Source organism: Cavia porcellus, unplaced genomic scaffold (assembly GCF_034190915.1).
Source record: "Cavia porcellus strain 051 isolate PalLab524CR breed Dunkin Hartley unplaced genomic scaffold, mCavPor4.1 scaffold_9, whole genome shotgun sequence".
In the NCBI taxonomy this organism is placed as follows: domain Eukaryota; kingdom Metazoa; phylum Chordata; class Mammalia; order Rodentia; family Caviidae; genus Cavia; species Cavia porcellus.
Genome location: NW_026947492.1, coordinates 58,382,350 through 58,526,528, shown reverse-complemented (window position 1 = coordinate 58,526,528; position 144,179 = coordinate 58,382,350). Strand labels below are relative to the sequence as shown.

Here is a 144,179-nt window from a genome sequence, read left to right as displayed (position 1 = left end):
GACCTATCTGTGCTCAGGGCACAGATCCTTGGGGCTGACTTGCAAACAGTGATGTAGACTAGAATAACAGCCCTGACACCCTGTGGCAGGGCCTGGAGGTCTGCCCCTCACTGCTCCACTGGGGTCCTGGAGCCCAGATCTCCTGTTGTTCAGGAGAATAGTGCAGTCCAGAGGAGCGCAAGCAGGACTTCACCTTAGCTTCCAGTCCACTCGTGGCAGGGGCTGGGGTTGGAGGTACCCAGGTTCACTGCAGGTGTCCCCAGACCCTAGACAGAGGCCAAGTGGAAAATGAGGCAAGGAGGTAAAGATACAGGAAAGAGGAGGTCCATGTAGGCACAGGGGGAAGGCTAGGGTGTGGAAAGCTTTTAGTGCAGCACAATTGGAGAAACTGTGCTGCAGTAAAAGCCTAATAGATCCTAGGAACCCAATGTATTCTGGTACATGCTTAAAAACTAGTTCACAAAATGTAGTTTTGCAAATTTCCATGGTGTAAATAATCTTAACTTGGCCCACATGCATCTACCAATGCAATGCCCTTGCAAGCAGAGTGGACAGAAATGCACCTAATAGACTCCTGCCGTGGGCTCCAGCACAGCACTAAGTATACTCCAAGCACAATGCACAGAGAAGCAGCTACAGACCAGTGCTAGAATGTTCACAACATCGTATTCCAATAGCCACACGTAGGCCACAGCCCAAATGCCTGTCGGCGGTCAGAGTTCAGAATAAACTGTGGTCTCTTCATACAGGGGTCCCTGCTATACAGCAGTGAGAGCAAAGACCACTGCTTCCCCTGGCCACACCCTGGACCCCACAGACACAACACATAACAGACAGGTGGGATGGACCCACAAAGTCAGATGCAGCCAGAAGGCCCAAAGCAGAGCAGGAGAGGCGTTGTTCTGTTTTTGGGCCTACTTGGTGGCTAGCAGGGGTGCTAATTTATTGAGAAAAGTATATTTTATGATTTGTGTATTTTCTAGTATGTATACTCTAAAAACAAGTTTCCATTTTTAAAAAATGCAAACTACCGTCTGCTTTTCCCACAGCCCACCACTTCCCAGTGGCCCACAGCTGAGGCCTTGTCCTCTAGCACTTACTCCACCCCCTGCTGCAGTGAAAGCAGCCCTGAAACTAAGGAAACCATCCACTGTTTATCTGAAATGCAAATCTATGGAGCTGTCCTGTATTTGACCTAATAACTCTATCCCAGCTTCCAGATAGGTCTTCAAGGCCAAACTAGTTAGATCTCTTCCCACCCAAATTCCTGCCCCAGGTGCCATGGCCATAGACCCTACCCCACAGAAACCTTCTTAGTACATCTTCTAGACTCTCTTAATTCCCAGCCCCTCCAGACTCGTCTACACCCAACTCACACTTTAGCTACAGCACACTTTTTAACAATCATCCATCCATCCATTCAAAGAATATTTACTGAGTGCTTCCTGTGTCTGTCTGTTCTCCATCATCCGGGTACCTCTAAAGGACTGTCACTTTTCAGGCGCAGTTCCCTCAGCCTACATAGCTCCCTATAGCTTACCCACCTGATTAACTTATTTAAAATTTAGGTCAGGTCTCATCTCTCCCTCCTCCCAGGGACTCCCTGGTCCTCTTAACCTCAGGCTGTTTTAGGAGTCATCCTCAGGGCTCCCTTTTGTCCCTGCACTGTGCGCACCGGCTTGTCATTGTCATTGCCTGTGTTTACCTCTGTGACTTCTCAACAGAGACCTAATCCTGGATGAAGGCCAGGTCTAACTCATGTTGGGGTCCCTAAGATGACACTAGGGAAACTGTGTGGAGTCACTAGAGGAATGTGTAATAATAAGCAGAGGAAAAGAGCCCAGCAATTCCTGGTCTCAGTTTCAGTTTCATTCCAATTGCTCCCATAAGAACCCAGCTATGGCCAGACTATGTATTTCATCTGTTCATTAGCCATCTAGAGGGAAAACCAGGCCTGGATGTAACGGTACACAATGGACTGGTGGCTGGCGTTGGAGGTTCTAGCTCTGCCTCTGCCTCAGTGGGTCACTGCTTCCTCCCTTCCCCAAGTCCCAACCCCAAATCTGTGAGTAGGGCTTGATAAATGGGGATGGAGAAAGGGCCTGCATGCTATCTGAGAGTCCTTATTATGCCTTACCAAGCCATTTTGCTTCACTTGTCTAGTCCCAGAGCCCTCAAGCTTCACATTCCAGTGCCCGTGGCTCTGGAAAGTGAGACCCACAGCAGCAGGGGTGAAAGCCCAGTGCATTAATGGGGCCCATGTTTACCCAGGCCAGGCCCATAAAACGCCTCAAGCAGAACTGAACTCAGTTTAGAGCTTGTGGGCATTGTCCGTTCCAGTTACTAACCTTGGAATGGACCACCTGGGTGGGTATCTCATGCCCTGGACACCTTGGAAAACTCCAGAGAAAAACTTGGGAATGCCTTGAAGCTGAGGACTGGACAAGGATGATTTGCAGGGGAGGGACCTGAGAGGTCAATTTGTCCAACCTCCTGCCGCAGGTAAGGGTCCTCTGTAGGTGGCTCTTGTCCCAGAGGGAGAAGGACTTGAACTCTTTCTGCATGCTGCTTCTAAGCACCCAGAAGACACAGCTCATCTTGTGGAGTTCTGAGTGTGGAGCAGGGTCCTGGGTTTCCTCATCCCTCTGTCCTCCGGTCTGGATTCTGAATTCCTCTTCTATGCCCTGCCCTGTACTGAGTTCTCAGAAAGGACCATAGAGACTTCAGAGTCTGTCTTGCCTTTAGGAAATTTATGTCTAACTGAGAAAACAGCTGGGTTCCTAATGAATTATGTACAGTAAGAATTCATCCATCCATCCATCCATCCATCCATCCATCCATCCATCCATCCATGTAGGCATCTCTTGAGAAAAGTTCTATCAGCTTTTAGGGAGCAATGTTACCAGTGAAAGCTTAAGGGATAACATTGTTATGACTTTAAACTTGTCCCCTATCACATGACTTTTGGCTTCTCTGTCTTTATAAGACTTCAGTTTCCAAGCTTGGCTAAGACAATGCATGGTTACGACAGTGCCTGGCATAGAGGCAGATAGACCAAGAAACTGATGAAGTCTACAGCTCAGGGCCTCTGTCTTACATTTGTCTCTTCTCTGGAGAAGAGCCTAGCGCTATGTTCCCATAGTCCTATGTTTTTGTAAAATTTTATAAAAGATAAACCATGTTAGGCACACAAGGCAGGTACCAAGTTCTTTTTTCCTCTGACTTCCCCTCCTTCTCCTTCCCTGTTAAGGAGTGTTGAGTGGCCAAAGTGTTTGGGGGATTTAGCTAAGGGGATGCTTTATATTATTTCATATTATTTCATAACTTGAGGATCCTCGTACAGTAATTTGAGATTTGTGGAGTCTGTTTATATGGTTCATGGTTACTTATGGGTATATTTCTTGCTAAACAGTCTGGTGTGAGGACAGTCTCAAAGATGAACACCTCTACTGCTCACCACACTGACTCATTTGGCATGGGAGCTGATCTGCCCTGAAAGTCTGTGGCTAGTGAGGAAAACAAGATTAGAAATGTAGGAGCTACAGGCTAATCTTTTAGGCATCAGATTCTTTGCCATAGTGTAGGCAAGGACTGGGCTCTATCAAACAAACTATGTCCTATATGAATATAACTGATAACACAACCTAATAACCTCAGTTCACGAACTCTTTGTGGGGTGATGGACGTGAATGCAGCCATCTTCCTCAGATAATGGAATCAATTAAGTTTAAGAACCGAGGTACCACTGTGATTAGAAATCATACATATCTTTTTCTTAATGGGAACTATATGAGACACAATTTATCAAAAGTTTTGTATTTGTAGAGTGTAGGCCTAAGTCAATACCACGGGTAGTGAATTTGTTTAAAGTTGCATACATAGTGAATCCCAATTAGTAGTAATAATAAGTGAGTTTCACTGAATCATGTGAAAGATTGAGTGATTTTTCTTTCTATAGAAAATATTGCAAACGTCATAATAGAGAAGGCAAATAAAAAGCATGTAGTTCAAAATTATAAGAAAAAAGTATAACACTTCTCACACTTAAGAAAAATGTATTATGCATTTTAAAAATGGGTGTGGTAATTTTGTGGCAGCCAAGTACAGTGACCCACACCTGTTAGCCCAGCTATTCAGGAGGTTAACACAGGATGATCACAAGTTTAAATTCAGCCTCAGTAATTTAGCGAGAACTTGTCTCAAATTTTTTTTAAAAAAATGTTTTAAAGGGCTAAAGTGTTCACTTGAAAAATGCGATACAAGCCCAGTGGTAGGTACACCATGGTTCTATAGTCAATACTACAAAATATAATAATTGTGATTTTTTTCCTTATTCTTGACAAATATTCACTCTTTCATTTGATTTTATAATTTTTATTTTTTAATTTCTTCTTTTAAAAAGCCCCATCCAAATTATAAATTTCAGGCCCCTATAACTGGACCCCCATGCCAGGCACATAGTAAGGACTCAGTTAAACTGCTGGAAATTTCTTATTTGGTCCTCATCTCCAAGTTAGAATTCCAGCCAAGTTCTCCCTGCTCCTTCCACCATGGAATCTAATGTTCCTTCCCATTTTATAATTATAGATGTACCTCAGGTTACATCCAGATAAACCTACCATGAGTAAAAAATGTACTCAATTCATCTACTTTATTGAACTTAGCAACGCAGTGTTAGCTTAGCAACACAGTACACTGTGGAGTATCAGTTGTTCACCCTTATGATCTTGTGTCTGTCTGGAGCTAGGGCTCACTGCACTGCCAGCATCAAGAGACAGTGTCATGGGGCATATCACTAGCCTGAGAAAAGGTCAGTATTCAAAACTGGAAGAGCCAGGCATGTTGGAACTTGCCTGTAGTTCCAGTTATTTGGGAGGCCAAGATGGGAGCTTGAGCCCATGAGTTCAGGATTCTCATCCTCTCCAAAGATAAAATAAGATTCAAGTAGTTTCTCCTGAATTGCACATCACTTTCACACCATCTTAAAATTGAAAAAGTGAAAGTCAAGTATAAACGTAGATGGTGAAAGAGGCAAATACCAGGTCAATGCTGGCTGTTCTGAGCCCACCTTAGCCAGGCAGTCCCTGCCTCCCTTGCCAGAGAGGATGCTCTCAGACATGGATGTGAGTGACTGGATTAGAGTCCCAGAGCACAGCAGGACCCTGGCTTGGTGGGAGTACACAGACCCACAGAGGGAAACAGGCTGATGGCAATGGCAGCTGGTTTTCTCTAGATTCCTTCACGTTTTATCTCATGGACAAATAAAAACATAGTTTGGTGGTTAACAGCCCTCATATCTTCAGGGGTCTCAGGAGCAGGTAGGATGGTCAAGGAAAGGCTGAGTAGTCAGGGCTCTGAGTGCTCTCCTCTCCCTTCAACAGATCGGCTTTCCTTGAATCTGATACATTCACTGAGTTTCTGCATAAAGAGTTCACTTGAAAAATTCGATACAAGCCTAAAATCTGGATAGAAAGTCACTGGTACACCTCTGCCTCGGCTCAAGTCCTAGAAAAGTTCCGAGCTGTGTTTGAGTCTCAGATGGATAAGCAGGGAAAATCTCCCAGCTGACATTTGGTGAGCTACCTGACCCTTGTGGGCTTAAGTTTTCTTTTGACCTGACTTCCCCTCCTGCTTTTAAAAGCTAATTGTGGGGCTGGGGAGTTAGCTCAGTGGCATAAGCGCCTGCTTTCAAGTGTGTGGTTGTGAGTTTGATCCCTGGTACTGATAAAAAAAGAAAAAGACAAAAAAAAAAAAAAAAAAAAAAAAAAGCTAATTGTGACGTGTGCATAGGCCATCTTTGTTTTGGAAGGAGGTGAGCTAGAAAAATAAATTAAGAGTTTAACAAAAGTTAAAAGTTGCTGCAGATTCTCTTAACACATGTGCTCCCCTCACCCCCAGGCCGGCTCTTCTCACAGTGCTCTGGGCACACTCTCTTGTAGCTCAGTGATCTGCTCCCAGACTCCTCCCTTCTAGAAATGAGCTCACTGGGGTGGGGGCTGATGGACCCAGCATTTCCCCAGGTGGTGCCAGTTCTCACTTCATTTTTTCCAGAAAAGGGAATGTAAGGGAAGAGGAAGTGGAGGGACTAGTCTAGGGGCAACCTATCGCTTGTGGCACTGTGGTGGAAATGCTCTGGAAGACTGGAACATAAACACTAAGGTTTAAATCTTGGCTTGATCCTTCCAGTTAGGTGACCTTGTGCAAGTCACTTCCTCTCTGAGCTTCATCTCTAAAACACAGGCAATCATTCCTCCACTGCAAATCAGTGAAGAATTGAGATCACTGACCCAGCCCAAGTAGGTGCTCAGGAAAATGCTGGAGAAAAGTGAAATCACTGGGGAGGGGAGAGGCCTCTGTACAGTGCTCCTCCAAAGCAGGGGCCTCCTTTCTCCTGTGAGCTCCTCCACCTCAGGGCTCAGAGTCTAGCGGGGCAAAACCTCTTAACTGGGCCAGGCTGCGAAGGTGGGTAGAGGCAATCAAGCCTGCACCAACTTGGCAGACAGCCCTTGTCCCCATCCCTGCCTGTGCTGCCTGCCAGGCACCTGCTGACATGGTATTCTGAGGCCTGTCTACCACCACACCGGCCACTGATCACACAGCCCGCTCAGCTCCTCACCCTGTGAAGTCCTTGAAGCACAGCGAGGAGCCCAAGGTGAAAAGCTGGGCACGCAGTCACTTTGCAATTACAGTTGCTTTACAATTTGCCTGCAATACAATTGCAATCTGTGGGCATTCCCCCCAAGAATGCACACATACTCTGTAAATCACAGAAACCTCTGTGCTTGCTTAGGTGAAACAAAATCATTCTTCTATTATATACCAACAATATATGAAATACATAATTAAACTCCCTCTCTGAGGATTATCCCCACTCACCTGTTGGAAAACTGAGGCTCAGGAAGATTAAACACTCACTCAGAGAGGTCAGTGCTGCGGTCAGGAGGGTTCAGGCCACACTGCCTGCCTGTGCTGTATACTCTGCCCTGCCTGTTGTCACCCTTCCCCATTCAACTCATGTGAACCAAACCTTACTTGGTGCCAGCTGGTGGTGGGTGGTGTACAGGAATAGCCTTCGGGGTTTTGCACGGGCATACTGGACTGACAGTGAGGCTAAGAGAAGGGAACCATTTGACAGAAGAAATAGAATATGAGCTAGAGCTGAAGGCCTCTATGCAGAGTAGCCTCTGCTCAGAGTCTTCCGCAGAATGACAATTCAGACATCAGCTTCAAGTCTCCCATGATATGGAAGAGACCGGGGAGGAGTATGTCATCAGAGCTGGGCCTATAATGTGGGTCTCACATTCAGTCTGGGGCTCTGGCTTGCATTCTGGCATCACATGGGTCTTGAAGACTGTTCTGAGGACCATTTCGAGCAGAAGAGAAAGTTCTGGCCACTAGCTTTGAGGGCAAGCTCAGGAGAACAAGGTCAGAGCCTCACACATCAGAGGGGCGGTCTAGGCATAAAGCATGGCAGATATTTTCTGAATGAACAAGTGGGGTACAGGAGAGCAAAGTAAGAATAGAACATACAGTAAGAGGAGGCACAGAAAGCCAGACACTGAAGCCAGTCCTAAAGGATCTTCTCCCAGGCAGATGGGCCCTTGTAAAGGTGCTGCCTAAGAGGAGCAAGCACCCTATCACGAGAGGATGAAAATCACTCCCTGAGGGGCACAGGGCTGGGACAACCATGGTTACATTTTTTTCTGAGGACCTGGGATCTCTGGTCCCAAGAATTCTTCCCACAGAGCCACTGAGACCAAAGCTGGTTCCTGTTAGGAAATCAGGGAGTCAGCAGCTGAAAGAAGATCCCTCCGACGCCCAGAGGAGACAGGGGCTGCTCAAGGCTGGAGGCCTGCTGCAGCCTCCACACTCCATACTGGCTCCAGGGGCCTCCTGGCCTTTTGGCTTCACGGGCCCAGGCCAGTTTGCCACTAGCTTACCATGTGGTGGCATGTGGGGCAGGTGCCCTCATTGTGCTTTCCTGTATGATTGCTATCAGTGCTGTTATGAGAGATAAAGAGTCCCCGTCTCCCACCTTGCAGCCTAAACACATGGCTGCATTATTTCTCTCATTCCCATGGATGGAAGGCTCACACTCAGATATGACTGCATAGTTGCAAAAGCCCCTGCTACAGCTGGAGATGGGATGGTCCCTAAGGTAGCCCATTCTGGGTCATTTCTTTTTCCTCCTTTTGTCTCCCCTAGGACTCCTTATTCCCCCAACTGCTTCACATTTCAGAGTCTTAATTCCATCTTCTATAAACTGAGACTATAAGGCTAGTATACAAAATCAAGGGAAAATAAGAAAAGTTATTTAAAAAGAAACGGCCCTCAGCTGAATCAGGGGTCTATGAACGGATAAGATGCCTTGACACACCAGGCCAGCCAATTCACACGGATGCTGACTCAGGCCCTGGCAGATCTAAACATGGGTTGCCCCACAGAGTGCTGTTCTCTGAGGGTCTTTGCCCCTCTTACTCAGCCCCAGGTCAGTAGACCTGGAGTAAGCCAAGTCTCAGGGTTTCAAACTCCACATTTTTTTATGGTCCCTGTGAACTTGGCAGCCCCAATAAATCACTTTAGACGATTTACAGGTCCTGAGGCTGCCCAGGACCCCTTGACCCAGAGAATCCAAAGCTCACTGGAAAGCAGAGTGGGCACTTGAGCCCCAAACCAGAAGACCAACTGCAGGCAAGAGGCTGGGCTGCAGGTACAAATCCTTTTGCCTGCCTTGTTCCCCTCAAAGCCTGCGAGGAGCAGGCAGGACCCTCACAGAGCAGGGCAGGGGAAATGGGCCAGCTGAGGTCCCAGTGGGGGACTGTCTCGGTGGCGATGCCTGCTGTTTTTCACTTTAGGAGGAAATAATGGACCAACCCAGCCAGGGCCCTCCTTCAGCCGAAGCTGGGCCACAATGGCCATTGGTGTGCTGGGTGAGCAAAAGGAAAGGCCCTGAATGGGCTGGCCTGTGTGGCTGTCATGGAGGAACAACAAGGAGCCTGCCAAGAATAAGGCTCTTGCTGTCCCTCCTCAGCTGTCCTCTATGGAGAGCCATGCCGAAAGGCACAGGTATAGAGCCAGCTCCACTTCCATTCTGCTTCTGCCACTTGGCCCCATGACCTGGAGTAAGCCAAGTCTCAGTTTTCACATCTCTACAACAGAAATAACAAGAGCAGTTATTTCAACCTCATGTGGCTGCTGCAGAGATTGATCAAGATAAATGTACTCAACCACCTTGTAAGGTGTCAGTGCCACAGTTACCCATGCTACAGATGATGACACTGAGGCACAGAGAAGTAACTTGCTCCAAAGTCACACTAGAGCTAAGATTCAAACTTGTGAAGTCTAGTTCCAGAGTTCCAGAATGACCATCCTTGGAGCACACCATGGATTCATTCATGAGTTGTAGACAGAACAAGCTGGGGTCTCCTTTGTCTAGCCATCCACAAAGCCGCAGTGTTCCTGTGCTGCTTAAACACCTAATGTTACTATTCTGATTTTTAGATTGGATGGCTGGCCTCAGAGAGGTGGGGGAGCTGCCAGCCAGGGTCCATGTCTGAGTGCCCTGATAACATGTCATCCTCAGAACAGGACATCCCCCGGCCTCTGCCCTTGGATGGTCTATGATATCCTTCAATGAAACCAACAAGGCGAGAGTGTTGCTTCCCAAGGTGAGCTCCCTGGACCAGCAGCTGTGCCAGCCTCTCCCAGGAGCAGTCTGTGCCATTGTCCCCATGGAAGGACAGCTGGGGAGGGGCAGGAAGCTCCTGGCTGGCTCCCTGCTGCTCCTTGATCCTGCTCCTGAGCTTCTGAGTGAGAATCTGAAGCTGAGGAGTGCTAGATCAGAAAGAGTTCCACCCAGAATGTGGAATCCCTTCAAGGCGCCTTGGGCAATCATAGAATTTTTTTGAGCCTTCCTTTCTTCACCTGTAACTTGGGAATGAAGAAACACTGGCTGTGAGAGCCAGCAAGACAAGGTGTGTGCAGCCAGCCCATGGAGCAAGCTGCGCTTAGGGGAAGTCAAGTTCAGCAGCTTTATTTTTTTGCCACCTTGAATGTTCCTCCTTACCCTGCAAGTGTCCCAGGACGCACTCCAGCCTCCTTGCTTTGTGCATGGTACTAACAGGTGCACCCAGCCTGATCTTTAATGTCACAACTCAGTTTACAGTTTCTCCTCACCCGTTCCAGCCCCTTTCCAATTCCACTCTGAAGGGAAATGTTGGTTGGCTTCCTCTGTTTCCTCTCTTCCTCCTTCCACCCTGTGCCTTGAGTCTGGGATGTGGAGCAGATGGCTTCACCTGGGCTACTGAGTCCTGGTGGGGGCTCCTCTCAGGGTGGTAGCATTCAAATGCCAGCGTCCTCTCTTTGGAGTGCACCACAGGTGTTCGGTCACCTTCTTGCTAAGACCTTTCGCCCTGCAGTTCATTGACACCGGTGGTTCCTCCTCCTGCTGCAGTCCTCACCTATCCCTCACCCAGCTGGTGTCTTCAGCCCTTCCTTCAGCCCTATGGGGACCCGTAGACTGGTCCATGATAAACAGTCCCAGAGTGTCCACTTTCCCTCATGGGAAATTAGATTTTGCTTTCCAACCTCTGGTAGGGCAGAGTCCCTGTACTTTTCTTCCTTTGGGCCTAAGTCTTCAGATGATGTTTAGGGCATCAACAAGATGCACAACCTGCTGTCCCCAAGCCCCAGGACTTGCCATGGGGTGAGGACAGCCCTTGACATCAGCCTCACAACCTCTGCCTTATTTCATACCTGGTCTGGGGACATCTCCTTTCACCATTCCGCACAGATGCCTTAAAATGTGAGGTGCTGGGCATCTGTAGTGTGCAGTTGAGGGCCTCAGTACCTAACACTTAGAAGGTGTTGGTAAAGACTTCCAGATCCTTTTCCTCCTAAATAAAACAGGGGGAGATGGGATTCAAGGGAGGAAAAAGAGCAGAAAGCAGGGCTACAGAAACCATCAAGCAGAGCAGGACCTTGCCGGCTCCCGGAGATGGACATAAAACTAAGGATTGGGACGGATTCATTTTTAATTAAAAAGCAATTGAGGCCCAGATATAAAGTATCATGACACTAATGGTCCAGGAAATCTGGAACCTTAAATCATGGCAATTGCTCCCTAGAGGGCAAGCCTGGGACCCTAGGATTAGATAGGGGGCTCGGTGTGTGCCAAAGCAGGAAACGCTCAAGGCAAATACAAACCCCTTCCTGCTGCAGCACTCAGATAACCTAGGCTGAGTGCTCAGAGGTGCCAGGGCCAGGTGCCAGGCCAGCTTTGCACCACCATTACTTGAATGGGGAAACTGAGGTCCAGAGAGGAGCAGCTCCTGTATCGGGTCTCCAAAAGAGCAGGGCCAAAGCAGGATCTGGAAGCTGAACTGGAGGTCCTCTATTTACGGCTACTGTGGGCAGCCCCAGGAGTGAGGACTTTCCCATAGTCCCCTCGGAGGCCTCCCATGGGGTCTAGGGAGAGGATTTCTGCAGGGCCGCTGAGCCCAGAGATCTCAGTGTCTGCAGAACTGCTGGACTGGGGTGGCTGGGGCCAATGCAGAAACCTTGCAAACGGCAACCATCTCCCATAAGCAGGGCTTACCAGTACACACTGCCCAACACAGTGCTGTCTCTTCATCTGTTCATCTGGATGACTCTGGAAACCTTGACAGCCTCCCTGCACTTGGACCTGGGCTTCTCCATCTGTATGATGAGGAGGTTCCCCATCCAAATGTGCAGAGATCTGGGTAGTGCTGACAGTCTGTGATTCTATGAGTCTATTAGCATCCTTCTACTCCCAAAGAGAGGGACTGGGAAGGCAGAAGGTGACCTGCAGGGTGATGGGATGATGAATGGGGAGACAGGAAACATTTTGAGATTCCAGGGAAAAACTACAGCACCATCCTCAGCCTGGAGGATTCCTCTGTGCCCCCTAATTCTCTGGATTTTCCTCCTCAGGGCTGGTCTGAGCCAAAAACCAGACACTTCATTCATTCATCCCACAAGGATTTATTGTTTCCCTGGAATGCTCTGTACTTCTTCTATAACTCTTGAGCTGTCTGAGAGCATCTAGCCAAAGTGGGTGGATCTCTTGCTGTAGCCAAGAGAAAGACAAGCAGCCAAGCAACCATTGACCTCTTTGGCCACATCAATAAAGATATTGTATCGAAATCTGGGAAGGTGGTTTTCTCAGTCGACTCTCTACTAACTTCTGACTAGATTCTGACCAGATTCCCAGAGAATGGTGACTAATATAAGGAGCAGAACTTTGAGTATAGGTAGAGAAAATGACCTGGGAAGTAGGAGTTTCAAGATTTAGAACATATAAAGAAAGTTTAGCTGGACTAGGTCACCTGGAAGAGGATCAGACTCAGGGGACAAAGGTACTAGATCCAATGTCTCTAAGGAAGTCTTGGGACAGAGGACCATATGAGTTAGGGGAATTAGAGACCTAAGGGCTGGAAGACCTCAGAGACATCTGGCTCAGGCTCTCTCCCCATTGTTTCCCTGACTGACCAACCCTAGTCCCATGCCCATAGCTGTGACAGGGAGCTTATGCCCAGCTGGCTGCATGGCCGCAGCAAGAAGATTTGGGCTCATAGAAAGTTCTGCATATCGTGCTGCCAGCACCAGTTATATCTCCATCGACCTCTGTCAGGTGCTGGACTGGGTGCTTTGAGGATCTTCTATTGTTTCTTTTGTTGTTGTTGTTTTTTGGTCACCAGAAATCAAACTCAGGACCTTGTCCTTTCCAGGCAGATGCTGTGCCGCTGAGTGTCATTTAATTCTTACAACCCTAAGATTTCTACAAATTCTAAATCTCAGACAAGTCAAACCACTCCTGTAAGTCCCAAGGATGACAGGCAGAGCTGAGGTCTGCAGGCTGTGTCTTTCTGGTTCCAAAGCCCTTTACACTATGATGCCTTCTCCTCTTTACTGCCTCTGCCACACAAACCTAATTTTTCTCCATTGTCATGGCCTGGGAGCTCTCCTTCCATGTCTGGGAGAAAACACCCTCCATTCTCAGGTCTGTGTCTTTCTTCATCACAGTTTCTCACAAGCACCCAACATTTGTTCTTACTCCATGGTCTCTGAGACGATGTAGGCATATGTTTGTTTAACCAAACACAAGCACATCAAAAATGCCAGCCCCCAACTCAACTCTTATTACTGTGTGGACCTTTGTCACTGCTCCCCCAGGGTGAGTGGGCTAGTTTTGGGCCCTTGCTCCCCACACGCAGCCTAGACACGCTTCCCTGACTTGGCACAGGCTCAGAGAAGGGACTCAGATAGGAGTGTGGTAATGGGGCTCCCGTGAAACTTCAGAACAGCCTTATCCAACCCTTTATTGTTACCAAAGAGGACACTGAGGCCAGAGAAGGAAAAAGCAGGAGGTCAGGAATCCAAGTACCAAGTCCCCGTCCCATTAGATGTCACCAAAGATACAAGGAGGCTAGCTGGATGAAGAGGAGGCCTGTGGAGGCCCAGGGCTCCCTCTCAGATTTGCCATCCTGCAGTGGAGCTTTCAAGGCCTGGGGAGGCCCTGGAGGGGTGAGCAGGGAGTCAGGGAGTGCTGTCAGCAGTGAGCAGGGGGTGTCAGCTGGGGTTCTGCTCCCCACAGAGGACTTTTACTTTCCAGACCAAGGGCCTCTCCTAGCCAGCTGAAGGAAAGGCCCCTGCGGGTGCTGAGTGTGAGCCTGAGGTTCAAAGGCAGCTGTGGCAGGCGCCAGCCTTCTGCTTCTGCCATAAATTTACAGACCCAAGGAAGCCTTGCATGCTGATGGGGTGGGGGTGGATTTTCCACCATTGGCCCTGCTGCCCTACAGAGTCAATGACTTGCTGGAAAGTCTGAGTGACACAAAGCAGTTCACCCATGCTGGGGAGAAGCTAGACCTGGCCTTGGAAGCAGCCTGCTCACAGGGCCTCACCTGGGGGTGTCATTCATGCCCCAGTCCTACCAGCTGGAGGCCTGGTTAGCACAGGGTCCTCCACCTGCTGGGTTGGAACTCAAGCCCTTTGATCTGGGGTCAGTGGGGCCAGGCAGGACTTCTTACCCTGTGACTCTTGTGGGGACTCTCTAGACCCAGAGCCAGGCAGGCAGCAGAAGTTCTCAGTCTGGCAGATAGCAGCCAGGACCCCAAAGGGAAGGTCCATAGCAACAGTGCAGACTGATCAGGACAGAGTACATGACCTGTCGCTGCGGGACAATCCAGAAAAAAAAAAAGTGAGAGAAGCGTGGCCCCAGGAAAATGCCACAGCAGCATGCACGCATGTCCTCGTCAGCTTCGTGGCTCTCATAATAAGCAAAGGTGCCAGTCTCTATTTGATGAGGTGAGACGTACACTAAAATTGGGATCCCTGGATATCAGATTCAGGCAGAGCCCGGTAGGGTTCTGACACTCAAATCTACCTTTCACAGAAAGAGAAGCTGAAACTGAGGGAAAGGAAGTAACTAGGCCAGGAGCCAAGCTGGACTTGGATCTACGCTAGGGGCACAGCTCCAAGCAGGAAGGTTTCAGGCATTACTCATGTGACCTTCTTTTGATGCCACTTCTTTGACAGTCCCTGAGACCCGAAGCGCGATCAGATCCTGATAGTTTCCTAGTGAGTCATGTGACAGACCTCAGGTAACAAGTGTTGAATGCAGAGATGGGGACAGGATGAGGTACTCTCGAGGGAAAGTGGGAAAGGAGACCTGTGCAGGGGACAGCATGTGCAAAGGCCCAGAGGGTATACTCAACCAGGGCCCTGTATGTGGGATAGATGCATCTAGTAGCCAAGGTAAAATGTGAGTAGACCGGGGAAGAGAAGCAGATAAGGCAGGAGAGGAAAGCAAGAGCTGGGCTGCAAGAGCCTCATGAGAGGCAGCTTTCCTCCTAGACCAGGAAGGGTTCAATGAAATCCACCCGATAGCTTGCTTGGCACAGCCATGCCTAGCCCAGGTGCCCAGTTCATTCTGTTACCCACCCACTCGCCACAAAGAGCCCCAAGTCTACTGGCTTGGGGTAGTGAAACACAGACACAAACTGAGGTTCCTCCCTGGACCCCAGGAGATTTTTCCTTGGCAGATCTGCTGGTCCTTACTTCTCTAACCAGGAGGTAGCTTCCTGAAGTCTCTGTTTAATTAGACTCATTTTCTGCTGAACATCAGACTGAAAGCAAAACCAAACAACAACCCTGACCTCACGCTCTGCTGCTTGGGGACCAATTTTCCCACCAGGGAAGGAGCAGCTCCCTGCTGCTATCTAGGACTCTCAGTGGGGCTGGGTGGTGGGTCAGGCTTACCCTGCCACCGCCTGAGGGTGGAGCCCGAGCACAGGGTTCATATAAATTAATTTAATTGAGCCCTATTATCACTTTGCTCCAAGCCTGCAAGTCTAATCTAGCGTTGAAGTAATTCATTGGGTGTGAAGTGTCCTGGAGCCAAGACTTCCCTCTCCTCACGGAACAAACCTCTCCACACTTGGCCCAGGCCCCGGGCCACTGCAGCCTGGCTCAGCAGAGGGGCTGTGTGGGGAGCAGGCAAGTAAAGGAGACCTTAAAATAGCTCTTTGCCTTGGCTGCATCCCCTGACTTTCCCAGAATGAGGGCCTACCCCACACTCCACCCCTCAGAACACACACACTCAGCCACATAGACATATGTGAGGGTGACACCCGGGCCCTTGCAGACCCAGAAGATGGTTGAAGAGGTTCCAAGAGACCTGGGTGAACCATAAATTACTGCAAGGCTTTAGGCAAGTTTTTTGTTTTTGTCCTTCTACGCCTCAGTTTGCCTTCCTGCAAAATGTCCAGACTTCTCACTCTAACAATCACATGACTTCAGGCAAGTTATTAAACATCTGTAAGACTCTTTCTTCAGCTATGAAAGAGAACCTAATAGTCCCTACTTGTGTTGGGAGGATTAAATGAGTTTAATATGTCTAAACTGATGAGAATGGCACCTGGCATACAGTAAGCACTCCATAAATGTTTATACATTGTATTGTGAACCTCAGATGGGCTGGGGAAAGGGAGCCCTCTGTGCAGCTGTGACTGCTGAGGCCAAGGTACACTGCAGTTAAAATTTCAGAAATTCAGGAGGGCACCGGACGGTATGGTTCCCACGAAAGTTTTGTCCCAGGATTAGGGCACCTGAGAGCTGAGAGAATGTAAGTTGCCCAGCACAGTGTTGTTATGTTTAGATTTGCATAATTTATGAGGCACTTATTCATACCCTGATGCCAAGCTCATTTAGCAATCAGGCACCATGAACCTACTGGGTAAGCCCAGATCTAAAGGGGAGACACTGCCTTGGGGACCTTGAGTGCCCAAGGGCAAAAACAGGACACTCATGCATGAATACAAATACACCCAACAGGGCCAGGTACCCCCAGGGCCCCTCAGAGGAGGCAGGGCACTGGGCAGTTTGAGGGTTTATTGACCTCCAACTTCTGTGAGGCTCCAGGCCCTGGGCCTGTCTGTGCTAACCCCTGCCATCTAGACCACACAGAGTCCTAATGACAGAGTTTATTCATGATATTTTTAATATCAGTACCTGTGGCCTAGTGGGGAAAGTGAGAATTGGAAGGTCCATCCAAAATCTTTACTTAACAAGCTGAAAAGTAAAATGAAGAACTTCCCATGGATAGTTGCCTCCTAAATTAGGAATTGTAGGATATATCTTCTCTTTTGAGGAAATAACTGGGAAAAATCAAGAGACCCCTGAGCTGAGACTTCTATCCTTCCATCAGAGCAATGGGCATGATAATCTCTCTCCCACTGGACTGCTGGGCACATTGGATGGCCCCAGGGCCTTACAAACTCTCTGTGAGATTTGGCACACACAAGACAAATAGCATTTGAATCCATCCCCAGAGAAGCCAAGCCAGGAATGCCAACTTTTTTAGTAATGAACCTCCACCCCTTGAACATCGCAGAGGAGATTCTCCTATGGGGCTGGATGGTGGATAATCAGATGTCAACCTCATTACCCCACATGGAACCTCCTAAAGCTGGTGGCTGGCTGGGTGGTTGGGAGGTGGGGAAAAGTCCTTTTTCCTCTTTCTAGCTCCCAGGACCTGGCAGAATCCAGGCTGAAAGATTCAGACAAGAGTCACGTAGGGTTTTGTGGCAGAGGCAGCTTTAACGTCTCCCACCTCCTACATACCTCTAAAGGCAGACCTGACATGGCCATCGCAACCCAGGCTGGGGAGCTTCTTCTCTACCTTCTCTGAGGATTGCTAGGACTCTAGAAATGTAGTAGTGACTCACATCTCAAGAGATTCCTCCACCTTATTCCTGTCTTGCATCTTGAATTCTCTCCCTCTTGTCTGGGCTTCTACCTCCCACTATTTGTGAGCTGGCTGTCACTGTGAAATTCACTATAGTTCTGAAAGTCTCAATGTCCTCATCTTTTAAATGGACTAATAAATTGTACCTCCTCCCAGAGGTGTGAGAACTCTCAGCACCGTACATAAAGCACACAGCAAAGCCCTTGGTGCAGAGTGACAGATGGTAGGGAGTTGAGTGTATTGTTTTGTTTTGCTTGGGAATGGCAGGGCCTAGCTCTAGCTCACCTCTCTTTCCTCTAAAATATATTATTTACATCACCTACTGGCTCTCAGCCAAGACCCAGTCTGCGTCTTTGAAGGGTACAGGGCCAGAGATATTACCAGGGGCCAGACAAGGACAATTCTGATGCTGTAAAGCACTAGCAGGAGGCTCAAGAACTCCCCTCCTCTGTACTGTGTCCCCCAGCCTCCCTGCCCCTGCCTTGGCCCCTAATGTGTGGTGCTGGCTTGCCACTCCTCTGCTTTCTGGGCTCAGCTACTTCCTAGCGTCCCAGAGGTGGGAGATGATAGATCAGCTGAGGCTGATGGGTGAGCCACCATCACAGGTAAAGCTTATAACCTCTGTGTACCTCAGTTTCTCCATGTGTGCTATGCTATATGTGGTTTGAATGTGTTCCCCAAATTCATGTACTGGAAATTTAATCCCACTTGCACAGTGTTGAGAGGTGGAACCTAAGAGGTCATTAGGTTATGAGGACTTTTCAATGAATTCGTGCTGCTATTGTAGGAGTTTATTCACTATGACAGCAATGTGCTCCATTTAAAGGACGAATTTCCCATATTGCCCATGTGATGCCTTTTACCACATTATGATGCAGCAGGAAGACCCATACAATGTACTCCACTCAATCTTACACTTCTCAGAATAATCCAAACAAATCTCTACTAACTATGTCATCCAGTCTGTGGTTCACTATTATAGCAACACATAACAGACAAATCAGGTGTGGGTGGTGACATGTGCCTCACATGATATGCTGGGATTTCTTGGTTCCACTTCAGGAATGATGGGTTAGGAGAATGAAGGCCTTGCGGTGAGCCTTTGGGGGTAGAATTAGCTCTGCTGAAGGAAACTACATCACCCTAGCTCATGCCCTCTTCTGGGGGCTGCTTTCTACCAGGGACCTTGCAGGGAGGGAAGCCTCAGCCTCCTCACCCCAAAATGGGACATTCTGAGTCTCAGACCAGTTCCAGAGCTCTATGTAGGGCCAGCTGAGGCTTTTGCAAGACGGTCACAGCCAGCTTCCTCCTTTCAGAGGTGACAATTCCAAGAGCACTCCTGACGCATGTCATTTGCTGCCTGCCAGTCTCCACTACAGAGGTGGCTCAGGGGAGCCCCTGCCCCACTGATGCTGAGTAGAAAGTGGTAGCTTCTGGTTCCAATTTGCAATTACTCACTTGGTGTTTCATTGCTTAATATAAACTTCCCCTTCCATAGACTCAAATTCTGTAATAGAAAGGACTATATTTATTTTTGTTTATCACTATATCTGTAGGTCGGGTATACAGTAGATGCTTAATAAATATGGGCACAGAAATGAAAGCCAAGCAGTGCAGAGATTCAGGTGGCTTTAGGGAAGAAAAGCAGTCAGAGAGCACCTGGTGGGGGCAGACAGAGCTAGACTCAGGGGCAGGGGAGACAGACCCAGGAAGGTGAAGGTTAGCCAACCTGAAGGGAGGAAGAGACAGGTAAATGCCATGTGGTGAGGTGGAGCAGTAGAAAGACATATTCTTCCAGGCAAAGACCTGAGGTGGAAGCTCAAGGAGCTCAAAGAAGGCTGGGTCTAAAGCCAAGAAGGCACAAGAAGAGGTAAAGAGGTGGACACATCTTGACACCAGCCATAGAAGGCAATAGGGAGCCAGAAAGAGTTTTGAGCAGAAAGACATGGTCAGGTAGACTATTGGAAAGACATTACTACCACTTGCAGGGTCAGGAAGAGGAGGAGGGTTGGACAACAGTCATGGTCCAGGTAAGGTTGTGCTAAGATGAGAGTAATGATAGGCTGGAGAGAACGAGGCAGGATGGGAGCTTGTTACTGGAGGCAGTAGCCTCAGATTTTGCTGCTGGCTTGTTTGGTGCAGGGTGAGTTAATAGGAGAGGAGTCTGGGAGTCTGGGAAGATTTCACATAAGGCCCTGGAGGCTGATGGGGTCATTTGCTGACCTAGGAAAACCTGGAAGAGAAGCAGTGGGTAGGATAGGGAACACAGAGTAAGTGTTCAAGATAGACCAACCTGTGTTTCATCCAAGGGACAGTTTAGGCATCTATGAAATAAAAGAAATGTCTAGGCTGGGACAGATATGGGAGTAGCCCAGAAACAGACTGTGCATCTCTGAGAAAATGACCCTGTGGGGCATCTGTTCTGTAACTCCACATTGCTAAAGTCTAAGAGAGAGACTATGCTGGATAAATGTTGGCTTACTGGCTGGCTGGGTGGAGAGACAGATAGACAGATGGATAAATGGATGGAGGGTTGATGAATGGATGGATAAATTGAGAGACAGACAATTGGATGGATTCATGGATGGATGGATGGACTGAGAGAGATGAGTTGTGCTCTGTGGGACCTCAGGCTCCCTAAGGGTGGGAACTGGGCCCTTTCTTAACATTCATATCAAAAGAAGCCAGCACCCAGGATGCCACTGTAGTCATTATCTTCACTGTGAGGAGGATAAAAACATTGAGGAAGAAAGGGGAGAAACAGGCTTGGCACTGATCCTCACTTACAGACAGATTGCTGAGGCCCAGAGAGGTTTAGTGGAGCCTGGATCCTGGCCTAGCACTCTCTGCAGTGCCAAGAGTCTCTCCATCTCTATGGGCACTTTCAGGAATGCTGGGCAACATGCAGGTCCCTGAAACAGGAAGAAATTGAGGCCCCTTGCCCAAATTCACATCTTCAGGCAGCACTAGGGATTAAAAAGAACCAATCTGGAGTTTAAAGTTTGGTTTCAGACTCCCAGTTGGGGCACTGGTCATTGAGCACTCAAGGCTAGTTGGGCCTGTCTCTGCGGACCCCGCCTTCTTCAGTGATGAAATGAAGATGGAGAAGCCTGCGTGAGGGGTATGGAAGGCTAGATGAGGTGTGGCACAGGCTCAAAACCTGCAGAACATCATAAGACACCTCCTGCCCCTGCGGGTGGATTGTAGGCCTCACCCCCACCTACCCCCTGCAAGCCCTGGCTGATGTCAGCGGGTCTGCAGGCCAGGCAGGCTTGCTTGGGGCGAGATCAGAGCAGAGATGGGGGTTTCTAAGATGAGGTCTGTGAAACATGGAAAGCAAATACAACTCGAAGGCCCTTCCTTCACTCTCCCCAGGGGCTCAGGCTGAGGGGACGGGGAAAGTGGCAGGGGACTTCATGGTGAGCATCTACCTGTAAATACCCAGCCATGCCCACATTTCCTATTCTGAGAGGCAGCAGGAGCATCCACTACCTGGGGCATAGATGGGACGTCGAAATGACGGTGGGACAGAGTTTTGCCCAGTGTTATCCAGCTAGCTGGTGACAGACTCAAGGCCCATTAGGGATTATGAATATTTACTTTGTCTACTTTTTTCTCCTTTCTCTCTTTCTCCAACCTTCTTTCCTGTCATGCAAGCTTTAGATCCAAAGAGCAATCAGGCAAACCTCTATTCTCAGAAACACCTGGCCTGATGGGGAAACAACCACATAACTCATCAATGACAACATGGAAGTTGTGTGACAGCAATCCCTTAGGTCTAGGGGAGCCCAAAGCCAGGACCAACCTGGGCTAAGGTGTGAACAAACTTCCTAGAGGATGCTGAGTCTGGGCTGGGGGAAACCGTGTGCTGTACACTAGCTGGAGGGAGCACAAGGTCTTGAGAGTCAGGCAGCATAAGGCACAGGAAACCATCAGAGGACACTCCGCCGCCATTCAGTCTCCCTGGTGGTGAGTGTGTGTCAGAGGAACCAGCACCCTTCCTGGTTCTAGGAAAGTGAGGCTCTGTTCTCAGCTCGCTGCAGGGGCCTCAGCACCATCCTTGCACTTACTAGTGTTGGGTAGGGCCTGAGTGGATGCCGAGAAGGGAAGGTCATCTAGTTCCAGCCCTGAGGGACAATTCATTCATGTATTCATCAAACAAATATCCACCGAGTCCCTACCATGAGCTAGTTATTCCCACCATGACAACAATTTTAAGAATAAAAAATGCAGTGTTTGGAATCCATGTTCACTCCTTTTCCCAAGCTGTCCCAAACACTGTATTTAAGTACTGGTTCCTTTCCTGAGTGGCTTGGCAATTTGAGGTCTCAGCTGCTCAGTGGAGATGGTGATGCCCACGCTGTACAGAAAGGCTGTAAGGGTTAGGGAAGAGGACTTAGCACATAACAGGTTTGTTAACTAAGTGCCTCTTTAGCTCCTGAGTAGCAGTTTGAGCACCCTCTGCATTCCCTCCTTAGCCAGGGAGTGGATGCTTCAGAGATGAGGCAGGGCCTGAGGAAGAGCCAGGAGGTCAGCAGAGAAGCTGTGGGGCACGCTAAGACTCGCCTGATTTCCCACTTTGGATAGGATGATGCTTTATTCTTCACATCCCCTGAGGCAAACTGGTGGCTCTGTCCCAGGAACTGACCTGACTTTTCCCATTAGGAAACCAGAAGGGACCTTTCTTTGTAACACACAACCCGCTGGGAAGCAGTGACCAGAAGCCTCTCTGTCCAGCACCAGGTGGGTTAGGGGATACCTTAAGATGTATTACCCAGGAAAGAGTGACCTATAGAAGTAGCTGGACTCCTTGACTACACCAAGGAAAAGCCCTGGCCAGGATACTGTAAGAGTTGCCAGGGAGGTCTGCAGAGAGGATGACCTCACCAAGTAGTGTGATGCTGGTTGTGGGTGGATAGATGCCTTGTTGGATGTTGCCACCAAGCAAGTATCCTCTTCACGCCACCAATCTCAGAGTGCCCTGTCCCAAATACACTCCCAAGAGGGAGCAGGTAGACCTGAAGAAGTTCTTTGGAACTATCTGCAGAAGACACAGACCAGGAAGTCTTCCATATACTCCCTGCTAGGGGTGAGGATGAAGATACTGCCACCAACCCTAGGAATTGCACCGATTCCCACCAAAGGTTTCCTTCAAGGATCTGAGCAGTAGTTTTGGGAGAACAACAAAGAGTGGCTAAACGATGTCACTAAGTGAGCCTGGGAATTAGAGACCTGGGTTCTGGGCCTGGCTCATCATAGGACCTAGACAAGCACAGTACCTCTCTGGACCTAGACACTGAGGATCTTTCTACCTCTATCTTATGTTGCTTTGGGTATGGGCATTGGATACAGAGGCCCCTGGGGTGGGGGAACTCCAAGCTTGTCTTAGTTACTTTTCCCTTATAGCTGAGACCAAATACCTGACACCCAAAGTTAAAAGGGGAAAGGGTTATTTAGCTCACAGTTTGTAGAGGTTTCAGCCCATAATTGGCCGGCTCCAAGGAAGGTTGGCATGGCAGACAGTTCATGGTGGGCAGAGGGTAGCAAAGCAAGCCAGAGACAAAACAATCCTCTCTCTGTCTCATAGTATATCCAGGCTACAGGGATTAGGGTGGTGCCAAACCAATCAGTGGGCTGATTTAGTAAGCATTCTTAATCCTAGGACCCTTAGTCCTAGCACTGCACTGTAAATCACTCACACTCTCTAGATTCAGCTACTTCTGAAAAACCTCTACCTATGACCACAAGAAGCTTTGGGGGGTTATGTAAACACAAGCCATAACAAAGCTAATATGGTCCTTTCAGTACCTACATGGACAGGGAGCAGGCCAACATTACACATTAAATAAAAGGTTCTCCCATCATTTATAGTGTGACCTAGAAGCCTGAGATACCTCTGTCGGCCCTTCCCCACCCTGGCTTTTCTGCAGCAAATATTTGCAGTCCTTACCACACACATCCTGTCTACCTGCCTCCTGTGGGCAAGTCTGCCACTACTTACCTCTTGCTTTGTGGTGTTCAGCCTGCTGAACACCAGGCTCCTTGGAAAGTCTTGATATTTTGGCCCAGCCTAATCGTAGAGCATGAGCTGCCTACCTACTGGGCCTTGCCTTTCTCTAATCAGGTCGGCCTCATCATTGGTCCCCAACCACTGGTTATGGCTGCCAGCTACATGTCTCTGGTGTTCAACTCAGCTCAGCTGCCTGCCTGACTCAAAATAGTGACCTCATGCTCCCAGGCAGGGAGGGAGTCTTGCTTCTTCAGGGTCCCTTTTCCCGCCACCCCAGCTGAATTTCTGCAACCCCACACTAGCCTTGCTCAGATCCTCATGAAGTAGGCCCCATTTGGGGGTGGGCCACTGAGCCGAACCAATGCCTTCAGTTGGATCTGAGGCCTTATTATGCCAGGAAGCCTGTTGAGCCAGCTTCCAACACTTGGTGCTATGTGACCTCAGACAAGTACCTCTCTTCTAGACTTCAATCTCCTCTTCTCCAAAATGGGAATAATAATTCAATCTGATTACTCTTAATTTTTGAGAAGTTTCTATATGAAATCACCCAGCCCACAGCCTGACCCACAGCAGAGATACAGTGCTCTGGTAAGCTCCTCTAGAGTGTATCATCATTTAGCCACTCACCAAAGAGAACTGCACTGAACCCCCAACATAGGGCCAAGCCTTGTGTCAGGGTAACTCAGGGGCCAGAGCCCCTGCGCTAAAGCCACCCTGCATTATCCAGGAGACAGGCACTTGAGCGCTCAGATACTAAGGTTAGCCAAGGCAGCTAACACCCCACATTCTAGAGCTCCTCACTAAAGACTGAGTAGAAGTTTGACAGCAGAGCAATATAGGGAGTACCAGCAGGGAGAAGTGTGAGGGCCACAGTGAGTGGGTTGGGGACCCAGGAGGTCTACATGCTCAGTTACCTGAGAAGGCATGGGAGTCATCAGAGGTCCTGCCTGCCAGCTGAGCAGCTTCACAGGTGACAGATACAGGAAAGAGTTTTGGCAAGGGATCTCTGGCATGGTTGGATCTCCGTGTGAGAAAAATCCCAGGCTGTGTAGAGAGGAGAGGCACAGGCAGACATGGGAAAGATCCACAGTGCAGGAACCAGTAAAAGGCAGCGTCAATGATCCAGGCCAGGCAGATGGTGGAACCAAATAGGAAAGGAGCTATGGGGATGGCAGAGAAGAGCTCAGGAGACGGAAGGGACAGGGATGATTTGACTCCCCAGTGTAGCACACTGGAAGCCCCATGAGCTACTAACCCACTTAATGACTCAAGCAAGCCCCACCCCCACCTCATCCATGAACCTTACTTTCTGCATCTGTAAATAGGAATTTGGGCCTGAAAGAGCCTTGGAGGCTCTGCTGCTCACGTGAGATAACCTGTGACTCTGAGAAGCACACACTCTCCTGGCTTCTAGAGGAGAGACAGCAATGCCCTCACCCCTCACCTTAGCCCTTCTCCCAGTCTCAGCACTGAAGAGGGCACCACAAGGAGCAGGCCAGGTTAGGGGGCTCGTTGGCCCAGGTGAGAACAGGTAGCCCAGCCCGTGAGGCTGGATGCACAGAGTTGCAGCGCCACCTACTGTCCACCCGAAAGAGGCCATCAGTCCCAGGAGCACCACTTTGACCTTCCTCCCAGTGGACTAAAATATGGCAAGACATTCCTAACTGTCCACCCACCACCCAATTACTTCTCTCCCTGGGCCTCTTAAGTGTCTCACTGAACACAGAATTCTTCCTTCTCAAATGTACTCTGACTACATTATTCTCTTGCTCAGAAATGTTTCATGGCATCTCCCTGCCCTTAAATTCCACACTTGCTCCTTAACTGCCCTGCAGGCCTATGCAACCCCATTTCCTATATAGCAAATACTCTACAGCCTTGTAAGTGTTCCATCTTGTTCTGTCCATGGCTTTGCACATATTCTTACCTCTACTTGAAATATCCTTCTCTGCATACCTGGCTTAGAAAACTCCTGTACAGCCATCAAAGACCAGTGCAAATGCCACCCTCTCCATGAAGCCTTCACTAATACACACTTCTCCTCAAGTTCACCGCTGAACACAAAACCTTCCCCGAAGTAGAGGCTCAATCCCATCTTCCTCTAGGTCTCTAAAGTCCTTGAGTTGTCCTCTATTTCTGCAAAGGCCAGAAATGTTTGTGCCTATCTCTTGCTCTTCTCAGGCTCTGAGTTCCTCAGGGAAAGAGAGTATTTGTGACCCATTGTTTCCCAACGTAAGGTCTGGTATTGAACAGAGTAGTGTTTATTAATTATCTGCTATACACCATTAGGTTAAAGAAGCTTTCCCATGCTTTAGCTTATTATGGTGACTCAGTTTATCTGTGGTGAACATGGGAGCCTTTACCTCTTTGTTCTTGCCATGACCATGGGTGGATCACTTGACTTTCATCCATGCAAAGAGAAGGGTTTAATTGTTATAGCTGTATGGCTCACTCAGCTGGGCTACCCAAACCCTGTGGCTCTGTTCATATGTACCTATCTCATGCTGCTGTTCACAAGATTCCTCCTTCCCATGCCTAGATCTCTGCTGAAGCTTCATCAAGCCAGTCTGTCATCTTGCCTCCCAAGGAAACCTAGGCCCAATACCACTCAACTCCAGGCCCCACTGGAGGACAGGCACCTATAAAAGCCTGTAGGAGAATGACATATATTCTCACGTCCCTGTCAGGGTGGCTCCGGGGGAAATCAGTCTCCAGGCCGGAGGGAGGAGTGCAGCAGCCCAGAAGTAGACCCTGCTTATCCGCAGTGCTCAGGACTCCCCTGGAAACTGGATGACCAAGGGGTAGCAGTTGGAATTGTAATACCATTTGGTCTACCCCCTTGTTGTCTAGGGTGCACAGAGGGGCGCTGACTTGCCTGAAGCCAAATGGAGAATCCATGACAGAAGCTCAGGTCTTCCACTCTTTTTCTTACTTCTATTCTAACAACCCAGAGAAGAAATTTGAGAAAACATTTAGGGGGCTTTTGTTTGGTTTCCAGACTAACTAACTCTGGTGAAAGAAAAGCTTACTTATTGGGTACATCCCATATGTCAGGCATGCTGAACACTTTAAGGGAGGGATCAATATCCTCATTTTACAAAGGAGAGAGACTCAGAAGGAATAATTGCCCAGGTCACACGTCTATACAGCTGTGTTCTTACATAGTTTTAACCACCACGCTAGGCTCACCTGGAGACTGATCCACACAAAATAGTTCTACAACACAGCAAATAACCAAACACAGGCTTTGACATCTGAGACCCAGGAAGATTCAGGGAAGGTAGAGGAGCGAGCCTTTGGAAGAAAGATGCAAGCTGAAGAGTTAAGGAGAAAGAGGGTTTTTCTAGGAGGGACATGATAGTTATGGAAGGCACCCATGTTCTCCATTGTTTCCTATTTAGAGAGGCCTCCCCTTCTCTTCATCGCCCTCTTCAGACCTCACAGCTGTAGTCTTACCTATTCTACCTCAGAACATTTCCTCAGTTCGGCTCCTTTTCTCCATTCTCACTGCTGTTACTTGGGCCCAGACACTACAACCTCCATTTATAGACTCTACATCCAAGTCCTGCAGTCTCCTAGTCATCTCCCATGCAGGAGTGGTGTTCCTTAGAGAACAAGAATCTTGCTTCCCTCCATCATGATTATACAAGGCCTTCCTTGGGACTGGCCCTTGTCACCCTCTCCAGCTCATCTCTTGACAGTTTTACCTTAAACTCGGTATTTCATGGATACACAATTCCTGGAATTTCCCCAAATGCCATCCACTTGGCCTTTTCCTATTCTATTCCCTCTATCCTCAGTATCCATTTACCTTGCACAGTTTATCTGTTCACAAGAAGCCTTCCCAGACTCATGGGTTGAGTGAAGGATCCATCTCAAGATACCCATTCTGGGTATCTGGTCTGCTGGACCCCTGGGCTATGTGAGGTGAGCAGGCCACTGACTGAGCTTCTCATTGGCTTGAGGGAAGGTGGGTAGGGGCACTGGAAAGCTAGATTCTGCCTCTCTGGGTCCCGGAATATTTATGGTCTGCTAGAAGAAGCGTAGCACAGGGAGGCAGGGGCCATAGCTGTCCAGTAGGGGGTAAGTGTTGTATGCTCAGTCCCCTGTGGTCCCTGGTGGGGTGTTGGCACATGCAGAAAGTGGCTGAACCCCCAACCTCTGAGCCCATCTGCAGCTGATCATGAAGCTACTGTGACCTGGATGCGAAGAGCCCCAAGCAGTTTCCTTCCACCCACACGGCCTAGCTGATAAGGCTGGAAAGAGTGTGGGGTGGAGGCCAGTGTGTTGCTGGTCTGTGTGGCTTCTCCCCACTTCACAGACATGAAGCCCAGGCAATCCCAAGGCCAGAGCAAGCAAGAGTAGTGCTAGCTGTGCCCCTTCTCCCCACCACTCCCCTCAGCACCACTGTAGGCCAAAGCTGGTGGCTATTAGACGAGCACAGAAATCATGGGATAGTTAAAGAACAGATCTGAAGACAGGTCCAGTAATTAACTTTTTAAAATAAGCAGGCATCCCATGCGCCTCACATTGTGAAACACTGGTGAAGAGATTTTTTTTTGGAATGAGAAGGCTGTCCTTTGCTGATACTAATAAAAGAAGGGTGAACAGGATGGGGATGCAGAGGGCCTAGACTCTGAAGAATCTAAATCCTAAAGTCAACACTTTTCAGCTGGGTGGTTAATCTCTCTGTACTTTGATTTTCTCTTGCCTAAAATGGACATAATGTACAGACCATCAGATTCTGTAATACCACAGACCTGTGTAAAAGTGACTTACAAAATTCACCACTGCCATAGTTATTATTTGCTCTCATTGCCAGTCTTCTAAGGAGAGAAGTCAGGTGTAAGGAATGCTGGGCCCAGATACTCACTTCTCTGTAACCCTCTTTGCTCCATTAAAATGAAGCCCTTCTTCCTCTGAGCCACACACTATTCAACTTCTGACCTCCGAATACGTAGGCCTTCCCTAAGCCTGTGCTGACTTAGCAGTACCTATGGTGTTTTCTTACCAGAACTCTTCCTTTGGGGTGCTTCACGTTCTACAATAGTATCAGAGAGACTGGGTGGTGAGGATAGACCTGAGTCCAAATCTCACATTTCTTTCACTTACTATTTGTGGTGGCTTGGTGTCTGGATCAAAACCTCTGGGCCTCTATAGCTATAAGGTGTAAGGTCTAAATGGAATAGTATTTAGTGAGGTGCTGTAATGTCTACACTCAGTTGACTCAACTTAGGTCAAACAAGATAGGAGCTTGCGGGGGGGGGGGGGTGAGGAAGGCATCAGGAGGGATGGCAAATAGTAAACCTAAATTTTTAAAGCCAGGAAAGGTTGTAACAGGTAAAGAACTGATGGAGCTTTGGGCCCAACTTCTGCATTTTACTTATACTCTGTTTATGTGTGTAAGTGGTAGCTATGAATCCCTGCTCTGAGATGTGTTGTTGCTGTTCATTTAAAAATTGAAATAGAAAACAAAATTGAAATAGGATAAAGATAGCAAGTTGAAATCATACTTTGGTCTCTCCTGAAACCAACTAAAACAACAGAAAAAGAACATCAAAATATTGGAAACCAGACACAGCCAAAGAAGAATGGCAACCAAGTGAATCCTAAATAGGCAATAAAGGAAACTGAAAAGCAGCCCAGTTTACACAGTGAAACCTCTACATGCAATACGAATTTGCTGTACCAGGTACTTCTGGAATTGGGTGGGTGGAAAGGCTAAAAACAGGCAAGTTACTTGGAAATCTATTTAAGAAGCAGAGCCCCAGAAACACCCTTCCCTTTTCTGTCACAGTAATAATTTTCAAGGCAGAAGAAGTATAGTAGTCCAAACAGGAGACTGGAAATTTTTCTTCTGACCAGCTCAAAAGGAAAGATGAGGAATACCCCAGCTAGATACTTGTATGCAGCTCCAATTATAATCTTAGAGAATCAAACCTGTGATCTACTGTCTCATTCTTGAATATGAGCAGACAGCATAGGTTGTTTAAACACTTCATGAAAGCTTCTAATAAGAGAATCAGAGGTCAAAACAAACAACAGGGGGAAACAGAAAAGGTACTTAGCAACTTTCCAAAAAAGCAGAAGCAGAAGACTTAAAAGAGAAAATTGTAATTAATATCCTAAGAAAGAAGGTATTGTATCCATGAACAAGAATGGGATGCTATGGAAAAAAAAAAAGAACTCTTAAGAATTAAACATACAACAGCAAAAAGAGAAAAATTAAAAGAATGGAAGATAAATTTGAGAAAAATAGAACAAAAAAACCAAAGACATGGAAAGCAGGAAATACAAGATAATTAGAGGGTAGTCAAGGGGATTCAACATCTAACTGAAAGAAAGCCTAGAGTTAAGGATCAGAAGAATGCTGAGAGATGACACACATGACTTTCTGATTGAAATGACACAGTGCAAGAAAATAGATTCATACCAAGACCTCAAAATTTCAGGATCCTGAGGAAAAAAATCGCAAAAAATTTAGGTAGAAGAAAAAGTTAAGTTTCATACGAAGGATTAAGACCTAGAAGGTCACTGAATTTCTCGACAGCAAGATGGGAGCTAGAAGACAATGAAAAATGGCTCCAAAATTCCGAGAGAGAATACTTTTCATTCCAGATTTCTACACGCTGCCAATTATTAGCAAGAGTAAAGATTGAATATATTTCAGATGTCTTTGAGTGATTTCTCAGGAAGCTGCCTGAGGATATGGAAGACATGGCATCTAAGGAAAGGAAGCAGCAACCAGGAGAACAGCAGAGGGATCCTGGGGTCAGTGATCACGTGACAGAAAATAAACAATCTTGACTGGCACAGGATGAGAGACTTCGGGAAAGCGAGATTGGTGGAATAGCCAGTGCATTTACACATACTGATAAATTTATAGAACTATAGTTGTTATGCAGGGAAGGGAAAAGAACTTAGAATGCTCATGACTCAGTTGTCAGAAGCACTGACACGGTTTAATAGTGTAAACAGTGAATTCTCCTTCAACCAAACTTGTGATTATACTGAGGGGTTGGGGAGACAAAATGCACATGCGGTATGGAACAAGCAAGAAGAGACCCGTAGAGGAGGTACTGAAAAGTCGAGAAGTAGCAATATAAGCAAATAATTTAGTTTTGAAAGGAGTTGCTTTTATAAAGCAAAATGGCATTTTTGTGGGTGCGGGATGCTGCCATTGAGGTGGAGGGGGAGGGAGAAAGAGTGCTGGCTAATGAAAAGTGGCTGCAGAGAGGCCTGAATGGTATTCCATTTCAGGCCTGTGCCCCACCGAGCCATCTTCCTCACTGCTACGTAGTCCTGACTTCAAGCTGTATTGAGTTCTGCATCTGGTGGGATGTTTAAGCTAGAGTCTTTCTTAAATCCCCCCCCCCCCCACTGGACATCCAGGGTCCTAGGCGCAGGCTGGCTGCCCTCTAGCTGCTGTGTCACCACCCGAAGGAGTCCAGCAGAACGGCTGGGTATTCACACTGCATGAACATGATTAGATCATCTAGCCTGGAAGGTCTCCAAATTTTAGGATTTACAGACTGGATAAATTAAAATGGAGAGGTTGTGGCCAACATAAAGTTAGCAACTCTTTATTTTTCAAGAAAAGAATTATCATTTTAAAAAAAATTATCATAGCTGAGCATGGTGGCACATGCCTATAATCTCAGGAGACTGAGGCAGGAGGATAACAAGTTTGAGGCCAACCTGGGCAACTCAAAATAAAAAATATAAAGGACTTAGGATGTAGCTTATTGGCAAAGCTACCAAGTTTGATTCCTATGTTTGGCTGCTTGACCTGGCTGGTGATAACAGTGTTCTCAATTAATGGAAATGCATCAAGATGTCTACTGATAAGTAAGACTCTTCTGAGTATGTACTAGACTTTGTAAAAAGTTTACTCAAAGAACAACCATATACAGTAGTATTTCACTATTTCATAAAAAAAGTATTGCCAAAATATGAGAAAGACATAAACTTAACAAGGGATAGTCAGTTCTAAAAAGGAGCAGTGGTAAGTTTACTATAAATATATAATAGTAAAACAAAAAACATTGGAGAGGACAAGCAATCAAAAGCTTTACTTTATAACATCACTTAGATAGTGGTTGTCAATTTCAGGCATTCAGGTGCAGAGAAGAGTCCTATATCCAGCTTTCTCTTAAGTTTTAACACGGTGAGAAAAATCTCATTTTACTTGATTGTCTTGAAAAAAGAAATACATCTAATATAGTTCCATTGAATTTGGCATGCTCTGTGACTGCTGATGGAGACTGAGAATCAAGACGGCAGGCCAAGTGGAGGGGACACATAGCCATTTGGGCCCCTTCCTGGCACAAAGTAGTTAGGCCTTTCTTCTGAAAGGAATATCGTAGAACAAGGAGTCTATCTGCAAGCATTTGGGGACCATCTGTCAGACTTTCTTATGTGAAAACTAAGGCCCTGAGAGAGGAATTGATTTATTCAAAATCACACAAGTTAGTGAAGAGCTGGGACTAGAACCCTGCTCCTGGCCTGTGAGCCTTATATTCTGCCCACTCACACATTCTGAGATCCTGGTAGCCTTCTTTTTCTGGCCCTGGAAACTACTCACTAGTCCTGCTGTGTTGCTATAAATTCTTTAGAACTCTGGCACTGGTCAGACCTGGGCTGGTGCTGGGCTGCAGGGCATCAAGTTACTGGCTTGGAGAGGCCCCCTCAGGAACAAGCCATTCTCTAGCTTGGAAAAAAAGACAACTTGGCAAGACAGAACTTGTGCAAGATCCAGAGCTGCTACAATGGAGGGCTTCAGCCATCTAACACTTCCTTCAGGGCTTCTGTCGCCAAACCCAAGCTGACATCCTGGCTCTGGACAGAGGGTAGGGAGGGTAGGAGCAGAGTGGAGGTTGCTGGGTGTGCTTTACAGGACAGAATTGGGGAAGGTGAGGTTGGCCTTTGCAAAAGGGCTCTCTTAGCACTCAAAGGCTTGGCCTAGTCCTGTCTCCTTGCAGTTTGTCTTCTCACAGACATACTCAGTCTCCACCAATGCACAAAGTCTCTTTGATTAATGATACTATGAAGAGGCTGCTTCAGGGAACCTAGGGCTTAATCCACTGTTTGGGGCTTTGCTACCCAACCTGTGACATGGTCAAATTATATGTGAAAATCTCTAAGGCTCCTGTGAGTGTTCATGCTGAACTTTTTGCTCTGCTCTATGGTGGGCAACTCCCAGATGAGGGCACAAGGCCTTGGCAGCCCAGATGTCTCATTCCTATCCTGAGTGGAGGGATGAAAATTCTTAATTTTTTTCTGACATATTAAAGACTCAAAACAGGAAGAAAATACAGTCAACTTATGCTCCAGAGATCCTGATGTTCCCAGGTAACTCATGAAATGTACTTTAAGATTACTTTAGAGAAAGGTGTTACTGATTAAACACTAACATCAAAGACTTGTCTAGTGGCTCTCATCTGTCAGGAGGAAACAGACTCAGGGAAGGCCAGGACAAGGCAGGCATGCTGAGCCCAGCTATCTGACTGCTGTTCTAATGGCTGAGAACCTATCCAAGGGCCAGGACTGGGCACTCCATGGCAAGTCTGCAGCTCCCAGGGATACTCCCTAGCCTTCAGTTTCTTGAAGAGCTCTGTGATTTCTTGCCTGAGCCCACTCCACTCCACCTTCCATTGCAGCTCTTCCAACTTCCCTGTCCTCTCATGGCTAGCACTTGACCTTGGTCAGGTTACTCAGTCTCACTGTTTCATCTCCTTCATCATGAATTTATAAGGAACATTACTGACTCTGTAGTACTGCTGTGTGCCTCATGGTTCTAACCAAGAAAGTACATGATAAAGTCAGTATTTATTGGCCCTCAATCTGTGCCAGACACATCTCAGACACAGGTTTATATCTTGCACAAAGCAATGTAAGGGCTAGAGATTAGATTCACAGGTAGGATAAACTTGAATTAGAACTCTAGCCTTATAAATTTTTCTTACTGTGTGACTCTGGGCAAGTCACTTAGTCTTCCTACAACTTTCTTTTCATTTGTAAAATGGAGACAGAAATGCTTGATGGGGAAGTTACTAACAGGATGAGATGTGAACCCTATAAATGAAGTGCCCTGCTGGAGCTCAGTATGTTCAGGCACTCAGTGAAGGGCAACCCCACATGGAGCTCACTAGCAAAGGGCCTGGGCAGGGCATGCAGGGTCCCTGGGACTGGTCCCCGGAGGTAGAGTCTTCAGCCCAACACTGTGGTTCTGACTGGGAGCACTAAAGAGGAATGAGGAGGCCCTGGATAGACAGCTGTGAGATGCAGTACCATCCAGGTCAGCTTCCAGCAGGCCTGGCCCTGAGCTCTGGGATAACCACCTTTTTATATTTTTAAATCAAATCCTCTCTCTCTGTCTCTCTCTTCTTTCTCTCTTTCATGAGCTGGAAAGGAGGCGGCCTTGGCTTGGCACAGTGGAACCTTTGTGAGCTCCTGGCTCTCTCTTTCCATGCTCCCCTCTCACCATCATCACCTGCAGGGGATCAGGCAAGGGAACAGCTCTCAGGTTACCCTGCTCCTCAAATCTCCAGCAGTTTCTGGCTCCCTGCAGTTCAAGGTTGAAAGGTCTGTTTCCAGCCCCTGTCTAGTCTTCTCTCCAACCCGTGATCTCCTCCCTTCCCATGGTGCTGCTTGCCATCTTTGCATGAGACTGTCCCTCCTTAGGTTCTCTGAAGTGGAGGGCTGGGAGGGCTAGGGAGAGGCCTTCCCTGCAGGAGAGGTAAGTGTTGGCCTCACACACTCTGCTGTTCCTACAGTAATGTTTTATCTTTTCTCTACTCACCTCAAGCCCTCAGACTCTACTTGAAGTCTCTTGTGGGAGCATGGCTTTAGCTCTGAGAGTCACTGACCTCCATAAAAGATGCAACTTCTGCCTTGTGCAGAACACGAGAAGGGCAGTTTTCTGTACACCAAAAGAACTCAAGGTCTGTTGGAATCCTGTACTTGCCCCACATCCAGGTATGCCAGGATATTCCTTGTCATTCAGTACATCTTGGGCTCCAGGAGCCTGAACCTAGAGTATTCCATATCTGTTAGGTAAAGTCTTCTAGTAGCCATAGCTCACAATTCCCGAGCAGCCTGTGGTGGTCCTTCCTCATTCCTCAACCCACCTGGAGGAGGTATCCCATAACACCATTACTGAGCACCGGAGTATCAAGGCCTGGTCTAGGCCACAGGAACAAGTCCTACCTGTCTGGCCTGGTCTATCATAATTTTGCTGGCAATATCTGAGCCCACTTTCATTTCACTGAAAATTAAACATTTTCTGCTTGAATATAAATTGGAAAAACATTTGGACACAAAAGACAAAATGCTAATTTCCTTAATATTTTTATAAAGCAAAGAAAGATAAAACTATCTTTGTATTATTTGTCCAAATGGAAAAAAATAAATCTTATAGGGAGGAAATACTTTTATATATGTGAAAAGCTGCTTAACCTTACTTACAATAAAAGAACAATCAACTGAAGTAACAGTGAGTTTCATGAACAAAAATCAAACTGCAAAGAAAATACTTTCTAGAATCAATAACTGGGATCTCATCTTATTAAAAAGTTTTTGCATATCAAAAGAAATCTTCAACAGAGTTAAAAGAAAACTTATGAATTTTGAAAAAAATCTTAGTCAAATAACCCTCAGACAAAGGACTTCTGTCTAAAACATATAAAGAATTTTAAAAACAATCAGATCCCTGAAATTCAAAAACCCAATTCAAAAATGGGCATCTGAGATGAATACACACTTCTCAGACAAAGAAATACAAACGGCAAATAAATACATGCAAAAATGTTCATCATCATTGGTCATTAGAAAAATGCAAATTAAAAAACAACACTGAGATTCCATCTCACTCCAGAAAGAATGGCCAGGATCAAGAAAACTACCAAAAACAAATGCTGGAAAGGCTCTGGGAAAAAAGGAACTCTCCTGCACTGTTGGTGGGAGTGTAGGCTGGAGCAACCACTGTGGAGGTCAGTCTGTAGATTTCTCAAAAAGCTGGGATTGGAAGTCCCATTTGTTCCAGCTATTCCACTTCTAGGCATACTCCCAGAAGAGCTGAAAGTATCATACCACAGTGATATATGTGCACCTATGTTTATTTTTTTTTCTTGTTTTTAAAATTTTATTTAAAAGGAAAAAGAGAAAAAACAAAGCGGTGTAAGGGTACAAGTAATACAGAACTACAAAACAAAACAAAACAAAACAAAACAAAAACGGTAAGAAATCACCAGTTAATAGATTACATATTATCATCTTAGAGATAGTTGCTCAAATCACAGTATCAAAGCATACAAAATGGACATTCAAACAGTGAGACTGCAAACAGTTGTGTTCAATGATCCAACCAAAAACATTAATATGGTCAGCTATTTAACACCCCTAAACACTCTTGCTGTTGTATCCTTTAGAGCTCTTTTTTTCCCTCTCTTTTTTACAACAAAATTTACACATTTTGGGTTTATTACTCCTTAGTTCTTATTACTTTTTAGGGGGTTGGGGGAGAGAATAAAGTCAAATATGGCAAAACAAAGCTGTCAGTCAAAACCAGGGATAGACATAGCACATGATGTAAAACAGTGTACAAGGTTATCAACAATGGTTATCAACAATGTCTCTTGTTTCCTTAAAAAGAATTGTCTATCTCATTAGATATTATAAAGTTGAACAAAACAGTAGAGAACAAGACCAATAAAACTGAAGCATTATAAACATTACAGGACTTCCAAAGGAGACAATAGTCAAACCAGAATGGGCATCTTAGTGAATCTTTTTGCCTTCAAAGTAGTTGCCTATACCCTCAAACTTGATACTATCATACAGAATGGAACAGAGTCTAATCAGTCAATACAAGATAGTGGGAGTATTACAGGACTTCAAATCAAGTTAATAGGAAATCAAAAAAAGTTACTATTATATATCCTGCTAATTTTTAAATTTTTTCCCTTAACTAAAAAAAACATAAAAATAACGAAATAATTTTTTAATGAATAAGGGAGAGATTGAGATAAAACAGGACATAACAATATAACAATACAGGTCAAAGCATGACTGTTTCAGCAACCTAGTGCTTCACCACCAAATAACCTAACTTAATAGTAGTTACTATAGTGTCTGTCTTTTTCCTTGAAATATTTGAATAAAACTTCATACACTATAGCTTCAAATATTTCCATATCAAGAAGCCCAGAATAAAGCCTTTCCAATTAATAAGTGAAAACTTTATAAGGCTTCAAGGCCACATAATGGGGAATCATGATTACCACATTTTTTTATATATTTGAATCATTACTTACATTAGGGAAACTATTCGGTATTCACACATGCGAGATTGATTTATTTCACTTATGAGTATGGTCTCAAGCTGCGCCCATTTATTGATAAATATCTCAATGTGATCCTTCTTTATAGCTGAATAATACTCCATTGTATAGAAATACCACAACTTCTTTTATCCATTCCTCAGTTGATGGACACTTGGGTTGTTTCCAAGATCTGGCAATTACAAATTGTGCTGCTATAAACATAGGTGCACATATATCATTGTGGTATGATGCTTTCAGTTCTTCTGGGAATATGCTTAGAAGTGGAATAGCTGGAATAAATGGGACTTCCAATCCCAGCTTTTTGAGAAATCTACAGACTGACCTCTACAAAGGCTGCACCAGTCTACACTCCCACCAACAGTGTAGGAGAGTTCCTTTTTCCCCACAGCCTCTCCAGCATTTGTTGTTGTTGGTTTTCTTGATCCTGGCCATTCTTTCAGGAGTGAGATGGTATCTCAGTGTGGTTTTAATTTGCATTTCTCTAATGACCAATGATGATGAACATTTTTTTCATGTATTTATTTTCCATTTGCATTTCTTCATCTGAGAAGTGCATATTCATCTCAGATGCCCATTTTTGGATTGGATCTTTGAATTTTGGGGGTCTGAGTTTTTTTAATTCTTTATATGTTTTAGACAAAAGTCCCTTGTCTGAGAGAGAGTTCACTAAAATCTTTTCCCAGTTTGTGGGTTTTCTTTTCACTATGCTGGAGATTTCTTTTGACATGCAGAAACTTTTTAATAAGAAGTGGTCCCAGTTATTGATTCTGGGAAGTATTTCCTGTGTGGTTTGAGTCCTGTTCATGAGTTCTCTACTTACTCCTATGTCTTCAAGGTTTCTACCCAATTTGTCTTCCAATAGATTTAGTGTTTCTGTTTTAATATTCAGATCTTTGACCCATTTAGATTTTAATTTAGTACATGGTGATAGACATGAGTCTAGCTTTAGTTTTCGGCAAATGGAGAGCCAGTTTTTGCAACACCATTTATTAAAGAGACTGTCGTTCTTCCAGTGAAGCTGCTTGGCTCCTTTATCAAAGATAAGGTGGTTGAGTGTGTTTGTAGTTGTGGTTGTATCTTCTAATCTATTCCATTGATCTTCAGCTCTGTTTTAATTCCAATACCATGTTGATTTTACTACTGTTGCTTTGTAGTATAACTTCAAGTCAGGGATTGTGATGCCTCCTGCTTTGTCTTTGCTGCTTAGAATTGCCTTTGCTATTCTAGGTCTCTTCTGGTAACAGATGAAATTTAGGAGTGATTTCTCTAGATCTATAAGGTATGTTGACGGTATTTTTATTGGGATTGCATTGAATCTGTATAACAGTTTTTGGAGAATGGCCATTTTCACAATGTTTGTTCTTCCTATCCATGAGCAAGGGATGTCTTTCCATTTTCTGAGATCATCTTCAATTTCTTTTTTCAGTGTATTATAATTTTCACTGTATAAGTCTTTCACTTCTTTCATAAGAGTAATTCCTAAATATTTCATTTTTTTGCTTGCTAATGTGAAGAGTGTAGTTTCTCTTATTTCCCTCTCTGTGATTTTGTTGTTCGTGTATAGGAATGCTATTGATTTCTGAGTATTGATTTTCTATCCAGCCACAAAATTTATTTATTATATCTAAGAGTCTTTCAATGGAGTTTAGGGGGTCTTCTATGTAGAGTATCATGTCATCTGCAAACAATGGTAATTTAACTTCTTCTTTTCCTATCTTTACCCCTTTTATTTCTCTCTCTTGCCTAATTGCTCTGGCTAGTACTTCCAGTACTATATTAAATAGGAGTGGTGATAGAGGACATCCTTGTCTTGTGCCTGATTTTAAAGTAAAGGCTTTCAATTTTTGGCCATTTAGTATGATGCTGGCTGTTGGTTTGACATAAATGGCCTTTATTATGTTGAGGTAAAGACAATCTATTCCAATTTTCTGTAAAGTTCTTTTCATGAATGAATGTTGGACCTTATCGAAGGCTTTTTCTGCATCTATAGAAATGATCATGTGATTGTTACTTTTGGCTTTATTGATATGGTGGATTATATTTATTGATTTACATATGTTGAACTATCCCTGCATACCTGGGGTGAATTCCACTTGGTCATGGTGTATAATCTTCTTGATGATTTGTTGCATCCTATTTGCCAATATTTTATTGAGGATTTTTGCATCTGTGTTCATTAGGGAGATTGGTCTGTAGTGCTGTTTTTCAGTTGGGTCTGTCTCAGGTTTTGGTACTAGAGTAATATTTGCTTCCAGGAATGACTTAGGAAGGATTGCTTCCCTTTCAATTTCATTGAAGAGTTTGAGGAGTGTCGGCATTAGGTCTTCTTTGTATTTCTTGTAGAATTCTGCAGTGAATCCGTCTAGGCCTGGGCCCTTCTTGGTGGGTAAGGACTTAATTACATTTTCAATTTCATTAATAGAAATTGGGTTATTTAGCAGTTTTACATCTTCTTGACTTAGCTTTGGTACTTCATATGCTTCTAGGAATCTATTTTTTCTGTGTTATCAAACCTTTGAGAGTATAGGTTTTTGAAACAGGTGTTGATAATCTTCTGTATTTCTATTGGGTCTGTAGTGATTTCACCTTTTTCATTCCTTATTGCATGAATTTGAGCTTTTTCTTCCCTTTTTACAATAGGGCTGGCTAGGAGCTTATCAATTTTATTTATTCTTTCAAAGAACCAACTTTTTGATTCATTGATTTTTGGGATTGTTTTCTTAGTCTCTATTGCATTGATTTCTGCTCTGATTTTTATAATTTCCTCTCTTCTTTTGGCTTTGGGCTTGACTTGCTCTTCTTTTTCTGGATGTTTGAGGTGTAACATCAGGTTATTTATTTCTATTTGTTCTGTTTTCCTGATGTGGGAACTCAGTGCAATAAATTTTCCTCTGAGGACAGCTTTCATTGCATCCCACAGATGCCGGTAAGTTGTATTTGTGTTTTCATTTGTTTGTAGTTAAAGTTGTATTTGTGTTTTCATTTGTTTGTAGGTATTGTTTAATTTCTTTTTTTTTTTTTTTTTGTCTTTTTCGTTTTTTATCGGTACCAGGGATCGAATTCACGACCGCCTGCTTGCAAGGCAGGTGCTTATGCCGCTGAGCTAAATACCCAGCCCTTAATTTCTTCTTTAATTTCTTCTGTGACCCACTGATTACTCAAGAGTGTGTTATTCTGTTTCCATGTGTTTGTGGGATTTTTGCAGTATCTTTTATCATTAATTTCTAATTTCATAGCGCTATGATCCGATAACATGCAAGGGATAATTTCAATTCTTTTGCATTTATTTAAATATGTTCTGTGAGTTAATATATGGTCTATTTTAGAGAATGACCCATGTACTGCTGAGAAGAATGTGTTTTCTGTTGTTGTTGGGTGGAATACTCTGTATATGTCTATCAATTCCATTTGTTCACAGGTGTGATTCAGTCCTTTTATTTCTTTGCTGATTTTCTGTCTGGTTGATCTGTCCATTGGTGTCAATGGTGTGCTAAAATCTCCTGTTATAATTATATTACTGCTAATTTGGTTTTTCATTTCTGATATTGTTTTATATAACTGGGTGCTCTGGAATTTGGTACATATATATTTAAGATAGTTATCTCTTCCTCTTGAAGTTTTCCTGTAACCAGTATGTAGTGACCTTCTTTATCTCTTCTGATCATTATTGGTTTGAAGTTCACATTGTCTGCAAACAGAGTAACTACCCCACTTTTTTTTGGATTCTTGTTGCATGAAGTATTGTTTTCCATCCTTTGACTTTCAGTCTGTGAGTATCCTTCTGGGTTAGATGGGTTTCCTGTAAACAGCATATGATTGGATTTTGTTTCTTGATCCATTCTGCCAGTGTATTTCTTTTAATTGGTGCATTGAGACCATTTGCGTTAATGGTTATAACTGTTATATATTGGTTTATTGCTGACATGTTATATTTCTGCCGTTGCATATTTATCTTCCTGTTCTGTTTAATTGTCTGCTTTGTTTAGTGGTTTTTTCCTAATTCTATCTAAACTGTCTTTCAGTATTCTTTTCAGGATTGGCTTGGTGATCATGAAGTTCTTCAGCTGTTCTTTGTCGTAGAAGTATCTTATTTCTCCATTGATTTTGAAGGACAATTTTTCAGGGTACATCAGTCTAGGTTAGAAATCATTTTCCTTTAGGATCTGAAATACTTCACTCCATGCTCTTCTTGCCTTTATTGTTTGTGTTGAGAAGTCTGCTGTGATTCTGATAGGTTTTCCTTTATAGGTGATCTGTCTTTTCTCTCTGACAACTTTTAATATTCTATTTTTTTTTCGATCTGGGATGGTGATTATTATATGTCTGTGTGTAGTTTTATTTTGGCTATGGCTATTTGGAGTTCTGTATGCTTCATTGATCTTGATATCAGTTTCCAGTTTCATGTTTGGGAAATTTTCAGCTATTACTTCCCTAAATATCCTCTTGACATCCTTTATGTTGTCTCCTTTTCATTTATCCCTATCAACCTCATGTTGTTTTTCTTTGCATCATCTTGCAGGTGTTGAATTGTTATTTCTTGATTTATTATTATTTTAAAAAGATCTTTCCTTTCCTGTTCACTAGCTGCAATCTTGTCTTCAAGGTCCAAAATTCTATCTTCACATTCATTGAGGCAGTTTTTACAACTTTCAATGGAATTTTTGACTTCCTGTATATCTCTTTGCATCTGTTTTATATATTGTTTGTTTCTTTTTTTTTTTTTTTTGTCTTTTTTCATTTTTATCGGTACCAGGGATCGAACTCACGACTGCCTGCTTGCAAGGCAGGCGCCTATGCCGCTGAGCTAAATCCCCAGCCCCCATATTGTTTGTTTCTTATATTGTTCATCCAGGGATTCTTTTTGTTTAGTTCCTCCAATTTTTAAATTGTGTCTTCTTTAGATATGTTCAGCATCTCCTTCATTTCTTTTAGCATTTATTCTTTTACCTGAAAGATTATTTCTAGTTTGAATTCCTTTAAAGCTCTCCAGAGTTGCTTCTTTATTTCAGTTACTATTATTTCAGGTATTTCAGGTATATGGCATGTAATTTCTTCTATGTGCATGGCTCCTAGGCTTTCTTGGGATGGGCTGTATGTTTGAGATTGCATTTTGGTCTTTTGTTTTGTCATTTTCCTATATTTCTGTGTTTCAAGTGTTGTTCCCGAGTTTCCCCTGGGCATGTTGGAAATTGTTTCTTATGACCTGGGTTCTTGGGACTCTTCTGGTAGTGTAGCTCCCTCCTTGGGCAGCGGAGCCCCTGGATTAAAAGAGGGTTGCCAGGCTCCTCTTAGGTAGACCTAAGCCTCCTTGAGCTACACAGTTTCCCCTTCTGGTAGCAAAGCTCCCCCAAGGGAAAGAAGGCCACCTGTTGTGGTCCAGGCAATCCCAAATCCTGCTAAGTCCAATCTAGTGTGGCCCCAAGCCCAGCAGACTATAGCCTTCTGTCCATGTTTTTCTTTTTCTTTTTTTCACTTTAGTTTCTTCCTAGATTGAGAGGATCCATCTCCTTCTGTCTGGTCTTCTCCAGGATGCTATACTCCAGCATCTGAGCCGTTTTCTCTCAGAGAGGCTTTTTACTTGGCTGCTTATTGATCCACCATCTTCCCAGCTTACCACCTTGTTCTGAAGGTCTGTATCATCATTTTGGGCTCTTTGCTATTGTTATTTTGGGTCTTTTTTGTTTGTTTTTCTAATAATTTTTGTTTTTCCCTCTAGTGCAGAAAGGATAAGTATACATGTAGAGGCTTATATATGCCTAGAACTTCTAAACAGTTTACAAGAATTAATTGTATTATGCATGATGATATGAACAGTTACTTTGAAGAAAAAAAGACATGATAGCATCCATTGCTGATTTCCTAGCATCATGCTGTGGAATCCAGTAATGCTTTTAGAGTGGTTTTAGTCTGTTTTGTACTATTTAATTTCAACATACATGAAGGTACGGACAGCTATTTTGAAGAAAACAAGAGACATTACGGTAGCCATTGCTGATTTTTCTATTGTCTGGTTTTGAAGGCCTATAATGCCTACATTATTCTGTTTTAATTAGTTTCACACTATTTTGTTTTGTATGAATTCACTGTGTGTGGCAATATAGACAACTTTTAAGAAGAAAACAAGAAACATTAGGGTAGCCACTGTTGATCTCTTATTGTCTCGCTTTGAAGTCCTGTGTCACTTGCCCCTGGTTTCTTCTCATCTGCTTTGTTCTGTTTTGTTTTATTTTCTTTAAAGTAAAAAAAAAACAGTGAGTTGTACTTTTTGAGGTATGCCTTCTTATTGGCTTAGAAACAATAGGCTGATATTTACGAGAACTCAACTTGCATGTGTTTTTAGAAAGGAGTATTATAGACATTTGTTGCAGCCTTGTTTAAAGCAGGGGTTGGCAAACTTCTTCCATAAAGGTCCAGATAATAGCTATTTAGGTTTGAGGATCTTGTGATCCCATCATAGCTACTCAGCAATGCTGCTGCAGCTCAAAAGCAGCCACGGACAAGCAAATTTAATGGGAATAGGTATGTGCAATAAAACCTTTCTTGTGAACACTGAAACTTAAATTTCATATACTTTCCACATGCTTCCAAATTTTTTTTATAAAGTAATTTAAAACTCCAAAAATTCATAGCATGAGAGCTATACAAAAACAGGTTCTAGGCTGGTTTGGTCAAAGCACACCCTATGGTCCTGCTTAAAATAGATTATTACCATAAGTATAAAAAGTCCCTTTCCCTCCTCCCATAAAAAAAAGATGTTCCCTGAAATAAATGGATTTGTGGTAAAATAAGTTTGGTACATTCAAGGCTAAGCAAAGTTAAAGTGTCTTTGCCATGAAATTCAGGATGAGGTGGCCTTCATTACTGAGCCTTGTGAATCCACATGAAGACTAGTTTTTTCCATGTCTATTGATGGGACCATTACTCCACAGAGCATTTCTGAGAACTAGCATTCTGCTGAGCAAGCGTAAATGCTTTCACCTCATGCACGCACATAGCTCTTCCTGAAGTGCATGCTTCAGTTCACTGATCCTGTGAGTGGCAGCAGGTCAGATGTTCTTGGGAAGCACTCTGCAAAAGTGGATGACAAGTTATTGTTCATGTCCCTCCCAGATTTTCCACTTTTCTGCCTTTGCTAGCAATATTCCTTCTATCTGTATTATTCTTTGTCATAACCCATTCCTGCCTTCCAAGGTTCCATTTCATGCATTGGGGCTTGGGTCGTATGCTTCCTGTATCAAAAGGAAGCCTTCTTGGCTCCTGATAAGATATTAAAGGTGCCAAGAGGTATCCCAGACAGTCACTGAAAAAATTACTGAGAGCAATGAAGGACTGACTGGGGGAAAAGGAGAAGGAACAGTTGAAGAGATGGCTGGGTGGAGGTGCCTGTGACTGGGATGACTAGAGTAGCAGAAGCTTGTTATGCCTGTGTCCACAATTCCACTCAGTGTCTAACTGAAGGTCCCCAAATGGCTTGTGACCAGCTCTTGGCAATTCCCAGAGAAAGGTGAAAGACTCCCCTCTCCTGTCCACAGTTCCACCAAGCACACTACTTACCTCTGTGGGGGATTTGGGGGTGAGTATACAGGGAGGGGGTGCCATAGTTGGCTGGACTTCAGAAGCTGGTGGGGATCTGTGAAACTAGGCTGTCTTCACTTTTCACCTAGACTCTGCAGCTCACTTGACACACTAACCCTGATCCTCTCAGGGGCCATTTGATTGTGAACCTCCACAGGAATGCAAAATAGCAAGAGGCCAACTGACTAGTTTAACACTAGTCTCCTTACAGTCACTTTTTCTATGGAAATTTTAGCAAATTGCCCAACCCGTTTGAACTTTATTTCTTCTACTCTACAGTGGACATATCCATCTCAGTGACTACCTACAAACATTAAAGTAAATCAAGTAGAAAATACCTGGCATATAGTACTTACTCCTCTACTCCCACCCCATGTTGCTTCTGAGCTGGCAGAAATGTTTTTAGAGGTCAATTGTGTGGTGCCAGGAAACTGAATGAAGGATAAATTGCAGTGGACAGTCTATGCCCAACACACTTCAAGGAAGCCTCATCACACCCTCTCCATCAGAGGCAGATTCCCTAAATCCCTCCCCTCTGAGGACTGCCTTTACTTTGCTGTCATGAAACTATCTAAAGTTTTCTCAGTTGTTTCCTATTACTCACAACTGCCTACAACAAATATGGACACCCTCTCAATCAAATCAAGTGGTAGGAATAACTCATTCGTAAAGTTCTGGGGGGGCACAAAACAGGCTTACTGAATAAGGATTTTGGAAGTTGTTATCTGGAGTAGTCAGTGAAAGGTGCAATACATTTTTTTTAAACCTTACCTCAAGTTGTTGAATCACTTATCTGAGGTCTTGGTATTTTCACCAGGTATTTTCACAGAATCTCATCTTCATTAGTATGTGAAATAAGAGGTGACACCGAGTGGCACCCACAAGCCAATCTGTTTAAAGTATTCTATCCGCTTGATGTTAGAACCCTTACAACTTCCCCAAGAGGCAGATTCTATCATCTGTTCTTTCACAGGTAAAGACACTGAAGAACAAAAGAGCTGACCCAAGGATACACAGTAGGTGGCTAGCCAGGGTTCAAAACTAGCAAGGAGGCTACAGTTCACCTTCCTGACCCCTATATCAAGGTCCTTAACCTGAATGGACATTTGGTCCAGATTATCCTGTGCTGTGGGCCTTTCTGCATATAGGATGCTGAGGAACACTGCTGGTCTCTATTACGCTTCCAAGCACTTCCCTCACAACTCTGACAACGAAAAATGTCTTCACACTCTGCCAAAATATCACAAGGTACAAAATCACCCTGATTAGGACCCACTGTTCTTTGTTACACTACCCTAAATGTCAGCATGTACTTTTTTTTTTTTTTTTAATCGGTACCGGAGATCGAACTCATGACCGCCTGCTTCCAAGACAGGTGCTTATGCCACTGAGCTAAATCCACAGCTCCTAGCATGTACTTTTAAAAAATGTAAGATAATCCCTAAGCTTTGACAAAATATGTTTCTGTAGACCGCTTTCCAAAATGAATCAATATTCAGACTTAAGCAACCTTAACTGCTCACCTTGTGCCTGACCAATTTATGGACCATTTTAAGAATGAATTGATGCTTAGAGAAATCAAGGCACTTGCCCAGAATAATAAAGCTAGTATGCAGCAGAACAGGAACTCAAATGTTATTCTCAAGTCCATATGACTGTGTTCAGCAGTAGTCACTCTGAAATGACAAAACTGCATTTTCCCCAACTCTAAGACAAACTTTGATTCCATGATTTAATGGTTTTGGAATCAGAACACAACAAAATCCGTGTTTATAGTAGAAATATTTTTTAATTTCCCCAAAGCTATTATTTAAAAGTATGTCTCAACAGTCTTTCAAATTGAGAATTGAGGGCTTGAGTTGTGAGTATAAAAGATGCTGACAGAGGCTGAAAGATAAAGAGCCAGAGCAGCAGTCCTCACTGCTCCTAGCAAGGTTTGGTCCTCAGCCCTGTTGACCACCCCATCCTATACCCTTACCTGCTGACCTCCATCCAGCTCTTACACATTCCTTCAGAAAGCTTCATCTTCTAATTCCATCTAAAATCACCAATTCAGTTAAATGTTAAGCGAATGCTATTGACTAATGTTCTCCAGCATGGGCAATATAAGAATCCTTGCTATACTCAAGAGGTGGCTGAAGTCCATAGTAAGGTGACAATTCACCCAACACACCCAAGGTCACTGGCAGGGCAGGGAAGAGAAGTGTGTCTCCAGGTTCTTCACATTAATATTTCTTGCTTGTTTTGTGGCAGTTAACCCAGTCAACTGGTTGACAGCCAGACTGGACAAGCCTTTTCTTGGAGAAAATGGCATTCCAGGATGAAGTGAAGTTGTTTACCCAAGGACCCACAGCTCCTAGCAGCAGCATACAGACTGGAGCTCCTTACACTAGACCCTTGCTTTCTCCTGATCCTCACTGCTGGCCCATCCAACCTTGACCCTTTCTCAGTTGGATGTCCAGAGTCAGCCAGGTCTGCCTCTGCTCTCACTGGCAGGAAAGGGACAGCCTCCTCTTTCACACCTCAAGAACGAGATCTTTCAGGCATTGATGCTGCCCCTCTAACGACCCTACCAAAGTTCAAACTCCAAAAAAGCTGGATTCAAATTCCTCCATCTGTCCCAGTGACATACATAAGGCACCAATAAGAAAGTCACAGAGCTGGAAGGAGGCATGAAGCTGACTTCCACCAGTGTTCCATTATGCAAGTCTCTTGGGGATAACACTGACATCCCACAGGTTATTATGAGGACTGAGGCGACATAACTTATGTGAAGACCTGTGGTGTACTTTTAGGCACTGTGTTGGGGTTGAGCCTGGCTGCATGGTAATGCAAAAAGTGCAGTTTTGGCTTTGTATAGACATGGACTGTGTGACCTCAGACAAATGATCTCTTTGAAATTCAATTCTCCTGTGGGGAGAATGTATCAGACCCATCAAATTGTGAATCTTAGTGAGCTGGGAGAGGTGGCACACAGCTGTGATAACAGCACTTGGGAAGCTGAAGCAGGAGAATCACTGTGAGTTAAAGCCAGCCTGGGCTACACAGTGAATTCAAAGTCAGTCATAACTACATAACAAGACTCTGTTTTACAAAACCACAATCTTAAATAAGCTAATAAATATAAATCAACTCAAAAAGTTCCTGGCATACAGGAGGTATTCAATAAATGTCATACTCCTTCCTAATTGTAAGGTCATTATATAAAGCATAGAAGAAACCAACCACTTAACTCCGTTATTTAAGCCCACAGTAAATCTTATGCCATGAGCAGGGAATATAACCTTAAAGGGGCACCAAGCTTACTAATGATTTTAAAGGACCAGTTTTTCATTTAGTCGTTTACCTTCCATGGAGACTGCAAAGCTAAAAATGAACTGCATCCAAAGGAAAATGCCACTGTGTAACAGGGTAATTTAGAGATGCACATCTCCTTATTCACCCTGTGTTAGTTCTGTTCTCCTTTATAAAAAGGTAAAAACCTGCACACAACCACATTCTAAAGGGGGCAATGAAAATTATATGGGTTGTGGTTTAAGAAGGGAAAAAAAAAAAAAAAAAGAAAAAGAAAAAATAAGGCAGGATTTACCTGACATGGAAAGGAAGGGGTAAGATGGGCAATAAATCAGAGGGTATTATATAGCAGGGGAGGGTGGTGAGCCACATACTAAGATTGTTATTGTGGCAGAGACCTGAGGGGAAAACCATAGGGATTTTGTCTCAAGATATGAAAAATCTGGGAAAGACTATACAAATTGTGAACATGACTAATTATGATTGGAAGTGACCAACATGAGCTTAGCTTTATGGTATGACTGTGTCTCCCACTTTAGAAACATGCCCAGAAACTATAGGCTGGACTGCTGCATGTGTCTTGTCTAAGAAGGGCACTCCTGCTATGACCTGTTCACATAGTTAAGAGGTCTAGGCTTAGCCTTTCTTAGATACTCCTTGACCAGAGTGACAGCCAGCTCCTGAGCTGGACTCCCAGGGTTTTCCTGCAATCTTAAGTCACTTTTTCTTCTCACCTCTGGTTGCTTTCCTCCCCCCCAATTCTCCAGTCACTCTCAATTCCCCACTGGTTTTAGAACACATCATTTGCCCAGTCATTCAACAAGTGTAACAAGTAATCTGCCATTGCTTCACAGCAAGGACACAACCACAGCAAACAGAATAATGTTCCAGCCCTTGGAGAATTTACACATTAGTGTGACAAGTCATTTCCAGGAAAAGTAGACTAGTTTTAGAGAGTGAGCACAGGTTTCTTTATTGAGTTAAATTAGAAAAGTAAATACCTAGATAATGCAAAAAGTGAGTTAAGGGATAATGAAGCCAACAGTTTTCAAGGCACATCTTGAATAATTTGCTTGAATGAGCTTGGAAAGTAAGAAAAACAAAAGGATATTATTAATAGTTGGACAATGTGAAAAGACACAGCCAGAGATTGGCATGAACCAGCTCACACAGGGCTGATCAGGAGCTTAGTTCCTGATATAAGTATAAGGAAACATTACTGGAAGAGTCTTCTGGGTGGAAAATAAACCCAGAGGGAAAGATATAGTGAGAGGTGATAGTGTTTTAGACTAGGATGGCAATAGCAGGGGTAGTAAGTAACTGGAGGCAAGAGGTAGGCATATCTTTATAATGGAACTAGAAGCCTAAGAATTTGCCATTAGGGTCAATGTCTTATCTTTGTAGCTAAAATACCTAGCGTAATGGTTGGCATGGTATGTGTTAAGTGGAACCAGAAAAGTAGTAACAAATACTCTGAAAGAAAAACGTTTCCATTTAAGTAACAGTGAATTTTCTATTTCAGAATGCCATTTAATCCTTTCCAAAATGGAAAAAACATATATTATAGAAAATGTGGAAAGTAAAAACGTCAAAGAAAGAAATTTTACAATTCCTCATGCTCCCATCTGGGCACCGACATTGATACTCTGGTATAATACTTTTCCCCCAACATTTTCATATTTATTTTTTAAAAGAGGAGCAACCCAAATCATTTGGTAAAGATTTGAATCTCTTAAAACTGAGTGGCCTTGGAAAAGTCACTTGTTCTCTGACCCATAAAATGGGACCTACTTCATCATACTGTGAGCTTAAATGGAATGATTCATACAGAGCACCTAAGAAAAGATTAGTATGTGGTAGCTAGAATTATTAACAGGAAGCCCAAATGCCACAAGTTCAGGAAAACCTTCTTAGGAAAAAAGCTTTGCATATCTATAATCTAATCATAGGTATTGTTCTAAGGAAAAATAAACATACCAAGAAAAGGAATTTGCCAAATAAGATATAAGCAGCACCAAATTATTTTTTAAACCAAAATTTTATAGTAATAAAAACAGAACTGTGCCAAGTTCTAACCCCAGACCCTGCCCTGTTTAATAAATCTCTTTCCTATAAAACTACGTGTTATGGGATTGCTTCTTACATTAATAAGAGTTTAAAGGGCAGACACTACTCACCTGCCAAGAAATGCTTTTTTTCAGGTTTTATGTCTTCAGTTACATTTGCATTGTATGACAGAGCACAGCACTGGACTGTTCTGGTTACTCTTGGCCTCTTGTCACCACTGACTGGTGTGATACAGAGCAAGCTATCTTCTCCAATCCTCTGTAAGATGTCTATATCCCCAGTATTATTTCTAGCTCTAAAACTCTACCACACACAACTTACATCCATATGCAATAATGCTGTGAGGAAGAAGTAATACACATTAATTAGGTACCTTGAACATCTGGAATAGCATACTAAGTATCATAATTATCATCTATTAGCTTTTTTTGGGAAATGGACCATACATTATATGGGTATCCTTCTAATGGCAAGATAATAGCCACATTTCCATCGTGAAGGAAGTGAGAGACACTAATTTAAAAACGTGAGGTCATTAAGTCTCACGTTATGTACCATTTTCAAAGGTCCATCCCACTTCTGGTAAATGTCAGTATCTCAGGGGCTTCAAGCCTATTTCCAACCTGACCTGTATCATCAATGATGAATCTGACTTCGTTTCATATGATAATATATGGAAGGTCAACTATTGTTGTTTTTAGTTTTCTGCAAAACTGGTGGCCCATCCATTTTGCCTCTACTCAATGCTACCACACAGAACTTCAAACTGGTAGTCACAGCAGAACTATACAAATTGCTACAAAGCTTATATTCAGCAGACTAGCACATGTAAGGGTTACTCAGCCCAGATTTCTGTGAAGACCCCCAAAACTGATACCTATACTGATATATAAAAGGTGACAGCAAGCTATGAGGTAATGTGTCACACGCTCTGTACTCTGGGCTTACCTAGATCATTGCCTTTGGCTGGCTGAGGCCCTCCCTTTTGGACTACCCGCACACCCTTGGGTATCTTATCATATGGTGACCATATGTCCTAGTATGCTCTGGTACTGTTTTCCTATTGTTCTGGCAAAACTATTAATAGTGTCCCTTTACACTATGAAATACAATCTGGTTAAGATGATCTACAGTTTACTGCTTCTGGCAGTCCTTGTCTTATGTATCTGGCTCCCTCATGTGACTCAGCTTGCTGAGGGCCTGGATTCCATCTTACTCACCTTTGTGTCCATGGTATGGGCTCTATTTCATTCACCTTTGCATAAAAGACATTTAGTTTTGTGTTTGATCCTTTATAGAATGAGCACCACAGCTCTTCAATATAATCTTTGAGATTGGAATGAAAAGCAAATGCAAAACGTAACACATTCTGTTTGTAAATCTTTACATCATGTTGGAATCCTGATTCCATCTTTGACTACATGAAAGACAACAGTTTCTGACTCTTATTTACCTGAAAATGGTACTAAGAATACCTTATTCATAGAGATAAAGAAGTTCAAATGATATAGGACAGGTAAAATGCTTCAGCACATACTTTATACAACTGAATACTCTTAGTAACTTCTAAGAACTGCTAAACTGCTTGTGTAGACAGCAACTACTCCTCCTGTTCCATACCATGATCTGCTGTAAGAAAACAAAACAAAAACCCACCTAACAGGCATACAGTACAGACTCACAAGAGTGCACTTGATGGATACTTAGTCCTATGCTAGGAGCTGGCTGCAAACCAGATTCCTGGATTACAAGATACAATAATCAAAATCACAATTTAGAAGTCGAAAGTTTTCTTGACTCATCTAACTCATTTTAAAAATTTTTAAAAATCTATTTTGTAAGTAAAAGGATATAGATCATAGGAAGAACAGCCCTATCTTGCTGTATTCTAGATATATTAATTAACAGCATTTAAATTTTACCTTTCTTGAAAATATACTCTTAAAAGTTAATCATCCAAACACACCCACGTGGATATTTGGATCTCCTCGTTTTGACTGTCAGCCTCTGAAGTTTTATGATTACTGTATATAGTGCAAAGTAGAAAGGCCTCAGATTGAGTCAACAGTAGTTTTCTTGGTTCCTCAATTACAATATCCTCTTTTGCACTATATCCTTGTTAAACATTTGGAATGAATTAAGTTTAAACTACTACTGTAAATGTAAGCTCATTAAAAAGGGGCAGATTTACTACCTCTACTTAGTTTTGAAGTATGTTGTTCACTCTGTCCAAGTAATTTATGGAACTAAATACAGTGGCAGGTAGTGTATTCTATTTATATAGTATTCATGGTGAAAAATAAAGGACATTTAAAAAGGCCTGGAAATCCACTGCCTCTTAAGCCAACTTACAGATGTGCTTATTGTTGTTTCTAAGCTAGTAATTATTTTCTGAAACTGATATAGTAGTTATTTTTATGTTAATCTGTACTAAAAATTACTTTGCTTCTTCTGGCTACCAAAAGTTGGCTACAGAAGAACATTTGATCATGTCAGGAAGACAGCTGCAACCTACTCATGAAATAAATGGACCTGGACCTACAGTCCTTTGGTAGTGTCTTGGCAGCCACACAAAAGTGGTAGCACTTCTACACCCAGTTTGTAAAGTTTCAGAATCCAAGGGGTTCTTTTGGTTTTTTATTTTGCAAGGAACCCATGTCAACTATAATGAGTGTATTTTAGATGCTGTGCTGAAAGCTGGCAATGGATAAAGTAAGAACATTAAAAAAAGCTAATTCCCACAGTAAATATTTCTTTTACAAACCTTAAAAATGAAGGGGCTTTCACAATCAATTTTAAGACTGAAGGCCTGTATTGCAGTACCTGGCACTGACACTTGCTACCTATATAATTTGTAGCAATTAATTCACCTCTGTGAGCTTGATTTCTTAGCTGAAAAATGGGGATAATACTGCTTGACTTTTTCTGAGAACTTGAATGAGATAACCAAGGTGCTTAAAAACTTTCTAAAATATCATATAAATATTAATAAACACTGCAAATACAATATTCCTGTTTTATGGGTTACTCACTTTAAATAGCAGTCACTTTAAAAAGTGACTGCCCTAACATGAAAAAAAACAAATCATACCCTAAGTTACTACAGAGGAGCTGGTCTCCCTGGAGAGATTCAACTCAAATTATCCCACCAGAGTTAACCTAAGAATTAAATGAAAATTACGTCAAATTACTATTAAAGGATTTGTTGTCATTTATTTTACAGGTACCATATCCTTTGCCTACATCATCCTCAAAATAAGCACAATTTCCTCTAATTAGATATGCAGTTTTAACTATATAGTTCCTAGCACATTTTGTAAACTGTTTAGATGTGATATAGTACTTTTAAAAAACTGCATAAGGTTTTCATGGACAGTTTTTCTTTTCTTTGATTGTGATGAATCTCTGGGTCAATTCTCAGCTGTAGGTTCTCTGAGATAGAAAGTGCCAATACTTAGTTGAGAAGCCTGGCAAATAGCGAACACTCAATTAATACTTGTTAAAGAACAGTCACCCTATCAGTTTCCAACTATCTAATCTTGCAAAGACAATCTCTTTCAACTGCAAGACTACCACTAAAACTACCATCAAGGAGCAGGTTGTAAAAATGTCTTTTAACAAATTAAAAGCATTTAACTTGTCAACAGGTTTCCGAACTAGAAAATATACATAGGTTATAAACAAATAATGGGTATCTTAAAGACTTAATACTAGCTGAATAAATGTTTTTGGATGTCCGATTGTGGTGGACTGAACACAAGGTCTTATTTTGTAGATTTTTTTCATCATAGAGTCTGTTTCCTCAACTCTTGAACATAGGTTAGCCAAGCAACCTGCTGTTCTGGTAAGCTTTTAAGCCTGGGTATTGAAGGTATTATTTTTGATTTCTTAATGCTCTAGGATCACCATGACACTAGCCCAAGATATAGGGTCATGTGAAGTAGCCCAGTCATGCTACCCACACTCCCAGTCAATCTGCCAGCCAAATGAAGAAAACCCAGGTGAGACTAACAAGAATTAAATAACCAATCCACAAAACTGAGAGAAATGATAAAACTGATTCTTTAAGCCAGTAAGTTTGGAGGTTCTATTGTAAGAAGCAAGAATTTACTGATGACAAATTACCTAACCCCTATAGCACAACTTTAAGGTAGGTTACATAGTTGAAACCAAGTGGGGTTAAATAATCTGTTATAGACACAGTATTTTCAAGTGGTCCTAGTAACTGCATGAAAGTACTACTTGATCAGCTCTGTACCATTTACCGTTATACTGCCATCATGAACTTGATCAGTTGTTTCTGCCAAGGACAAAGGGTTCCATTATCTTTTTAAAAAAAAAACTCTCCATGGGTAATGTGTTTTGAGCTGACATACTCCCTGGACTTCTCCTCTCAGAGCAGTACACTGTGGGCCATCATTAACACTCAGGGCTGCAGCAAATGTACTCTCTGCTTTCTGAAGTTCAAATGACACTCCAACATAAAACAATCTAGTAGCAGCTCAGCAATTAATTCATTTACATTTTTAACCTACAACAATAAACCTAGACAATTTATATCAGGAGCCATATAGTACAGTATATATATTACTTTTAAAAAGTTAAGCAAATCATGCATTTTGTAATTTCATAATTTTAATGCCTTTTCCTATACCTCAATTAGTAAATCACATACCAAAACAAAAAAACACCCCTTGAAAATCCATTAAAGACAAAGTTATCTTCAATTATGAAAACTGTAAAACTTATTACCAAATAACAACTTAAGAAAATTTACTGCTAGAATGTTTTGGCTCCACCAAAAATAAATGTACTTGAAATTTAAACAAAATTCACATTTTATTTAATTGAAATAAACTATACAAAATTTTCTTCACCAAAAATAACAGCAATGTTTTCTGTATTATTTCTAGATAAACCACAAAACATTCATTTTGTAGCTTTTCCAGGTTTTGCTTATAAATCAAGACGAGGCAGTAGAGTCATGGAAAAAGACATAAGAAAACAGACAAGTCAGTTGCCTGTATGATGGCCTCTGATTCCATCTTGATCATGAAGCAGAAGTGTTCAAATTTACCTGCTAAGAAGCTTATGAAGATGTAGGTTCAACAAAGGAATGTAAACAGCAATAATCAGATGTGGAATAAAATGGCAAGCTTTTTCATTCAAACTTTAACTGTAACCTCTTAAGTTCATTTAATAAAGACAAAATCTACACTGAAATCTGGTGAGCTCATAAACTTCTCTCTAGTAATTCCTTTAACTGTCCATCACAGATTTTTCATAACACACTTAAAACTGCTACTAATCACAAGTCAATGATGGGCTTCACCATAACATTTTATAAAATGCATTCTTTTCTCCCACATCACCTCAAAATTCATTTTTTCAAAAACTGACAACTCAATACCTGAAAGGGATCCACAGTGACAGTAACTGTGTTGTCTAAAACGTCTTAACTAAAACAATTCCATAGTGCCACCAGCAGAGGTCATGCCGAAGTGAAGCATGGCACTTGCAAGGTTATCTTCTGGAAGAGCAGACAGGTCTCAGAATCATGAGTTCAGAGGCGCCATTTAAATATGGAGATTATCAATGACTAATATATTCAATGACAGGCCTAGAGACTAAACATACTCAGTGATTAGGTGGCTTACACATCCCTTGTGGCTTTCTTTACAAACAAATAGCAAATATAAGAGAAAGCTTACTTTATAAGTTTCTTAGGTATTTTCAACAGTTTCTGAATTATCTATAGGAAGCTCTGATTTAGTTGTATATAATTTGATATATGTGTCCACCATTAAATCCAGATCATGTTTTATATCAAAATTTATGTTAAGCAAAGCCAAGTTACTTGACCTTTGGTCTGTCAAAGTGTTCCTCAAGTATGCTTTGAGACGCTTTCGCCCATTTTCATAGCGCTCATTCTCAACTTTCATCACAGGAAGAATACACAGGACTTTTAGCAAGGCATACACGTTAGGAAAAAACTTGATGTCAGGCAAATGGAGAGCTTCATAAATGGTAGATGGAAGCTCTATGTCTTTCCCTCTGTGTTTCCATTTGATTCTCCAACAATGAAGCTCAGCTGAGAGCGTGTCAGGATTGGGTAAGTCACTTCTGTACATGTCAGCATGATGTTCCTCTGATGTATTGAATTTGAGCTGTCCCATGACTGATGGCACTAAAGATAAGCATTTAAGAGCTTTGAGATGCTGTTCTGAGAATATATCTTTCAGTTCCTGAATAATGTGCTCCACTGTTGGGACACTCAGGGTTTCTTTATAGTAACTCTCAGAGGTTAACTGAGATTCTAGATTACCTTGCTGAGCCCTACGAAATTTCCCAGGGAGTTTCATTTGAATATCAAGTTTGGTTGCCAAATTTGTGGCTTCCTCAAACCAAAACTCATGATAAACTTCAATATTTTCCATCACTTCATTGAGTGAGTGCAGTACAGCAGTCAAGCTACTGGCTGCAAAGAAGACATCAGAAGTTTGTCCCTGGAGATTTTTCCCAAAGGCCCTTGTAAAAGATAAGACATTCTTAAGAACAACAATAGTAACAATAAAATCAAAATCTGTCACTGCACTACAGAGTACAAATGCTCGGCCAGCTATACAGTTATTCCATCTAATATTTGTATCACTATTTATACCGTCTAGACATAAAACAAGTGCTTGCAGGAGGTCCACTAAAACTTCAAAGGCATCGTGCCTGCCTGTCCACTGAGAATGACATATTTCCTTCAGTTCTTTACCCCTTTCTTCACTGCTCTGAAAAAGAACAGAAATCACATTGTCGAGTTCTAAAAGTAGTTGTGGCGATCGATGGAAAAAAGAACAAACTTCTTCAATTGTTCCTAATGCAACTGATACCCCTACCACAGGTACAGATTTTGCCAACCACATGTTTAAGGCACAGGAAGAGCAGAGTGTGTAGATAGCTTGGGGATATTTCTCCAAAAGTCTAGAAGCAACAACTTTCATTTTAGAAGAAAATCCACTGGACACAATATAAGCCTGGCCACGACAATACTCCATATTTAGTCCCCACTTCTCAGTTATTGTAGTGTGAAATTTCACAGCCAAAATTTCTGCATCAGCTTCATAAGGCAAGAAGCCCACAAATTCTTCTCTCAGATTATGAGATTCATCGACAAACCTCACTAAGACAGGTAAATGCTCTTCCCCTGCTATATCCACCACATCATCAGTAATGATGGAAAAGAAGTGTGAGTCTCTCACTTCCCTGAGGGTTTCTTCCCGAATACAGCTCTCACAGATCTCTAGCATCTGTTTCTGCTGTGTTTTTGAACAGAACAATGTGTTAACAGCTGTGGTCTCAAAGCGCTTTCTCAGGACCTCTTCACCAGAATTTATCCGGCACTCTAGCAATGCTTGAAAGTTATCGGGTGTAAAGAGGCCATCTGGAATTTCATCAGTCTCATGCCCATCCAAAGGTATGTTTTGTTTTCCCATAAGAATCAAAATTTCAAATAGAGACTTTAAATATTCTTTGTTTTCCTTCTCTTCAAGGGTTAAAGGTAAAATGTCTTCATCCTGCTCATCGCCTACCACTTCTGCACTGGAATTCTGAGCATTGCTATTGTTTGTTTCTTTATGTTTTTGTTCCTGTTCAGAAGTTTCATCAACTGAAAAACATAAGAGTTAATTTTATAAACAGACTAGTAAGCAATTGTATAAAACAAAAAAATTACTTTTTCAATTTGCTAAATATTTAAAATCCACACTCATTTAACATTCACAGAGCATCTACTGGACCAGAGTATGACACAGAGATTAAAATAAAGATACCAGTGGGAAATACCATAAAACATTTTAATTTCATATGTAAATAAAGAAAATTTTTTTTATAATCGTAACAAGGCATTTTACATATTATTCAAAGCAATGACAGATGGCCCATACTCTCAGAAAACAAAAGTGAGAAGATTTACTGAGGACACTGTGCTTGACATTTTTAGGCATATAGTATCAATCCACTTGACAAGGACAGTAAATAATTTACCCAAGTACATAAATGCAATTAGAAGGACAGAGGTGAAATCAAATCTAAGTCTGTCTGGCTCCAAAGTCTACACATTTTTATACAGGACATGAGACAACCATACAAACCAGTGTAACATAGATTTATGTAATGTTTAGGATTATTAGACCTTTTAGCCTACACCCTTCATATGTGGATGAAAAAGTAAGGCTCTACAGGTTTAATGTCCTGCTCAGTCATACAGATCAGTGGTAGCTACAGGAAAAGAATCCAAATTAAGAGAACCACAGTTAAAACCTAATCCTTAAAACTAAAATTAGAAAGAGCCATCAAATCAATATGTATTAATTGGGTTTTGTGATATATATCTAGATGTCCCCCAAAGCCTCACATGCTCATAGGTGGGATTTTCAGGGAGATACCTAGACCATAGGGGATGATATTTATCAGCAGACTAATTCACTAGTGAGTTTATAGCCAAATGCAACGTTGAGAGATAAAGCCTCAAGAAAGTGAGTCACTGGGGACATGGTCTACAAGAGTATCTCTGTCCTTCTTCCCTTGATCTGGCTCTGCTTCACTGCCAAGCCATAAGCAAGTCTTCGCCAGGCCACTCTGCCTTAAAGCCAGCTGACTATAGACTGAAACCTCTACACACTATAGGCTATAGTTTCCAGTTGTGGGTATTAGATATTGTGTCTCAGCAATGAGAAAGTAAGACACTGGGGGTGGGAGACGAAAAATTCAGAACAGAGATGTTATAGCTGATAATGATATGGATAAGGAAGACATAGCAGGACACTACTCTTAACAGAAATAGTCCAGCGAAGCAGCAGACAGAAAAAGCAGTTTTGTCCAACTATAAAACAAAGTCTAGTCTGACTACACTCCATATAAGCTATACATCCAGGGATCCCATGCTTTTTAGAACTTCACCAGACTTTAAGCACGAGCAGGGAACACCACTTCCTTATCCCTCCTTAATTCCTCCTGGCACTTATGTTTATCACATACCACAGAGTGGTATGTTTTCCCAAGCCAGAAAGGAAGAGGTCATCCTAGACATTGCCTGCCAGTCTTACTCCCTTTCTTTCTATCTTTTCTTTGTCCTCCATTACTTACCCACTTCCAATTAACAAGTACTAATTCTTTCTTTTTTCTTTTTTTGTACCAGCGATTGAACTCATAACCTTGCATTTGCCAAGTAGGTACTTATGCCACTGAACTAAATCCCCAGCAACAAGTACCAATTCTACTATTTTTGTTTTTTCAGAAAGATGCCACTTAAGACAAACCACAGAAAATGAAAAGTCAGTCCCTCTTGTTTTGGGTATCTTTCCATGTATAGGTCATCTATTTACAAGTTCCTTGTGTTCTGATCTTCATGGCTGCAGTGTGACCCTTCTTACTCTAATACAGTGTCCTATATAACATGGGCCTGACATTCATGTCAGAGTGGTACCTTTAGTCTTCCCATGATTCTGTTGCAAACTGAGTTGGATGAGTTTTTTAGTTGAATTCAATGCTTATATTTTATGTTAACCTTACAGGAAAGTTTGATTCAGTTCTTGTCCAGTTCAGTTTGCAACAAAACTGTGGAGAGAACTGAGTTCATAAACCAAGGCACCACTGTACTTACAAACCCTTCAATTATTCTGACTGCTAACAGCTTACAGTCCTGAAATTTCTGATTATCAGAAATGAGTATGGTTTCCCCTACTTGGCACCCTGTTTCATGCCACTTCACTTTTGTATTGAATACCTTTCCTTTCTTTTTCACTTGAGTTCATATCTCCTCATCATAAAAGAGGAGTTAGTGTTTTTATAAAAGAGCTATTATAAATAATTAAATGAATTAATAAATAAGGATGATGTAACATCAGTAAAAGGTTATGTTAATAATAAAGACAGCAAAATAGGAGGTGATACAAGAGGAATATTAGTAATTGACAAGAAGAACAACAACTACTTCTAGTCCTTATCCTTCAGTGACACAGCTCAGGATCAGGACCTACAAAGGCTGTTGTGATCATTATGCCCAATATGCCAAGTGCCCCACAGCTTTTATTCCTTGAACATTCACCAAGGTCTTACGTATCCCAAGTTGGGTTGACAGAGATGTAATGCATACCCTATTGCTGCCCTTCCTTCTCTATACTGGGACAGTCTGTGTGTCTGCCATGCCTACCACACTGAGAGCACATAGAAGAGAGGAGTAACTGTTTGAGGCCTGCACATAACAAAATGTGTGGCACAACAGCATTTAGAAAACACAAGCCAAATTAAGACTTTAGTCTGAGATTAATTCTGGACCACAGGACAAAGCTAACCACACTCTAACATCCATTCTTATGGTAGCTTTTGGACATAAAACATATTTATTTGTCCTTACCAGGTCAAGGCCTTTTTAAAAGGCATTCAGAAGCTGAGTCATTAACACTATCACTTACTTTTTTTCTGTTTCAGTGTCCTGATTTCATCTTCACTCTAAACAACAAGGGGGAAAAAAAACTTTTAAGAAAACAGATCTCTAATATATCATCTTAAGCTCACAAATAAAAAGCCTAATTTGAACTAAATTTTATTCTTCAAGAGCATAAATTCTTTATACAGAATACATCTGTCAGACAGATTATGGAAAAATCAGAATAGCAATTTGCTAATGATGTCTAGTTTATAAAAATCTTTTCTTCCTAGACAGGAAACACTAAACCATTACACTTTATAACTAAATCATTCTAACTTTGGGTTACAGGTGTTCATTGGATAAGAAAATGCATAGAAGCCCACCATGACATATGGGATCAAATTCAAGAGGATGTAAATCATCTTGCATCCCAATATCATCTTGTAGATACTACATAAGAAGGAGGTTCTGAATCACATAAATTAACACAAAATGGTGAGAAATCCCTGGGAAGAAGAAGGCAACAGAGTGGCAGCATGGAAATGAATGCATAGCATAGTGTATGCACTGATAACCTACACACAAGGTTAGACTAAGAAAGAACTTTATAACTGTCCTTAATCTCCCTCCAATGCTCTGTGATGCTTAGATCATTACCTACCCTATTCCTACTCTGTAGTAGGTGACTAACAGTGCCAGCAGCTGAATAGAGCAGGGTACTTGCTGGACAGCTCTAATAATAGAAAATATCAAGCTAGTACTTCCCTCATCTGGTGGGCTACCTAGTTCCAAAGACAGCAAATTGCATGAGTGCCTGCTGTGAAGTTATCTGAGATCCCCTGATGGGCAGAGTAGAGGGAAATGAAGAGCTATAGGACAGGAAGTGACTAAATGCCTCATTCCTGGTACATATCACTAAGAAGAGAGCTAATATGGTGCACTGTTGTATGTTGGCAACTATCTGTACACAGTCCTAGAAAAATAGAAATAATAGAAGAAATGCATGAAAAAATGAAAACTGATGATTTCTCAGAATTTAAAAGATATTATTAAGACCTGGGCTGGGAATATAGCCCCATGGTTATAACATTTGCCTAGCATATGTCATGCCCTTAGCATGATTTCTAGCACTGCAAAAAAAAAAAATATTACAATAAAAATTAAAAGATTAAGTCCTCAGATATACAATGGTCAAGAGGTTGGACAAAAGCAATTCTATTTAGATACAGAATTTTAAATATCAAATATAAGGAAAAAAATTGTAAAAACTTTGATGGAGAAAAGCAGACCACCAGAAGGAATAACATCAAACTGTCACCAGGATTAAAAGATGCAAAAAAATACGAAAGAACATTTTATACATTATGAGTACCTTCTATGTACCACTTAGCAACATTTGAAAATATAAAATGGTTTAAAAAAAATAAATCCATGTCTAGAAATTAAAAACAAAAGTTAATTCTACATTAAATAAAAGGAATACTACAGCTGGGGGTTTAGCTCAGTGGCACAAGTGCCTGTCTAGAAGTGTAAGGTTGTGAGTTCGAATCCCAGTACAAAAAAAAAAAAAAGAATATCACAAAATATTAGCCATCCAAGCATAACAGAAGGTGCCAGACACACCTTTTACGTTTCTACTATAGATTTTTATTTTAGAGTAATAGTGGCCAGCTATGTGTCTCTGTACCTTTTCCTGAGGGATACAAGAAGCACTCTTTCTACTTATTCATTTGGTACAACTAAAGGCAAAGTGGCAAGCCAGGATTTATATCCACATTATGAAACAGTTTTTGGGTATATTTACCTGAGTATCACAGAAGGTATAATACACCCACATCATTCTTTGACTAGTTTTAAAAGAGGTATTCTTTTGATTTTTCTAGTAGAAATAGCTCAATTCTGCACAATGGCATGTGAAAAACCAGATTTGCAAATTTTGGAGGTAGTCAAAAGTGAATCATCAGATTACTCATGCATGGATGATAAAAGTAATCTATTATTGTAAAATACATGTTTTCATTAAGAAGAGTGTATGAAAGGATGATGATAGGGTGACAACTTTGATGTTGGCCATGTGAGACAAAGTTCCTATGCCAGTAAAATGGAGCAAGAACCAACGGATACAGACACAGGAAATGCAGAACTCCTTGATTCAGATCATGAAGAAAATAGCAATGTGAATACTTATTTGACTAGTCAAAATGTGAAATGGTCATGCAACCAAATGAAATAATCCAATGTTAGAACCAGATCTGAAATTACAGTGAGAGTCATGGTAGGAATGAAATGTACTGGACAGAACACCAGCACTGCCATTCAATGTTGGAAATTGCAACAGACTTTTGTTTTGAATGCTTTATTCTTTTTTATTTTGCTTGGTTTTATTCCCTTTAAAATAAAAGAAAGGAAGGAAATAGAGTAAGTCTATAAAACTATAGTAAAGCTTTAGATGGCGCAAAAGACATTTGAAAACCAGAATGATAAGTGAAATAAATCAGACACACAAGCTTAAATATCTGATGGTGAAGGAAAAGGGAAGTAAAAAGAGTTTAGATGTGTATATACACACATTAATTTCCTATGAGTATAATCATTATGTACTGAAAATATGTAGTAATAAAAGTTTTTAAAATCATATTTGATAAAGCATCCTGAAAAATTATTTGTCAATATGGCTGAAATACCAATAAATTCTATTCTTGTTGTAAAAAAAAAAAAGAAAACATTAAACAAAAATTGCAACAGACAAATTGCTACAAGATGCTGTGAAATAAGCAAAAGCTGAGATACAAGTAAAATGTTCCATATTCACCAATAGCCGTGTTCAGAAATGTATTTATTATGACACCTCACTTGACTCAGCTAAAAGCATTCATAGGTCTGCTATACTTCATAGTGATTTTTCATGGTAATCACGGGAATGGAAAAGACTTATGGAAAGTGTTGGGTCAAAATACTGCATAAAAATGTATGCCCTTGTAAATGTTATGCTTTCAATTTAGACATTTATTTCAGCCATCAGGTCGTCTCAGTCATCAGGTCCTTATTCATACAGTAATAAACCAAATGATATTGTGCACAGATTTGCTTTTTCCCATCTCTCAAACTAATCAGAATGTGACATTTGACAATTGGTTCACCATTTCCAATTGATGTTACATTTGCTAATACAGCACAAGTTGACCAGTCTAGGAACTGTAAGTAGGATCAATCTTTGGATTTCAGAAAGATTTACATTGGCCTCACACATAGCAAAGAAAAATAAACTGGTACTGTTGTCAACATTGCACCATGATGGAAATACTGATAGGGAAACTTTGACAAAATGGAAGCCAGAGATGGAAACTTTCTACAACAAAACCAAAGGCAGAGTAGATATTGTCAATGAGTTAGTTACACAGCAACTATGATGTCACTCTAAACACAAGGCACTAACCAATGGCTCTGTTTGACTTGATCCTAAAAATGTGTAGTATAAACAGTTGGACAATTTACAAAGAAAGTAACAGGTGCAAAATACCACAGAGAAATTTTATTAGAGGACTGGACTGAAAGAACAAACAGCTAGAGAGTGAAACTACTGCATTACTAAGAGAGGTAGAAATACACATAAACATGAGCTGAACCTACTGTGAAGGTGCATTCTTGGGAGCCTGGAGCAGGATAACTGCCAAGTTTGAGCCCAACCTGGCTAACTCAGTGATTCAGTAAGAGCCTGACTCAAAAAAGGGAAGCAGGCTGAAGAGTGTAGCTCAATATAAAAGCCCTGGGTTCAATCCAACACAAATATTTAAGATAACCATTTCAGATACTAGAAAAAAATTAAATCCTCCAAATCAAGAAGAAATCAGTAAAACTGCTTACAAGGATAGCAATCATGGACAAAATTATCGCCTCTTTGAAAAGACTTAAAATAATTTGGACTAATTTCATCTCAAAAGTCTGAGATGATAAGCATAAACTCTTGGAAACAAGAGAAATCCAAGGAATTAGAATAACATCAAAATCAACATTCCAAATCTCTGACGATTTACCTAGTCCTAACTCTAGTTAACTTTCAAGAGCAGATCTGCATTATGGAAACTTTTCTAGAACAATTAAGGGAACAACAACAAAAAAATTGGAAGTGGTATCCAACTCAGTTATGATGTGATGTCAGTACAATTGTGGTATCAAAACTAGATTTAGGTAAGCACATACCAGAAAATGCAAAATCCCAAATATTGAACAATCAAATCTAATGTTATATAAAACTAACTTTTTATAATTGATTAGATTTCATCAGAAGAATTCAAAGATGGTCTGACATCAGAAAATCCATCAATGTTACTCACTAAAGAATGAAAAAACTGAATTGTTCTGCTTGATAGGTTCAAAACAAGCATTTGATGAGTTCAATAAGATCCAATAAAAATCTTGAATACAGGGCTAGAAGAGAATTCCCTAAATTTGATAAACAAACATCATATGTAAAGAGGAAAAGCAATGTAACATCACTGGAGCTATTTAACACAACCCAAGGAACAGTAACTAAACAGGCTACAGAAAAAGCTAAAAAGAATCACAATAAGACAATTTTATTTGTAGATGACAAAATCAGTTGTACAGAAAATTCAACAGACTATTAGGATTAATAATTTTAAAAGTTCATCAAGGGGCTGGGGATTTAGCTCAGCGGCATAAGCACCTGCCTTGCAAGCAGGCGGTCGTTGAGTTCGATCTATGGTACCGATAAAAAGGAAAAAGACAAAAAAAAAAAAAGTTCATCAAAAATTGTTGGAAACAACCTCAACCAGAATTTATGCTTTATACCAATAAGAACCTTAATATACTTAACAAAGTAATCAAAAGAATAAAGTACACATTCACTGTAGTGGATTAACTAATGGTTAACTTGTAACACTCAGCTGAAGTTGAGTCAGCCTGGTTCTGGGTGTGGATGGCCCACTTGAGCACTGCTGCCAACAGCAAAAAAAAAAAGAGAGAAAGAAAGAGAGAGAGAACTGGAGGGGAAGATGGTGTGTTGTTGGTTGTTCTGGAGAAGCTTGTCATATTGCCTTTCTTATATGAACTCTGTTGTTCTTATCATCAGAGGAGCTTGGGCCCTCACTGTTGCTGAGGATGGCTGTGTCTTTCTTTGGAGGAGTTCTAACCCTTACTTTGAGCACTGCTTCCTGACTCCAGCAGGACTTTCTAGCTTCTATCACTGGTCTTCTCAGTGCCGATCCTTGATACAGACTTTCATGAGACATTGTTGTGGGCTCCAGGCCTCCAGTTGGACTTGTCAGGACATTGCCATGGGCTCTAGATCTTCAGCTGAACTTACGCAGGACATTGCTTTGGGATTCAGGATCTTGGCTAGATTCTTTGGGTCGCTAGTACATTACTGCATTCTTCTGTATTTGACTCTTTGGGTGAGTATTATAAAATAATCCTATAATTTATAGGTCTTGTATCACATCTTTTCCCTTATATACCCTTAGCTACAATAAAATTGGTTCCAAGAGTGGTACAGCTGTTCCATTGCTGGGCCATGTGGCTTAAGAACCTTGGGAATTAATTTAGAAAGATTCTGAGAGATCGGCAAAGAGACAGCCCCCATATATTACAAACTACGGAAGTCGCTGGTCAGAGCCTGGAAAATCAAAGTACTGATGGAAATGCTAGTTGAGATGAAGCACAGGAGGCTTATACTGAGAAGAAATGCATTGGGTGCTGGATCCCAGGTGGTATATGTTGTACTTTGGCACTAAGTTGGTCTGCATTTTTCTTGTGTGTAGATATTACCTGGGTGACAGAAAAATTTCAATGTAGTCTACTGTTGGGACAGTGGCATGGTTACTATTTGAAGGCTTTTGCCCAGATCTATGTTGGATATTAAGAGTGGAGACCTAGCAGAATGATTTGAAACATTTAGCCAGAAGGAAGGCTCCAGTGGAGCTATGGATTGTAAGGGTGAAACAGAGGAGAATGTGGTTGTTGAAAAAGAACAGGACAATGAAAAATAATCTAAGGCCTTTCACCAGAAAGGAGGAGTGTATTTGAAATGCAGTACCAACACTAACATCAGGGGAAAAAACCCTTTTTTTTCTAGTTTTTTTTGTTGTTAAAAGTATTAATAACCTCTATGAAGAACCAGTATTTAGTTTTGTCAGTGATTACCATTATTTCACTGCTATTTTATTGTTTTGTTTTGTACTAGGGATCAAACTCATGATCTTGCACTTGCCAGGCAGGCATTTATACCGTGGAGCTAAATGTCCAGCTGAGTTTTTAAATTAATGGATGAGACTAACAAAAATGTCTGTTCAAAGCATTATACTGAAAATTTTGCATTTCTAGGATATCTTGACTAATAGGATTCTCAAATTAATATGGAGGAATAAAAGTTAAGAACGGTTTGATAAAGAAAAGTTGAACAATCACTGTTTGAAAGTAAGGTTAGGTTACAAAGCCACAGCAGTAAAAACAGGGTGGTACAGAAGTAAACAGAGAAATAACTGCATGAAACAGACCCAGAAACAGCCTTGCATTAAACTCAATATATAACAGAAGCAACATTTTATACTAATGCAAGAGGGGATGAACTAATTAACATACCACTATTATCGTTTGGATATTTATGTTATTGAGGGCATGCTTTTGAAGTAGATACGTTAATGAAGTGAGCAGCTCTCTCAACTATGTGCTTCCCACCATGATGCACTGCCTCAATACAAGCTCAAACAAATGACCACAAACTGAAACCTCTGAAATGACAAGCCAAAATTGTATTTTTTAAGGGATTTATCTCAAGTATTAGTAACAACCATGGGAAGCTAACTAACCCAACCATGTTGGAAAAGTTTTCTATAAAGAGAAAAGGTTTAATTCCTATTGGATATCATACTTTCAAAGTCCAAATGGATCAAAGATCTAAATATAAAAAGTAAACATAGAAAGTTAAATAAATGTTATGTTAAAAAAGAAAAGAACACAGTAAGTAGACTAATTTGACATATATCAAACACACTAGTGTGTATATACCAGTAGGTAGAGAAGGAATGTGAATGGTAATAGTGGATGATAAAGGAAAAACAGTACAATATAAGGATGTTGCCAGTGGTAATGAGAACAAAAGCCATGCTGAGTAATTTAATTTTGTTCCCTTCTAAGGTCAATAAAAAATAGATTTTTAACATCAGAACTCAAAGATATCAAAGGTATATAAAAACATGTATAAATTATACCATATTTAAAGATTTTAAACCTTTTTCTAAATCTTGTCAAGGCTGGGGATATAGCTCAGCAGCACAGCACCTGCCTGAGTTCAATTCCAGGTTTCCCACATCTCAAAAAAAGTAAATCTTGTTGATATTTAACAGTGACAAAATCCCTATCTCTGAAACCATCCATATCAACTTCGATGCTTTTCTTTATCTCCTTGTGAATTATGGAACCGTACCTCAGCTGTATTTTCCTTACTTATGAAGCAAAGGTAGCCTTTCCTTTACTCATACCCAATCCCAAGAAGGCAATGAGCTGATGGCCTGTAATGAACAGCATGCTTTGGCCCAAACAGTGAGTTTTAACTTGCTAAATCTGAAGGAGACATTTTAACTTAAGTAATAATAAAATAGGCTAATCATTTCATACCCAGGTTACTTAACAATCACAGCATTCATTCCCCATTATGTTACTTTCGATATAGAGAAGTACTTGGATCAATTTTTAACATAAATGCACCAATACTTAACTTCACAATATTATGCAAAAGTGAGAAGTTTTAAAGTACAGACATACCAATTCTTTTATTCGTTTTCTGTGTCTACTATGTGGATTGTTCAAATGACTGGTAAGATCAAATATTGTTGGTATTGCATTATCTCGAAGAACGGTCCTATAAGGACTCTGAAAAAGAAAAATGTGTTAATTTTCCAGATGATCTTTCAGAAAAGAAAATTCTACATTAATAATTTTTCTAATATTTCTTCAATTGTAGCTCTAAATTATACAGATATCAATTTAGGTCAGTCTTTCTGTTTTTTTGTTTTTTTTTTTCGAGCTGCATGAAATCCAAAGTCTTTCTGTTTTTGCATTTGCCTTGCTGGCAGTCTTAATGCTATAAATTAATAAACTGAACTGATCGGTAAGTATATATATTTTGAATTTTGCATATATATTTCTAATTCAGCCTCCCAGGAATTTAATCTATTCCATCCTTCCATAAGCTCAAATCTATAGGATACACAACTCACCCAAATAACCTATGCTCTTATATATTCTGTAACAGTGCTACCCTCCTCCTTACCTGTTCACTCCACTTTTGTTACTGAGAAACATTAAGGCTCAACAGTAGTAACACTGCACTGAACAAAAGAGACATAGGAACTGTCCAGACTCTACCAACATCTCACTAATAGACATGAGGTCAATTGGTTTTCCTTTTTGGACTCCAGTTTCCTCTTCTAAATGAGACGTACATATTGACTAAATCAACATTTCCCAAAGTGAAATTATTTACATACTAATAATTACCATGCTTGCCCTTTCAGTTATACCAGCATCTGTACTTTAACATAATTTGTTCACTGTTTTAATTATCATTTCTTACACAATAAAAACTAAAGGATAATATCTTTGATGAGCTGGTTATATTTTTAACACATTACAAAACTGCTAGAATAAAAACTGATTTGTGTATCACTTGAAATCATTTCCTACCACAAGTGATGTACCTAGTTACATTTTTATGTTATGTTAAAAAAGAAAAGAACACAGTAGACTGATTTGACAACACTAATCCGGGTATTTTTAAATTTCCCATAGTTTTAATGATCTTATCATTAAAGATGATCATTCTCTACCTTACTTCCTGTTAATCTAATCCAACCTAGCTAGAAGCTGGATCAATATCTAGCAGATTTTACCAGTCTTTCATAGCCAGCTCAGAGAGTATTACAAGACGTTTAAGTGAATAACAGATGATCAACTGCTATTATATTCCTCCATCTAGTCCAAAGAAACAGGGACTGACTTCTTGAAGTTGCAGTGAAAAAGCAAAACACACTTTCATTTTAAAAAGCTATCTTGCCAGGTGTGGTAGCCCATACCTGTAATTCTATCAATTGGGAGCTGGGGATTTAGCTCAGTGGCATAAGCACCTGCCTGGCAAGTGCAAGGTCATGAGTTTGATCCCTGGTACTCAAAAAAAAAAAAAAAAAAAAAAAAAGACAAAATGAAGATTTAAAAAAAAAAAAAATCATTTAAAAAAAAAATTCTATCAATTGGGAGGCTGAGGCAGAAGAATGCTGTGAGTTCAAGGCTAGCCTAGGCTACAAAGTGAGTACAAAGCCAAAGTGAACTACATAGTAAAACCCTGCTTAAAAAAAAAATAGCTATCTTAAGAGTAGTGACTGTTTCAAAGCTAACTGTTAAAGCATGCTCAAAGTATATGCCAAACGAAAATAGCATCTCTTCCTAACTTTTTTCACCCAGAAGGGAAACAGGGAAATTGAAGGGAAAACATAACTAAAAAGAAAGAACTATCTTGAGTTTTATCCAAGGAGTTGCTAACTAGGGAAGAATTTCTATTCAAAGTACTTTCTAGTTTAATTGTATGCATCAAAAAACACAAAGGAAATTTGATTTCTTTTTCTTCTTCTTCTAGTCACTGGGGATTAAACCCCAGGCCTTGGCACTGAGCAAAACTCTAACTCTGCCCTCTGCTTCAACATTTTGAGACAGAGTCTTGCTACGTTACAAAGTTCCTCAGGCTGTGCCTGAACTTGTCATCCTCCTGCCCCAGTCTCTTAGAATGCTGGGCTTATAGGTATGCACCACCATCCCCAGCTAAAATCTTTCTCAGTAACACTCAGTTTCTAATGCCGGGCTAGTGATCTTGAGACTACCACAGAGTTTGAATCAGGACTTGGTTAGGAGACACATTTACTGAGGGAAGCAAAACCCATGACACTCTAAGCTTCTACTCTTTCCCAGTGAGCCAAAGTCTCAAAACTAAACAAAAATATACAAACACACAGTTAACTCTTCGTATCTTAGCAATTATTAAGCAAGGAGAGGGATAAGCCATTTTAACGCACTTTAAAATTCTAATTTGCTATTGTAGGCTAATTAAGCAAAGATCAAAAAATATAGAATGAAAAACATGTTTTTGATCTTAAGCCTATGCACCAAAAAGGTTACATCCAACTTTCATATGAATAATTTAACTCAGGATCAAGATTTAATCTTTAACTTGCTGATTTAAGGTACTCATTTTATTCTAGCATCAGAGACAAAATATTTGGCTTTGGCCAAACTAATAATGAATGTTAACTAATAAGATTTTAAATGCCAAACTTATTAGTTTGGCTTTATTAAGCCAAAAACTTTATTAAATACTGGATCTAGAGATCAGATAATTCAGCTTTTAATATCTAATCTTCTTTTGAAATTTAATCTTGTATATATTTTTTCATATATGTGCTAATTTATGTGAGACTGAAGAATCATTTGGAAATTTAAAAAACCACTAGCTCTTCTTTCTGTTCCATCCTCTGATTAAACAATATAAAATTTCAAATTTTTCACACTAATTTGGTTGGAAGTATCCAATTAAAAAACTATTCTTACTGAAGTAAAAATGCAAAAGTGTATATGGCTTATTCAGAATAATAATTTGGGATATTTTTACTTAAGGTCAAGAGCATAAAAGCAGTTTGCCTTTTAAACATATGAAATCTCTTATTTTGGTTGATCATTGCTACACTCTTACCAAAGCAAGGCAAAAATATCCCTCAAATATTCGTTGAACCGGAATTGGCTCACCTCCCAAATGACTTCACAAGTATCTGCTTCAATTAATTTTGAGAAATAAAATAACCCAATCATTCTTTAGTGTTCTGATGCCTCTGCAAAATGTATCTGAAAAAAATATCAAAATAAATTGCTGCATAACAATAGATAGCGTATCTTCAAATCAAGTTTATGTCTATCCCATTATCTGAGTAGTATTTGTTTAACAAAACTTTGCTCCTTACTAGTTATTAATGTTTCATTTTTGCTTCATTTCAATTAAATCTGCCCTATTTTTTCCTTTTATGAATTACAGCAATAACACAATTCCAGGCAGTTAAAAATTTTAAGATCTCAGAATTTATCTAATATAATTTGTTCATTAGAAACTGGGGCCCAGAAAAGGAAAGGTCTGGTCATGAAACCGCAAATTACCGATAGAAATGTTTTTTCACATTACCTGTACTTGTTTATTTTTGCATTTAGCACATAAAAACTGAGTGTTGGTTCTAAGAGCACATACTAAAACATGAAAGCAAAAAGCATCATTCCTAGATGAAGAAAGACGTCACTCATAAAAAACCTCTAGAGAAATTGCTTCAAAATTATCTTAAACATACACCGTTATATTCATTTAGAATTTTCTATAAGTTTAAATGTAGTTACGGCTCGTGAGTAGGAATAAAGCATCAGGAATGGGGGTAGTGGTAAAAGAAAAAATTCAGTATTTTAATAACAAAATAGATATTGGATGATTTATCTTCATTTCAAAGTGGCGGGAAACAGTTTTCAATTAATAAATATATACATTACATTCCCAATTAAACAGAGTAAGAGAGAATCCAAACTCTTCTATTACTTACAGTTCTACAGATCATAGAGGTCTCAAAGTGTTTGGCACACAATCGATAATGTTTATTTAGTTGATCAGGTGTTTTATCTTCTAAGTCTGCTCTCCTACAGTTCTCCACCCACTTCTGGCATCTATAAGAAAACCCAAAATATAATTATGGAATATAAGCTTAACATTTAAATTTTAGCATTTGGTTTTAAGGCAAATACATATGGATTTGCCTTTGTTCTCTCCTAGAATATAATTTGGAGAAGTTGCTTAATAACAAAATGACAGAAGAGACCTGAAAAATCACTTAATATAAACTCTTCATTAAAGACATAGCAAATAGTTTGCTCAAAGTCATGTCCAAAACCAGCAGCAAAACTACAATTTAAACCTAGGTCTTCCAAGCCCTGGGACATCCTAACGCCAGAGAGGAGTCAACCATAAGCACTACAAGTGAAAAGCTGAACAACTCATAAGGCCAACAGCATAAAATTCCATTCAGTATTTCAACTTAAGCAAATGAAATATTGCAGAAAATTTGCAGGTAGAAGTTCTATAAATTAGAGTTTCTTGCAGAAGCACGAAGGTTGCACTCATTTGCCTTATTATGAACATGCTTTATTATTTGCAATGATATACACTAACTAGATTGCAAGCTCCAATGAATAATATGGAATGTGTCTACACAATGTAATGCACACAAAATATTTATATCTGAACAAGATAAAAAGTCCGTATCTGGGCTGGGAGTTTAGTTCAGCAGCGTAAGTGCCTGCTTGGCAAACACAAGGTCTGAGTTCTATCCCCAGTACAAAAAAAGAGTCCATATCCTCTTGGTACTTAAAGATTTACAGAAAAACAAATAATAATAATGCTTACTAACTACTTATTATAAGTCAGATACTATTCTAAGTCCTTTCCAAAGGTGAGTATTACTATTATCCCTCTTGTGCACATGTACCTCCAACGAGCAGAAATGTTAACTAATTTGCTAAAGGTCACAACTAGATCTTTCCTTCATTCTAAGCTTCTAAGAATAAAAATTCTGTCATGAATAAAAAGTGTCACAAAGTTGAAAACATATTCGTAATTACCTAACAACATTCTCTTGTATCATAACACTGCCTCCCTTCCCACAATGACACTTTACTACTCCCTTTACTCTAAAATCCCAACATACTGATTTCAAACCTAAGGTCAAATCACACAACTATGCAGCATTTCTTATTCAACCAAGAAGTATTATAACTCAATAATGATTCCTAGTTTTCCATAATTTTTTGCACAGTTGTACATTTTAATTATAAACATTTGTTTCAAAATCCAAATACTAAATATAAAAACTTTTACTATAAATAATTTCCCATCTTGCTACCATTAAATTTATTTTTAAATTCTTAATCTTTGAAGGCCTTGCACATAGAACATTATTGCCCATATTACCATAATAAGCTGAAAAACAGATTTCTGAAACCAACAGCATGCACTAAGATGATGCCTGAAAACAGGCAAATTAACTCATAGAGACTGAAAGTAAATTAGAGTTTACCAAAGACTATCGGCAGGGGAATGGGAAATTATTGCTTCATGGTTAGAGTTTTTGCTTGGCATAATGGAAGTTTTGAAAATAGTGATGATGGGGGGAAAATGCTATCAATATAACTAATGTCACTGAATTGTACACTTAAAAATGGTTGAAATGAAAAAAAAAATGGTTGAAATGGGGCTGGGGTATAACTCAGTGGTAGAGCATGCTGCCTAGTATGCAGACAGCTGAGTTTAATCTCTAGAATGACAAAAATAAATACTGCAAATAGTTAAAATGACCAACTTTGTTATATATACTTCATTAAAACTTAAAGAATGCAACACACCAAAAAAACCACTGAATCATACACTTTAAATGTGTGAATTTTACGGTACATGAATTATATCTCAATAAAGATGTTTTAATAAGGGCTCTTAAAATTCTCAAAGGGAACAATGACCCCCACCAAAAAAAAAAAAAAAGTTTCAAAGCCACTGCTATTGAGGAAATCCTAGCATTTCAAGGGAGATTAACTACATCTACAAACTTTCACATTTGAGATGTAAATTCCAAGAGACCATACCTCCCTAAGTATAATAAAAAGAATGTTCAACTGCATATGGACAGAAATGACCTGTATCCACTAATCAGTTGTTCCACACTCCCTCCTTCCTCCAGCCCCTGGCAACCACCAATCTTTTTCTCTAGGGACTGATCTATTCTGAATATGAAATATACTGTAAATAAGAATCATACAATATATGATCTTGTGTATCTGACTTCTTTTGTTTAGCATGTATCAAGTTCACTCATTTTGTAGAATAAATTAGTACTGCATCCTTTTTACTATCAAATAATATTCCATTGTATCCACATACATTTTGTTTATCCAATCATATATTGACAGATGTTTGTTTCTGTCTTTTGACTATTGTGAGTTGTGCTACTGAGAACGTACAGTGTATATTGGTTTTTATTTGAGTACCAGTTTGCAATTCTTTTGTATATATTTCTAGGATTGGAATTGGTGGGTGATATGGTAATTTTACTCTTAACAGTTAACCACTGTGGCTTTGATTTGAATTTCCTACTAAAGCATATGTTTAACTTTTATGCTTGCTAACCATTTGTACTGTATCTCTTCTTTGGAGAATTACCTATTCAAGTCCTTTACTCCTTTTCTGAGTTGTCTTTTTGTTGCTGAACTGTAAAAGTTCTTCAAATATTTTGGATACAAGGCCAGGGTCTCAGTTGTTTTATTTGCAAATATCTTTTATTCCATTTTTTGGTAATGTTTTTTGATACACAAAGTTTAACTTTGGTTTTCAAATTTATGCGTTTTACCTTTTATTGCATGTTGTTTCATATCAAAGACTCTGCCAAATCCCATGATGATTTGTCTATTTTCTTCTAAGACTTTTAATAGTTATAGTTTTTATATTTAAATCGTTTAACTATTAGCCACTTACCTTTTTTAAAAAGCTTATTTCTGTATATACTATCAAGACAGATATCTATTTTTGAGTATCAGTAATCTCAAGTTTCACATGTCTCAAATCAAATTTTTAACATCCCTCCACCAAAGCTACTTTTCAAGTCTTTCACATCTCAGTAAATGCTCTGTTTAAACATCTAAGGAATTATCCATGACTCCCTTTTTCTCTCAGGACTGACATCCACGCCATTAGCAAATGTTAGGGATTCACTTTCAAATCTTATCTTAACGCAACAATTTACCACCTCCACTTTTACTAATACGGATTACTGAAAGAGCTTTTACTTGATCTTCCTGGTTTCTCATCTTTGCTTCTTTTCAGTTTAAGAAGCATTCAGTCATCCTGTTAAATTAGGAATCTTTCTGCTCTAATTCATAAATCTCACTCCGAATAAATACGAGAATGTTTTCCATGGACTATGATTTCCCATGCAATATGTCCCTCCTTTTTAGTCCCATCAGTAAGCATTCCTTGCCTTTGCACTGTTTCCAGAGTCCTGAATGTTCTCCAAGATAGCATGGCTGGATCTCTTACCTTAAGTTCACCTCCTTAATGTGGCCCTCTATGCTATTTAAAAAAGCAATTGTGCCTCTCCTGATCCCCTTCGACCTTTGCTTTATTTTTCTCTATGGTATTCACTGCCATTTGACACAATACTGTATATATTTATTTGTCTATCTCCCCAACCTCTGCTAGAGTATAATCTCCTTTGGGGTACGGATTTTCATTTGCTCATTTTATCCACCTGAGTTCACAGCAGTTCCTAGCATATAGCAGGCCTTAAGTATTTGTTGGATAAGGAGTAGTATACATCTGCTCTCCTGAATGAGTTTATGCACTTTCTATAAGCAATGACAGTTCCATTCACCGCTAAGTTCTCAGCACTTAATATAAGTACCCGACACACAGTAGGATGCACTACTTTTTTTAAACGACTGAACAAGAGAGCCTTTCACACAATCCTTACTCTACTACGCCCTAAATACAAATCCAGTTTGGGATTACCTCAACGAAGGGCTTTCAAATACCAATTCTCACGCTCGCTCGTGTATTCCCTGCGGTCCTCACAATAACCAAAGGAGATAATGAATAACGGTCAAAGCCTGAATTTGAACTTTGAGCAATGACAAGTCCCACGAAGGAACTGCTCGCGGCCTGACTCGAGATCAAAGGAGGCTGCCAGACTCCGGACAGTCAGTGACAGGCACTGTCTTGGGGCAGGGGGTGGCAAAGAGAAAGAAGGGCCCCAACGACCACGACCAGAGTCCTAGTCCCTCTTTGACAGCTAAGAAAACCAAAGCCCAAAGAGGAAAAAGAAACACCTGAGGTCACACAGCAATCAAACTGGGCGACAGCCCACCTCCAGCGGCCTCCGGCCCGATCCCCGGCCGCCGCACGTGCTCCAAAGACGCGTCCGCTCGCCGCGGTCCGAGGCTGGGGCCGACGACAGCGCAAGGCTCTCCCCACGCCCCTCAGCCCGGACCCCGCAGCCGGCAGCGCGCACCGTGCAGGTGGGCCCAAGTGCCGGCTCCGCGCCGCGCGTACCTGGCCGGGTCCCGCGGAAACCTGAAGAAGGCCAGGTCCGACTGCGTGCTCTTCCGCGTGCAGTTGGGGGCCGCGCAGAAGTTCGGCATCGTCGCCCGCCCGCCGGCCGGCCCAGTCCTCCCCTCCCCGCCTCCTCAGGGCAGCCCGCCCGCCCGTCGGGGCCGGGGAGGGGAGCCAGGCCGGCCGGCCGGCTCCGCAAGGCCGGCGCGGGGGGGGGAGGGGCGGGCGCGCGAGAAGCCGCGAGGGGCAGGAGGGGCGCGCGGTCCGAGGCCGGCCTGGGGACTCGGCTCCACAGTGCTGTGAGCGGCCGGGAGGATTTACCGCCGCCGCCGCCGCTGGTGCACCTCCCGCCCGCCCGGGACGCTGCCGCCTCCTTCCCACAATGCACCGTGGCGCCCGGAGGTACCCTCTCTCCCCTCAGCCTTCCTCCCCGCCCTTCTTTCCGCCGACTTTTAAGCGGGCGGGCACGCGCACTGAAGAGGGCCTGCTGGGGTGTGGCGAGGCGGAGGCGGGACTCCGCGCGAGCGGACACTGCGTCTGCGCGCAGCCTAACTCGTGGGGAGGGGATTGCGCATGCGCGGGCCAATCTCCTGGGACTAGAGCAGGCGAGTTCTGGGCTGCTGCGGTAGGTTTGGCGACTACGGGTTCAGCCGATTTGGGGCGTCCTTGCAGTTGTACGTCAGCGTTGCAGCTCTCCTTGTTTTAATGCCTATAGACTTGTAAGGACCGCGGAATCAAGACGACCTGGTTGACTGATTTGCAAACTCAGTGGCAGAGCTGTGTGCGCTGGCTGGACACAGACGTGGGTTGTAGGGAATTTAATATTGCCCAGTTTTGCATCTACTCTTTGGCCCCATGAGCCTCCTCAGTCTGTACTAGGTGCTAAGGGCGAAAACTCAGAAAAACACTGAATTTACTTTTTCCTGGTAAGGCTTCCAGAGAAGCAAGAATAACGACTTGGTTATGTTTACAGTCCTATAGAGATTGGTCCCTCTGTCTTCCCCTTACACTTGTCATCTGCAAATGTTCTGGTGTCATTTAATGCCAAAATGAGTGATCGCTATTTAGAACAAAGGATTACTATAAAATTTTGCGTAAAATTGAACAAGTCTGCAAGTGAGACCCACCATCTTTTAAAAGAAGCTTACGGGGATGAAGTTATGTCAAGGGCTCGAGTTTTCGACTGGCACAAAAGGTTTAAAGAAGGGAGGGAAGATGTTCGAGATGATGCACGAAGTGGTCGCCCGGTCATCCACAGGACAGATGAAAATATCCAGAAGGTCAAGAATTTGGTTTGTTCAAACAGGCAGCTAACAGTGAGGATGATGGCTGAAGAGTTAAATTTAGATAAAGAAACCGTTAGACTCATTCTGAAAGAAAATTTGAATATGAGGAAGGTTTCTGCCAAAGTTATATCAGGTATTTTGATGGATGAATCTAAACCTGGAAAATCTGACTTTCAGTCTGACCTTTCAAAGAAAACTGGGAAAAATGACTCATTTGTGAGGAAGAAAGCAACAAGTTCTAAAACATGGAGTCATCTGCAGAGAGAACCTGGTGTGGAAATGCCTCAGTCAGTATTCCATCGCAGAATCTACTGTGCTGCTAGCCAGCTTCTGCAGGCCTCATCTTCAACAAGCCTTTCCACACCATTGGCTCAAGATGGTTTTGCTCCATGGTGAAATGAAAGGAACCTGAGGTAACTAGCCTAAGCCAGGAAACTACCTCAGGGTTAGGTCTTCATTTGCTGCTCATTTGATTTCAGTCTGCCATTTCTTCCTGCCTGTCATGGTCCTTCTCCTCTGACGGGCTATGGAGCCATTTTTCTTACTGCTCTCTACCACTTGGAAGTGGTTTTGACTGTTAATTTCTGGTATGTGCCTGCTCTTAATTTCTTTTGCACAACGCATTTGGATTTCTTCGCTGCCCACATCTCAGCTTGTTCCTCTGTTTTTAGCATTCTCCCTCAGGGGATCATCTCTATGTCTATGCCCAGGAACCATGCTCTTTGAGAAGGACCCCAAAAGAAAGCCTACAGTTTCAGCCTACTTTACATTCAGGGCCTGAGGTATGGTGCAAAAGACAGTGTGGTACTAACATGGAGCAATGCTGGGCCTAAGGAGTCACCTACTGTAATGATTGGATTCCCTCAGAATTCCTTGGGTTTGCCACTGGTACTGATCTTGTCAAAGATACCCCACCTTCACACATAGAAGAGCTGGATTTGTTTCATTCTAGTCTTGTGCTTTGGATTCCCCACTTATTTGGGTATCCCCTCTGCTGGAAGAGAAGGATCTAACATAAGAAAAAACAAGAGACCTAGGCCAAAACTATGTTGTGTGAGGAGAAGGACTGGGTAACTCTTCAGACCCTAAATTAAGGGAGTCTGCAGTCTGTGTACCAATTTCCACTCAACAGCCTGTTTTTAGTAACTGCTACTATTACAGTCGTAGTGTCAGTATGCTTTGAGCACCTATGGTTTTCAGAACCTTCCTGTACCTTGATAAGATTTTGAAGGGTAGATGGATTTCATGTAGGAGGTGGTTGTTGAATGGATCCACGAGGAAGGTGAGACAAAGGGCTTCAAGGTTAGGGAAAGCATGAGACCTGTGTCAGTGGAAAATGACACTGTTGGCTAAAATGGCTAAGTCTACCAGAGAAGATGGTGGTGTTGCAGAAAATGAACAATGTGGGATAATTTGCTTCCTCTGCTCTGCCAGTATTTTATAGATAGTTTTTCCTGTGTCCATGAATTTTTTCATGAATATTTTTATAAGAACCCACTTACTTGATTATTTAATTTCCCCATCAGACCCCATAAAGCAGTCTTCACTTACACAAATTATCCTGTTTTTGCTTCTACTAGAATATATAGAAACGAACTTTTCCCAAGTGTTTTCCAAATAATACCACATAGACTGGAAACATCTCAGAGTACCTGGTAGAAATCAGGAAGGAAGAGTATGTCTCAGCATTGGCCAGTGTCTATGTTTGTTTATTTGTTTGTTTTGAGACAGGGTCTCACTGTGTAATTCAGGCTGATCTTAAACTGACTGTATAGACTTGAACACATAGAAATCTTCCTTCCTCAGCCTCCTGCATGTTGGGAGTATACGTGTTTGCTACTACCCCAGGGTAATATCTGTTTAACTTGAAGATTTTGATGCATAAATGGATCCTTTTTTGTATATATTTAGAATTTTGTTTTGTTTTTTGAGACAGAGTCTCATTATGTAGTGTAGGCTGGCCTTGAACTTGCTTATGTAGCACAGGCTGGCCTCAAACTCAAGGTGATCCTTCCTCTTGCCTCAGCCTCCTGAGTGCTGGGATTACAGGTATGTGCCACCATGTCTGGCTCCCTTTATTTAATGACTAAAGAAGTAAACAATATTGGTTAATAGCAAAGGCCCAATACTCATTTGTTCCATACAGTTTACTTTTAGTTCTAGTCTTTCACCATCTACCACTTTCAAAATTTTTTAAGTTCTAATGTCTGTCAGTTTTGAGGCACCATGGAAGCTAGATTTTGTCTCACAAAGAAAAGATACTTTTTAAGCCAAAAAGCAGTTTATATACTTCCATCTAATAATTTCTAGACATTCCAGTTCTGAGCCACCAAGTCTTCCTACATCAAAAGAGATCCTATGTTCCCTCAAAGAGACTTGTCTTCAGGGACATAGCATTTCAGTAACAAATCTTCCATTGATGCCTGTTGCAGCTGTGTTGCTGAATTTATTAATCCTTGCTCAAGTCTTGTAGTAACATGTAGAATTATATGTTCCTGGGCTGAAGCCAGGATCTCACAACATCTATAGGCATTTTCTTCAACCTATTTCAGGAGTCCTGAGAGAACTACTAGGTTTTACTGTAGTCCAGAAAGGGGTGCTAGGAGTGGCCCTAGCAATGATATAGGACCAGATTAAGGTCAGAGTGTGAGTACCAGAAGCACACTTGATCCAGATAGGGTTTGGACACAGAACCACTGGAAAGAGGTAATTGGGAATGTGAGTTCAAATTGTCCCAAGTTGCTGTTAGGAAAATAATTTATTTTCTTAGATTATGTCCAAACAGTCATGTTTGAACCCATTGCCCCTTTGCAAGACTTCCCAAAAGCTATTCAGTGATGTCTCTGATGTGGGGGAAGTAAAATTACTGCCCTAATGCTTATCCAGAGCAAACCATGCTCAGAATCACTAAATCCAAAGCTAGAGTATAAAGTCCTAGGAGAGTTTTTGAATTCCTTATGTGCCCTCCTGCCAAACCCATTTTATTGCTGACCCAAGTTTTTCCGTAGCCTATATATCTTGCTGCTCAGGCCTCTTGAGCTCCTGGTGCTGTAGTCTTAAATCTAGCCATTCACCACTCTTCAGACTCTTGCCTTAGGCTTTTACAGATTGCTCTCAATTTATTTTTCACCAATTTGCTCTTGTTTCTCTGATTCCCACGTGCTTTGTTACCTGGTTCTGGATTATATTTCTGAGAGCTGCTTTTGGCTATTTCAGCCTGCTGATCCCTTTGGTCATGGCTTATTTTTAAAAATTCAGCTCACAGGGGCTGGGGATTTAGCTCAGCGGCATAAGTGCCTGCCTTGCAAGCAGGCAGTTGTGAGTTTGATCCCTGGTACCGATAAAAACAAAAAAGACAAAAAAAAAAAAAATTTCAACTCACAAATATCTCTCTTCTGATTTTTGGATCCCTCTTTGAGCTCCCCACTTCAGCTGTGGTGTGCTTGGGAGCAGAGGTTGTCTGCTCCAGCTGTGGCCCCGCGTTACCTTCTTAGGCTTAAGAAACAGGATGGGGCAGTGTTGGAGAATCATGTTTTTTTTGTTTATAAAGGACATAAGCCACTATCAGTTACATTCCCCATATGCAGCCAATTTCCCAAAGAAGCAATTTAGTTATCTTTGATAATGAGTTGTGAAACCCTTTTTGGAGCTCTACTGTGTCCAAATTCATTCTCCCAGCAACAGTATTTTCCCTAGCAGGATAAGCTCCACCTAACTGCAGGTGAGTAAGCCTGCCTCCATAGGAATGTTGAGAGAGCTGCTGTCTGCAAACTTTGACTATAATTTTCAAGTTTAACATAGTCTGTGAATCTCTAGCTTTCATGTTGATCTTCTTCCCCACCATCATCCACAATCTAGTTCACAATCCACAAGGAATGTTACATGCCACAGGCGAAAGTCTAAGAGGAATAGACTCCTCCCAGGGATGATCCTCTCTTCATTGATCTTATCTAATCCTTTCCCTCCCTTTTTACCCACCCTACTGTACTTTATTTGCCTCTCTAGTAATGATCAAGATGAGAAAAAAAATAAAATGTTCACCAAATCTTTGACTTAGGAAAACATGAGAATGATTCTGTAGTCCTGGATTCTCCCTCTTTCTCTGAGTGGAAATGTGGTATTTTAGAGAGAATGTATGTCTGGGGACTACTTTCCAGAGTCTTCCTTACAGATCATTTGTTAGTCAGGTTACATTTGCCTTTGAAGATGCCTGCATAAATCTGGATTGCTAAATTACTGGAAAACACCTAGTAAAGATGTGCAGTACTAGTAGGAAATTGTCAGTGGATCAAAGTTCTGCCTGCCCTACTTGGAACACTGCAGTTTGCTTATCCTCTACAGATGTCATCATCTGATAGCCTCACTAGGCTACTTGGGATTCAGTCCCACCAAAGTCCCATGTTAGCTCAATTAGTAAAAAACTCCTCTGCAAGTTATTCTACATTCTCCAGTTGCTCCTTCAGTTGGACCAGCACTTCCACAATTTGCCAGGCTTTCCCATCTGAGGCTGCTACTATGCATTTATGTTTTCCAGTGTCTTCCTTACCAGATCTTTGCAATACTATGGAAACCGTGTGACCCTTCTCCCACTGTTAATATCTAGAAACAAACAAACAAACAAAGTCTCATGGAGGGTACAATACCTTTAAAAACCACTTGGGTCTAGTCTGATGTTAGCAAACTTCTGTAAAGAGAACACCCTCAGCTTTGTGAGCCATATGGTTTCTGTTGCAACTGCTCAACATTTTAGTGCAAAAGCAGACATAGATAATATGGAAACATATGAGCATGGCAGTGTTCCAATAAAACTTTATAAATGAATACTGGAATTTGAATTTCATATCACTTCTACAAGTTTTTTTTCCTTCAGCCATTTAAAAGTAAAAAACAGCCAAGTGTGGTGGTATACACTTGTAATTCCAGCACTGCTGAGGCTGAGGCATGAGGATTCCCATGGTTTGAGGCCAACCTAGACTACATAGTGAGTTCAAGGCCAGCTTCAACTACATCGTGAGATCCTGTCTTGAAAAGAAAGAAACATCCTCCCCTCCACATACATATTCTAAGCTTGTGAACCATAGAAGAATGGGCAGTGGACCAGATTTAGCACATGGGCCATAGTTTGCTAACTCCTGGTGTAGTGTATATACAGTATGCTTATAAAAATGTCAGGTGATTGATCATATTCCATCAATAACATTGTTAATGCCAACTGATCTGGCAGTTTACAATAAAGGAATCGTGGAATATTGGAAGAAATCTTTATAAGGCCAGGAAAGTAAAGTAGAGCTGAAAGATCAATTGGCTATTGCACCCTCACCATACTGTGGTTTACAAGATCAAGTTTTGTGCTGCTTTTGATTAAAAATGTCACACAACTACTACTTACATTATTATGTAATATCTAAAAACCTGTTGGCAATACTGAAAATGGTGCAAAGTTGCAACCAACAATAGTATCTAACGGTAGTTCCAAATGCCTTATTATGGGCAGCAGTTGAATAAGTGTGTTATCACCTATTAAAATGTGTACTAGATGATAAAACTCAGTGAAATTTTTTTTTGCTCAAACTTTGTAACTGGTCCCAAACCATATGTCCTAAAGCGATCTTTATTGTGTTACCTTTAAGCTGATCTTACCAAGTTATCTGAAAGGAGATTCTGTGTTAATTCACTCAACAAGTGTTTATCAAGTGGCTATATGTGCCTAAATATAGCAATGGAAAATAGACCCAGGCCTTAGATTTGACAGCCTGAAATCTAATATTATTCTTCACTTGCAAAACTTCTGTTCTGTATGCTGACACTTCTGTTCCGTATGCAGTCATTACCACTCATACCTGATAATCAGTATAACTTTTGCCACATGCCTTTATGCCGTGGTTGTGATGCCTCTCTAACTGCACTAATAATTTGAGGACTGTATGTTCGACTTAAATTTTATTATCCTTTACACAAATTTATATTGGTGGAAAAATATACTGGCAATGTTGCAAGTGTAAATTGGCAACAGCTTTCTGAAAAGCAATTTGGCAGTATCTGTTAGGAGCTTTAAAAATGTTTATATCCTCTGATCCTCTAATTCTACTTCTGGGAATCTTTCCTAAAGAAATAGTCTAAAATGTGAGCAAAAATTTATGCTTAATAATCTAAAACTTCAACAGCAAAAAAATTGGTTAAATAAATTATATTATGACTAAATAATTGGTTTGTGATTATCATAATGAGTGTTTATAGAGTATTTAACAGCATGGCAAAACTACTTACGATGTTTACTGAAATGAGTGATGCAAAATTGTACATACTCATCCAAAAAATTCTGTTTTGAATTACTGGAAAGGACATGCTAACTCTGGGTGGCTGAATTATGGGCGTCTAAATTTTTTTTTCTGGTTTCTATGCTTTTAAAGAATATGTCTCCAAACTCCTTTACTTTTGTTAACAGTAAAAAGAAAAATAGCTTCAAAATTTGGCAATCAAATGCCAGACATGGTGACACATGTCTGTAATCCCAGCACTCGGGAGACTGAGGCGGGAGAGTCACTACAAAGTTCCAGGTCAGCCTGGGTTATATAATGAGACCCTGTCTCCAAAAAAAAAAAAAAAAGAAAAAAAAGAAAAAAAAAAGTTGGCAATGGAGAATTGAGGCCACATCACTAGTTCAATCCATGAAAAATTAACTGGCATGGAGGCTAGATGATATTTGTGTTGGTGGCAAGAATGAGAGAGAAGGGGAAAGAATGTGTATCAGAGAAGGCGTAACTAGAATCCCTACTTAAAACCCAAGTGGTTGTGAGAAGATATCATGAGTGGCATGCTCCTTTTATGTTGTTCTGTGCAGCGAAAAGAACACCGGTGCTTATGAGTCAAAAATGGGAAAGGATATGAAATTCTCTCTTGGGTAAAATTAACCTCTTTTGGACTTCACTTTCACATTCTCTCATACAAACTGAATTCTTAAGATGGATTTTATTATAGTTGAATCTCTGAAGAATTATTGAGCCTTTCATATTCCTTCAGTGTAGGAATAGCTTTCGATGTGCCAAGTCTACCTCCTTTCACACTGGGACATTCAGGCAACATGGATGTACACTGTAGTATTTGTGTTTTACATTGAGAGTACTACATACAAATCATTAGTCACCTTAATGTTGTAATTTAAAAGTCAATGTTTGTAAATGTCAATTTGTTGGTGTCCAGAATTATTGTATTTCTTGTCTAAAGAGTAACCACGACGTGGAATTTCAAAGTGAAAAATTACGTAGCGAATGCATACCCATAAATGAAAGTGTTATGTTGGGAAAATGTATATTTAAATGTTGCCTTGATAAAATGATTATCATTAAAATGTTAAATGTATCTTTTCAGTGAAATTTCAATTTTCAAGTAAATACAAGAGATAAATACGTGTTTCATAAACATATAGGTTATAGATTTATCAAGCTAGGTGAGTTTTTCAAGATCTAAAGTGTTAAGCCCCTTGCTACAGAAAGAGCATTAAGAGTGTGATTTGGGTTTTAGTTCTGGCTTTTTTATTAGCTTTGTGACTGGACAATTCATTTTTACCTTCTGAGTGCCTCACTTTACTCATCAAATGAGGAAAACAATGTGTTGTTCAATTTTTCCATTCAGCAAATATTTATTGAGTACTTACATAAGTTTCACACTGTTCCAGATATAGGAAATAGTGGTAAACAAGCCAAAAAAATAAAAATTCCTCCAGATGGGCATACATTTAGGTGAGGGAGACAGACAAGCAAAAAGATAAAATTAGTCCAAAAATAGTATGCTGGTGATTGATAGATGTGAGACTTACAATAAATAATGTATATGAATTACATAGTGTAAGACCTGGCATGTAGCAAATTCTTCACAGATAATAATTTCCTTTGCTTCTTTTGTCTTCCTGACAGTTGCTGAATTCCTCTACAAAATGATAGTAATCATAAAAAGACATGACTGGTTATTACCTGTTATCTATTGCTAGTAAATAAGGCCTAATCTTGTTTTTGCTTAAGAATTCTTACACTTGGATTTTGTACTTCCTGTATGGAAGATTAATCAAGGTAGTGCCTAAATAGTGTTATAAAATGGAACTTTCTGGAGCCAGTTGGCAGGCATCCTTGTATGGGACTGGATGGCAGGCGTTAGGTCCAAAGACAAATGCATAGTGTCCTTGCTGTTTTAAGCAAAATAAACTAGAAGACTTTAATGACTGTTTCTTAATGAAAAGCCGTATTCCCTCTTTCCTGTGCCAGACTTTGGAGAACTGAGCAAAGTTTGCAGCGTTAGGAGTTTGGCTGTGTTATTTATGGGTGACTGGTAACTGGTCTATTATGTACTATGGGTGACTAATGGTAACTGGTCTATGATCCTTAGTGCTGTTATGTGAAAGAACCTGGAGCTCAGTCCACAGGTATTTGGTTTAGGCTGTTACCCCTTGAAAGAAACTGAGCATTAGGTTGTACCTGGCTTCAAGAACTAGTAAATGAAAATTCAGAATTGCAATCCAGATTAGATAAAGAAATTAGCCCAAGGAGGTTGAAGAATGTTTTTTTTGAATCACACATCTAGTTGGTAGGAGAGCCAGGATAATAATGAAGGACCTTGAACCTTATTCAATCCATTTCTATTATGCCATTGGTAATAAGTACTTTTACTAAAATGCTCATTCTTAAGACATCTTTTTATTTAAAGACATCTTTTAAATAGTGCTCACCATTGCATTTAACAAATGATTTACCAATAATTGATTTACATACAATTTTAAAGAAACATTTATAGCACAGAACGTTGTACAGAGTGTTTTTCTAAATTTCCCTGGGGTGTCTACATCCTCTGCTCCTTCCAGGGCGTGTATTCATAAGTAAATGTTGGCATTCTGATACTCATTTTTTCCAGATGTTCCTCCCAAGTGGTGTGCTATGTTTTGTGTTTTTAATATTTTTCATATGCATTTTAAAAATCTGGGCACATAAATCTTAATAAAAGTCTTAACTATCTCCTCTGTTCTGTCTCAGATTTCTGAGTATTTGTATTTATGACATGGTGTCCCAAGTTATGAATGCTATCACATAATTAGGACTTATATCCCTAAACCCTGGCGTTGTATTTCTACATGTTTTGAAAATTCTTTACACTTCACTTGTAAATGCCACTATATTGTGCCATGACATTTCCATAGTAACATATATTTCAAACAGGAAAACAGAGAAAGCCCAGGGAAATGAGACTGTCTCAAGAAGAAAGAAAGAAAACATGAAAAATAATAGAATGCATGAGATAGGGCTGAGGGGGTTAGAGTGACAAGGGTATATTCTGCTTCTAGCTTGATGTCTCTGAGAGCGGAATGTCCTGTGTGCTTATCTTTGTTCTGTGAGCACCACCCACCAAGTAGTCCCTTTGGAATCCTTAGAGTCACACTTTTCTTGGACATCTTGTCATGTACACGTCATTCTATTTTTTTTAAGTTATTACCCACTGCAACTAGACAGGGGAAGTCACTCACCTCCACCCCACTGTCCTGAAATCCATTCTCTACATGGCACATGTGATACTTGGCTTGGCGTCTACTGAAAACCAGAGACTTGGACACCAGTTGTTAGAGCTTGCTCAGCCAAATCCTGTCCCTGGAATGTTTCCCTGCTACCATCCACCTGGCAAACTCCTATTGGGCATTCAAGCCTCAGCCTTAACATTGGGTTTCTTTCATGTCACCCCCATTGGTAAACAAGCCACCCCTCATGTACAGTGTGTATTATCATGTCAAAGAAACTGTAACACTTACCTGTCTCTGTAAGATGTTTTTCTTTATTCCCTACCTGCCAATCAACTCAAAAACCAACCATATCTGAGTCTTCTCTGTATTCTCAGTATCAAGGATTAATCTTGCCTGGAATTGCTCAATAAATGTTTGATTGATGAGTAAAAGAAGGTACTTTTATGGTAACTGCTTTTTTTTGTTGTGAAATTATCATTACAAAACGTTCCATTCTAAAGGTTCATTTAAATGGTATTTAGTATATTCACAATGTAATATAACCATTAACTATTAATTCTGGAATATTTTCATCAGTAAACCTGTGCCCATTCCCTCTTAGCCCAGCCCCTGGCAACCACTAATCAATTTTTTTTCTTGTGGCTTTGCCTATTCTGGAAATTTTGCATAAATGGAACTGTTATGGTTTGTATCTAAGGGCTTTTCAGAGGTGGATGGATTTAGGATGTGTGAATGTGGATTAAGGATATGATACCGGGATGAAGGGTGTGTGGCACTGGATTAGTTCACTGATTGGTTAGCTAGAGCTCTGGGTGTGGGACATAGTAAGCCCCACCCTGTGTGTGGGTGGCAACACCTTGAAGGCTGTATGGCATAAAAGGGAAAGACTTGCTTGCCTTTTGCTTGCTGCCTACCTGCTCTGCCATCAATTCTTTGTTCTCTATGATGCTCCTTGGCCATGCCTTGGAGCCTTGGACACAGCTGATGATAGACTGAAACCGTTACAAGCTGTGAGCCAAAATAAATCTTTCCTTCTTTAAATTTTTTTTTGGTACTAAGGATCAAACTCACAACATAGTGCTTGCCAGGCAAGCACTGTGCCACTGAGCTATATCCCCGGCCCCCTCCTTTAATTTTGTATGTTGGGTATTTTGTCTCAGCAGTGAGAAAAATTACTGAGACAGGAACCATACAATATGTGAACTTTTTATGTTTGGCTTCTTTCACTCGTTGTTTTCAAAATACATCCATACTGCAGTATGTATCAATGCTTCATTCCTTTTTAGGGGCAAATAATATTCCATTAAATGGATATACCATATTTTGTTCATTCATCCATTGAAGGATATTTGAATTGTTTCCACCTTGTAATCATTGAGAATAATGCTTCTATGAACATCTATGTACAAACTACTTTTTAAAAAAATTTTAAACAGTCTTGCTAAGTATGTACAAGTGTTTTTTTGTTTTGTTTTGTTTTGTTTGTTTGTTTTTTTGCACAATTGTTTTCAGTTCTCTTTGTTACATACCTGGAAATGAAATTACTGGATCATATGGCAATTCTATATTTAACTTATCAAGAAACTGCTTTTTTGTAATTGCGCCATCATACATCCCCACCAGCAATATATGAAGTAAACATTCCAATTTCTCCATATTCTTCTAACATTTGTTATTTTCCATTTTAAAAAAATTATGCCCATTTTAATGAGCATAAAATTATATCTCATTGTGGTTTTGATATGCATTTTTCTAATGACTAATAGTGTTAAGTATCTTTTCATTGCTTGTTGGCCATGTGTAAATCTTCGCTGGAGAAATATCTACTCAAGTTATTTGTCCATTTAAACATTTTTTGGGCTACTCAACTGTTCTTGTAGGAAAAAATTAAAAAAAATTTTTTGGGGGCGGCCAGGGGTTTAGCTTAGTGGCGTATGTGCCTACTTAGCAAATGCAAGGTCATGAGTTTGATCCCCCACACCAAAATAAATAAATTAAAACAAAATAAAAAATAAAATTTGGGGGAGGCAGGGATTTAGCTCAGCAGTGTAAGTGCTTCTCTGGCAAGTGCAAGGCATGAGTTTGAGCCCCACTACAAAAAAATGTTTTTTGGTTGCTTCTATTTTGCTATTGAGTTTTATGAGTTATTTTTATATATTCTGGATATGATACCCTATCAAATATATTATTTGCAAATATTTTCTCATTCTATGGATTTTCATTTTATTTTTTTTTTATTAATACATGTTAATTATACAGAATAATGGACTTCATTGTGACATTTTCATACATGCATGTAACATACTTTAATGATATCCCTACCGCCACCCTTTTTACTTTCTTAATGGTGTCCTGTAAAGTACAAAAAAGTTTTTAATACTGATGAGGTTTAAGAGTTATATAGTTTTAATTCTTGTATTTAGGCCTTTGATTTTGTATATGATGTGTCTAACTTCATTCTTTTCACACATAGAAATTCAGCTTTCCAAGCACTACTCGAAAAAAGAGTTTTCTCCTTTTTTGACAAATATTTTCAAATTACAGGCAGAGGTTTTTTTTTAGTACTTTAAAGACATTGTACTATTATTTGCTGACTTGCATTGCTTCTTATGAAGTTAACATAATATTGATCTTTGTTCTATATATTCTGTACTCTCTTAACCCTTTTTCGATCTTTGATTTTAAGCAGTTTGATTATGTGTCCGGATACAGTCTTTTCCATGTTTGTTGCACTCGGGGTTCACCAAACTTCTTGGTTTTGTGAACTTAAAATTTTTATCCAACTGAGAAAATTTGTAGCCATTATTTCTTCAAATTTTTTTCCTCCACCCCTACCCAATGTATATTTGGTCATTTGAAATTGTCCCATGTTTTTCTTTTTTTTTTTTGGTGGGGGGACAATTTCTATTGGTTCATTTTCAAGTTCACAAAGTTTTTATTTTGAAATAAATAATCTGTTTTAATTTCATTTTGTATATTTTTCACCTCAGATATGTTGGTTTTCATCTCTAGACATTTGATTTGCATTTTTTGTAATAATATACAGAAAATTTGTAAAGATAGTATAGTTGGTTATATAACTCAGTGGTAGTGCATATGGAGGTCCTCTTGGATCTAACTTCCAGCACCAAAAAAAAAAAAGAAAAAAAAATATATACTGCCTGCTCATATATCCCTGACCCAGTTTCAGTTTTCACTAATGTTATTGTTTATTATGGTACACTTATCAAAAGTAAGATATTGTCTTAGTTAGTTTTTCATTGCTGGGACACAATACCTAATGTCCACAATTTAAAGATGGAAAGGTAAATTTTGGGTCAACGTTTTTAGAGGTTTCAGTCCAAGGCAAAGGCAGCACAACAGAGGAAAATCAGCTCATGGCATGCAGACAGGAAGCAAAGAGAAGGATCAAGGGAGAAGGAAAGGAGCCTTTCCAAACCATGCCCTCAGTGATCCGCCTCCTTCAACCAGGCTTCGCTCCCCAAGTTACATTTAGCTATAAACTCATCAGAGAACTACTTCATCAATAATACCACACTCCTATGGTCCAATCACCTCCTAAAAGCCCCACTCATCACCTATGAGTACATGAGGCTTTGGGGGGATGTCTGGATGTGAACTGTAATAGATACCAACATGGGCACATTACTGTAAAGTCATACACTATTCACATTTCAACAGCTTTTCCTCTAGTGGCCTTTTTTCTATTCCAAGAACCAACTGAAGATACCATATCACATTTAGTGGTCATGGCTTCTTTCTCTCTTCTGATCTATGACAGTTTTGCTGTCTTTTAAAAATTTTTTACAGGCTTGAAAATTTTGAGGCATACCTGTCATGTATTTTGTGGAATGTTCTTTAATTTGGGTTTGTCTGGTGATTTATCATGATTATTCTAAAATTATGGGCTTGGGGAAAGAAGAACAAAGAGGTTCCTCTTATATTATAATAAAAGGTATATAATAGCTATGTGGCATAATCGGTGATATTAATCACTAAGTTATGGTGGTCTTTTCTAGATTATTCTGTGACTATTCTTTTCCCCTTTCAATACTCTGAAAGCAAATGGCTGTATTCAGCCCATTCTCATGGGAAGTGGGAGTGATGAAGTTCCATGTTCTAGAGGAGAGAGTATTTAAATATATTAATTGGAATCCTCTGTAATGAAGAGTTGTCTTTTCTTCCCAATTTATATAATAACCCAAAATTATGTTATTTATTTTGTTGCTCAAATTGCTTTACCTCGGCCCCTGAGCGCTCTTTCAGGCTGGCTCTTCTGTCTCTGACTTCTCCCACTCACTCCCATCCCCACCCTCACCCAGGCTTTTTAAAGCACTTTCTTACATTTTGGTACTATAACTTGCTCCAAAAGTACCTTGTATTTTCCCGCCCCCAGCTTGTGGTCATCTCTCCAGAGAGCCCTGGTTCATTTTATTGGAGAAGGTTGTTTAGAAACCAAGACATAGGCATTGAGTTTATTTGTTGCTACTGCAATTGGGTGTTTCTGATAGCTTCCTTGTCTCTGCTTAACCAGCTTAATTTTTTCTCTAGATTATTGATTGTATGTAATACTCCAAGAGTTGTAATTACCTTCTCTATCAATTCTAAAGAATTCCTTAATTTCAAGTGGGCAATTTTTCTTAGTTTGGGTGGTTTTGCATATACCTTTTTCTCTTTGGAAATAATAGATTTTAGCTATTTTCAACTTTTTTTTTTTAGTACTTGGGATCGAACTCATTACCTTGCACTTGCCAGGCAGGTGTTTATACCTGCTGAGGTAAATCCCTGGCTATTTTTCCAGCTTTTTTTAGAGGAACCAGAGGAATCTTAGTCTACATCTAATTTTGTCCTACCTGATTCTGCAAACCCACTTGATTCTTTGCGAGCTATGCTTTGCCAGTCTAAAAGTTAAGGAGCAGGAACCAGGCCTTTGTGATCTCTGAGAGTAGTTCCTTATAATCCTGGGGGTAAGTCTTTTTCTAGTTTTGTGTAGTTTCTCACCTGCATACTCAAGACTTGAGTGGGGGGCCCTCAGCACATAACCAGAGCTTTCTTTTTAGATAGCTTTCTTCTCTTCAGTATTCTCCCCTGTGCAGTTAGCCACCTTGACACCCCCCCCCCCGACTCCTAGCTCCATCTCAACTCACAGAAACTATCAGTCTCAAACTTAGTACCCTGATACAAACTTTCCCCAGCAGAAATGCAGGGACAATTTTAGAGTTTACCTCACTTACTTTTTGCATCTTGGGGATTATTATCTTTAGTTACCTGATGGCCAGAGTCCTAAAAACCATCATCATCTGATATAGGCAACTCTTTTCAAGATAGCAAGAGGTATAATGGTAATCATTTTTGATTGCCTGGTATTCTATTTTTGCATCATATACTATGTCCATCCTTCTGTTCTAACTGACTCTGTTTTGTTTTGTGACATTTGGTTTTATTCTCTTCAAAAAAAGTAATAAGAATGGTGGGAGTAATAAAACCCAAAAAGTGTAATTGTTATTGTAAAAAAGAGAGGAAAAGAAAGTGGTCTAAAGGATATAACTGCATGGATATTTAAGTGTGTAGGATAGAAAACCGTATTGGTGAGTTTTTGTTGGATCATTGAACAGAACTGTCTGCAATCTCACTGTATGAATGTCCACTTTGTATGCTTTAATTTTGTAATTTGCACAACTTTTTCTAAGATGGCAATATGTAATCTATTAACTAGTGTTTTCTTACTGTATTTTTTTTCTTGAAATACTGTGCTACTTGTACCCCTTTATTGCTTTGTTTTTTTTTCTCTTTTTGTCTTTAAATTAAAAAAAAACCATCATCATCATCATCATTTGAGATTGGAGTTTCATTACATTGCCCAATGTGATCTTGAACTTGTGAACACAAGCAGTCCTCTCACCTAAGCCTTTCAAGTAGCTGGGGATATATCAAACATTCTCATTTTCCCCTAAAAAGTAAAAACAAAAACAAAAAATCACATACTCATTACCAGTCACTTGCAATTTCCTGTGTCTCAAACACTAATCTACTTCCTATCTCTATGGCTTTGCTTACTCTGAAAATGTCATATAAATAAAATCATAATGTGTGGCTTTTTATGTCTGGTCTCTATCACAGTGCATATTTTCAAGGTTCATGTTGGGGCATGTATCAATACTCCATTTCTTTTTTAGAGATCAGTAATATTCCATTGTATGGATATACCACATTTATCCATCTGTTCATCAGTTGAGAGACGTGGGTTAGTTTCATCTTTTGACTATTATATACAACACTTCTATGAACATTCATGTAGAAGGTTTTTTGAGGACCTATGTTTTTAATTCTCTCAGGTATATGCCTAGATGTAGCATTAAATAACACATTAGTTCTTATAGTCAGTGGTGTGCTAGTAGATTTTTAACAGCTAGCCCTCAGATGATAGGGACTAGAGAAGCTCCAAATGATAACATTTGTTGGTGTCCAGTGTATGGATGCTCAAATTACCAATATGATATCACTGCATGTACATAGATTTGGTAAGAGATGTACAGTAACACATTGTTACATAGTATGGAAATCATATATTATATAGATAGAGATGTAACCTCAGCAATATGGATAATAACATACAGTAAAGGTGACACACTGTAAAGATTTTTCACCTTTATTTTTAAATGGTTCACTTAATTCCAGGTTTATGTAATTGAATTTTTAATGATGACAATGTCTAGAAACACCAATTCTCAAAATTCCTGAAATTTTAACAGTCTGCTCTCTAGGTTTATGTGGGTGGCTGGAGTGTTTCGTTTACCCCCACTTACTATGCCTCCTGGCTTATTACTGAAGTATATCCATTACTGTATTGTCAAGAAGAGTGTATATGAAGTAAACTCATTGTCTTTACTTGTCTGAACATGTCTGAAAGTTTGGCTCTCATTTATTAATTTAACTATGTACAGAACTACAGATTGAGATTTGTTTTCTTTCCACACTGAAAATATTCCCTACTATCTTTTTTTGGTTGTGTTTGATTGTTTGTTTTGCTTTGCTTTTGCTTTTGTTTTTTGAGTCAGGGTCTTACTATTTAGTTCAGGCTGGCCTTGAACTCACAAAGGCAGCCCAAGGTGGTCTTGAGCTTGAGGCAAACCTCTCACCTCAGCTTCCTGAGTGCTGGAATTACAGACATGTGTCACCATGCCTAGCTTTATCCTATTATCTTTTGGTTTTCATTTTTGGTGATGAGGAAGCTGCTGTCAGTATAATTAGCAACCCATTTGGTAATTTTCTCCTTTATTAGTAAGGACTGCTATTTTTTTTTTCTCTTTGCCTCATGGTTTTGAATTTTCATTAGGATGTCGCTAATAATGTAATTGTTTATCCTCCATCTTTGTATCAATCATAGGTGGTGGTTAGTTTGTTAACTTGACTGAGTCACAAGGTGCCAAAATATTAGTAATCAGATTACTTTGGGTTGCCTAAGAAGATGTTTTTGGATGAGATGAACATCTTTTTCTTTTTTTTTTTTATCAGTACCAGGGATCAAACTCACCACTGCCTGCTTGCAAGGCACGCGCTTATGCCGCTGAGCTAAATCCCTAGTCCCAACCTGAACATCTTAATCAGCAAACTGAATAAGGAGGGTTGGTCTTGCAAAAGGAAGTGGGTCTCTTACAGGCCACTGCAGGCCTCACTGGAACAAAAGGCTGACCCTCCTGCAGATAAGAAGAAATTTCTCTTGTTTTGCTACTTGAGCTGGAACATCAGTCTTTTCATACCTCCAATTGAAAAATCAGTCTTCTTGGGTTTTAAGACTAATGACTTTCTAATTGAAACTGATGCTTAAGCCTTTCGACTGAAGAGTGTGGTTGGCTTTTCTGGGTCAACAACTTGTTAACTACAAATCATGGGACTTTTTTAGCCTTCATCATAATGTAAGCCAATGCCTCATAGTAAGTCTCTCTCATATATGGATATGTGTATGTATAAGTATCTTTTATACACACGCGTATAGCCTGTTGGTTGTTCTGTTTCTTTGGAGAATCCTGATAATAAACCCATAATATTTTCAATAAAGATTTTCCATAATTTCTTCTATTAAATTCTCCTGGACTTAATCTTAGACATACACTTGACTTTGTCTTTTTATTTTTCATATATCCCAATCTCTTATTTGGAGTTTTTTTTCCTCTTTACTCCATTTTGGGAGATTTCCTCAAATGTCTCTTCTAATTCCTTCATCTGGACGTAACATGTAATTTAGAGTTTTTTTATTTCACTATCTATCTTTTGCTAGAAGTTGTATATGATTCTCTTCTCTCTGGTTTATTGTTTGTGCTCCATATTGGTCATTTGTTTGCTCCTCTGGTTAGTTAGTCCTTGTGAGTATCTTCATGAGGATTTTTTTTCCTTAATCGATTTGTTAAACATCCCTATAGAACTAGTTTGAATTTGCTTTCTCTTAAACTGAAGAATTATAGTGAGTCTTGCTTCAGTCTAACCAAGGATTTTAGAAGTGTGAGTTTTTAAAAAAGCTAGTTTATCTCAGTGATTACCTGTACACTGAAGTAAATTCAAATCACTCATTTGTGTGTTGTAGAGACTAGGGTCTGTAGTTTTCATGAATATCATTGATTTACCTACCCAAGCGCTCTTCAGACATCAAGTTTCCTTGTAACTTCTGTAATCCTGGAGTATATTTTTTCCAGTTTTCTTTTCATGGAAGGGCAAGACCTTCTTCTAATCATAGGGCTTCATTTCAGCTCTGTCTCGTATCTTTAGTATACAGTGCAACCCTTGCCTTTCAAGATCTACATCTAAATCCGAATCCCTGTATGTTGCTGAAGCACATCACCTGTATCCTCTTCTGGCTTTGAATCATTTGTTCATTTCTGACTTTCCTTTTATATTGTTTTGAAGTGGCAATAAAAATATGAAACTTATTTTATACTTCATCTAACATTTCCATGTGACTATAGCAAGGGATGGTGTATCAGTCAGTGTTTACCAGAGAAGCAGATATAAGATATAAGAAATACATAATACAAATAAGAATTTACTAGATTGGCTTACAATGGCCGTCCACAGAGTCAGATGTGGAAGACTGTAGAGGCTGTCTAAAGGATCCAGTCAAAGTACTGGAGCTCACTGTATTGTCCTGTGCCAGTCAGTTTCAGGAGACTGTTGTGATAGAAGGCTGAAGACCACACCTGAAGAAGAAAGTGTCAGAGCTGGAATCTGAAGAGTCTGCACAGGAAGCCAGGAGATGACCTGGCTCCAAGAGGAAGCCAAATAATGGAGATCCTCCAAAGAAACAGAAGTAGATGTGCCCTTCTACATTTCCCCTTTATTCCTTCCAGGTGACAAACTGCCTTAGGGTGGGTCTTCTATACCATAGAATGTGGAATCGCTGAACCAATTTAGTACAGCTTCTTTTACTCAAGTTGACACAGTCAATCATCACAGGAGGTAAGGCAGATTCACCTAGATTAGTATAGTTGGCCATGTTTCTGGACATTAACAGATCAGAAACAGTCATTCCATCGAGTAGATTTTCATTGTCTGCTATATTAGTCAGTGTTTTCCATAGAAACAGGAGTAATAGGATATGGAGATAAGTATATGTAGAGTTTTTTTTGAGATTTATTATATGAGGGATTGGCTGACACAATTATGGAGCTGAGATGTCCTACAGTTTGCTACCTGCAGGCTAGAACAGGAAGTTCAGTGATGTAGTTTTAATCCAAGCCTGAAGGCCTGAGGACAAGAAATGTATATATATATATATATATATATATATATATATATATATATATATAAATGTATATAAGATAAGAAATGTGTATAAGGGGGAAGATGAATATCCCAGCTCAAGGAAAGAGAAGGAGTTGATCTTTCCTTCACCTTTTTGTTACATTTAGGCCTTCAGTGGGTTGGATGTTGCCTACCATGGTGAGGATCATCTGCTTTCCAGAGTCTACTAATTCAAATGCTAATCTCTTCTGGAAACACCTTTATAGACACACTCCAAAATTATGTTGCACTAGCTCACAGGATGCTCTGCAGCCTAGTCAAGTGGACACATAAAACTAATCATCATAACTTCATGTTATGGATAAAATACTGAAGCTTAGAAAGGTTGGCTAAATTGCCACAGTCATAAAAATTTAAGTAGGTAAATAGGTTTTGTGTGCAGTCTACTTGTTCATAAAATATTTGTCAAGACATGTAGACATCTTTAGGATATCTGGCTTTTCTCCCTTGTTAATATTTATAGACTTTTTTTAATGGAAATTTGCTGAAGCAAATACCTGAAAAAAATCCTGCTGCTTCCTCTGTAAGGCTGTTTAGAGAAAAAGGAGAGAATAGGAAGTGAACAGGTAAAACTAGATTCCACTGAGGCTAAGAGCCCCCCACCCTCAAGGACTATTTGGGAAGATATGGAGGCCTGCAGGCATTTCCTCTATCATCCAGAGACACCTCAGAGCTCACTGGTGAGGTGGGCAGTGAGGAGACATAACAAGAATTTTGCACTGCTCCTGAATCAAGGCCTGCAGCTTCCTGATGCTGTTGGTTTCAAGCAGGAGCCTAAAGAGATGTCTTTCTATCGTGTGTTGACCATTTCAGAACTTAGGCAGTGAAATGATCAATTCATCAGAAAGAACAGCTTGAAGCAACCCCTCCCCCCTGGAGAGCAGCTCTGAGCATGGCAGGCTCCTTCAGCCCAGGATGGGAGCCACCAGCATTTACTGGGACTGGCGCCATGCTGGGACCTAGAGTGCCAGGAAATCAAGCAAACCCACCCCCCCTGCCTGTTTTGTTTTGTTGAACTTCAATATACATGAAAGTATGGACAACTATTTTGAAGTGAACCAGAGACTCTACAACAGCCATTAGTGATTTCCCTATTGTCTGGTTTTGAAGATCTAAAATGTCTTCCTCATTCTGTTCAGATCAGTTTTATACTATGTTGTTTTGTATGAATTCTTTGTATGCGAAGACATGGACAACTATTTGGAAGAAAGCAAGAGACAATATGAGAGACAGTGAAGATTTCAGATCATCTAGCTTTGAAATTTATATCTCTTACATTGCTTTCTTATGTCCTATTTTGTTCTGTTTTGTTGTATTTAATTTTTCCCTTTTAAAATTAAAAAAAAAAAAAAGAGTTTTGCACATGGTCTCGGGTAGAAGGAGGATGCCCAGGCCATGACAGATCTTACCTATGAGTTTTGGTGGATTTTGTGAATGTTGAACTTAGGCTTTTCACTTCCCTCCTTGGGGAGCATCCCTTGCTCTGTGCATGTTGTACAGAGCCCGGCCTTGAGTTGGTGACCTGCAAAGGTATAATGGATCAATGGTGATACTTCAGGTGTAACTGGCACCACAGCTTAGTGGTAGAGCACTTGCTTATTTTCAAAACTCTGAGTTCCCTAGCACAAAAATGGAGCAAGATAGACAGGGAACAAGGTTGAAATGAACTGGTTTTATAAGTGGTGGGATGGGGAGCAGCAAACATCCTAGAGTTTAAGAACAGGAAACTGCTGACTCATAAAATGGGGGGCATGGGGACAGAGGAGATAGAATCACCAGGGTCTAGGCATCATTTAACTTATCTGAAACTTTAATCATAGCAGGCCTGAAAGTGGGAACAAGAATCATGGAGGACATGTAGCCAGAAAGCCAACCTCCCAAGGCAGATAGGAAGAAGAAGGAATAGCTGGCCTCTTCCTGCCATTCCAGTCACCCTCTCTTTCCTGTTAGTAGCTCCCTTTAGCCAAACTCAGCTGGAAGCTAGATGTCTTGAGACATGGAGTTGTAGCCTGAATGAATCATGGATCTGTCTCCCTGTGCTAAAGAGCACAGCACAGCAGAACAGATGGGTCCGAGGGGAATAGGCTAAGAGTAGCATGGAATAAAAGAAGGAAGGAAGCAGAGAGGGAGAAGATGAGAATACCAAATTATGTGCAAAATATAGCATTCTAAAATGCTTCTCGTAATTAAAAGAAGTCTTGGTTAAAAAGAAGTTCTTGCAGAGCTATAATGAAAAAGGGACAAGAAGGATATAAATATCTTTTGAAAATCATCAAGTGCTGCATCAGTATATAGAGTGACCATAGTGTCATTAGTTTTCTGGATGGAGAAGTTATTGTAAATGTCAATGTAAATAGCTGCCATTTATTGAGCAACTATTATGTTTATGTACTTTTTATTCAGGTATATCACATAGTATATATTTCAGCTGTAAGTGATGATAACCAAGTGTGACTTAAATAACTAATTATTTGATGTTTGGAAAGATGGCAGATAGATAACTGCTGGCTACAGAGGCTCCCTGAGAAAGTCAATTTAGAATTCAACATAATACAGCATAGGGAGCCCCGAACAGAGGGAGATGAATTCTGTCATCCCAAGAAGAAACTAAGGTGAGAAGAACCAATCAAACATACAGTCCCGGTACTATTATTGAAATAGCTAAAGTATCAGTGCTCATGCCGCAGCAGGCGACTTGCCAAGCCATCCAAGGTCCGCCACTTCGACTCACTGGAGGCGCAGTTACATTGAGGTTGGGGGTCAGCCAGCCAAACAGAGAGCTGAGATGGTGGGGAGCCTGCATCCACCTGTGGTGAGTGATGGGAGTGGAGCCATTCCACAAAAAGGGGGGGGGGGTCAGGTGGATGACATTCTGGGGCCAGACAGGACTGGCAAGTACAAGGGACAGCAGTGACTTCAGTCAGTTGTTTCCTTCCTGAATGGGATTGGTGGAGTGAGCTAGGCCTGGGTCACAAGACCTGCCTGAGACCCAATAGGTTATGTGAAATCAGTTTGCTATGGTGGCAGTGCACACTAATGCAGTGAAGCCCCAGAAGTTTCACTGACTTGGAGGGGAGGCAGCGCATAGTAATACAGTGCAGGCCTCAGCAGCTTGACTATTCCAGAAGGGAGGGGCCAGCATACGCTGCTGCTGTCTGCAACTCACTAGCACACTGCAGTGGGAAGGGTCACCTAGCCAGCATGCTTCAGAAGAATTGCAATCAACAAAGAAAGAATCTTGGGCCTCCTGGAAAAACAAAAAAGATGGGAAAATGAAGCAACAGCAAAAAGTCCCCAGGTCCAACCCCTGAGAACATTGACCCAGTACAGGTAAACACAAAGGAGAATGAGAACACCAAATATTCAATATCAGACATGGCAGCAGTGGACATAAAGAGATATCTTTGGGACCTCATAGACGAGTTCAAAAGGGAAATATTTAGCCAAGTTAAGCAAGCTATAAGAAGATTAATAAAAGAGATGCTAAGCACCCCTCAAGCAGACACAGATGGAAGAAGGGAGGAACTCACACAAAGGAGAAAACCATTTGATGAAGAATATAAAGAAAATATAGAATACATGAAGTAGATTCAAAGGGATTACCAGGAAATTAAAAACTCTATGGAAAGATGGCAAATCTGCTTGAACAAAACTAAGGATAGATTATCAAAACTGGAGGACAGTTTTGCATTGTGGGATTATGAAAGGAAAAACTTTTGAGCTGGGTGTGGTGGCTCATGCCTGTAATCCCAGCACTTGGGAGGCTGAGGCAGGAGGATCCTTGCGAGTTTGAGACTAGCCTAGGCTACAAAGTGAGCCCAAGGCCAGCCTGAACTGCATAGTGAGACCCTGTTAAAAAAAAAAAAAGAAAGGAAAAACTTTTTAAAAATAACAAGGAAACAAGCAGTAACAATATGAATGCTAGAAGATGACAAGAGGATCTACAACTTGAGAATAAAGAATGTGAATGAAGAAGCAGGGGTACAAACAAAGGAATTACAAAGGCTGTTCACAGAAATAATTAAGGAAAACTTCCCAAACATAGGAAAAGGAAATTATAATCAGATGTATGAGGCGTACAGAACTCCCGCCATCTACAACCAAAACCAAGCTACACCTAGGCACATAGTACTCAAGATCCCAGAAATTCAATATAAGAACAGAATATTAAAAGCTTTTAAAGACAAGAAACAGATAACCTATAAAGGAAGGCCCATCAGAAAAATGGCAGACTTCTCAACACAAACCATCAAGTCAAGAAGAGCCAGGAACGAAATATTCCAAGCCCTAAAGAAAATAACCTACAGCCCAGACTGATATACCCTGCTAAACTGTCTCTAGAAAGTAATGGAGAAACAAGATGTTTCCAAGACAAAGAGGAACTTGGGAAATTCGCAACCACCAGCCCAACTCTACAGAGAATACTACAGGACATTCTAAAGAGAGAGAAAAGTACCAGGATTCCAGGAACAGTGGCAGAGAGGCCTCAATGAATGAAGCAGAAAATGAAATGAAGAAGACAAACAGACAACTAATGAAGGAAAAAGAGCACAACAGAAATGAGGCAGAGAAGGTTGGTTATAATCTCTAATGTAGATGGCCTTGATACACTAAATTAAAAAAAAGAACCACACATGGAGTAGATCAGGAGGGAGGGTCCACTGGGATGCTATTTATAGGAAATATAATTAACATGAAAAAGAGTACATGGGCTGAAAATCAAATATGAGAAAACAATGCTCTATGTAACAGCGAACCAGAGAGTAATAGCGGCAACTAGAGCAGTATTTGTGGATAGGTTGGAAAGACAGGCTTTAATAGGTAAAGGAATACAACTAGAGATCAAGTCCAGGAGACAGAAGGTTCAGAACCACTTAGGTAAATAGCAGGTTTCTCCTTCCCGCAATTTAAAACCAAGGGTCTTGGTCAGACCTGAAAATGCACAGTGTACCCTGGGGAAGTGAAAGGGGAGGGAGAGTCTTAAAAAAGATGGCAGAAAACATTGTTAATAGTGTATCAGGATTTAAAACCCACATTACTCGCACTACTCTGCTTAGATAGATTTTACTCTTTTTTTTTTGATAGGTTTTATTCTGTCCCAGTGTGTCTGCTTGCATTAGAATTGAGGGCACAGACAGCTATTCCCTAAACATCAGGATATAGCACAGTAATCATCTTTAATTTCCTATTATCTTAATCTGGAGCCCTGTATGACTTATACTGTTTTATCATGACTGATCTTAGTTAAATCTGTTTTGTTTGATTGCTGTTTGATATTGATAGATTTTGGCGCCTAGCCATCAGGGTGCAGAGGAGGGGCTGGGCGGATCTGGGGCGCCTGCATCAGCCTCCCCGTGTGTCTGGAGGACTGTGGATGTCTCCACAGTGGTGGAGCATCGCGGGTTCTGGAGGCCCTGCAGGCTGTGGTGAGTGCTCAGAGCACTCTGCCCAGAGCCCAGACTGTTTGGGTCCTTCCAGGTTTCCAGGTGCAGTGAAGTGGAGAGGTGGGTTTGAGGCATCTACATCTGCCTCCAAATCCCGGCTGCAATTGGAGAGCTGTGGAGCTTCCAACGGGCAGGCGGGCACACAGTGTCCCTGAGGCCGAGCTTGTCTGGAACTGCGGAGTTCTGGGCAGGCAGAGGAGGGCCATTGGTTCTGCAGGCCCAGTGGCTTGGGGTAGCATGGTGCCAGAGTCTCAGTAGCTGCAAACATAGAAGGGGATTTCCAACAGATCCTGAGGAAGCTTTCAAATAACACTTGAAACACAGAAATATAGGAAAATGACAAAAGGAAAGACCAAATTACAACCTCAAACCTCCAGCCCATCTCAAGAAACCCTAGGAGCAATGTATATAGAAGAAAATATATGCCATTCACCTCAAATATTACACACAATAGCTACTGAAATAACAAGCAACTCCAGGAAGCTTTAAAGAAATTCAAACTTGAAATAATCTCCCAGGTAAAAGAAGAAATGATAAAAGAAATGAAAGAGATTCTGAATATATCTAAAGAAAACACAGATAAAAAATTGGAGGAACTAAAAAAAAAGATAGAATCCCTAGACGAGCAATATAAGAAACAAACAGAATACATAATGCAGATACACAGAGATATACAGGAAATAAAAAACTCCACTGAAAGTTGTAAAAACTGCCTAAATGAAAGTGAAGATAGAATTTCAGACCTTGAGGACAGGATTGCAGCTAGTGAACAGGAAAGGAAAGATCTTTTAAAAATAACAAGGAATCAGGAAACAACAATTCAACAACTGCAATATGATGCAAAGAAGAATAACATAAGAATGATAGGGATTAATGAAAAAGAAGGAGACAACATAAAGGATGTCAAGAGGATATTTGGAGAAGTAATAGCTGAAAATTTCCCAAGCATGAGATCAGAAACCGACATTAGGATCAGTGAAGCATGGACTTCCGGGAGAACATGGCGGACAGATAACAGCAACTACCGGAGGCTCTCTGAAAGACTCAGCTCAGAAGCCAGGAATGGTGCGGACTAAGGAGACATAAGCAGGTGGAGATATGCTCTGCTGACTCAGGAACGAACTGGGCTGAGAGAAGCCAACTTGGAATGCAGTCCTGGTGCTAAAACAGGAACAGAAAAGACTCGGTGTGGAGGCTGGACCCCGCGCCATTGTAAGCCGCGATTTGGGTTTCCCGCCGCGCGGCGGCTGGCTGCCTCTACAGCGGCTCAGCAAGGAGAGAGACGCGCAGAAGCTCTGAGAACGGCAATCTGTGAACGGCAGGGAGACGTGCACTGACTTGTGGTGAGGTGAGTGAGAGAAACTGACACTCTACCACAGTTTGACTCCAGCAGAGGACTTTCTGGGCCCGAGCAGTCCTGCGGGAGCAGGGCGCGGTGGCGACTCCAGCCACACATCCCCCTCTCGGGCGGGATTGGTGAAAAGTGCCTGGCCTGCGTGACGCTGCCGGCGGACCTGGTAGACTGTCCCAACCCAGATCCCAGAGCCTGACAGTGGCCGGGAGGGGAGACGCGTAGGCTGCCTGGTCCGTAACTCCCTGGTGCGCAGCGGTGAGCGGGAACAACTAACTGGCGCAATTCGATCAGGCTGTGGCTGACTGGGAGAGAAGCTGGGCCCCTTAAATAAGCTTGCATATATAAGGAACAGAGAAGAAGAGGCAGCATGGGAAGAGGCAGCAACAAGAAAGGCTCCTCGGCCCCCAATTCTGAGAAACAGGCAATAGCAGACACCGCACCAATACACATAAGGCGCCATATAGAGAGCCTCATAGACCAATTCAGGAATGAAGTTATCAATAACCTGAAGCTAGAAGTATGCAGAATAGTTAGAGAAATGCTAACTACCACCCAAGAAAAAACAGGTGGTAGAATGGAAGAACAGAAAAAAAGGGGAGAATTGTTTGATGGAGAAAACAGAGAAAGCATAGAATACGTGAAGCAGGTTCAAAGGGACTACCAAGATACTAAGAAGTCTATAGAAGACTGGCATAACAGCTTGAAAGAAACTAAGGACAGACTATCTGAACTGGAGGGCAGACTTGTAATATGGGAGAATGAAATGAAAAACTTCTTAAAAATAACAAAGAAACAAACAGCAATAATACAAAGACAAGAAGATGATAAGAGGATCCATAACTTAAGGATTAAGAACATAAAAGAAGAAGTAGGGACACAAACAAGTGAACTACAAAAGCTACTCACAGAAATAATCCAGGAGAATTTTCCTAATTTAGCAAAAGGTAAAGATACTCAGATGTATGAGGCATACAGGACCCCAGCTACCTACAACCCTAACAGAGCAACACCCAGGCATATAATAATAAAAATTCCAGAAATTCAATACAAGAACAGAATATTAAAAGCTGTAAGAGACAAGAAACAGACCACTTACAAGGGAACACCCATCAGAATTACAGCAGATTTCTCTGCACAAACCATCAAATCACGAAGAGCGTGGGGGGAAATAATTCAAGCTTTGAAAGATAATAATCTCCAGCCAAGATTGAGATATCCTGCACAACTGTCCCTGGAAATTGATGGAAAAACAAGGTGCTTCCAGGATAAAGAGGAACTGGGGGAATTTGCAACCACCAATTCAACTCTACAGAGAGTATTGCAGGATATTCTAAAAAAAGAAAAATACAAAGAATCCAGAAATAATGGCAGAGAGGCCACAACAAATGGAGCAGAGAACAAAATGAAGAAGACAAACTGACAGCTACTGACAGAAAAAGAGCTCAACAGAAATGAGGCAGAGAAGATTGGATGATAGGAACAGCTATTTTGGAGAAAAATGACATCTTAATAGGTAATACTGATTTAGTATCATCTTGTTTTGAAGTCTCATCTAGCTTTTGTCCTTCTGTCTTCAATGGTCTAAATAGGCTGTATTTTATTGGATTTTATTATGTACGATAGTATAAGCAAAAACCTTTTAAAGACAAGGAGATTATACAGAAACCATTGTTCATTTTCTGTTAGTCGATTCTAAATACTCTGTAATGCTGTCATTCTCTTGAATGGTTTTACATTGTTTTGATATACTTAATGCTACAGTATACGAAGTTGTACTCAAGGATTTCAAAGAAAGAAACAATATGGTAACTACTTTTAGGTTAGGATTATCTGGTGGTGAAACACTATTCTGCTTAAATGGTTATGTTTTGATCTGCGCTGTTTCATTGTTATGCCCTCTTTTACCTCAATCTCCACTCCATTATTTACTTTTTTATCTTTATCCTTTTAATTAAAGGAAAAAAATAGCAGGATATATTATAGTAACCCACTTTGACTTTTCATTACCTTGATTTAAAGCCCTGTATTACTCTCACCATCTGGTTTTTAAGTGATGTTCCCCTATTCTGTTTTGCTGGATAGTATCAGGTTCGAAAGTTTAGGCATCAGCTGTGAAGATAATGAGATTCATTATAACGCCCATTCTCGTTGACTTTTATCTACTTTTGAACACCTACAATGTCTCCAATGTTTTGGTTTTGTCGGTTTTATTCTTTACTGTTTTGTTCAATTGTATTATAACTAACGATATAGGCAATTCTATTAGAGATAGCGGGAGGCATTATGGTAACCATTGTTGATCACCTTGTATTATGTTTTTACATTATCTATTATGTCCACCCATTTGACTTGACCGATTCTGTTCTGTTATGTCACATTTGGTTTTACTCTCTTCCAAAAAAGTAATAAGAACCGTGGGAGCAATGAAACCCAAAATGTGTAATAGTCATGGTACAAAAGAGAGGAAAAGAAAGTGCTCCAAGCTATATTACTGCATGTATATTTAAGTGTATAAGATAGAAAATGATATCACAGAGTTTTATTGGATCAATGAACAGAACTGTTTGCAGTATCATTGATGGAATGTCCACTTTACAAGCTTTAATTTTGTGACTTGAACAATTATTTTTAAGATGACAATATGTAAGCCATTAACTAGTGATTTCCTACTGTTCATTTTTTTTCTGTAAATCTGTATAACTTGTACCCTTTCCCTGCTTTTTTTTCTTTTCTCCTTAAATAAAATTAAAAAAAAAGAAAAAGAAAAAAAAAAAGGATCAGTGAAGCATACAGAACTCCAAATAGTCATAACCAAAATAAAACTACACCCAGACATATAATAATTACCATCCCAGAAATCCAACACAAGAATAGATTTATGAAAAGCTGTCAGAGAGAAAAGACAGATCATTTATAAAGGAAAACCTATCAGAATCACAGCAGACTTCTCAGCACAAACAATAAAGTCAAGAAGAGCATGGAGTGACGTATTCCAGATCGTAAAGCAAAATGATTTCCAACCTAGACTGATGTATCCTGCAAAACTATCATTCAAATTTGACGGTGAAATACGATACTTCCATGATAAAGAACAGCTGAAGAACTTCATGAACACCAAACCAACCCTGCAAAAAATATTGAAAGACAGTTTAGATACACAAAGGAAAAAACCACTAAGCAAAGCAGATAATTAAACAGAACAGAAAGATAAAGATGCAACAGCAGAGAGATAATATGTCAACAATAAACCAGCATTTAACAGTAATAACCATTAATGTAAATGGTCTCAATGCACCAATCAAAAGAAACAGACTAGCAGAATGGATCAAGAAACAAAATCCAACCATATGCTGTTTACAGGAAACCCATCTAACCCAGAAGGATACTCACAGACTGAAAGTCAAATGATGGAAAACAATACTTCATGCAGCAGGAATCCACAAAAAGGCAGGAGTAGCCATTTTGTTTGCAGACAACGTGAACTTTAAACCAACAATGACCATAAAGGACAAAGAAGGTCACTACATACTTGTAAGGGGAAAACTCCAAGAGGAGGAGATAACTATCTTAAATATATATGTACCAAACTCCAGAGCACCAAGTTATATAAAACAACTATTAACAGAAATTAAAACTCAAATTATCAGTAACACAATTTTAACACGAGATCTTAATACGCCATTGACACCAAGGGACAGATCAACCAGACAGAAAATGAGCAAAGAAATAACAGAACTGAATCACACCTGTGAACAAATGGATTTGATAGACATATACAGAATGTTCCACCCAACAACATCAGAATACACATTCTTCTCAGCAGTACATGGATCATTCTCTAAAATAGACCACATATTAGCTCACAGAACATATTTAAGCAAATGCAAAAGAGTTGAAATCATCCCTTGCATATTATCGGATCATAGCGCTCTGAAATTAGAAATTAATGATAAAAGATACTGCAAAAATCCCACAAACACATGGAAACTGAATAACACACTCTTGAGTAATCAGTGGGTCACAGAAGAAATTAAAAAAGAAATTAAACAATACCTAAAAGAAAATGAAAATGCAGATAGAACTTACCGGAATTTGTGGGATGCAATGAAAGCCGTCCTCAGAGGAAAATTTATTGCACTGAGTTCCCACATCAGGAAAACAGAACGAATACGAATAAATAACTTGATGCAACACCTCAAACACCTAGAAAAAGAAGAGCAAGTCAAGCCCAAAGCCAAAAGAAAAGAGGAAATTATAAAAATCAGAGCACAAATCAATGCAATAGAGACTAAGAAAACAACCCAAAGAATCAACGAATCAAAGAGTTGGTTCTTTGAAACAATAAATAAAATCGATACGCCCCTAGCCAACCTTATTAAAAAAAGGGAAGAAAAAGCTCAAATGTATGCAATGAGAAATGAAAAAGGTAAAATCACTACAGACCTAATAGAAATACAGAAGATCATCAACACCTATTTAGAAAACCTCTACTCTCAAAAGTTTGATAACACAGAAGAAATAGACAGATTCTTACAAACATATGAAGTACCAAAGCTAGATCAAGAGGATGTAAAACTGTTGAATAACCCAATTTCTGTTAATGAAATTGAAAATGTAATTAAGTCCTTACCCACCAAGAAGAGCCCAGGCCAGATGGATTCATTGCAGAATTTTACAAGAAATACAAAGAAGCCTAATGCAGACACTCCTCAAACTCTTCAATGAAATTGCAAGGGAAGCAATCCTTCCTAAGTCATTCCTGGAAGCAAATATTACTCTAGTACCAAAACCTGAGAAAGACCCAACTAAAAAAGAGAACTATAGACCGATCTCCCTAATGAACACAGATGCAAAAATCCTCAATAAAATATTGGCAAATAGGATCCAGCAAATCATCAAGAAGATTATACACCATGACCAAGTGGAATTCATCCCAGGAATGCAAGGATGGTTCAACATACGTAAAACAATAAATGTAATCCACCATATCAATAAAGCCAAAAGTAACAATCACATGATCATTTCTATAGATGCAGAAAAAGCCTTCGATAAGGTCCCACATTTATTCATGATAATAACTTTACAGAAAATTGGAATAGATGGTCTTTACCTCAATATTATAAAGGCCATTTATGACAAACCAACAGCCAGCATCATACTAAATGGCCAAAAATTGAAAGCCTTTACTTTAAAATCAGGCACAAGACAAGGATGTCCTTTATTACCACTCCTATTTAATATAGTACTGGAAGTACTAGCCAGAGCAATTAGGCAAGAGAGAGAAATAAAAAGGATAAAGATAGGAAAGGAAGAAGTTAAATCATCATTGTTTGCATATGACATGATACTCTGCATAGAAGACCCCCTAAACTCCATGGGAAGACTCTTAGATACAATAAATAAATTCAGTAATGTGGCTGGATACAAAATCAATACTCAGATATTAATAGCATTCCTATACCACGAACAACAAAATCACAGAGAGGGAAATAAGAGAAACTACACTCTTCACATTAGCAAGCAAAAAAATAAAATATTTAGGAATTACACTTACGAAAGAAGTGAAAGACTTATACAGTGAAAATTATAATACACTGAAAAAAGAAATTGAAGATGATCTCAGAAAATGGAAAGACATCCCTTGATCATGGATAGGAAGAACAAACATTGTGAAAATGGCCATTCTCCCAAAACTGTTATACAGATTCAATGCAATCCCAATAAAAATACCGTCAACATACCTTATAGATCTAGAGAAATCACTCCTAAATTTCATCTCGAACCAGAAGAGACCTAGAATAGCAAAGTTAATTCTAAGCAGCAAAGACAAAGCAAATCACAATCCCTGACTTGAAGTTATACTACAAAGCAGCAGTAGTAAAATCAACATGGTATTGGATTCAAAACAGAGCCGAAGATCAATGGAATAGATTAGAAGATACAACCACAACTACAAACACACTCAACCACCTTATCTTTGATAAAGGAGTCAAGCAAGTTCATTGGAAGAACGACAGTCTCTTTAATAAATGGTGCTGCAAAAACTGCCTCTCCACTTGCCAAAAACTAAAGCTAGACCCATGTCTATCACCATGTACTAAATTGAAATCTAAATGGGTCAAATATCTGAATATTAAAACAGAAACACTAAATCTATTGGAAGACAAATTGGGTAGAAACCTTGAAGACATAGGAGTAGGTAGAGAATTCATGAACAGGACTCAAACCGCACAGGAAATACTTCCCAGAATCAATAACTGGGACCACTTCTTATTAAAAAGTTTCTGCATGTCAAAGGAAATCTCCAGCATGGTAAAAAGAAAACCCACAAACTGGGAAAAGATTTTAGTGAACTCTCTCTCAGATAAGGGACTCTTGTCTAAAACATATAAAGAATTTAAAAAACTCAGGCCCCCAAAATTCAAAGATCCAATCCAAAAATGGGCATCTGAGATGAATACACAGTTCTCAGATGAAGAAATGCAAATGGCAAATAAATACATGAAAAAATGTTCATCATCATTGGTCATTAGAGAAATGCAAATTAAAACCACACTGAGATACTATCTCACTCCTGAAAGAATGGCCAGGATCAAGAAAACCAACAACAACAAATGCTGGAGAGGCTGTGGGGAAAAAGGAACTCTCCTACACTGTTGGTGGGAGTGTAGACTGGTGCAGCCTTTGTGGACGTCAGTCTGGAGATTTCTTAAAAAAGCTGGGATTGGAAGTCCCATTTATTCCAGCTATTCCACTTCTAGGCATATTCCCAGAAGAACTGAAAGCATCATACCACAGTGATATATGCGCACCTATGTTTATAGCAGCACAATTTGTAATCACCAGATCTTGGAAACAACCCAAGTGTCCATCAACTGAGGAATGGATAAAGAAGTTGTGGTATTTCTATACAACGGAGTATTATTCAGCTATAAAGAAGGATCACATTGAGATATTTATCAATAAATGGGCACAGCTTGAGACCATACTCATAAGTGAAATAAATCAATCTCGCATGTGTGAATACCGAATAGTTTCCCTAATGTAAGTAATGATTCAAATATATAAAAATATGTGGTAATCATGATTCCCCATTATGTGGCCTTAAACCTTATAAAGTTTTCACCTATTAATTGGAAAGGCTATATTCTGTGCTTCTTAATATGGAAATATTTGAAGCTATAGTATATGAAGTTTTATTCAAATATTTCAAGGAAAAAGACACACTATGGTAACTACTATTAAATTGGGTTATTTGGTGGTGAAGCACTAGGTTACTGAAACAGTCATGCTTTGACTTGTATTGTTATATTGTTATGTTCTGTTTTATCTCAATCTCTCCCTTATTCTTTAAAAAAATTATTTAGTTATTTCTTATGTTTGTTTTAATTAAGGGGAAAAATTAAAAAAAATTAGCAGGATATATAATAGTAACTTTTTTTGATTTCCTATTAACTTGTTTTGAAGTCCTGTAATACTCCCATGATCTTGTTTTGACTGATTAGATTCTGTTCCATTCTGTATGATAGTATCAAGTTTGAGGCTATAGGCCACTACTTTGAAGGCAATAAGATTCACTAAGATGCCCATTCTGGTTTGACTATTGTCTCCTTTGGAAGTCCTGTAATTTTTACAATGCTTAAGTTTTATTGGTCTTGTTCTCTACTGTTTTGTTCAACTTTATAATATTTAATGAGATAGACAATTCTTTTTAAGGAAACAAGAGACATTGTTGATAACCATTGTTGATAACCTTGTACTCTGTTTTACATCATGTGCTATGTCTATCCTTGGTTTTGACTGACAGCTCTTTTTGCCATATTTGACTGTATTCTCTCCCCCCAAAAAAAGTAATAAGAACTAAGGAGTAATAAAACCCAAAATGTGTAAATTTTGTTGTAAAAAAGAGAGGGAAAAAAAAGAGCTCTAAAGGATACAACAGCAAGTGTGTTTAGGGGTGTTAAATAGCTGACCATATTAATGTTTTTGGTTGGATCATTGAACACAACTATTTGCAGTCTCACTGTTTGAATGTCCACTTTGTATGCTTTGATACTGTGATTTGAGCAACTATCTCTAAGACGATAATATGTAATCTATTAACTGGTGATTTCTTACTGTTTTTTTTTTGTAGTTCTGTATTACTTGTACCCTTATACCACTTTGTTTTGTTTTGTGTTTTTCTCTTTTTCCTTTTAAATAAAATTTTAAAAAAAGAAAATAAAAGATATTGACAGATTTTATTCAAAACTGATGTGATTGATAGTATCAAGTCTGAGAGTATAGGCAACTACACTGAAGATGACAAGACTCCACGATACACATTCTGGTTTGATAACTGCCTGCTTTTGAAGTTTTATACTATATACAAAGTTGTGTTTTTATTAATACTGTTATGTACTTATATATTCAGTTATACTATGTGTGATGATATAGCTAATTCTATTGAAGATAACAAGAGACAATACAGTTTCCTGGTAGAACTCCTTGTACAACAGTCTTATATGTCTTTTTCGTTTCATGTGTTTATAGGAATATGTTTTGTTTTGTCTTGCTTTGTTTTGTTTCTCCCTCTAATATAGAAAGGATAGAAATACATATCAAGACTCATACACATGTAGAATCTATAAACAGTTTGTGAGAACTGATCTTATGACACAGGATGAAATGCACAGATACTTTGAAGAAAAATAGACACTAAAGTACTCTGTGCTGATCCTGGAGTATCATAATGTGAAACCCAGCAATAGTATTATTCTTTGTTCAGAGTGATATTAGCCTGCTTGGGTTTGTTCAATCTCAACATGATTGAAGATATTTATAATTGCATGTATGTTTAAGTGTATAGGATTGATAACCATATTTATAAGTTTTTGTTGGATAGTTGAACAGAACTTTTTGCAGTCCTGCTGTTTGAATTCCCACTTTATATGTTCCACTTTTGTATCTTGAACAACTATTTGCAAAAGGACAGTATGTAAACACTAACTAGTGATTTCTTACTGTTTATTTTTTCTCTGAATGTATGTATTATTTCTACCCCAAAAAACTATTTATTTTCTAAAATAATAAGGATTTCAAAGGTGCACTCCTTTGGTCTTTTCATAAGATAGTTGTGACACCCAGCCATCACCTCCAGGTTCAAGGTGGCCTGGGTGGACAATTCAGACTCAGTAGCACTGTCTATCAAGAAGGCAAAAGCTCTTGTAATACTTACCACAGAATTCTGTCTAAAATGCCTTGGGCCTTGCTGGGTCAAATGTGTATCCCAAACTACAAAGGACCTGTGGAAGGAGATGGTAATGGATAAATGGTTTTGGAGCAATTAATCCACAGGGTTTATCACATGGAAAACCTAGCTCCAGCATGGAGTCAGTACTCAAGGAAGATTAGGTATTTCACATGTCTGAGTCTCTATATGTGTTTAGACATACGGTATTCTCTCTTTCTCTTCACAACCCTATGAGATGGCATCCTCCTTTAAAATGAGGCCTGACAAAACTGGGCGTGGTGCACACGCCTATAATCCCAGCACAGAGGATGCTGAAGCAGGAAGATCACTGCGAATTCAAGACCAGCCTGGGTTACAAAGTGAGCTCAAGGCCAACCTGAACTGCATAGTGAGACCCTGTCTCAAAAAGAAAAAAAAAAGGGGGGAAAGAAAAGAGCCCTGAGATACAGCTGGTAAGAGGAAGAGCTAGGGAACAAACTCATTTTCTTTTGTTTCATTTTCCTTCTCTTCCTCTCCCTACCAGCTTCCTCCTTCCCTGTTTCCTTCCATATTTTCTTTCTTCCTTCTGTTCAGTTTTCTTTTTCTTTTTGTTGTTGTTGTTGCTATTGTTTTGAGACAGCTGTATAGTTCAGGCTGGCCTCAAACTCACTGTGTAGTCCAGGATGGTCTTAAACTCAAAGTGATTCTCTTGCCTCAGCCTCTCAAGCATTGGGATTATAAACGTGTACTACAATACTCAATGCTTTTTTTCTTTCTTCCTTTCTCTCTCTCCTCTTAACAGTAATGAAAATTGAACCTAAGAAAAACATAGCTACATTCTCAGTCTTGGTATTTTTGTGACAGTCTTACTAAACTGTTCAGGCTGGTCTTAAATCTGTGATCTTCCTTCCTCAGCCTCCCTAGTAACTAGAACTACAGTCCATCTTAGTTCTTTCTGTAAGAGTAGATTAGTGAGACATAAAAAACCCAGGGCAAAACCCAGATGACTAACATTGTAAAGTCACAATGTGCTTCTCTATGGCTGATGATTGTAAAAATCATCACATGCATATTGTGTGTTATGTGCTTGAAAGGATGTATCCTACTTTTATTCTTTATGAAAATGTTATATTTATTGCATGCTTAAGAAAGCCTCAATTGATCCTGTCCCCTTCCCAGAAACAAAGGTTAGGATCCTGATATGTTTAGACCACACAATCAGTGAAAGTTATTTTTAGAAACCAGCTTACCCTTATAAGTATAAATTACACCTCAGATTCATTGGGTATTCCAAATGGGATGCCCTCATTTTCCAGCTCACTCTGCTGTTAGGACAGCTCTTTTGCTGCTTCTGCATTTGCCGTATTTTAAACAAACTTTTGCTTTGCACTATGTCAGTCTTGACTCTTCTTTTTTCCGATAACAGCCCCTCTTTCTTCTTCATTCTTTGCTGGAGTGAGGGCAAGGACTCGAAGAGAGGGAGAGAGTCATGATGGGAGCTCCTAGCTCCCCACCCCAGCTCACTGCTAGATGCAACATTTCTCATTGCAGTCTTAAGCCTCTTTCCACTGCTGCACATGTCCCACCCTCCCGAAAGTGGCCCCACTAAATTCTTGGTGATGGAGTCACATTAGGTTCTAGTAGGCTTGCTGAAAAAGAAGAGGAAAAGATCAGTTCTGAAATAAATTATTGTGTGTCCTTGGCGCTATACATGGAGTAATGATGAAGTCACAAGGAAGACTTTCCTAAATATATGTGCTAAACTTCTACTGTCCCTGCTTTTTGGAATGGTCACATTGAGAGGCTGAGCTTTTATTCTGCTGAAGCCACTACTGCTTAGAACTCATCTTTACAAGTCACAAAAAAGTCTCAATCTTATTACTGTAAAACTATACCTCAATTCTGACTGCAAAACCAGCTGTAGTTCGTATCCTTTCCCAGGAGTTCCAAGTTACTTTTTTTTAATTTTTTTTTTTTTGAGGCAGGGTCTCACTATGGAGTTCAGGCTGGCCTTGAACTCACTTTGTAGCCCAACTGACCTCAAACTTGTAGCAATCCCCCTGCCTCAGCTTCCAAGTTTCTGGGATTACAGGTATCAAGTGACTTTTTTTTATTTTAAAGGAGGTAAAATTAAACACAACAAAATAGGACATAAGAAAGCAAAGTAAAAGATATAAATTTCAAAGCTAGATGAGCTGAGATCTTCACTGTCTATCACATTGTCTGTTTTCTTCCAAATAGTTGTCCATGTCTTCACATACAGAGAATTCATACAAAACAACATAGTATAAAACTGATCTGAACAGTATGAGGAAGATGTTTAGTTCTTCAAAACCAGATAATAGGGAAGTTGCTAATGGCTTTTAGAAACCAGGGTAAGCTGGTTTCTAAAAATAACTTTCACTGATTGTGTGGTCTAAACATATCAGGGTCCTAACCTTTGTTTCTGGGAAGGGGACAGGATCAATTGAGGCTTTCTTAAGCATGCAATAAGTATAACATTTTCATAAAATGTTTGAAGAGTCTCTCATTCTCTTCAAAATAGCTGTCCGTGCTTTCATGTATATTGAAGTTCAACAAAACAAAACAGGCGGGGGTTGGGGGAGGGATTGCTTGGTTTCCCAGTGCTCCAGGTCCCAGCATGGCACTGGTCCCAGTAAACATCGGAGGCTCCCATCCTGGGTGGCTGAAGCCTGCCACGCTCACAGCCTCTCACAAGGTGGGGAGGGGTTGCTTGGTTTTCAGGGCTCCATGTCGGGGCATGGCGCGGATCCCAGTAAACGCTGGTGGCTCCTGTCCTGGGCCACCGCAGCCTGGCATGCTCAGAGCCGCTCACAGTGCGGGGGGGTGGGGGGGTCTTACTTCAAGCTGTTTCTTTCTAATGAATTGACCACTTCACTGCTTAAGTTCTGAAATGGACAATAGACCATAGAAAGACTTCTCTTTAGGCTCCTGCTTGAAACCAACAGCGTCAGGAAGCTGTAGGCCTTGATTCAGGGCCAGCCAAGTGACTTGTAACTGTTGCTAAATATCAAAAATCACTCCCCAAAGAGAGAACTGTACTGCAATTTAGATGTAAAAAAGTGCATTTTCTGTTTTGCAGCCAATTTTCAAATGAAACCTATAGAAATGCTTAAAATATTTGAAGCATTGTGCAAACAAATCATTCTAGGTTAAAGTTTTGCTGGATGATAGCTCTAAGCCTGTTGTATAATTTTTACTGTTTAAGAAAATCACTTCTGGGGGAGCACTGTGAAGTGAATCTTGGATTTGTTGAAATACAAATAGGATAACGTTGGTCAGGGTATGTGAGAAGAGCACGTTCATTTTTGGGGAAAAGAAAAGTTGGTTTTGCTTTCTCAGGGCAACTTGGCAGTGAGCATCACAAAACTTTAGTGTTTAGATCAGCTGGCCTAGAAATTTCAGGAAACATTCTATGTCTAGGAAACATCTCAGATGCAGACAAAGACTCAGAATACCCTTCTGAATGAAACAGGGTCTTGCTGTGTAGTCCAGGCTGTCCTCAAACTTCCTGCCTCAGTCTCATAAGTGCCTGACAGTCAAGGTAATTTTTTAAAGAGTTATCCACGATATTTGAGGATGTTCACAATAGGTGATAAAATCACATTATGAATGTACATCTTATGTTCCATTTTTACTTTTTTTTGTGGGGGGAGCAAACTCACAACCTTGTGCTTGCAAGGCAGCTGCTTACACCACTGAGCTAAAATCCCAGCCCCCATTTTTCCTTTTTTTAACTCTTCAAATTTTAGTTTTGATTTCAAATGAAAATTGTACATATGTTTTAATACATGCTTACATTGTAAAGGATTAAATAAAGCTGATTAATGCCAATTTTCTTTTTCTTTTTTATTATTTTAGCTTATTAGTACATGTGTGTAGTACATAATGTTTACTCATTTTTACCTTTTATATGCTCAAAAGACCTTAAATATGGTAAAAATATTACCAATGATTTTATCTGGATAATGAAATTATAGGAGACTTATATTTTTTATTTATTATACTTTTAATATATACAATTTTTATTATTGTGACTATATTACTTTTATAACTAGAAAATTAAGTATAATGAACATTAATATTACTTTTTAAAAAAGCTATATATAGTGACTAACATCTGTAATCTCAGCACTCAGGAGGCTGAGGCAGGAGGACTGCCATGAGTTTGAAGCCAGCCTGGGCTACGTAGTGAGTTCTAGGCCACCACGAATTACATAGCAAATCCCTGCCTCAAAAAATGAAAAGAAAAAAGCAAGAAAAACAAGGCAAATGTGGTGGTACATGCTTGTGATCTTAGCTACTTAGAAGGCTGAAATAGGAGGATCACAAGTTCAAGGTCAGCTTGTGTGACTTAGTGAAACTGTTTCAAAATTAAAATTGAAAAGACCTAGGGATGTAGCACAGTGGCAAAGCACTTGATTAGCATGTGTAAGGTGCTGGGTTCAATCCTAGTCCCATAAAAATCAAGAGGGGAAAAAAAACCCAAAGAGAAAGAAATATGTCTTACTGGGAGAGACAAAAATCTATCCCCAAGGGACTGAAGGTTTAACGAAAGATATAAGACATATACACAAATAAGACATATAAGACTTATATATATGTCTTATGACATATATAAGACATATATATATGTCTTACATATATGTCTTATATAAGACATATAAGACAAATGCATTTACTAGAAGGCAGTACTGATAACAATGGGGGTTTTATCAAGTGTATTGGGAAGGATCAGCTCTGCCTGGGAGAGCTGAAGTTTATATGGGATCTTGAAGGATAAATAGGAGTTCTCTAGGGCTTTGTAAATTGTTAAGCACTATCTAAATGTAATTTAGTCTTTGGAATTTATTATTCCTGTCAAGGCTTACCTCATATAAAGCTCTCTTTCTTGTCTCTGTTCCATGCTCCCTGAACCCCAGAATCCCAGGGACGGGAAGCAGCAGCAGTTAAACAGTCACACCTCAGTGCTCCAGCAAGTGAACTGAGGTGCATCCAACTAAGGAACAGATCCAGGAGAACATAAAATGATCTGGAGCAGAGCCAGGGAGGTGCTAGTGGGTAATCAGTTTCCCCACGTACCATTCTTTGAAAAGACTGACTTTGCTTGGGGTCTCATCTTGATGAATGGGGTCATCTCCACTTGAGGGCTGATAAAAACTGAGAACCAGTATCACAAATCAGTCTGTGATTTACATTGGCAGGACATTTCCTGTGTCAAATGTTTTACAGCTTCCAGACAGGGTAGCGTGGAAAGAAGGGGTATGAGTGAAGAGACCGGAAAGCATAGCAAGAAATGATTTGAATGGAGAAATTCTTCTAAGCTCAAGAAGGGAGGGAATTTGTTTCCTGATTAAACCTTCTGATTGCCCCCCTGATATCCCCACCTAGTATCACACTTCTCTTGCCTTCCAGGTCTTGCTCAGAGGCCACATCTTTTACCAGTAGACCAGTACCTTGGTTCACAGTCTATCCATGATTCTGATTGAAACTGAGTTGGATGAGAACCAGTCCAATTCAGTGGTTAGGTTCAGTGTTGACATTTTGGGGACATTTCATTCAATTCTTTTCCAGCTTGAATGCAACCAGTTCAGTTCGTGAACTGAAGCACCGCTGCATTACTTTCTGCCTCAGTTCCACTGGCCTATGCTTCAAGAGTTCTTAATTGTTTAATTTTATAACAAAAATTTAATGCCTGTGGTGTTTCAGGTATTGTGCTCATATTAGGTCCTTGATTATGGTATGTTTTCATGTGCCTCCACTTCTCCACTTGTATATTCATGCAACAAACATATATTGAATATCTACAATATGTCACACAGTGATTGTGTCATAGGATGGAGAAAAAGAGAGCCACAAGCTCAGGTTCTCATAGACCTGTCCTTCTAGTGGAAGAGACAGATAATAAAAAATAAAAGAACAGGAAAATACCAAGTTATAAAAATTAAGAATGTACCAATGACTAACCACCTTCTGCTAAGTCCCACCTCCTAAATGTTCTACCACTTCTCAATGCCACAAAAAATAGAGTTCAAGTTTCTAGCACATGAACCTTTGGGAGACATCAAATCCTAACCCACAGTAGAAGGAAACTGTGGCATTCTGCATCAAACACCTTCTTTTATTTACTGACAAGTGAAAATCTTCTCATGTATCTGAATTTAACTCAAGCATTGCCTCTTTAGGCAAATTTCTTCTGGTTTTCCCAGATGGAAACGAACACCATCTTTTCTTTTCTTTTAACTCTCAGTACACTTGGGTTAGCACATCTTTAATCTTTTGCCATCTTACCATACTAAATCATTGCTACTCCATAGTAGACATCAGTCTCATCCAAGGGCAGGACTGAGCTTCTTACATAAATCCCCATACACAGCAGAGACTGACACAGGGTCTGTGGTCTGTAGCTATGTTTCTGGAATATATGAACTCTCACATAGAACTCCATCAGAACATTGCCAGTGATGCTTATTCAAATTTGGCAACATTTATTTATCATTGCCAGGCCTTGTCCTGGGTACTTTCTACTCTTTGACTCATAAATCTTTCCACTTCCCTATTCAAGAAGTATGATTACCCTATTCTGTAGTTAAAACTCAGAAAATGAAAGTGACTATTCAAGTCAGCCCAGTAACAGAAATCAGAGCTTAGATTTGATCCCAAGTCCTCTTGATGCCAAATCCCAATGCATATCTCCTAGATGATGTCACGTCATACCTCAGCTCACTTGTGAACCTGACGTTCTTTTCCCTTGGTATATATCCCCAAGGGAAGGCTCTGTACTTGGCTCCATTCCGTACTCCCTCTGGCACCAGAATAGTGCTTTGTATTTAGTACACTCTCATTACACATGTCCTAAGTCTCCAGGGGGTAGAAAAGAGAAAGACTGAGTGTGTGAATGAATGCTTTGGAAATCAGTTCATAGCATAGCAATGGGCTGGCGGAAAAGCCGCTTCTGAGACGTGTGCCTCATCAGATACATCCAGGCATTTCTCTGGTGGGCTTGAGGAAAGCCAAAGATGCTGTCTCTGGACTTGTTCATTTCTTAGAAATCACACCTTTTGCTCAGCAGCACATCTCTGCAGGCAGGCAGACAGGCAGACAGGGCAGAGGGGACCATGCATGACTTCCAACGAGTTGGGAAAATGAGGTTAGGTTTCGATTCAGATAGCTATTTGTGTTTTCTGGGTTTGCGTGGTCAATAAATTTTCAACGAGCAGTGATTCTGTTCCTCATCTTTCATTGCTTTATGAGACTTCAGGGAATGAAAGCATAACATCCTGCTTTCCCATAAGTTCTCTGGCTGCTACCCTGGCACCAATTAAAGACACGTCTATGCAATTAATCAAAACCAAATTGGAAGTATTCTGATGCTGCTGCTCTGATGTGCTGCCTGCACCACATACAGTAGTTCCTCAGCTGGCGCAGCAGAGCCAGGCACATAGGGGCTTTTGATGAACTGGCTGTGCTGGCCCCAAGAGTTAACTATGTCATCTGACATGACTAATGAGGCTCCGGACTTGATCCGTGTAAGCAGAGCGGTCCAGCAGTCTGGAGGAGGCTCATTTTCCACAGCAAGCCTGGGAAGAGGATATATTCAGGGTGCATACTCCATCATGTCAGCTGGAGTCCTGGAGGCCTCTAGTGTTGGAGCTGGGAGTTGTCTGTGGGAAGGGCAATGGAAACCATGCACTGGCTCTGTGCTGCGTGCCAGTGTGAATGTGACCCAATTTAACTTCTAACTCAGCTTCCTTGTTTTACAGACATGAAAACAAAAAGTCAGCAAAAGTGTAGAGCTTGCCAGAGTCCTGAGTGTTGAAGAGAAACATAAAGGAAGGTATGGTTTCTGCCATTAAGGAGCGAAATCCTTAGTGGAGCAGGTAATACATATGACAGTAACAACTGGGGATCTGATGGAAATATGCCCTATCCAGGGTTAAACCATAGGCTTCCTCCCTTATGCAAACTTTTGTCAAGAGGAAGAGATAGTTGTGCTCTTGTCACCTGAACAATCCCAAGAGAAAATGATTTGAGTCAACAAATCTGGATTTTAGTTTCAGGCTACTTCAAGTTAATGAAATCTTAAGCAAATCACTTCATTTTTCTGTGCTCTGGCTTCCTTAGCTGTAAGCCTGGAGCAAGCCAAATAATGCCCACCCAGCCTACTTATGAGTTCTTCTGAGACTCAACAAAGTTAATGAGTGTGAAAGTCTATGAGACTCTGCACATGTTAGTTATTATTCATATTATTACCCCCTCTAAGGAGACTGGCTGAAATGGGTGGGATATAGATCCACAGATAGCTTTAACTCTCTTCCTCTTCCTGCTTCTTTTAGAGTGCACAGGAAAGAAATGGATATAAAATTAGTTGGTCATCTGCTTATAAACTGTACAGCTTTTCCAGAGAGTCCATGACATATGAAGAGGAAGAACTCAGCCACTGTAATTTAGTGTTATTCCACACATTGATTGAGCACCTACCATATGTGTGACACTGGCCAAGCTGAGTGGGGAGTCAGAGGTGGATAAAACATGTTCCTTGGCCACTTTGAGAAGCTTACCATTTAGTGGGAGAAACAGACATGGACATAAATAACTAAAATGTACTGTAGAAAAATACAATTGCCATAGGAAATCAAGAGCTTTGGGAGCCAGAAGAGGGAATTATTCATTCTCTGAAAGGAAAAGTTTGGAAAAGTTTCATCAAGGAAGTGATACTGTGACCTGGGTGGGCCTTGGCTCTGTCAGAAAGCACACGAAAGGGCACTGCAGACTAGGGAACAGCATGGGTAAATGTACAGATGAACAGCATAGGTAAATGTATAGATGGCATCTGGAAAGGAATGGTGATCTAAAAGACAGGCTAAAATCCAGTGAAGTGTGGACTGTGAACATGAACAGAAAAACTGTTGCTGGGCTCCAACTCTGAAATTCAGCCATAGATGTTGCTATTTTCACTGGTTTTTGTTGGCTGAGGTCACATTGGTCCCTGTCCCTTGGTCAGAGAGAATCTCATACTGGCCATTCCTCTGGGAAGGTCAAACCAAAGTCCTAGCCAGGACAACCAACAACAAATAAATAGGAAGTAGTAACCAACAACAGATGAAAAAACAATTGGGGCTGAGAAGTGCCCAGTCATCACCATACCTCCCCAATCCAGATAACAGCTTTGCACAGCATATGACAATGACACCAGCACTGGAGCATGTCAGCAGAGAACTAAAGCCTCTGGACCTGAGCCACGTGCTACATTTTTTTGCTTTCCTTCTTTGTCCCTGAAAGAGCCAGATTTTTCACAAGTGCTGTCATTAGAATGGCTCTGGAAGACCCAGAGCTGTAGCTGGACGCCAGACATGCCATGGGCCACTCCAGGAGCTTGTAGTTTCTATCTTTTCATTCTTCATTCATTGTGAATTGCTTTTTATTGTGCAAATAAGGCAGTGATAAGAATGGAAACCTCAAAAATATGAGAAAGAGGAAATAAGAGTACCCACTCACAGATTATCTGGTTTTGTTTCTCCTTACCTCTTTCCTGCACTTGTCTGTGAACATAATTAGTTTTAGCTGCTTTATCAGTGATATAACTACCGCTTCTATTTTTATTGTTCAGGTACTTTTATTGTTTATAGATTTTTTCATTTAGCTATTCACTGGTGCACTTATCTTTCTAGGATTAAATAAAGATGCTAGGGGGTTGTTTGTTAAAGGGACAAGTTTAAAGCTCATGGATAACATGATCTTCATTGGTAATTTTCATCATGTTGCGGAGAAATAGCTCTGCTCCCCACCATATGGATTTGAGTGAGAATATCAGCTCCTCTACTTTGAAGCTAGATATTCCTGGGCAGATCGCTCCATCACAGACCCTCATTTGTAAAGTGAGAATAGAATAGGACCCGTACCAACTTCATGGAACTGCAGTGAGAATTAAATGATACCAAAAGAGAAATGCTCAATAAGTACTAGCTGCCCTTGTAGGAGCTGACATCAACTCCACCTTGCTTTTTCCTCTCTTGCCTACATTTGACCTCCCCTCCTCTGGATCTAGCAGGCTTCTTGGGTGAGCCCACCTAAGTTCCAACAGGTATACCAATGTGCATATTTATAACTCATTGTGTAAATGTGCCAAACTTAAGTATTCTCCTTTGATGAAGACTTTGGTTGTTTTTAAACTTTTAACTATTACTAATAATGATACAATAAACACCTTAGTATATAGTGTTCCTCCAATTCTTTAAAGCTGTATCTGCTTAGGAACAAACCCCAGGAACTGGACTGTTAGGATAGAGACTAGAAACATTACAATGGCCTCTGATGAATATCTCCAAATTGTTTTCCAGAGGTTTGTATTTGTTATGCTACCATTGATTTGAGGAGAGGACCACTTGGGCTCTAGTTACAAACTCTTATTCCTGCTTAATTTTGATAGGAGTTAGGAAACTGAGACAGGTAGATAGGATCCTGGGAAGGAGTTACTTAAACTGAATAGAATACACCAAAATAAATAACTCCTCCATAGAATTCCAGCTGGGGTTAGGGGAATTTAAAAATGCAGAGTGATTTGTTTTCCTTTGAACTCTGCATTAGAAAGCCTGAGTCCTAATGGGGCTTCCCATGATAAATGACCATTGGATACTGAGCAGATTCCCATGAGCTGCTTATACTAGACAAAGAGATTACATAGCAAACCCACTTTTGAGACCCTTCCTAAATACTAGGAGCTTTTCTTCTTCTTATACTTCCAATAAACACTCCTCTTAACTACCTCCTTTGTCCACAGCTTCATTATTTTACATCCTGAAACACTGACCAAGTTTGGGTGGAATCAATTTTGCACTGTTTTTCCCTCTTAATGGTGCTCCCAAACTCACACAAGTTAGAAGTTTCTTTCCAAAATGATGTTCCTATGCTTTTGTGCCTTTGTATTTTTTATTATTCTCTACAACACTTGCCCAAGAATATTATTTTGTTAGAATACTTCTTATCTTAGAGCTCAGCTTCTGTGGAATGGGGGAATTTCTGTACTCTCTTTAAGGCACAGTTTGAATATTCCATACTCTGTAAACTGATTCTAATTCTTCCAAAAAGGATTAGTCATTCTTGCTGTATGTGATGCAGGAAGTGACCCTTGATATCATACCCAGTTACATGCCCCAATCTGTATGATTCTGTCTTCTCTCCTTCTTTTGCCCTCTTGAACCATACTATGACCAGGTTATGTTAAATCATCTCCCAAATATTCTTGGATCAACTCATCTCTGTTTCATTACCATCATCATTAAACATCATGATCATTCATTAGGATTTCTTAAATGGCTTCCTTAAAATATAGTAACATGTAAATGGTCCTAAAGTGAAAAAGAATTCCTTAAATCACATATATAACTTTTAAATAAAGATTCCTGCCCTATCCTTCCCCACTCCAAGTTTTTTTTCTTTAGAGGCCATTAGCTAAATCCAGCTATTTCTTTTGGTATTTATTTCCATTTTTCAAGTAAGTAATCTATACTGCATTTCTTGATCTTAAGTTCCTGTATTATCTACTGATTTTGAACATTGGAAAATTTCTCCAGTACTAATTTATCTCTGATTTCTTTCCCTATCATTTAATGTACTTAGATTTATAGTTATAATCACAATTTTTTGTTAAGGAATTGTGTAATATTTCTATATTATAACCTGAATTACCGTCATAAGTGTTTGCCCTTTGTGCCCACATCCTCTCCACGATGGCTGCCTCTCCTGCTGAGATCTGAGCCTGCCAGGTGTAGGAAGAACACTCAGGACAGGTAATAATGTATGGGAAGTAAGCCAGGCTAACTACTGGCTGGTGAACACCAGAGTAATTTCCAAGTGGTTCCCATGCAAGTTTCCCTGGATGGGTGGTGTAGCAAGCAAGGCTAAGGTATGATGACTGACATAGGCACTAAATGATCTCAACAGGTCCTGGTTGTGGGCACAGCTCTGAAGCCCCTGGTGCTGCCAGCTATTGTCTCTGTGTTTACTGGATCCTGGAGCATTCTAGGAAATTCTTAGACAAAGAGGAAGAGTGGATAGGGGTAGCCAGAGCAGTGGCTGTAGGGTACTCAGAGAGCTGAGTAGCTGCTCTTTATTGACCATTTTAGAAATATCTCATATGTTTAACAATTGAAGGCTTAGGGTAATAGCATAGTTTTCTGTTCGCCCTGATTAAGACAATTATTCATAGTCACATTATGCAAAACACATTTCCATTCTTATGAAGATTTTAGTTTTTCTTGGAGTTAATTTTCTTGTTTTATTTTGTAGTTTCTATGTACCTATCACTAGATCTTTTCTCAAACTCTTTGGCAGAACAACATGATGACCAAGTCTTTCAGATAAGTAATTATTTCCAACTGTGCTCTAAGTTCTATGTTAGGTACTGGAGATTCAATTAGGAGCAAGACAGACATTGTCCTTCCTTTTGATGAGTTTGTAGTCTAGCAAAGGGTCAGATACAAACCAGTGATGTCTTGGTATTATGAGAAACGTATTCTAGAACACCCTACCGGCAAGGATACAAAACTCACAGATGCTCAAGTCTCTTATAAAATGGAATAGCATTTGCATATAATTTATACACATCTTCCATATATTTTAAATATGTTTAAATTGCTTAGCGTATATAACACATCATTTATATATTTTAAATATCTTTGGATTGCATAACACAATGTAAGTGCTAGGTAGTTACGTTGTTTAAGGACTAATGAAAAATATATACATTTTTCAATAAAGGTAATGATTTTTCTCAATTATTTTCATCCTTGGATGAATCTGTGGAAGGAGAATGTGTGAACACAGAGGGCCAACTGTAGTTAAATGTTATAATGATAGAAGTATACATTATCTGGGATCATGTAGCAGAAATATCTCAAAGATTTCACACCTGAAGAGTAGATGGAAAACTATTTATCCAAGCAATATAAATTTATTGCATGCCTTTTATATGCTAGACACTAAATGATGAGAATACAGTATTTAACACAAGGCAGTAAGCTTCTCACTTTCCTGTAGTTTACATTCTAGCAATTCCATACAGCTAGAAAATAATTGCTAGAGCTAAGGAAATGAATAAAAGCTATAGATGAGGGGTCTGGGCACTTGTCTCCTAGCCTAATAATACTATTATCAATAAAATCCTCCCTACTTAGCAGTTATCCATAAAATACATTCCCCGCATGCAACCAGATCCACCCCTGCTTGCCTGCTGCTGCCACCAGAAGGCTTGCTTCCTGTGGACAGCCAGTGTGGGCAGGGAGAGGCAGTCAGGTATGCTCTGTGCACCCACAGGCCACCATTGGAGACCCTTGCTTCCTTTAGGAAGCCAGTGCCCACTGGAAGAATCAAACAAACATACCTGTGTGTGCCTGCCCCCATTGTGGGAGTCCTGGTTTAGACACATAGATTGAGAGAAGAAGCATCCCCACTGCCGCACACCCCTGGCCATCAGGGAAGCCCCGGTATTGCTGCATGGGTCTGGAGAAGCCTGCCCCACACCCTGATACCCCCTTGGGAACCTAGGTTCAGAGAAACCCAAGTGCCTGTCCAATTCCCCTATGCTGCAGAGGGGCAGCCAATGTGGAAGTGCCTGGGAGCCCACAACTGGCTTGTTGGGAGGAAGCCAGGAGAATGTCAAGATGAAGGAGCAAAAGGCCATCTCAGACCTCCAGTCCACACAGAACAAGTCTGGGAGATACAGTCATGAGAGAAAATGAGTCACACACCTGAAATCTCTGAGAGGATCGCAACTGAAGAAACAACATCATAAGACTGGGAAATTAATCAGATCAGAAATAATGTCTCAGATAAAAGAAGAAATCACAAACATAATGAAAGAATTGCTGAGCATAAATAAAGAAAATATAGATAAAAAAGAGGAGCATAGGAAAATGATAGAAACCTTTAATGAACAATATAGGAAGGAATTACAATGCATGAAGCAGATTCAAAGAGATATCTGGGAAATTTAAAAGTTGATTGAAAGCTGGCAAAACTGCTCAAAAGAGACTGAGGATAGACTTGCAGACTTTGAAGAGAGGACGACAGCTAGAAATTGTGAAAGGAAATAGCTCTTAAAAATAACAAGAAATCAGAAAAACTATTCAATGGCTACAAGGAGATGCAAAGAAATTTAAGAGTGATAGGTATCAATGAAGAAGCAGAGGCCAACACAAATGGAATAAAAAGGCTATTTACAGAAGCAATAGCAGAAAACTTCCCAAATATGGGAAAAAGATCTGGCATGCAGATAAGCAAGGCTTATAGAACTCCAACTAGACAAAATAAACCTACACCAAGATATATAATAATCAAGATCTCAGAAATTCAGCTCTAGAACAGAATATTAAAAGCTGCTAGAGAAAAGAAACACTTCATATATAAAGGAAAACCAATCAGAACCACAGCATACTTTTTAACACAAACCATCAAGTCAAAAAGAGGTTGAAGTGAAGTGTTTCATATCATGAAAGAAAACAACTTCCGACCCAGACTGATGTATCCTGAAAGACTGTCTTTCAAAATTGATGGGAAAATGAGGTACTTGCATGACAAAGAACAACTGAAAGAATTTATGACCACCAAATCAATCCTACAGAGAGTGCTAAAGGATATTCTACAGAGAGATAAAGATGACCATGGTTCCAGGAACAGCCGCAGAGGAAGACTGCCAAACAGGGTAGGCAATTAAATGAAGGGGAAAATGGAAGACCAATAGCAGGAGGACAGCATAGCAGAGATGAACCTTTGTCTGCCAGTTGTAACCATTGATGCAGATTTTCCAATAAAAAGAAACACAGGAAGAGTGGATCAAGAAACAAGATCCATCAATATACCATATGTAAGAAATACATTTAACTTGAAAGGAAATTCATAGAATGAAAATCAAAGAAGAGAAAACAATTGTTGCATGCAACAAGAGACCAGAAAAAAGCCAGGGTAACTTGCACATTGACCACAGGATACATAAGAAAGATATGGTATTTTTATACAATGGAAAGCTATCTAGCTACAAAGCAATATAATCTCAAAGCTTTCGTAGGTAAATGGATGCAACTTGAGAACTTGCTCATAGGTGAAATGTTTAGACTCATACAGGTGAACTCTAGCATAGAAAACAGAAGTTAGAGGATCTTGTTTTATTGGATTTTATTGTGTCCGATGGTATGGGCAGCTATTCTGAAGATAGCAGGATGTATTATGGTAGTCATTGTTGATTCCTATTATCTTGTTTTGAAGTGCTATAATACTTTCATTCTTTTATCTTGATTGGTTTTATTGTTTTGTTTTATTTGATTTTATTATGTGTGATAGTACAGACAGCTATTTAAAGAAAACAAGAGACATTATAGCACCCATTGTTCATTTCCTGTTGTCTTGTTTTGAAGTTCTTTAATGCTTTCATTGTTTTGTTTTGATTGGTTTTAGTCTATTTCTAGTGTTTGATTTTATTATGTGTCAGGGTGTGGATGGCTGTTTTGAGGATAGCAGAAGATATTATGGTGGTCATTATTGATTTCCTGTTGTTCTGTTTTGTAGTCCTATGGTGCTTTCATTCTTTTCCTCTGGCTGGTTTTGTTCTGTTTTGTTTTGTTTGATTTTTATTGTGTGAAGGTATGGACAGCTATTTTGAAGAGAACAAGAGACATTATGGTGGCCGTGGCTGATTTCTTGTTGTCTTGTTTTGAAGTCTTGTGTCACTTGCATTGTTCATTTCTAATTTGCTTTATTCTGTTTTGTTTTGTCCTTTTAAAATAAAAAAAAATGCATTCCCATTCTTGGTACCCTTCTCAGTATTACATGGAAACTTGCAATTTATATATAGTTTTTACAAATCTACTTATTAAGTAAAAGATGTTGGCTGGAGGCTGAAATGTGTGGGGAAGGAAGAGGCTCTTGTTTTGTCCTACATTCTAGTAGTGCCTCCAGCAGGAGCAGCAGAGCTCCTGGGATCCTCCAGAACTACTGTTCCTCAGCAGTAATGGCACCCCTAGCAGACTAGTACCTACTGGAGACTGGCTTCACCCAGGGTGACAGCACCTTCCTGATCTCCTCTTTTTTATCCTTTCTGAGGCCTTTCTTCCTTAGATTGCTCCTGTGTGCCTAACATCTTTGTAAACATTTTGCTGTATTAAACCTCATTCTGCTCTAAATAATTTAGAAAGCATCATTCATAGAATGTTCTATGATGCCAGAAATACCCTAATCATGCTGACCAATATGGTATCTTCCAACCATATGTAGCCAGTGAGCTCTTGAAATGTGACTATTGCAACTAAGGGATTGAGAATTTCAGTTTTTATTTCATAATTAAATGTAAAGAGCCATGTGTGGTTAATGGCTACCATTCTGGACAGCACAGATCTGGAATGATTTATTCACCAGACAGACACTCACTGACAGAGAACTTGATATAGAAAGCAGTTGTGGGAATCTGGCACTTAAAGTTGGAAATGTTGGATTGTAATATGACACAGGCAGGTTTCAATTCAGCGATGACCTTACTGCCAGTGAAAAATAGGATACTATATCAAAGAAGAATCCAAATCTCATGGAAGACAGCAAAGAGTAACAGGATTCTAACCTAGCTTGACACAACTCTAAAGATGCAAGGCTCAGTAGATCAGAAAAAGACAGTTTACTACTCAACACAGTAAACAACAGAGCCAACAATTTGTTAGAGCTGGTTTCCTTGTCCCTAAGTCCTGGAGGGTAATGCAGTGGTCCAGATGCAGCCATAGATGCAGTAGGGTAGCGCTATTGGTGAGAGGTGCTACCCTAAGAACTTAGAATTTTTTTTATACCAACCAATCTCTTTTCCCTGGAAGTGAATAGTTGCTTGATACAGTAATCAAGCCATGGTTTAATTGATCTACCTAATTGCTTTTGTAACTAATTTGAGAAATGATAAGAGCAGAGTATGGTTAATTCTTGCAGTTCAGCACACTCAAGGATGTACAAGAACAATTGGAGTTTGTGATGGATTGCATCTCCCTACTATTAATAGTCCATGCCATGCCACAGTGAAAGGCTTAGTGAAAGACATAGTGAAAATCACACTATCACCTGTAATATTTGAGACAAAATGCCTATTGAAGGCAAGTCTTTGGGAGGCCAAAAAAAAATTGTAGCTAAAAAGGAGTTTTTAATGGATTGACTTTATTTGACTGCTGAAATTCTCATCAAAAGAAAATAATCTCAGAGTTCTGAAATCACAGTTCTAGGCATGTTCAGAGAACCAAGGAGCTTGTTTTATGGCTCTAAAATAATTTTTTTTTAAAAATAAGATGTCTAAAAGACTAATATAATTGAAAATTAGAACCAAACTTTGACTAGTGGGCACAGAACTATAAATGTTAACAGAAATCACAGATGTGTCAAATTTCTTACATGGAAGTAAGGGCACTGAATGAGCAGGAATGGAATACTGAAATTTGGAATGGGGACATTTGAGTCAATGCAGAAAAATATAAGCATCTAGAATACTTATGTCTTCTTGAGCTCCAGAAAAATGAAAAATAAACATCCTTTTTCTAATTTCTTGGAGGAAACATGAGATTATAATTATTTTTCAAAATCAGAGAGTCAGAGAGAAAGAGAGAAAGAGAAAGAGAGAGAGAGAAAGAGAGAGAGAGGGAGAGAGAGAGAGAGAGAGAGAGAGAGAGAGAAAACACAAAGTACATACTATATTAAGATAACTCCATTCCTCCAAGGTCACTCAGAACTCATATTAGAAGATGGAATGTAAAAATTCAAAACCCTTTCCAAGTAAAATGAATTCAGGTGCCCTAGCTCCTCCAAATCACTTTGGTGCTATGTCACACCCTGCTGGTTATTGTACAGAGGCAAGAGAAGGAAACACAAAACCCCCAATAATAAATCTGTCAACTTTGGATGTATTCACTGCTTCTTGCCAAGTCTGATTCCAATCCACCTCTTGGGGGCTTACATATCCCTTTAATATTTGTTCCACACTTTTATTATTTGTTCATTGAAATGCTCTGCTTGCTGGGATGGTCTCCCCCAGGAAGCAATAATTGTGATATTTTCTTGTGGTTAAGATTCCGAGAGTGAAGGAGGAGGAAGGGTAAATGATTCTATTTTGCTATTTGGCGCTCTACACAAAATTCCTGGTAACTTCAGTGCAGAGCTCTTTTTCATTGATAAGACTTCAGTGCAATGATAACACTTTATTACTCTATTAATCTAAGGCTAAAACAATAGAGAATCTGGGAGTATGGGTAACTTTGTTTTCAACTCAGAGTCTCAAAGCCTGTCAGTGAAAGCTGGATGTAATATCAAATGCCAAAAATCCTAGTGCTTGGAAGGTTGAGGCAAGAGGATCATTGTGAGTTTGAAGCCAGATTCGGCTATATAGTGAGTTCAACCCCAGCCTGAACTACACAGTGAGACCTTAGCTCAAGAAAAAAAATCTAGTAGTGAAAACAGAGGAGTAAAAAGTAGTTACAGTCCTGGGAGATAATGCAGTGGTAGAAATAAGCAGAAGGTGCTTTAGGATCACTTGAGCTGTGGGTATGAGATAGAAAGAGAAGTGCTTTCCTGAATTTTATCCTGAAGCCTAAGAAGGGGTTATCCAAGCCAGGATGGAAATGAGATTAGCACTGATCTTGACTGAGAACTAGCATAGGAAAAGCATGAAGGGGGAGAAACAGTGTGGTAATTTAGGAAAAGCAGTTTATACCAATTGACTGGAGACTTGTGTCTGAGAGGAAACTGACAAAATATAAGGCTGCTTCCCATTATACACATGTGGGAAATGATATCCAAAGAGAAGTACTGCTTTGTCTGAGGTCATACTGCTACTAAGTTGTGAAGCTAGGATGAGAACCAGGATCTGACACAGCCATAGTCCTAGGTACTACAGAGGAGCAAAGATCAAAGAAGATATTTCCTGCCCACCAAGTTCCCATACCAAATCTCAAAGGCCAAAGAACTGTATCTACTACTCTTAGCAGTGGTTGAGGTTGTTGGTCCTGGGCCATCAAATCCCCCAGGTGAGATGGGATTGCCTTTAGAACCCCCTAAAGATGAGAGCTCCATATCAGTGAAGCACCTCACAGAGATCATTGTCTCACTGGGCCTCTGGACGTAAAGGGAGAACTACTGGGCATGGATAACTATTCCCAGAAAATTAGGCTCAGGAAAATTATAATGCAGAATCACAGTTATAGAACATTAAATATGAACCTTCTCTGGTGCTTAGTTTTTTGGCCAATGCTAGGAACTTTTGGTGAAGACTTGAAGCCCAAATACCCTGCAAATAATTATATACAACTATAATAAGTAGCTAGTATTTACTAAGGACCAGAGACTTTACATATGTCATCCCATGTAAATTTCTGACCATTCAAAAAAAATCAGACAACCTTATTTCCATTTTACAGATGCAGAAATTGGAGGCTTAGATTTATGATTTGAATAAATTCATACAAGTAGTAAGAGCTAATAAAACATCTAGCAAATATTTAATGTTTACTATGTGCTGGCCTCCAGATTGTACCAGATGCCAGTGTGTGCCTTCCCAACAGGCGTCCTAACTCTTCTCTGCTAACAGAATTGTAATTTTGTTCAGACATCCATCACTTAGAAAAAGGGATTCTATCTCCAGTATGATTGGTCAAAACAATCCTTGTGACCCTATTCCCCTTCAAGAGTCATTAGATTAGAGAGAGAGGTTTACTACCCAGCTATGGCTAAAGTACGGAATTTCTGGGAAAGATTTTTCTAATTCATAGACATGAAAGATATATGACTCTCTTCTGCCAATGCATACTGTGGGATCTGGATGTGATATTTGGTACTGTGGCAGTCATCTTATTATCATTAGGCAAGCCAGCCTTGGAAAGTCTATGCACTGAGGTTAATAGAGTATAAAGATAAGGTCCTTGAAGAATTAACCAACCATGAAACTTCCCCACTTCTAGACTTCTCATATGTGAGGTAACAAAATGCATTTGTTTTAGTAATTTTGCATTCTTGTTTATAACATGAAGCAAAGATATCCTGAAGATGAGATGTTTTCAAAACAATGATATACATTTTATCTTCAAAAAATGATGCATATATGTTTTTATTTGCCAACAAAAATCAATGAGGAAGATGTTGTCATTTTTGTTTTACATATTAGAAAATGAAAGCTCAGAGAAGCTGAATAATTCATCGCATCACAGAGATCGAAAATGGCAGAATAGCATTAGAACTAGTTGTGCTCAACTCCAGAGTTCCTAACCACATTGTACCAAATAATAATGAAACTGAATTCATCTGGCTGGCTCCGAAGACCTGTTCTTCTTCTACATTTTGTTGCTTCCCAATTCCTGGGATAAGATTCCCAAAAACTTGAATCTATTCTGTAGGGTACAACCAAGGATAAGGAGGGACAACCATAGGACGCAGGGCAGGATGACTGCCAGTGACACATGAATTAATTTAGCCTCAATCCCCTATTACCAGCAGCCTGGGCTTTTTTTGCTACTGGAGTTTAGGGACATCTATGGAAAAGGATAGGCTAGACTCCAATGAGACACTACTGGACTAGCTCTGGTGTCTCTGTATGTGAAATCCCTCGCTTGATCCAGATATTTAGTTCCACTTGGATGGACCTAACAACCACTTTTCCAACTGTCCTAGAGGGAAATGATTTGGCATCCTCCCTGGCAGAAAATTTTTTTCCTTGGTATGCTTTTATTTGAAAACCAAATATTGGAAAGTTTTTCCTCTAAGATGAGAAAGAAGACAAGAATGCTTCTTGCCACAGCTTTTCAGTAGTATAGAAAGTTCCCACCAGAGTAGTTAGATAAGAAAAATCAACAAAAACAAAGAAGGATGAAAATTATCTGTTCACAGATGACATCATCTTATATGTAAACAATTACACACATTATTGTAGCTAATCAATTAATTTTGCAAAAATGCAGAATATAAAATCAACACAATATACATTCATATAAACTAGCAGTGAAAAGTGTGAAAAGAAATGTAAGAAAAAGAATTTTATTTACAAGTGCAAAAAAAAGTATTGTAAACATATTTACTTCTGAGCCCAGGGTGGTGGCTCACGCCTGTAATCCCAGCACTTGGGAGGCTGAGGTGGGAGCATCATTGCGAGTTCAACACCAGCCTGGGCTACAAAGTTAGCTCAAGGCAGCCTGAACTGCATAGCGAGACCCTGTCGCAAAAAAAAAAAAAAAACCAAAAAAAAAAAAACAAACAAACAACAAAATATTTACTTCTAAATTTAATCAAGGAGGTAAAAGAGGTCCTGTGATTACAGATGGAAAGCCTTAATATTTTCAGAATGACACTGCTACACAAAAAGACTTATACTTAATGTGATCTCTATGAAAATTCTGAAGGTAGCTGTGTGGTGGCCCAGGCCTGTGATTCCAGCACTTGGAAGGCTGAAACTAGAGGATCTCAACTTCCAGGCTGGTTTGTCTAAATAAATTAATAAATGATCTCAGTGGTATTTTTTGTAGAAACAGAAGCCTGTCTCAAAATTCATAGCCTCATTAAACCTTACAAAACAACAAAGTTGAACCATTCATACTTCTTGACTTTAAAACTTATAGCAAATTATCTGGAAAGCCTAGCTCAGATAACTGAAGGCACTGCCCTCAGCCACAATTTTTACTGTGCACAAAAGCGCCTTGTACTGGAAGGAGACACCTCTAGGATCTCCATCGCTGGGGAGCTGACAGCAGTGTTGGGCTTCAGCGCCCACCTGGGAGGGCAGCCCGCCTCTCTGAGGGCTGACTCAGAGGACAACGGGAGCTGCTCATGCGCCGCACTGTTCTTCAAATGCTGGAACCTCCGGAGCCACATCAAATCCACTCTGCCCGCACTTTCCAAGTGCGATGGAAACAGCAGCTCTGCCTGCAGCAGGGCTCGTGCTCTGGCAGAGATGTTAAGGAATTCAAATCATAAAATGTGTGATGGACAAATCACACCTAAGAGGTATTCATTTACTGAAGAGTCTCAGATTACTTGAAAGGTACCAAGACAACTTTTTCCAAATAAGCCCAAAAAATACAACAGAAAGGAGGAACAAAGTCAGTTCATATAAATATTTCTGAGTATCGTGCATTCATTATGTCCTGTCTAGAACATAGTGATGCAGATGGATGCAATCTGACTCCTCTTAATTAAGTTCAGTCTGAGCATATGACTGTGTAACTAAAATAGATTGATTACATCCAGGATTTAACAAGAAAAATACTGCATATGGCAGGTATCTCCAGATAAAAGTGTAACATGTGACTAGAGCCATTTGAGATGTTTGGAGGTGTTATTGGGGTGAGATTTATAGAATGAGTGGGTTTTGGATAGCAGGTAATGGGCAAAGAGGAAGGAACACAGCATGCAAGGCAAGAGCTCTATGTCTGCAAAGAATGTGCTATTCTGATTGGAGCACTTGTTACTGATACCTAGAGTTGAGCCTATACCAAGCATTTTGATGTTATCTTGGGAAAGGTCCAAAATGCCAGGGCAGATAATATGGTTTGAATTTGGTAGAAAATGAAGAGCCATTAAAGAATTTTTTAAACTTTAATTTTAAAGAGAAAAAAATAACAAAACTTCAAAACACAATGATCAGAAGATAACAATGGTTAATACATAACATATTGTTCTTTTCAATGAACTAAGAGAAATTAGTAGTATAACTATCTTAACCATATATATATATTATATATATATTATAATATATATATATTATATATATATAATTTCTTTCAGTTTCCCACTCTAGGGAGACAATACAATGTTTAAAGGCGAGTCTGATTTATTTCACTTATGAGCCTAGTTTCTAGTTGCACTTGTTTACCTATAAACATCTCAAGTTTATCCTTCTTTATGGCTGAGTAATGCTCCATTGTATAAAATACCACATCTTTTTTATCCATTATTCTATTGATGGACATTTACATTGTTTGCAAGATCTAGCAATTACAAATTGTGCTGCTATAAATATGGGTACACATACATCACTGGAGTACAATGTTTTTAATTCTTCTGGGAAGATACCCAAAAGGGGAGTAACTGGGTCAAATGGAACCTCCAATCCTAGGTTTTTGAGAAATCTTCACACTGATTTTCACAGTGGTTGCACCAGTCTACATTCCCACTGACAGTGGAGAAAGGTTTATTTTTCCCCATAGCCCCTCCAATATTTGTTATTGGTTGATTTCTTAATACTAGCCATTCTTTTTGGGGTGAGGTAAAATCTCAGTGTTGTTTTAACTTGCATCTCTTGAGTGACCAGTGCTGTTGAACATTTTTTTCACATATTTATTTGCTGTTTGTACTTGTATTTATTTATTTATTGTATTTATTTGCTGTTTGCTGTTTGAAGTGTGTGTTCATTAGATGAACCATTTTTGGATTGGTTCTTTATATCTGGGAGGACTGATTTTTTTGAGTTTAGATAGTAAACTTATTCTTGATAGTATTCCTCTGTCTGAGGAACAGCTGGGAAACATTTTTTTCCTACATTGTGAGTTGTCTGTTCAATCTGTTTATGGCTTCTCTTGCTGTGCAAAAGCTTTTTAATAAGATGAGATTCCATTGTTGATTCTTTGTGATAGTTCCTATGTGATAGGGTTATTTTTCATAAACTCTTTGCCTACACCTACTCTTTGCCTCTTGAATGTCTTCAAGAGTTTTACCTATTATATCTTCTAGCAGATTTAATGTTTGCTTTAGTATTTAGATCTTTCATGCCTTTTTTGTTCAGCTTAGTGCATGGTAAAAGATATGGACCAATTTTAATCTTCAGTTCACAGAGCCCACTGAAGGATTTTGATCCGAAACACAACAATGTAGTATTATGCTTTATTGAATGTTACTTTTGCAGGTATAAGCAGAATCAGTGTGGGAAAAGATGGGCAGCAGGAAGATCAATTTGAAAACTTAGGAAATTCCTTCTCCCTGACTTGCTAGCAAAAGCACTGTTTGTAAGACTAACTGGTCCTGAATGTCTGACTTACTGCAGAAAGGCAGCTTCAGTGGCCTGGGAGAAAACTACTCACACTTCACTCTGAGGAGCCACACCTAGCTGGGGCTCAAACATGTTATAGTATACTCAGCAGAGGTGCTGACAGAACTAGAGGACTGGGATCAGTTACACATGGAGGCACGCCAGAGACAGTTGAGCTACAGATAATCATCACTGAACACAGGAAGCACCCAATGAGCCCAAAGTAACTTCTCTCATCAGCTGCTTTGAGTTTACAAATGTGAGTTCAAGGCTCTGGGAGGGCCAAGGCCTTAGATACTCAGAGTGCAATGTAGGCAAATTTGTGAGGATGTGTGGTGGGGCAGGAAACAGTGGTCTAAAGGATCCAGTAACCTTCTTACTGAGAAGCTGGGCAGCTCTCAGGCCCCTGATTATACGCAGCAACTCAGTCCTTTGGCCCTAGATCCAGGGCTGGGGTGTTGCCCTGCATTCCCTCTATGCTGTTACTGGCTGCAGAGAAATCCAAGAATTAGCTGCCTTTGGTCCCTGGACAAGCCATTTTCTATATTCTTTCAATTTATTTGTACTTGATTCATCATCTCTTTGAGGCTCTGAGAATCAATGTTGGCTTCCCTGCAACAAACAGGCTCTGGCCAGACATGTACATGTCTCCTACACCTTCTCTAAGACTAGTGCGCTCAGCACATTCCTTCTTGATGGTCTGTGAGCAGTACAAGATTTTATGAAAATGCAATGACCCTGTAAAGTCACCACTTTTGTTTTTGATGGTACTGGAGATTGAACCCAGAATGTTCACATTGTATTATACAGCTCTCCCCCTGCTCCCTTTAAAAATGTTTTATTTTGAGACAGAATCTCTCTAAGTCACTAAGTTGCCCAGACTAGGCTCAATATTGTTATCCTCCTGGCTCAGCCTCACCGAGTACTGAGATTACAGGAATGCATCTTCATATCTAGCTAGTTGTTATTCTTTATACAAAAAATGTTGCAGATAACATACACAAGTGGGTTTAAGAGAAAAGTGCTCTCCCTCAAGGATGTCCTTTGTTTCTTTACTTCCACACAGAGCACAGTGCATCAGGTTTCTGAACTGCCTGGCTATTATGAATCTGACCTCAACTTTTCTACTTTCTACAGAGACACCGGTACTAAGAAATATTTCTCCCCTTAAAGAAAGACAAGAATGTAAGTAAAATGACAAAAGAGTGTGGTAGGAACTAGAGAATCACAAAACACATACAGCATCTAAAAGTTCAACAACACGCATTTCAGAATCACCCATACAGAATCTGGTGAGCTAGAATTTTGTAGGATAGCTCTCAATTTCAAAACATTTTAAAAATTATAAAAGATTTTTGAAAATTATTCAAGGAAACAAAGCATACCTGTAGGCAAATTATCTTGATAATTGGAATGGAAGATATTCACGACCTAACACTTGTTCATTTCCCTTCAGTTCTCACCTATGGTTTCCTGCTTTTCCTATCACACCAGTGCACCTATATAGTCCACCAAATTCTGTTCTCTCCTTGCTTCATATCTCTGCACTGCTGGTCTCTATCTGTTGGGTCCATCTTTCTTTTTTATACCTGGGAACTCCTACGCAATTTATCAAGACTCAAGCCAAACTCTACTTCCATCTGATGGCTATCTTTCTTTCCGTAAGGTTAGGTGTGCTTCATGTTTTCTATGGTCCTCTGGACATAATTCAAACCTCCCACCACATTGTCCTGGAACTGCTGGGTTCCTTGTCTGTTCATCAGTCTGAAAACTTTCAGTCTCTGACCTGAAAACCTAGGGTACGATTGGGAAATATGCAAACAAAGTAAAAATAATTTAATCAGAGTGGGGAATAAAACTTTAAACTAAATAAGGAGAGGCCTAAATATTTCAAGCAATATGTCTAAGAAGAGATAGCAAGTCTTAAAAAAGAGATAAGCCCAAGAGTCAGAAATTAGAATGATTAAAACATGTTGGGAGGGAGGATGCAGTGAAAGGTCTAAGTTATATATGTGGTGATGATGCCTGGAACCTGTTTGTACAAGGTGCTGCGTATGTTGATAGACACAGACATGGGTCTCATAGCCTTACTGTGTCAGTACTGAATTCTACTACCAGCTTGATAAACTTAAGGGTTTATCTTCTTCATTTCAAGAACTCATTGTCTCAACTCGCATCTATTGGCCGTCTATATTGTGTCAGTGTCTTAGCTTTGCATTGCTGAGGCAAAATGCCTAACACAATTTAAAGGAGAAAAGACTTACTCTGGATCATTAGTTTCAGTCTGTGGTTGGCTGGGTCAAAAGCAAGAACATCATGGTGTAAGGAGATGTGGAGGAAGGTTCTTCAACTTACGGCAGCCAGAAAGCAGATATAGAAATAGCCTAAAAGCAAAGGGTTGGGGACCAGATATACCTTTCAAAGATATACCTTACACCCCCAGTGATCCACTTACTCCAATTGGCCCCACTTCCTAGTGGCCCATTCTGCTATGAACTCACAGTGGATTATGTATTGATGATGTCAGAGCCTTCATGATCCAGTTATTTTTCTAAGTCCCACCTCTGCATTGAGGATTAACTCCATGAGTCTTGGGGAGGGTATCTCATATTTAAACCATAACAGTGAGGAATGGTTAGGTACCACGGAGAGGAATCAGATATGATCTTTGTGCTTAAACTTGTGGAGAAAATGGGAATATAAATAATAATAATAAAATAAATGCATCCTCAGAGAGAAACACAGGGGCTATGGTAGCATAAGGAAGAGCTGTTGATCCACTAAAGGCCAGAAATGGGAATTTATCCATAGTACTACAGATAGGAACAGAACCAGAGTGAAAAGACAGGCTTGTTAGACTTAAAAGTCCAGTCTTTGCACTGTAGATAATTGGAAAAAGACAGAAATGACTTCATGAGGAAATTTATGTGTGTTAAGTTTGGATAAGCTTCAACTTTTTGACTCTAAGTTAAAGTTTACTAAAAACAATAAATATTTGAGGTTTGGGAAGAAAAAGTGAATCTGCAGCCATTGCTTTCCAATAACCATGGGCATTTGCAAGAGCAATTAACAAGGCGCCGCAGGTTCCAGCTTGTCCTCACTCTCTTCCACTCATGCAGCTCTTCCCAAGTTCTGACCCTGTTGGTCAATAGGAGCCTCAAACCATAGCCATCATTAGACATTTTGCTATGGATTCTGTACATATCTCTATCATTTCTTCCTTTGCAGCTCTTTTGCAGCAGGTGGGTGTGCTTGGCTTCTTTTGGGATTAACTAGCTGGTGACTCCATTGACTCCTGTATTCCTCTGCCTTCAGACATCTATCTCATGATCATAAAATCTGATTTTCTATAATGTATTGTTTATCTTTAGTGCACAGTAGTCCTGCTTCTTTAGTTGAACAGACTGAAGCATTGTGTTTTTCCCAGTGAAGAAAATATATGGGTGCACAGAATTGAGTGTCTAAGGTTAAAAGTCTAGCTTCACCAAAATATTTTAAGTCTAGTATCCTACACTTAGTACTGTATTTTAGAAAATTTGTTGAAGTTAATTGACCATTAGACTGCTTCTAGTTCTTCATTGCTACAGATATTACAGATATACTCATAATTCGAATACTCTGTATGTAGTACTGCATTTCAAAAAATATTTGTTGAATTGAATTGATATTTTTAGATTACTTCCAGTTTTTCATTGCTACAGATATCATTGTATAGAATAACTTCTGAGAAAGATGTTTTGATTCAATTTATTTGCAAAATAGAATTCAGAATACAAGAATTCAGATAAAGAATACAGATAAAGTCTTTTATCACTTGCTTATGCTCTGAAATTTTGACTGAGGACGTATATGTCATGTTGGATGTTTGTGTTCTTCATCTCCTAGAATACAAAAGTTTTTTCCTCTGGTTTCAATTTTTGTCTTTCTCTCTCACCTTCTATTCAGGGGGGAAGGAAATCACTCTTGAGCATTTTCTCCAAAGAAAATACTTCTGTAGTCAGTTCAGAAAAAAAGAAAAGATATATTCGATTACCCATAAGGGAATATTCCTCCAGCCTAGCTGGATGGGAAGTGGGAGAAACAAAAACATCTGGAAATTGAGGTTCTGCTTACTTGGTCTGGATGGACAGCAATCAACTCTGAACCACTTAATTATAGAGGAATTTCCTCCTTGCTACTTAGACCATTCAGCACTTGTTGGAAGAAGACATTTTACACAATCATTTGCTTTCTGGAAAGCAGGATTAAATGTTATTTCAGCTACACAACCATTTATGGAATGTAACTCTAAACTGGTCCCTATGCTACTTGTTGGAGATACTGCCCCTGAGACAGTTTACAGAGGAGGGAATCACAGTAAGTTAAAGCACAAGTCAGCCTGTAAGAAGTGCTAGAAAGGAGACCTAAACAAGGTCCTGTGGAGTAGTGGATTAGGAAGTTGTATCTGGTAAAGATGTGGAGAGGAGGGAAAGAGGCCAACTAGAGGTGTTAAAGAATGTATAGGCAGAGGGAGCTAATGTTTATTAAGCACTAAGCTAGGTTTTATAGAGGAAGATGAACAAGGCTAGCACTTATTCATTGATAATCTATTTTTTACCAATCACTGAATGTGGTACTTAATATATTTTATCTACTCTTTCAAAAAAGCCCATTTGGGGGAAACTGAGGCAAAAAGAAGTAACACAGCTTGTTAAAGAACTTGAAAGTGGTAGGATTGGGATTCAAATACAGATCTTTCTGAATTGTGTGAACATTCCCTGCTCCTTTTGTGCTTTGAGAATTATTTTCTCAACACTATGAGATGGGCTATACAAAATAAGAAGGGTTTTTGACAGACTTTTAAAAGCAAGGAATTGGAAGAAAGGATGGGACAAATATATTAAAGGTATAGGAAGAATAGGTACAGCCACAGGCTGGAGCACAAAGGTGAGAGGCCTTGTGGGGAATTCCTAGATTGTGGGAAGACATTGCCATCAGCCCATACTACTGCCTTCTAGGATTCAAGACACCATGCATTAATTCAGTATTGTTGGGGATTCAGAATTCATGAAGTCCAAGTCCTTGCTTTCAAGATGCCTCTAACCTAACTGCAGTCTGGTGAGATAACTGCTCTTACCACTGATTGCTTTGTATACTTGGGTGCAGGATGTGTGTGAATGTGTATATGTGCATGCATTCTTGTGCACATACTCATACAGTATTATTTGGACCATTTCCTTCCCGAAATCACTTCTCAACATATATACTCCCTGAGCTCTCCATAAATGTGTATTCCTTTAGCAAGACTTGGATTTGAACTACTGGCCTTGAGGGGAAGTTACAAACCTAGAGTATCTCAACAAGTATGCTTTCAATCCCAAGAGACACCTGACCTGATCTTATACTAACTCACTTAGAAAATAATGGTCACTTCTGGGGTTTTGATGGAAAGATCTTAATTGAGACTGACAAGAAAATGGACACTTTCTACCATTTCTCTGAAAACTTCACAAATGTGCAACACTTCTTGAAAGAAAATATGGCTCCAAGCCCTTCGTTCAGCTGGCTGAAGCAGAGTTTTTAAAAAATGCATTTCATCTCTGGCATATCACGGCAGAACGTCATAAACAGCTGGAAACTCTCTGAGGTGAAGACAAGTTGGATATTATGTTTGGATTTATAGCCCCCTTCCCCATAATAGCTGATTTCCATTTCTGACAGGATTATTATTTCCATCTTTATGAAATAGCTTGGATCTCACCTTGGATAATTACTGATTATCATCAGCTCCTCACCTGAGGCATCTTAGCACTTGGGTGAACCTAAGAAAAATGCTTTTTTTTCTTTTCCAAAATGAACTAGGGGGAAACTCAAGTGTATGAGACTGTCTTTATTTCTGTTCTCATTTGCAATTCTCTTTCGCTTTCTAACGATCAGGTCATTAATCAGTGTCAAATCATCATCCAGAGCATGATGTTTTTGCCACTTGGGTTCTAACATGGATTAAATGGCAATCACTTGTGTTATTAAGGCTGATGCTCTCTCAGGAGGTATTGTGGAAATCACTGACCTGGAAAATGTTAAGCCAAAGACACCATCTAAGCAGTCATCTGAAGTTTTTGTTCAAGAGTATGCATCACGGCCCTCTGACATTAGCTAGAGTACTCCCTGTTTTTCTGATAAGTACTCCTAGTTAAGGACTAAGAATCTAACATCTCTCAATTTTGTTTTTGATGTTACCATTCTGTAGTGTATTAATTAATTGTCACCTTATACCACCCAGTTGAACTAAATCAGCATGATTCTAGATGTGAAAGACCCATCTGAGAGTTGCTGCTAACAGCATAAAAAGAGAACTGGAAGGGAAGATGGTGTGCTGTTGATCCACCAAGAGGAGCTTGTTGTGCTGGGTTTTCTAATAAGAACTCAGCTGTTTTCATCATCAGAGTAGCTTGGGACTTTGCTGTTGCTGAGAATGACGGTGATTCTCTTTGGGGGAGCCCTGGTCTTTACCTTGAGTGTTGCTTCTTGGCTCTAGTGCAGAACTCTTAGTCTAATGACACAGATCCTTTATCCCACTGGCACAGACTTCCTAGCTTCCACCACTGGTCTTTGGGACTTCCCAATGCAAATTCTTGATACAGACTTGCATGAGACATTGTTGTGGACTCTGGGCTTCCAGTTGGACTCATAGAGGACATTGCCATGGATTCTAGGTTTTCAGCAGAACTTAGAAGACATTGCTGTGGGAAGGCCCTCAACTAGATTCTTTGGGTCTTTTGTGTGTAGACACATCACCTGTACTCTTTTACATTTGATATTTTGGATGAATATTATAAAATAATCTTATACATTATGTGTCCTTTATTAAATATTTTCCCATGTAAACCCTGTCTACAACATATTCCATATGTCCTTTTAGGTCTCCATGCCTTTGCTTCTCCTATTCCTCTGTCTTGAGGTCCTTGACATGCTTTCCTCACTTGTCCAGGTAAAAAGTTGATCATATGAGGTGCAAAGCCCTTTGTGATGGAAAGAGTCCTTTTTCTTTGCTCCATAGCATCTATGCAACAACTTTATGAACATTCTGTTCCATTTTGTGTTCCCAAGAGCAATTTATAAGAGTTGCAGTGGCTCTACATTCTCATCAGGACTTGGCCTTATCAGTATTGCATTTGAGCCTTTTTATTATATATGTATTGGTATCAAATCATGATTTCAATTTCCTTTTCATTAACAGATAATCATGTTCAGAACATTTTCATGTGTGTATACTTTTCAAGTACTTTGCCCATTTTTAAATTGGGTTGTTCTTGTCAGTTAGATGTCTTGAAAGTATTTTTCTCTCATGCTGTAACTTCTTTTTATTCTCTTAACTGTCTTTTCCAGAGCACTGGCCTTCAAACCTCT

At 40.1% G+C, this 144,179-nt stretch overlaps 2 protein-coding genes and 2 non-coding genes across 6 annotated transcripts; 2 read left to right on the top strand and 2 right to left on the bottom strand.

Moving 5' to 3' along the window:
- Positions 1 to 54,369: 54,369 nt before the first annotated feature.
- Thap12 (THAP domain containing 12) lies at positions 54,370 to 76,331 on the bottom strand. 2 transcript variants are annotated; one of them, XM_003468549.5, is made up of 5 exons: positions 76,162 to 76,331; positions 71,615 to 71,735; positions 67,758 to 67,865; positions 60,019 to 60,055; positions 54,370 to 57,212 (listed from the first exon to the last, which is right to left on the bottom strand). In XM_003468549.5, exons 1-5 carry the CDS (start codon positions 76,248 to 76,250, stop codon positions 55,279 to 55,281), a joined length of 2,289 nt encoding a protein of 762 aa, XP_003468597.1. In that variant the 5' UTR covers positions 76,251 to 76,331; the 3' UTR covers positions 54,370 to 55,278. The 2 variants fall into 2 exon arrangements, with proteins under 2 accessions (XP_003468597.1, XP_013006654.1); XM_013151200.3 differs by lacking the exon at positions 76,162 to 76,331 and adding an exon at positions 70,785 to 70,880.
- A 405-nt stretch (positions 76,332 to 76,736) lies between these two features.
- On the top strand, positions 76,737 to 120,142 carry Gvqw3 (GVQW motif containing 3). 2 transcript variants are annotated; one of them, XM_023564622.1, is made up of 2 exons: positions 76,737 to 77,682; positions 119,943 to 120,142. In XM_023564622.1, exons 1-2 carry the CDS (start codon positions 77,211 to 77,213, stop codon positions 120,140 to 120,142), a joined length of 672 nt encoding a protein of 223 aa, XP_023420390.1. In that variant the 5' UTR covers positions 76,737 to 77,210. The 2 variants fall into 2 exon arrangements, with proteins under 2 accessions (XP_023420390.1, XP_013006653.1); XM_013151199.3 differs by lacking the exon at positions 119,943 to 120,142 and having other exon boundaries at positions 76,741 to 86,449.
- On the top strand, positions 97,461 to 97,596 carry LOC111756410 (small nucleolar RNA SNORA2/SNORA34 family). Its single transcript, XR_002790892.1, has one exon. It is a non-coding gene; the product is annotated as a small nucleolar RNA SNORA2/SNORA34 family (small nucleolar RNA).
- Positions 115,617 to 115,753, bottom strand: LOC111756408 (small nucleolar RNA SNORA2/SNORA34 family). The gene has a single exon (XR_002790890.1). It is a non-coding gene; the product is annotated as a small nucleolar RNA SNORA2/SNORA34 family (small nucleolar RNA).
- Positions 120,143 to 144,179: the final 24,037 nt, after the last annotated feature.

Excerpts from the sequence above, each read along its gene's own strand:
- Thap12 (XM_003468549.5), bottom strand. The coding sequence starts at position 76,250 with ATGCCGAACTTCTGCGCGGCCCCCAACTGCACGCGGAAGAGCACGCAG. Across the intron at positions 71,736-76,161 it reads TTTCCGCGGGACCCGGCCAG|ATGCCAGAAGTGGGTGGAGA; the intron begins GTACGCGCGGCG and ends GTTTTCTTATAG. Across the intron at positions 57,213-60,018 it reads GACACTGAAACAGAAAAAAA|TTGATGAAACTTCTGAACAG; the intron begins GTAAGTGATAGT and ends TATGTTTTTCAG.
- Gvqw3 (XM_023564622.1), top strand. The coding sequence starts at position 77,211 with ATGAGTGATCGCTATTTAGAACAAAGGATTACTATAAAATTTTGCGTA. Across the intron at positions 77,683-119,942 it reads TGTGAGGAAGAAAGCAACAA|CTATTTGTGTTTTCTGGGTT; the intron begins GTTCTAAAACAT and ends CGATTCAGATAG.